The following is a 140,763-nucleotide window of genomic DNA, read 5'->3' on the forward strand; positions in this document are numbered from 1 at the left end:
AGGAGTATCTAAACATTGCTTACCTCTCTGATCTTCCGGACTGTGCACTGATTGACTTTTTTTGTGATGGCGTCAAGCAGCCTCTCCAGAATAAATTAAGACGAGAGGGACCGCGTTCATCACTTAGCAGCTTTATGGACTATGCATTGTTGACTGTTGGCTCTCCATTTACTGTGGGTGTCGCGGAGGAATGCGACACCATGGTGAGTCCCGTAATGGCCGCCGCGCCAGGTAACACGCACAAGATGGTGGCTATCATCACAACAGCAACAGTTCATGTCGCCGCTGATCGCCCAGAGCAACGTCACGCCTTCGTTGAACGCCCAGAGCAATGTCACGTCGCCGCTGATCGCCCAGAGCAACGTCACGCCTTCGCTGATCACCCAGAGCAATGTCACGTCGCCGCTGATCGCCCAGAGCAACGTCACGCCTTCGTTGATCGCCCAGAGCAAAGTCACGTCGCCGCTGAATCACGTCACATCTCTGTATCTGTCTGGGAGTGGAGAGGGTTGCGTTCCAGTGTGGCTGATTCACCGCTGATGTCGGCGCGAGCGGCTGGAATTCCCAAGCATTAGCCGGCCGCTTTGCACTCTCGCCAGCCGGCCGCTTCGCACTCTCGCCAGCCGGCCGCTTCGCACTCTCGCCAGCCGGCCGCCTCGCACTCAAGCCAGCCGGCCGCCTCGCTCTCAAGCCCGCCGGCCGCAACGCTCTCAAGCTCGCCGGTTGCAACGCTCTCAAGCTCGCCGGTTGCAACGCTCTCAAGCTCGCCGGTTGCAACGCTCTCAAGTTCGCCGGTTGCAACGCTCTCAAGTTCGCCGGTTGCAACGCTCTCAAGTTCGCCGGTTGCAACGCTCTCAAGTGAGTCTGTTTCAACGCTCTCAAGTGAGTCTGTTTCAACGCTCTCAAGTGAGTCTGTTTCAACGCCCTCAAGTTCGCCGGTAGCCATGGACTCGAGCGCTCTGGACGCGATGGACGAAATGGCTGCTTTGCCAGTGCCCACGGGCAAGATGGCAGCCCCTGCGGTGCATAAGGATGCAGGGGGCATTCCAGCCACTGAGTCCGCTCCAGAACCCACTCCAACCAGTGAACCATCGCCTCACCCTCAGAAGAGGAGGAGGAGGAGGAGTAGGGCGTCCTCCTCTCCTCAAGACACAGACGCCCTTCAAGGGGCCGCTGTGGGTCTAGGGATTATTCCAGAGGTCTCTCCGTCTCCGCCCAAGCGACATGCTCTACCAGCACCACCTGTGCTCCTTGCCCTGCCGACGCCACCTGTGCTCCTTGCTCTGCCGGTGCCACCTGTGCTCCTTGCCCTGCCAGCACCACTCAAGCTCCTGGCCCTGCCATTACCACTCAAGCTCCTGGCCCTGCCAGCACCACTCAAGCTCCTGGCCCTGCCAGCGCCACCCAAGCTCCTGGCCCTGCCAGCGCCACCCAAGCTCCTGGCCCTGCCAGCGCCACCCAGGCGTCTTGCCCTGCCGGCACCACCCGAACGCCTGGCCCTGCCGGAACCACCCGAACTCCTTGCCCACGAGGGCGCAACAGACCCAGTTGAAATCCCCAAGAACTTTTTTGGGGGGGGGGCAGTATACCTGAGGGTGGGGAGCTTGCAGGTGGGGAGCTTGTGGGTGGGCACCCTGCCTGGCCACTGCCATCATTGGCCTTTGAACAATTATGGCCGTTTATGGACCCTGACCTGCCGTGGCCGTCCGAGCCGCGTGACCTGCCGTGGCCGCCTGAGTCCCTGGGGCTGCATTGGAGATCCCGTTCCCGGCTGCTGTTAGATCTCCAATGCACCCCCCCCCCCTCCCTAGCTGTTCCTTTACGTCGCGAGGACGCGCCTTCCGGGAGGGGGGCGTTATGTCATGATCACAGTCTGTTCCTGTTCACCCTGGACTCCATTTCCCATAATCCTCCCTGTCAAGCACATGCACTCACTCCACCTATCACCTGTTGCCACATACAGTCATGCACACTCCACACTAATCACCACACCCAGCTGATACGCATTACCTGGACTATAAAGGACTCACACACACACCACCTCACCGCAAAGTCTTGATTACCCCGTGTGTCATTTCCGAGCATTACTATTCCTGTCTGCCTGTCTGTTACCGTTACTGCCTGTTCCTGTTTCTTGACCCGTTGCTGCCTGTCCTGACCCTTGCCTGTTATACTGTTCTGTGAATGATATCCGCCTGTCCTCACCATTGCCTGTTTCCTGATTACGATTCTGCCTGTCCCTTGCTGTTCTCGTCTGCTCCTGATTGACCCTGCCTGTACGACATTCTTAATAAAGCTTGCATTTGGATCTTACCATGACTCCCGCTTCGTTACATACACGATATCGTCCGCCATTTTAAATGCGCGAGCGCTTAAATTAGGATGCATTCTGATTGGCTGTCAGTGTTTTATTGTTGAACAGCAGGAAAAAAATTGTTCTGAAAGTGATCCCAACGATATTGCTTCTCTATATCGTTATAGCGGTGGTGTGGACAGTGCTATTCTTTTATATTCAGAATGATTTTAAGAACTATATCTTTATCATTATCTTTATAGTTTCATTCTTTGTGTGAACAGTCTTTAAGACGGGTTTTTGAAGGTCTTGGTCTTGTCTCGGTCTCAAGATCTCAAGACCACAACTGCGAGGATATCACTAAATTGCCAGTTGTCTGATTTATTTGTTAGATTGATGTGATTTGATGTAAAACTTACTTAAAATGCAATCAATAACTGTGATTTCTTTAGTTACTGTGGTGCCAGTTTAAAAATCAATGCAGGATAGTCTCAAAAAAAGTCAAATGCCCAAAAATAATACAAATGCCCACAAAATTCAAGATATATTTGCAAAAAAGTACTTGTATGAAATCTTGTTTTTTATTAAAACATGATATAATTAAGCAATATCACAAGAGCAAGAGAGCTGTTTTCACGAATATGAGCATGATTGCTGTCACAGATCCCCTGTCTCCCTGGACTCTAATTCCCATGATCCTCCTGTTTCGTCACCTGCACTCACTTCCCTCGTCAGCTCCTCATCATCACTCATCACCTGCACCTGGACTCTATTATCATCATTCCCTTTATATGGCACTCACTCCCTTCACTCCTTGTCCGTTCTCTGTTTTGTTAAGGTGTCTGTCTGTTGTTCCTTGCTGTTGTTTGAAGTAAAGTGTCTATGATTGTGGAAATCCGTATCTGCCTCATCTCTCTACCAGCCACCCGTAACAGAAGAACGGACCAATACGACTGGATTTCCACTAACTAAAATGAAGGCTTTCCCCCGCTCCCTGGCTCCTGCTCCTCCAACACCTCTGTCAACCGGCGATCGCCTCATCAGGCTCCTGCAGGTTGGTCGTTCGCTGGAGAGGTATGTGGAGGAGTTCGTTGAGCTCGTATTTTGTCTGACTGGCCTGAAGCATGTTTGATCTCCCTGTTTCTGGATGGACTAGATGATGACACTATCCGCTTTGGTGAACCTGATTATCGTTTCTCCTTAAGCGAAACTATCAATTCCATTTTATGGTTAAATGACTCCAAATTCTATGTTGATTGGGTTCAGGATAGGTGTTTATCTCTGGTCCATCCAGAAACATGGTTGGCTGGGCCAGTCAGTCAGCCACCGTCTTCCTCCGCATGCCCCTCCAGCGAACTTCCTGCCTGTTCCATGCTGGACCCACACTCCACTGCTGGGTCCAGAAGGCGGAGGAAGAAGAGAAAGCCCGAGCCAAGCTCTCCAGTCTCCGCCGAGCCAAGTTCTCCAATCTCCGCCGAGCCTGCTCCCGTTCCTACGGGAATTTTAATTGTATTTGAGGGAATGGACTGGACCCCTCTTCCAGCCTCAAACGAACCGCCTAGCGAGACGGCTTGGCTTATTGACTTCTCCTCCGAGCCCTCAGCTCCAGCCGCCGCCGCCGAGCCAGCCGCTCCAGCCGCCGCCGCCGAGCCAGCCGCTCCAGCCGCCGCCGCCGAACAAGCCGCTCCAGCCGCCGCCGCCGAGCCAGCCGCTCCAGCCGCCACCGCCGAGCCAGCCGCTCCAGCCGCCGCCGCCGAGCCAGCCGCTCCAGCCGCCGCCGAACAAGCCGCTCCAGCCGCCGCCGCCGCCGCCGAGCCAGCCGCCACCGCCGAGCCAGCCGCTCCAGCCGCCGCCGCCGCCGAGCCAGCCGCTCCAGCTGCCGCCGCCGAGCCAGCTCCTATTACGAACTTTTGTTATGGAATTCTCCAGCCCAAAGACTGCCTCCTCCCATTTGTGTCTGCACTGAACCTCCACCTCAAGCCCCCTCGCCCAGATCTCCACCTCGGACCTCTGGGCGATTACCTACACCCTGGCTCCAACCTCCCTCGTCTTCACCATGGTCCATAAGTCCACCAGTCTCACCAGTCTCCATCCTGCCTCCGCTCGCATCTTGGTCCCTCGTCAGCCTGCCCTCCCCTCTGGACTGCACTCCTCCATCTCCGCTCCGTCCCTCAGTTCCAGTTGGCCTCCTCACTCCCCCCGGTGTTCACTTTGTTGTATGTCATCTGTCTTCTACTGCGGCCTTCTGGAGCCCCGGCTGCGCTTCGGTCGGCGGAGCCGTGGGTTCCGCCATCTCCCGCCGGTCCTTCTGCGGTGCCTAGGCTCAACAGCATGAAGCCCTCGGTCCCTGACCCGCCATGGCGGCCCTCGGTCCCTGACCCGCCATGGCGGCCCTCGGTCCCTGACCCGCCATGGCGGCCCTCGGCCCCTGACCCGCCATGGCGGCCCTCTGCCCCTGACACGCCATGGTTCTTGGACCTTCCCTGGAGACCTCCACTCCAGTCTACTCCTCCCCCTGCTCCGGCTTGAGGTCTCCAGGGCGCCTACCGGGAGGGGAGGGTAATGTCACAGATCCCCTGTCTCCCTGGACTCTAATTCCCATGATCCTCCTGTTTCGTCACCTGCACTCACTTCCCTCGTCAGCTCCTCATCACCTGCACCTGGACTCTATTATCATCACTCCCTTTATATGGCACTCACTCCCTTCACTCCTTGTCCGTTCTCTGTTTTGTTAAGGTGTCTGTCTGTTGTTCCTTGCTGTTGTTTGAAGTAAAGTGTCTATGATTGTGGAAATCCGTATCTGCCTCATCTCTCTACCAGCCACCCGTAACAATTGCAAACGCGATACTGATTTTAAACAAATCTTCAATAAACTAGAAGTTATTTTTAAGGGACTTTACTCATTAATTACTCACCTTCATGTCATTCCACACCCGTAAGACCTTCCTTCATCTTCGGCCAGTACTGAGTTGGTGTTCGGATGTAAACAAGAGAACCTGCACTTTTTGACAACGGTTCAAATTGTTGAATAAAGTTGTTATTGTTTTGTTTTTGCACAAGTATTCTCATCACTTCATTGAACCTCACGTCGACTATTTTAAAAATGTTTTTAACAACCTTTCTAGACATCAAAAGGTGCAATGATGTTGCTGCATATGTGGATCAAATACACTCAGATTTCATCAAAAATATCTCAATTTGTGCTCTGAAGATTAAGGAAGGTCTTACGGACGTGGAACGACATGAGGGTGAGTGATGACAGAATATTAATTTTTGGGTGAACTAACCCTTTAAGTGTTTTGATTTCAGTTTCATTTTTAAAACTAGATCTATAATTTTATTTGTCCATCATATTTCTATATTCAAAATGTTATTTTTAAAACATTAATCTCCACATTTTTCATGCAGGTGTAATTGTACCAATTCAGATACAACTTCTGTGCACCTCTGCAACACAAGATGAATTTGTTGTAAGTGATTTGATTGATTACAGCTCAGTGTCTTATTACTGATTAAATATAAAACATTTCTTAAAATTCAAGATGAATTTGGGGAGTTTTGGTCTGGTCTTGGTCTTGACTCGGTCTCAACACACTCTTGGTCTCGGTTTAGGTGGTCTTGACTAAAAAACTCACTCTGAGATTTTCTTTATTCCTTTATCATTCAAACATCAGAGCAATAACAATTCATAATCTGTTTCACATCTCACACACCACATGCAACACTGCATCACAGTTAATGTCATTCCACACACCACTTTCGTTAATACCTGTACAATCCTCTGCCCCCTTATGATCGTTGGGCTCATTTTTCTTCCAGTTGGTGAAAGTTAAAGGTTGGCCGCTCATATCTACAAAATGCCCTTCTTTCTGTCTGTCTGTTGCACCAGCATATACGGAAGTAGACTCTAGCGCAGCTTGCATTGATGTTATAACTTTATTCTCATCTTCACTTCTTGGCAGGACAATTTTAGCCCCAGCGTCAGAGCAGATCTTCAGTGCCTTTTCAAAATTTCCCTTTAGCCCATGGGTCATGTAATATTTCTGTCCCACTTTCCTGATCATGCGAAATCCTAGGACTAAAAAGAAATTGTACTAGCATTATCTTATATATATATATATATATATATTTGTTTTCATGAATAAACAAAATGGTGCAAACATTGTTTATGTAGGAGTATTCTACCTTTCTCTACTGCATTGAGTCTGCCTTCTAGGTGTTGGAGATCTGATTGAAGTTGTGTAACTAATGCACTTTGAACACCCATCCCTGAAAAAGAACACCAGAGTGAAAATGTATGTGGAAAAAACTAAAAAGAATATTTCACAGATTTTATCTTGTACTTTAAGTAACTATAAACTCAATTAAGATATGGTTTAGAACATATTTGATCTTCATTTAACATCATTAATTATAATTTTACCACCTGGCAGACCAGGATTTCCTTTATATCCCTTAGGGCCAACAGCACCAGGGGGTCCTATTTTCCCAGGGGGTCCCTGCGCACCAACTCCTTTTAGAGAGAAAGTGTGATGAATGAATCTAATTTCTCTTATCTGATCATTTCTCTCATTTCATCTCATTGCCTTTCAGCATTACTTGAACACAATTAAAACCAACAACTAGGAAAAAGGCATGAACCTGGATCTCCTTTTCCCCCTTTCGGTCCAGGAAACCCATCTCTTCCATCTCTGCCAGGGCTGCCGTTGTGTCCAGGTGTGCCCGGGATTCCAGGATAAGCTGGACAACTACTTTCAGGAGCAGCTTGCAGCAGCACGGACTCCATTAGGAGCAGAGCAGCCCAGAGGTGATGCTTTAACAGCGCCATCTGCTGTTCACTGTGGAAATGGCAAGATTTCTGCAATAAGAAAACACGCATCCCTGAGTTCAAATAAAAATATTTTTACTGTTTATACAAATATTTCCACTCTTTCAAATTTGCGTTTAATAAAAATGTTAGTCCTCTCTTAATATAATGATATTTAATAACAGTGAGGTTTAGAATGATAATTTAGTTAGGCTATACTTAGTGATTTCAAACAAGTTTACTTGGTTAAGGTAAAAAGAATGTAAATTAAGAGAAATACATGCAACTTTTTGTCTCGCATTTTCAATTCATTCACTCAAAAATTCATTTTCAATCTTACCAGATCAGGCGATCAGCACTAAATGTGAACACAACTGTGGACCCTTCACCAAATTTTAGTGACGTAATACCCAGATCAGAGTTCGATGACAAAACAAAAAAGAAACATCTTTAGATTTTTTTTTTTTTTTACTTGTGTCAGTTTTAGAGGTGAAGTAGAGGTTTTACATTGATGAATCCAAATAGCACAGGAATATTTGATATTTCTTTAAATTGTAAAACAACAAGATACAATATTTGTGTAATGTTAATGATTGATTTTCTTAGGATAATCAGGAGTGAAGTCATGGTTTGCTTATTCCTTTGAAAAGTACAAAGTATACTAGTAATTAAAGCTGCTGTCCGTAACTTATTTTGTGTTCAAAATTTACAAAAATTATATAATGAGCGAGTACATCATGAATCCATTTATTTTCTAAACCGTGTTTTTGTCTTATCCTGAATCACTACATTACACCTATAATAAGTGTTTATATTTGGACTATTTTCGACTGGTTCGGGTCGTACCGCTGCGGAGTAGCACAGTATCTGCGTGACTCGTCATAGACATAAAGTAGTTCCGGTACAATGTTCTTCCACAAGACACATGCAGCTCTGTTTATTCACCGCTATGGACGGCGCTATATGCCTGAAGACAGGATTTTATAGTTTGTTATTTTCCCAAACTAAAAAAAACACCCTCATACTTACGGACAGTGTCTATAATGATATGAACGGCTTTATGTGCACATACAAATCTTGTCAACAAATCAGCTGGTGTTCACAACACATATTTGTGCAGGGCATAAAACACACATTAGTTTGTTATTTGAAGTTCTGTTAGTCACACAGATTTGCAATGAAATATAAGAGTAAAAGACACATGACAAATAATCATGAGAAATATTTTATCCATTAATCTGAAACAAAAATATTTATATTCATCATTTCATAATATTGTTTCATATGTAATTTGTTACAGTACAGAAGGGACAGAGACCGAGTTTCACAGGTAATGGAGTTTTATTGAGAACCAGTACGAGCAAGTGCTGAAGTGCAGGTGAGTGAATGGTGAAGTTGTGCAGGTTCTTGAGGTGGAGAGTGATGACTGAGTTCTGTTGTTGTTTCAGATGCAGATGACCTTGGAACTGGAGACGATGGAGACGCTGGAGATGCTGGAAACAGTGGAGACAAGGAGCACTCACACAGAGAGGAGAGAACACACAAGGAGATTCCTGCAGACAGGTAAGTAGATCACGGGGAGTCCTTAAGGTAAGCATACAGATAAGTTAATGCAAACGAGACCGGACATCGAATGGTGTGTGTGAGTGCTCTTTATGCTGGAGGTGATGAGGTGCTTGATGAGGTGCAGGTGCCGGTGATCAGTACTCTGGTGATTGGGTGCGCTGTGATTGGTGAGCGGTGGAGCCTGACGTGTCTGTGACAGTACCCCCCCCTCCATGGCCTGCTCCTGAGGGCCGAGGACCCCGGCGTCGAGGTGGCCGTCCTCTTGCACGTGGGGCAGGTGTAGTGAACAGCACATTCTAGGGCCCAGTTTATGGCCGGGCCCCTCTCTGTCTGTAACAGCGGACAAAGGTTTGCTACATTTTGATTGGATCTTGGTGGACTAACACAAACAAACAAACTGTCCAACGCCATCAGATAAAGATGTAAGGACAACATCCACACCCCTCTTAGAGGGTAAGAAGAAGACCTTTTGTACCAAGCCTGGGAAGGACAAGACTTCTCATTGGTCCACAGGCAGGTACTGCCCTTCACCCATCTAGGCACTACTTCCTAAGGTTGGCCAGAGATTGCCATAAAAATTCCTCGGGACCTTGGCAGCAATGGGTGAAACAAAGAGATCACAAAGATCCATCCAAATCCATTCAAAACTATGTTTGAAAACCTTAGAACTGATGCAAACTACACATCCATTTGATACTTATTCACAGAAATAAGTATTCTCAGTGACAGCTATTTGTAGTGCAACATCTGATACAAATTCAGCTGTTAATCTTTTTCCATCATGTTTAGTCTCTATTTGTTTAGAATATTGCCAAATGTATTCTGGTGGTGGTTTGGAAAGTGAGAAATGCGTTGGTAAACTTTAAAGACACTGTAAAGACTTCCAACTTTGTGCTTTATGCAAATGAGTTCCACAGGGGAGAGAAGGGTGGGCCACACTCTGTGTGTCCCCTCTGATGCCAGCAGCCTATCACAGCACTCGAATGGAGAAGCGCCAAAATGTAATCTCCTCCTCATCGGAAAGGGATAAAGGTACCCTTTCAAGAGACACTCCTTGTTCTGAGTCTGCCCTTCAAACAGGGAAAGACATAACAGATATTGTTCTGAGTCCCGGCTTGCGAAGCTGAGACACAACAGATACACCGTTCTGAGTCTGTCCTGCATGGGGACAGATATTAACAGATACAACACCGTTCTGAGCCTCTGGTCCATCCAGAGAGACAACAACAGATCCCATGATCTGAGTCTACAGCTTGTGAGGCAGCAACAGAGACGACCATGTTCTAAGCCTCCAGCTTTGAGGAAAGAGATGTTAACCAAGACTACGTTCAAAGTTTCCATCCAGTGAGACAGTGACGACATCTGCAACAAGGTTAAGCTCAGGAGAGCAAACCTTCACTTCAAGGTACCTTCGTCTGCGTGTTCCAGATTAAGGACCTTCTGCACCTACGCCAGGGCCTCGTCTGCATGTCCCAGATTTTAGGACTCTTTGGTGCTCCAGGAGATCAGCATCCCACAGAGCTTCGTGTTCAAGACTGTTGAAACAGATTCTGGCTCCTCTCCCCACTGCATTGTCACCCAGCACAACCAGTGGAAGACGTCACCGTCATCGGACTCGACCAAGTGGAACATAAATATCACTTAACCAAACCTCTTTCCAGAGACCTTGGCATTGGTTGTATATTATCAGTATATAATTTCCTAATTTCCATTAGATGTAATATAGCTGATGTTAGTTAATAACAAATAATCTTTCGTTTATTTGTTTGGTGCTAAATAAGGTTCTCCACCTTATTATTTTCAGAGAAACAGTTTATCTTTCCATAAGATAACGTAACTCTTCCATAGCCACACCCAACTTAATCACTTCTATGTATTTTACGCACTTTATTCCTTTATCATTCATGGTATTCATTTAGTAGTTATATTCTTGTTTATCTTTTTGTTAATAAAATTTATTTTATTACACTTGTGTCTTCAGCGGTGACTTGAGTACCAATCCCTATTTTATTTAGCGTCCTTGGATGGACAAAGTAAAAATCACTACACAGGTCTGTCAGGGTGATTGCCGTGAAAGGTAAGTAGCAGAGTGGGATTGAGGATGTCGTTCCTGGGGACCCAAGAGCGCTCTTCGGGGCCATATCCCTCCCAGTCCACCAGGCATTCCAACCGGCCACCACGGCGCCGGGAGTCCAAGATGTCCCGTACCTCGTAGGTGGCACCGTCTTCCACGATGAGTGGAAGAGGAGGTTCGGCGGCTGCCACGTCAGGCCCTGTGGAGAGAGGAACAGAGGGATGGTGAGGCTTGAGGAGAGATCCGTGAAAGGTGGGATGTATACGATACTGTGAGGGAAGTTGTAGCTGATATGTCACCGGGTTGATCTGCTTAATGATCTTGAATGGGCCAATGAACCTGGGACTCAGCTTCTTGCAGGGCAGACGCAGGCGGATGTCTTTTGTAGATAACCATACCTTCTGTCCAGGCTGGTAGGTGGGAGCGTGAGAGCGACAAAGGTCGGCCGTCATCCTGCGTCTGTGCAGGGCTCTCTGCAGATGGTGGTGTGCTGAGTCCCAGACCCTCTCGCTCTCTCAGAACCATCCACAGCTGGGATGTCCGATGGTTCCCCGGTTCACGGGAACAGTGGGGGTTGTAGCCGAGCACGCACTGGAATGGAGTGAGTCCTGTGGAAGGCTGACGCAGGGAGTTCTGTGCGTACTCGGCCCAACCCAAATACTGGTTCCAAGAGTCCTGGTGGTCGTGACAGAAGGTACGGAGGAAGCGGCCAATTTCCTGGATCTTTCTTTCCGTCTGCCCGTTCGACTGTGGATGTTAGCCGGATGATAGACTTACGGTCACACCTAGGAGTGAGTGGAAGGCTTTCCACACTCGGGAGATGAACTGGGTTCCTCTGTCTGAGACGATATCCTCTGGTATTCCGAAGTACCTGAACACGTGATTGAACATAAGTTCGGCTGTCTCCATGGCAGTGGGTAAACCTCTTAGTGGAACTAGACGACATGACTTGGAGAATCGATCGATGATTACTAGGATGCAGGTACAGCCTTCGGATGCGGGTAGATCTGTTACAAAGTCCACTCCTAGGTGTGACCAGGGTCGGTTAGGAACGGGCAGAGGATGGAGCTTGCCGGATGGGAGATGGCGTGGGCTCTTGGAAAAGGCGCACTCCCTGCAGCCCTGCACGTACCTTCTGACTTCGGATGCCATACTCGGCCACCAGAAGCGTTCCCTTAGCAACGAGAGGGTTTCATTGACCCACGGGTGGCCAGTGCCGAGCGATGAATGGGCTGTGTGAATTAGTGGAGTGCGTTGTGCTCGAGGGATGTATAACAAGCCAGGTGGACAACCCGGCGGAGGGTTAGTGGAGGCATTGGAGGAGGAGATGGTCTCTTCCGACCAGGAGATGGGACTCACGATGATGGAACTTGGAAGGATGGATTCAGGTTCAGTGGTGGTTTCTTCAGGAGAATGAAGTCGAGAGAGTGCATCTGCTTTGACATTCTTTGATCCAGGACGATAAGAGATGGTAAAGTCGTGCTTGTCTAGGGTTTAATCTCTTGGCGGCTCGTAAATATTCCAGGTTCTTATGGACTGTTAGCACAAGGAACTGATGTTTAGCTCCCTCCAGCCAATGCCTCCACTCTTCTAGAGCCAACTTCACGGCTAGGTGTTCTCTGTTACCTATGTCATAGTTGACCTCCGCCGGGTTTAGCTTGCGGGAGAAGGCGGCGCATGGATGGAGTCTACTTGGTGTCCCCTGCTGCTGAGACAAGACGGCTCCCACTCCTGTGGTGGAAGCGTCCACCTCCACAACGAAAGGGAGCTCTGGGTTAGGGTGGATGAGGAGGGGAGCGGTGGTGAAAGCTTCTTTGAGTCTTTCGAAGGCGTTGGTGGCAGCTGGTGTCCAGGACAGAGACTTGGGCTGATTACGGAGCAGGCTGGTGAGTGGATGGGCGATGGAACTGTAATTCTTGATAAATCGTCGCTAGAAATTAGCAAAACCTAGGAAACGTTGGAGTTCTTTAATGGATGTCAGGACTGGCCAGGTTTTGATGGTGCCCACCTTCCCCTCGTCCATCTGGATGCCACTGTGATCAATGATGTATCTGAGGAAATGAACTGAAGACTGGTGGAATGAACACTTTTCTGCCTTGAGAAAGAGATGGAACTGGCGAAGTCGTTGGAGGACCTCCGCAACGTGGTGGCGATGTTCGGCCTGGCTCCGGGAGTATGTTAAGATGTCGTCAATGTATACCAGCACGAACTTGTGGAGGAACTCCCGGAGCACCTCTTGTATGAAATCCTGGAATACGGAGGGGGCGTTGACCAGGCCATACGGCATAACAAAATATTCATAGTGGCCGGTGGGCATGATGAAGGCGGTCTTCCACTCGTCCCCCTCGCGTATCCGGATGAGGTTGTATGCGCTGCGAAGGTCCAACTTCGTGAACACAGTGGCACCACGGAGATGTTCCAGGGCCGCTGGGACGAGAGGAAGGGGATAACGGAACTTGACTGTGATCTTGTTCAAGGAGCGGTAGTCTATGCAGGGCCTCAAGCCTCCGTCCTTTTTTGCCACAAAGAAGAAGCTCGAGGCAGCAGGGGAAGTAGATGGGCGGATGTATCCTTGAGCAAGGGCCTCTTTGATGTATTCCTCCATGGCCTTCTCCTCCGGGATGGAAAGGGGATAGATTTTACCGCTTGGCACTGGCTCACCCGGAAGCAGATCGATGGCACAGTCCCATGGCCGGTGTGGAGGCAGCTTGGAGGCTTTTTGTGGGCAGAAGACGTCACTGAAGGGGGCGTAACATTCAGGAATCTCGATGGAACGTTTCTCAACTGGACTCTCTATGGAGGTGGCACAGATGGATAGATCATGAGAGGATATTACTCGAGGAACTGGAAGGTCAGAGAAACAGTTAGGGAAACAGGTTTCGCCCCACTTCAGGATCTCGCCGGTTTTCCAAGAGATGGTAGGGTTGTGCTGCTCCAACCAGGGGCGCCCTAAAACCACGTCAGAGGTGGATTTCTCCAGAACCAGCAGATGGATGTCTTCGAAATGAAGTATACCGACACGTAACTGGATGGGACCCACACATCGGCGTACACATCTTCAGCTCAGAGGTTTTCCCGTTATTGAGTGGATCTGGTAGACAGACGGAGAGGACGTAGTCTTGAGTTTGAGCTGCCGGCAGAGGGCGCCGGAGATGAAGTTGCCGGCTGACCCTGAATCAAGGAGCGCCACCACTGGAAGAGAAGCACCAGCAGCAGTAAGGTTGACAACAGTGGTGAGTGGCTTCATTTTATTGAGTGAAGGGATAATGGCACTCACCATAGGTCGTGGTGGACGAGTTGGGCATGCAGAGATGATGTGCCCAGGTAAACCACAATATAGGCAGAGATTCAGGGTCAGCCGTCTTTGGCGCTCGGAAGGAGTGAGGCGAGAGTTTTCTACATTCATGGGTTCGTGGGCTGGTTCTGGAGGGCTGACGGGTTCAGGTTGGCGGAGGAGGTGGTGAAAGAGGGACTGGTCCTGGTGTTCTTCGATACACGACTGCATATGGGAGGTGAAGCGGATGGACAGCTGGATGAAGCTCTCGAGGCCGATGGAATCGAGATTGCAGCGAGATGCAACCGCACCCGAGGATCCAACCCTTGTCGGTAGGTGGTTATGAGGGCTTGTTCATTCCATCCACTTGAAGCTGCTAGCGTTCTGAATTGCAAAGCATAATCGTTAATAGTCATGGAACCTTGTTTGAGATTACACAATTTCTCACCAATAGAGGAGTCGAAGGAGGGTTTACCAAACACCTCCCGGAAGTGGGACACGAAGGATGTGTATGATCGAATGACGGGACCATTTTGAGACCAGATGGATTCTGCCCACTGTAACTAGGAAATGATGAACGCTACTTTGGATGTGTCGCTGGGGTAGAGGTGCGGTTGCATCTCCAGGACCAGTGCACACTGCAGGAGGAAGCCGCTGCAGTCCTCCGCCGATCCTGAGTAGGGCCCTGGTCTGGCCATGGGACTGGCGTGCGTTGGCGGAGAGGTGACGGTGTTTGCGGAAGTGATGCCGGGTGATGGTGGAGGTGCGCTGGTGGTGAGAGTTCGTCGGAGAACATCAACGAGTTCTTGAAAGGGATCCGGGGTGCTCATACTGGCCTCACGCTGTTATGGTCCAGTCTTCTGTTACAGTACAGAAGGGACAGAGACCGACTTTCACAGGTAATGGAGTTTTATTGAGAACCAGTATGAGCAAGTGCTGAAGTGCCGGTGAGTGAACAGTGAAGTTGTGCAGGTTCTGGAGGTGGAGAGTGATGACTAAGTTCTGTTGTTGTTTCAGATGCAGATGACCTAGGAACTGGAGACGATGGAGACGCTGGAGACACTGGAGACAAGGAGCACTCACACAGAGAGGAGAGAACACACGAGGAGATTCCTGGAGACAGGTAAGTAGATCACGGGGAGTCCTTAAGGTAAACATACAGGTAAGTTAATGCAAACGAGACCAGACATTGAATGGTGTGTGTGAGTGCTCTTTATGCTGGAGGTGATGAGGTGCTTGATGATGTGCAGGTGCCGGTGATCAGTACTCAGTGATTGGGTGCGCTGTGATTGGAGAGCGGTGGAGCCTGACGTGTCTGTGCCATAATGTGCATTCTGTGTGCATAGGACATCGTTAATAGCATTAGTATCACAGATTTGTATATTTCTTAATATTGTAAAAATGATTTTTTGCTGCTGCTTAATTAAAAAATGTTACACAAAGTTACACAATTTTGTTTTGAAATGAATTGTGCCCAAACTACTTAAATAGCCTACACTCTAAAAAATGCTGGGTTAAAAACAACCCAAGTTGGGTTAAATATGGACAAACCCAGCAGGTTGGGTAGAAGGGCACCTATTTCACATGATGTAATATAAGTCTCTGATCTGGACAAGTTTCAGCTTAAAATACCCCACAAATTTGCCCCTATTTGGGGGTGAGCAAAAACATGCCTTTTACTACATTACTATATTGCTGGCTAAAAAAAAATAATCCAAAATTGGTTGAAAAAAAATGGCTGAGTGAAAACAACCCAATCCCTGGATTTGTCCATATTTAACCCAGCATTTTTTAGAGTGTATGTAAAATTCGATGGTTTCTGACCTCACAAGTCGTCCAGGCTGTGAGCAAGAAATTCACATAATATTATATTATCATAATATTGACTGAGGTTTGAGAATGTCCTAAAATGGACACCGTACTCTGGTGACAACTTATGCATTCACTGTGATATCAAAGGAAGAGAACATTGTATGATACTAAATTCCTCCTTTACATGAAAATAATAATAATAATAAAGAAGTCTAAAAGTTTTGCTTCTCTAATGACGTTGAACTTGAAAACATTTTGGAAATCTATATCTTTATTCTTTTGTGTTGACAAGACTTTTACTTCAGCTTTTTATTTCAAATGCAAATTAATGTATGATTTAATAAATGCATTTTTTACAACCACAAAAAGTCAGCATATCATTATTTTACTAGTCTTGGTTGCAATTTATAATATGACATAAATACATATATTTATCATACAAATCCAGATGTAACTGTATATAATTACCTGAATGTTTATGGTACTTACAATTAAAAACTAGAAGACACTGTAAACCTGAAGTTGGCAAAACTCAAAATAATTTCCTTCAACTCAAAAGAAGTTCATAAAACTCAAAACAATGAAACTGTTCAGTTTACTAAAAAATATATCAGTTCTGTGAACTTGAAATAAAAATAAAGTACTAAATACTCAAAAGTTCATTTGACTGAACTAATTCGTTTAATTTAGGTTTGTCCTAATTATTTTGAGCATTGGGATTTACAGCTAATGCATGTTTTTATGTGGCTAATAGTGTTGTAGTGCTCGAGACCGGTCTTAATGCCCATTCACACCAAAAACAATAACTATATTTGCGTTCACACCAATGAACGATAATGGTCTGTTTATTCAAAACTCACGCACTGCAGTTTTAAAGTGTTGTTTTTGCTGCATTTACATGGCTTTAACCAGCAGATATCCTCAGCATGCTATATTTTGACTGAACGTAGTGTAATCGATCTAATCTAACAGTGAATTTAGCTGACAAAATCAATATAGTGGAATAAAAACAACACCTAGTCTTTTTCACTCCAAATGACAATGGTGTTGAAACTAGCGCTGGATACCTGAGGTAATTTTATGTTACACTGTTTGCTAGCCTAGCATAATGATCTCATCATTAAAGGATTAGTTCACTTTTAAATTAAAATTTCCTGATAATTTACTCACCCCCATGTCATCCAAGATGTTCATGTCCTTCTTTCTTCAGTCGAAAAGAAATTAAGGAAAACATGAAAACATTCCAGGATTATTTTCCATATAGGCTAGTGGACTTCAGTGGAGCCCAAACGGTTGAAGGTCAAAATTACAGTTTCATTGCAGCTTCAAAATGTTCTACATGATCCCAGACAAGGAATAAGGGTCTTATCTAGAGAAACCATTGCTCATTTTCTAAAAAAAAATTAAAAATGTTTTAATGTGTTTTAACAATAAATGCTCATCTTGAACTAGCTCTCTTCTTCTTCTCTATTTGAATTCCAGCAGTGTAGACACTGCTAAGTGTATTACTGCCCTCCACAGGTCAAAGTTTGAACTAAATTGTCATATACAATATGCTAGTGCAAGTATTTTTTTAGAAAATGAGTGATGGTTTCTCTAGATAAGACCCTTATTCCTTGTCTGGGATCGTGTAGAATGTTTTGAAGCTGCTCTGAAAATTTTGACCTTCAACCGTTTGGGCTCCATTGAAGTCCACTATATGGAAAATAATCCTGGAATGTTTTAATCAAAAACCTTCATTTCTTTTCGACTGAAGAAAGAAAGACATGAACATTTTGGGTGACATGGGGGTGAGTAAATTATCAGGAAATTTTTATTTGAAAGTGAACTAATCCTTTAATACTTCTCACCATTTATTCTGAGGGTATGACCAATTGTTTTCCATATATTCATTTTTTTTTAAAAGTATCCTTGAAAAGGGGCTTTGACTTGTCAAAAGTGGTGGCTTTTTCTGGACCTTGGTGATTTACTTCTCCACGATATCTTCCACCATTTTAAATGCGTGAGCGCTTAAATTAGGATGCATTCTGATTGGCTGGTAGTGTTTTATTGTTGAACAGCAGGAAAAAAATAGTTCTGAAAGTGATCCCAACAATATTGCTTCTCTATATCATTATAGCGGTGGTGTGGACAGTGCTATTCTTTTATATTCAGAATGATTTTTAGAACTATATCGTTATCTTTATAGTTTCATTCTTTGTGTGAACAGGCTTTAAGACTGTTTTTTTGAAGGTCTTGGTCTTGTCTCGGTTTCAAGATTTCAAGACCACAACTGCGAGGATATCACTAAATTGCCATGCATTGTCTGATTTATTTGTTAGATTGATGTTATTTGATGTAAAACTTACTTAAAATGCAATCAATAACTTATTTTTAATGTGATTTCTTTAGTTACTGTGGTGCCAGTTTAAAAATCAATGCAGGATAGTCTCAAAAAAGTCAAATGCCCAAAAATAATACAAATGCCCACAAAATTCAAGATATATTTGCAAAAAAGTCCTTGTATGAAATCTTGTTTTTTTATTAAAACATGATATAATTAAGCAATATCACAAGAGCAAGAGAGCTGTTTTCACGAATATGAGCATGATTGCAAACGCGATACTGATTTTAAACAAATCTTCAATAAACTAGAAGTTATTTTTAAGGCACTTAAATTTTACACAATTTTAGACAAGTTTTTGCTATTTCAGCAACGTGTTTCAATACTAAATGAATCGGTTGCTTTGAACAAATTGGTTGAATAAATGATTCTGTGGCTCACTCTTTAAAGGGTTAGTTCACCAAAAAATGAGAAGTCTGTCATTAATTACTCACCTTCATGTCGTTCCACACCCGTAAGACCTTCCTTCATCTTCGGCCAGTACTGAGTTGGTGTTCGGACGTAAACAAGAAAGCCTGCACTTTTTGACAACGGTTCAAATTGTTGAATAAAGTCGTTATTTTTGTTTTGTTTTTGCACAAGTATTCTCATCACTTCATTGAACCTCACGTCGACTATTTTAACCATGTTTTTAACAACCTTTCTAGACATTTCATCAAAAATATCTTAATTTGTGCTCTGAAGATGAAGGAAGGTCTTACGGACGTGGAACGACATGAGGGTGAGTAATTGATGACAGAATATTCATTTTTGGGTGAACTAACCCTTTAAGTGTTTTGATTTCAGTTTCATTTTTAAAACTAGATCTATAATTTTATTTGTCCATCATATTTATATATTCAAAACGTTATTTTTAAAACATTAATCTCCACATTTTTTTAATGCAGGTGTAATTGTACCAATTCAGATGCAACTTCTGTGCACCTCTGCAACACAAGATGAATTTGTTGTAAGTGATTTGATTGGTTACAGCTCAGTATTACTGATTAAATATAAAACATTTCTTAAAATTCAAGATGAATTTGGGGAGTTTTGGTCTGGTCTTGGTCTTGACTCGGTCTCAACACACTCTTGGTCTCGGTTTAGGTGGTCTTGACTAAAAAACTCACTCTGAGATTTTCTTTATTCCTTTATCATTCAAACATCAGAGCAATAACAATTCATAATCTGTTTCACATCTCACACACCACATGCCACTCTGAATCGCAGTTAATGTCATTCCACACACCACTTTTGTAAATACCTGTACAATCCTCTGCCCCCTTATGATCGTTGGGCTCATTTTTGTTCCAGTTGGTGAACGTTAAAGGTTGGCCGCTCATATCTACAAAATGCCCTTCTTTCTGTCTGTCTGTTGCACCAGCATATACGTAAGTAGACTCTAGCGCAGCTTGCATTGATGTTATAACTTTATTCTCATCTTCACTTCTTGGCAGGACAATTTTAGCCCCAGCGTCAGAGCAGATCTTCAGTGCCTTTTCAAAATTTCCCTTTAGCCCATGGGTCATGTAATATTTCTGTCCCACTTTCCTGATCATGAGAAATCCTAGGACTAAAAAGAAATTGTACTAGCATTATCTTATATATATATTTGTTTTCATGAATAAACAAAATGGTGCAAACATTGTTTATGTAGGAGTATTCTACCTTTCTCTACTGCATTGAGTCTGTCTGTTAGGTGTTGGAGATCTGATTGAAGTTGTGTAACACTTTGAACACCCATCCCTGAAAAAGAACGCCAGAGTGAAAATCAGAAGCAGAGTATGTGGAAAAAACAAATATTTCACAGATTTTATCTTGTACTTTAAGTAACTATAAACTCAATTAAGATATGGTTTAGAACATATTTGATCTTCATTCAACATCATTAATTATAATTTTACCACCTGGCAGACCAGTATTTCCTTTATCTCCTTTAGGGCCAACAGCACCAGGGGGTCCTCTTTTCCCAGGGGGTCCCTGCGCACCAACTCCTTTTAGAGAGAAAGTGTGATGAATTAATCTAATTTCTCTCATCTGATCATTTCTCTCATTTCATCTCATTGCCTTTCAGCATTACTTGAACACAATTAAAACCAACAACCAGGAAAAAGGCATGAACCTGGATCTCCTTTTTCCCCTTTCGGTCCAGGAAACCCATCTCTTCCATCTCTGCCAGGGCTGCCGTTGTGTCCAGGTGTGCCCGGGATTCCAGGATAAGCTGGACAACTACTTTCAGGAGCAGCTTGCAGCAGCACGGACTCCATTAGGAGCAGAGCAGCCCAGAGGTGATGCTTTAACAGCGCCATCTGCTGTTCACTGTGGAAATGGCAAGATTTCTGCAATCAGAAAACACGCATCCCTGAGTTCAAATAAAAATATTTTTACTGTTTATACAAATATTTCCACTCTTTCATAATTGCGTTTAATAAACATGTTAGTCCTCTCTTAATATAATGACATTTAATAACAGTGAGGTTTAGAATGATAATTTAGTTGGGCTATACTTAGTGATTTCAAACAAGTTTACTTGGTTAAAGTAAAAAGAATGTAAATACATGCAACTTTTTGTCTCGCATTTTCAATTCATTCACTCAAAAATTCATTTTCAGTCTTACCAGATCAGGCGATCAGCACTAAATGTGAACACAACTGTGGACCCCTCACCAAATTTCAGTGACGTAATACCCAGATCAGAGTTCGATGACAAAAAAGAAACATCTTTAGATTTATTTTTTACTTGTGTCAGTTTTAGAGGTGAAGTAGAGGTATTACATTGATGAATCCAAATAGCACAGGAATATTTGATATTTCTTTAAATTGTAAAACAACAAGATCCAATATTTGTGTAAATGTTAATGATTGATTTTCTTAGGAATCAGGAGTGAAGTCATGATTCCATTCAAAAGTACAAAGTATAAAGTTATGAGCCATCAGAACTACAGCATTTTTACTAGTAGGGAAGAGCGGGGTAAGTTGTCACACTCTTCATAACTCCAAAACTAGAGGCTCTATCTCAAAAATCAAATAGCCACTTTGTGTGACTTTTTCTTCCATAGTCAACTTCCTGTTCACATGTGGTAAAGATCGCTCTAATCTGAGGTTAACACAGTTTTCTTATTTTTTAGCTTAAAAAGTTAAAAAATTGCACTTTAAACTTTATGCAATACAACTTTGTTAGATATGAATGTTAAAAATTATTATTTTGCACAACATAGAGGAAACAATAACGTGTCTTTAGCTGATGTGCTATGTTGAGCTAACCTTGAGATTATCAGCACACATGTCAGTACAAATAAACACTGCGGTCAAGCCAGCCGCCACCCAGAAATGAGCGGTCAATCTAGCCGCCCCTATATTTCGCGGTCCGCGCATACACTTGGTATTACGGTAAGACTGTCTGTGAACCGATCTGAACGTGATTTCACATTCATTCATTTATTCAGTCAGTCAGTCAGACAATAAAAATAACTAAAAAAAAATATTTCACAGCTCAATTTCACCTGAAAATGATAGTAAACCTCAAAGCCTGACATTGTATGCTGGTGAAAAATTAAAAGCCAAAATTAAAGCCCTCCAACACTCATACGCTGTTTTGTCCATACATTGTGAAACTGAATACATTTCACAGAACTATTTTACCTCGTGTGGAGAGGACACCTTATCACAGTGTTAACGGCACCGTTTCAGCAGGATATTCTGATGTTGGATTCCAAAATAAGAGCCCCCCCATTTTCAGAAATTCATAAAAAATAAAATCCTAGTTTCCACAGACTAATTTCACCTCAGCTGGAGAGGACACATTCTCACAGTGTCAACTGCACCGTTTCAAGGCATTCCGATGTTGCATTCCAAAATAAGAGCCCCTCAAACCTCATGTTTCTGCGGTTTTGCTCATATTTTCAGAAATTTATAAAAAATAAAATCCTAGTTTCCACAGAATAATTTCACCTCAGGTGGAGAGGACACATTCTCACAGTGTCAACTGCACCGTTTCAAGACATTCTGATGTTGCATTCCAAAATAAGAGCCCCTCAAACCTCATGTTTCTGCGGTTTTGCTCATATTTTCAGAAATTCATAAAAAATAAAATCCTAGTTTCCACAGCCTAATTTCACCTCAGGTGGAGAGGACACATTCTCACGGTGTCAACTGCACCGTTTCAAGACATTCTGATGTTGCATTCCAAAATACGAGCCCCCCAAAACTCATGTTTCTGCTGTTTTGCTAAAATTTTCAGAAATTCATAAAAAATAAAATCCTAGTTTCCACAGACTAATTTTACCTCAGCTGGAGAGGACACATTCTCACAGTGTCAACTGCACCGTTTCAGGACATTCTGATGTGGCATTCCAAAATAAGAGCCCCTCAAACCTCATGTTTCTGCTGTTTTGCTCATATTTTCAGAAATTCATAAAAAATAAAATCCTAGTTTCCACAGAATAATTTCACCTCAGATGGACAGTTCACCTTGTCACAGTGTCAACTGCACCGTTTCAAGACATTCTGATGTTGCATTCCAAAATAAGAGCCCCTCAAATCTCATGTTTCTGCTGTTTTGCTCATATTTTCAGAAATTCATAAAAAATAAAATCCTAGTTTCCACAGACCAATTTCACCTCAGGTGTAGAGGACACATTCTCACAGTGTCAACTGCACCGTTTCAAGACATTCTGATGTTGCATTCAAAAATAAGAGCCCCCCAAATCTCATGTTTCTGCTGTTTTGCTCAAATTTTCAAAAATTCATAAAAAATAAAATCCTAGTTTCCACAGACTAATTTCACCTCAGATGGACAGTTCACCTTGTCACAGTGTCAACTGCACCGTTTCAAGACATTCTGATGTTGCATTCCAAAATAAGAGCCCCCCAAACTTCATATCTATGCGCTGTTTTGACTATACGTTCAGAAAATCATAAAAATAAAAGTCCTAGTTTCCACAAAACAAATTTACCTAAGATGGAGAATACACCTTCTCATAGTGTCACCTACATCGTTTCAGGACATTCTGATGTTGTGTCCCAAAATAAAAGCCCCCCAAACTTCATATCTATGCGCTGTTTTGTCTATACATTCAGAAAATCATAAAAATAAAAGTCCTAGTTTCCACAAACCAAATTCACCTCAGGTGGACAGTACACCTTGTCACGGTGTCAACTACACAGTTTCAGGACATTCTGATGTGGCATTCCAAAATAAGAGCCCCCCAAATCTCATGTTTCTGCAGTTTTGCTCATATTTTCAGAAATTCATAAAAAATAAAATCCTAGTTTCCAGAGACCAATTTCACCTCAGATGGACAGTTCACCTTGTCACAGTGTCAACTGCACCGTTTCAAGACATTCTGATGTTGCATTCCAAAATAAGAGCCCCCCAAACTTCATATCTATGCGCTGTTTTGACTATACGTTCAGAAAATCATAAAAATAAAAGTCCTAGTTTCCACAAAACAAATTCACCTAAGATGGAGAATACACCTTCTCATAGTGTCACCTACATCGTTTCAGGACATTCTGATGTTGTGTCCCAAAATAAAAGCCCCCCAAACTTCATATCTATGCGCTGTTTTGTCTATACATTCAGAAAATCATAAAAAGAAAAGTCCTAGTTTCCACAAACGAAATTCACCTCAGGTGGACAGTACACCTTGTCACGGTGTCACCTACATCGTTTCAGGACATTCTGATGTTGTATTCCAAAATTAGAGCCCCCCAAACTTCATACACAGTTTGGAATACAATGTCAGAATGTACTGTAACGGTGTATTTGACACTGTGATAAGGTGTACACCCCATCTGACATTAAATTGTTCTGTGGAAACTAGGACTTTTCTTTTAAATGATTTTCTGAATGTATAGACAAAGTGCGCTGTTTTGTCTATACATTCAGAAAATCATAAAAATAAAAGTCCTAGTTTCCACAAACCAAATTCACCTCAGGTGGACAGTACACCTTGTCACGGTGTCAACTACACAGTTTCAGGACATTCTGATGTGGCATTCCAAAATAAGAGCCTCCCAAAACTCATGTTTCTGCAGTTTTGCTCATATTTTCAGAAATTCATAAAAAATAAAATCCTAGTTTCCACAGACCAATTTCACCTCAGCTGGAGAGGACACCTTCTCACAGTGTCAACTGCACCGTTTCAAGACATTCTGATGTTGCATTCCAAAATAAGAGCCCCCCAAAACTCATGTTTCTGCTGTTTTGCTCATATTTTCAGAAATTCATAAAAAATAAAATCCTATAGACAAAGTGTATATATGAGATTTTGGGGGGCTCCTATTTTGGAATACAACATCAGAATGTCCTGAAACAGTGTAGCTGAAACTGTGAGAAGGTGTCCTCTCCACCTGAGGTGAAATTATTCTGTGGAAACTAGGATTTTGTTTTTTATGAATTTCTGAAAATATGAGCAAAACTGCAGAAACATGAGTTTTGAGGGGCTCTTATTTTGGAATGCAACATCAGAATGTCTTGAAACGGTGCAGTTGACACTATGAGAATGTGTCCTCTCCAGCTGAGGTGAAATTAGTCTGTGGAAACTAGGATTTTATTTTTTATGAATTTCTGAAAATATGAGCAAAACAGCAGAAACATGAGTTTTGGGGGGCTCTTATTTTGGAATGCAACATCAGAATGTCTTGAAACGGCGCAGTTGACACTGTGAGAAGGTGTCCTCTCCAGCTGAGTTGAAATTGGTCTGTGGAAACTAGGATTTAATTTTTTATGAATTTCTGAAAGTATGAAAATATGAGCAAAACAGCAGAAACATGAGTTTTGAGGGGCTCTTATTTTGGAATGCAACATCAGAATGTTTTGAAACGGTGCAGTTGACACTGTGACAAGGTGAACTGTCCATCTGAGGTGAAATTAGTCTGTGGAAACTAGGATTTTATTTTTTATGAATTTCTGAAAATATGAGCAAAACTGCAGAAACATGAGTTTTGAGGGGCTCTTATTTTGGAATGCAACATCAGAATGTTTTGAAACGGTGCAGTTGACACTGTGACAAGGTGAACTGTCCATCTGAGGTGAAATTAGTCTGTGGAAACTAGGATTTTATTTTTTATGAATTTCTGAAAATATGAGCAAAACTGCAGAAACATGAGTTTTGAGGGGCTCTTATTTTGGAATGCAACATCAGAATGTCTTGAAACGGTGCAGTTGACACTATGAGAATGTGTCCTCTCCAGCTGAGGTGAAATTAGTCTGTGGAAACTAGGATTTTATTTTTTATGAATTTCTGAAAATATGAGCAAAACAGCAGAAACATGAGTTTTGGGGGGCTCTTATTTTGGAATGCAACATCAGAATGTCTTGAAACGGCGCAGTTGACACTGTGAGAAGGTGTCCTCTCCAGCTGAGTTGAAATTGGTCTGTGGAAACTAGGATTTAATTTTTTATGAATTTCTGAAAATATGAAAATATGAGCAAAACTGCAGAAACATGAGTTTTGAGGGGCTCTTATTTTGGAATGCAACATCAGAATGTTTTGAAACGGTGCAGTTGACACTGTGACAAGGTGAACTGTCCATCTGAGGTGAAATTAGTCTGTGGAAACTAGGATTCTATTTTTTATGAATTTCTGAAAATATGAGCAAAACTGCAGAAACATGAGTTTTGAGGGGCTCTTATTTTGGAATGCAACATCAGAATGTCTTGAAACGGTGCAGTTGACACTGTGAGAATGTGTCCTCTCCAGTTGAGGTGAAATTAGTCTGTGGAAACTAGGATTTTATTTTTTATGAATTTCTGAAAATATGAGCAAAACAGCAGAAACATGAGTTTTGGGGTCTCTTATTTTGGAATGCAACATCAGAATGTCTTGAAACGGTGCAGTTGACACTGTGACAAGGTGAACTGTCCATCTGAGGTGAAATTAGTCTGTGGAAACTAGGATTTTATTTTTTATGAATTTCTGAAAATATGAGCAAAACAGCAGAAACATGAGTTTTGGGGTCTCTTATTTTGGAATGCAACATCAGAATGTCTTGAAACGGTGCAGTTGACACTGAGAGAAGGTGTCCTCTTCAGCTGAGTTGAAATTGGTCTGTGGAAACTAGGATTTTATTTTTTATGAATTTCTGAAAATATGAGCAAAACAGCAGAAACATGAGTTTTGGGGGGCTCTTATTTTGGAATGCAACATCAGAATGTCTTGAAACGGTGCAGTTGACACTGTGAGAATGTGAGAATGTGTCCTCTCCAGCTGAGGTGAAATTAGTCTGTGGAAACTAGGATTCTATTTTTTATGAATTTCTGAAAATATGAGCAAAACTGCAGAAACATGAGTTTTGAGGGGCTCTTATTTTGGAATGCAACATCAGAATGTTTTGAAACGGTGCAGTTGACACTGTGACAAGGTGAACTGTCCATCTGAGGTGAAATTAGTCTGTGGAAACTAGGATTTTATTTTTTATGAATTTCTGAAAATATGAGCAAAACTGCAGAAACATGAGTTTTGAGGGGCTCTTATTTTGGAATGCAACATCAGAATGTCTTGAAACGGTGCAGTTGACACTATGAGAATGTGTCCTCTCCAGCTGAGGTGAAATTAGTCTGTGGAAACTAGGATTTTATTTTTTATGAATTTCTGAAAATATGAGCAAAACAGCAGAAACATGAGTTTTGGGGGGCTCTTATTTTGGAATGCAACATCAGAATGTCTTGAAACGGCGCAGTTGACACTGTGAGAAGGTGTCCTCTCCAGCTGAGTTGAAATTGGTCTGTGGAAACTAGGATTTAATTTTTTATGAATTTCTGAAAATATGAAAATATGAGCAAAACTGCAGAAACATGAGTTTTGAGGGGCTCTTATTTTGGAATGCAACATCAGAATGTTTTGAAACGGTGCAGTTGACACTGTGACAAGGTGAACTGTCCATCTGAGGTGAAATTAGTCTGTGGAAACTAGGATTCTATTTTTTATGAATTTCTGAAAATATGAGCAAAACTGCAGAAACATGAGTTTTGAGGGGCTCTTATTTTGGAATGCAACATCAGAATGTCTTGAAACGGTGCAGTTGACACTGTGAGAATGTGTCCTCTCCAGTTGAGGTGAAATTAGTCTGTGGAAACTAGGATTTTATTTTTTATGAATTTCTGAAAATATGAGCAAAACAGCAGAAACATGAGTTTTGGGGTCTCTTATTTTGGAATGCAACATCAGAATGTCTTGAAACGGTGCAGTTGACACTGTGACAAGGTGAACTGTCCATCTGAGGTGAAATTAGTCTGTGGAAACTAGGATTTTATTTTTTATGAATTTCTGAAAATATGAGCAAAACAGCAGAAACATGAGTTTTGGGGTCTCTTATTTTGGAATGCAACATCAGAATGTCTTGAAACGGTGCAGTTGACACTGAGAGAAGGTGTCCTCTTCAGCTGAGTTGAAATTGGTCTGTGGAAACTAGGATTTTATTTTTTATGAATTTCTGAAAATATGAGCAAAACAGCAGAAACATGAGTTTTGGGGGGCTCTTATTTTGGAATGCAACATCAGAATGTCTTGAAACGGCGCAGTTGACACTGTGAGAAGGTGTCCTCTCCAGCTGAGTTGAAATTGGTCTGTGGAAACTAGGATTTAATTTTTTATGAATTTCTGAAAATATGAAAATATGAGCAAAACTGCAGAAACATGAGTTTTGAGGGGCTCTTATTTTGGAATGCAACATCAGAATGTTTTGAAACGGTGCAGTTGACACTGTGACAAGGTGAACTGTCCATCTGAGGTGAAATTAGTCTGTGGAAACTAGGATTCTATTTTTTATGAATTTCTGAAAATATGAGCAAAACTGCAGAAACATGAGTTTTGAGGGGCTCTTATTTTGGAATGCAACATCAGAATGTCTTGAAACGGTGCAGTTGACACTGTGAGAATGTGTCCTCTCCAGTTGAGGTGAAATTAGTCTGTGGAAACTAGGATTTTATTTTTTATGAATTTCTGAAAATATGAGCAAAACAGCAGAAACATGAGTTTTGGGGTCTCTTATTTTGGAATGCAACATCAGAATGTCTTGAAACGGTGCAGTTGACACTGTGACAAGGTGAACTGTCCATCTGAGGTGAAATTAGTCTGTGGAAACTAGGATTTTATTTTTTATGAATTTCTGAAAATATGAGCAAAACAGCAGAAACATGAGTTTTGGGGTCTCTTATTTTGGAATGCAACATCAGAATGTCTTGAAACGGTGCAGTTGACACTGAGAGAAGGTGTCCTCTTCAGCTGAGTTGAAATTGGTCTGTGGAAACTAGGATTTTATTTTTTATGAATTTCTGAAAATATGAGCAAAACAGCAGAAACATGAGTTTTGGGGGGCTCTTATTTTGGAATGCAACATCAGAATGTCTTGAAACGGTGCAGTTGACACTGTGAGAATGTGAGAATGTGTCCTCTCCAGCTGAGGTGAAATTAGTCTGTGGAAACTAGGATTCTATTTTTTATGAATTTCTGAAAATATGAGCAAAACTGCAGAAACATGAGTTTTGAGGGGCTCTTATTTTGGAATGCAACATCAGAATGTCTTGAAACGGTGCAGTTGACACTGTGAGAATGTGTCCTCTCCAGCTGAGGTGAAATTAGTCTGTGGAAACTAGGATTTTATTTTTTATGAATTTCTGAAAATATGAGCAAAACAGCAGAAACATGAGTTTTGGGGTCTCTTATTTTGGAATGCAACATCAGAATGTCTTGAAACGGTGCAGTTGACACTGTGACAAGGTGAACTGTCCATCTGAGGTGAAATTAGTCTGTGGAAACTAGGATTTTATTTTTTATGAATTTCTGAAAATATGAGCAAAACAGCAGAAACATGAGTTTTGGGGTCTCTTATTTTGGAATGCAACATCAGAATGTCTTGAAACGGTGCAGTTGACACTGAGAGAAGGTGTCCTCTTCAGCTGAGTTGAAATTGGTCTGTGGAAACTAGGATTTTATTTTTTATGAATTTCTGAAAATATGAGCAAAACAGCAGAAACATGAGTTTTGGGGTCTCTTATTTTGGAATGCAACATCAGAATGTCTTGAAACGGTGCAGTTGACACTGTGAGAATGTGAGAATGTGTCCTCTCCAGCTGAGGTGAAATTAGTCTGTGGAAACTAGGATTCTATTTTTTATGAATTTCTGAAAATATGAGCAAAACTGCAGAAACATGAGTTTTGAGGGGCTCTTATTTTGGAATGCAACATCAGAATGTCTTGAAACGGTGCAGTTGACACTGTGAGAATGTGTCCTCTCCAGCTGAGGTGAAATTAGTCTGTGGAAACTAGGATTTTATTTTTTATGAATTTCTGAAAATATGAGCAAAACAGCAGAAACATGAGTTTTGGGGTCTCTTATTTTGGAATGCAACATCAGAATGTCTTGAAACGGTGCAGTTGACACTGTGACAATGTGAACTGTCCATCTGAGGTGAAATTAGTCTGTGGAAACTAGGATTTTATTTTTTATGAATTTCTGAAAATATGAGCAAAACAGCAGAAACATGAGTTTTGGGGTCTCTTATTTTGGAATGCAACATCAGAATGTCTTGAAACGGTGCAGTTGACACTGAGAGAAGGTGTCCTCTTCAGCTGAGTTGAAATTGGTCTGTGAAAACTAGGTTTTTTTTTTTTATGAATTTCTGAAAATATGAGCAAAACAGCAGAAACATGAGTTTTGGGGGGCTCTTATTTTGGAATGCAACATCAGAATGTCTTGAAACGGTGCAGTTGACACTGTGAGAATGTGAGAATGTGTCCTCTCCAGCTGATGTGAAATTAGTCTGTGGAAACTAGGATTTTATTTTTTATGAATTTCTGAAAATATGAGCAAAACAGCAGAAACATGAGTTTTGGGGGGCTCTTATTTTGGAATGCAACATCAGAATGTCTTGAAACGGTGCAGTTGACACTGTGAGAATGTGTCCTCTCCAGCTGAGGTGAAATTAGTCTGTGGAGACTAGGATTTTATTTTTTATGAATTTCTGAAAATATGAGCAAAACAATTTTTTTTTTAGTTATTTTTATTGACTGACTGACTGACTGAATAAATGAATGAATGTGAAATCACGTTCAGATCGGTTCACAGACAGTCTTACCGTAATACCAAGTGTATGCGCGGACCGCGAAATATAGGGGCGGCTAGATTGACCGCTCATTTCTGGGTGGCGGCTGGCTTGACCGCAGTAAATAAACACAGAGAACATGCTCAAAAAAGAGGTTCAACATGATAAGTCAGTTATGTTCAGAGATTAAACATGTTAAGTTAAGCGAATTATCTGCAGTATTACATTCAGTTATCATGGATCTATGTGCAAGAGTTTAAAGTTAAAAGTAAAGTGGTCTTGCCACTTCATGTGTTTTTGATTGAAATGTGTATTGTTTGGATTGAAATAATTGTTTTCCAAATTCTCTAGGCATGATTGTTTATATTTCCAGTTCTGGTTTGAATTTAAAAATTAAAATAATAACAATCAAGAAGTTGTGTTCTTATTTTTAAATAATCTAGTGTGACAACTTGCCCGCCAATGGGGCAAATTGTCACAAGTGCACATTCTCTATTCGATAGTTTACAACTCCGTAATGAGATAAGATATGAAAATGTAATGAATACAACATATGTGCCCAAGACTTCCTTCTTTCATTTGGTATGACATGTATACCATTGTGATGTATGGTGCTCAGTAGATGTTAGACAGTGTGAAAAGTGTGACAACTTACCCCGCTCTCCCCTAATTAAAGCTGCTGTCCGTAACTTATTTTGTGTTCAGAATTTACAAAAATTATATAATGAGCGAGTACATCATGAATCCATTTATTTTCTAAACCGTGTTTTTGTCTTATCCTGAATCACTACATTACACCTATAATAAGTGTTTATATTTGGACTATTTTCGACTGGTTCGGGTTGTACCGCTGCGGAGTAGCACAGTAGCCTATCTGCGTGACTCGTCATAGACATAAAGTAGTTCCGGTACAATGTTCTTCCACAAGACGCATGCAGATCTGTTTATTAAACGCTATGGACGGCGATATGCCCGAAGACAGGATTTTATAGTTTGTTATTTTCCCAAACTAAAAAAACACCTTACAGACAGTGTCTATAATGATATGAACGGCTTTATGTGCACATACAAATCTTGTCAACAAATCAGCTCTGGTGTTCACAACACATATTTGTGCAGGGCATAAAACACACATTAGTTTGTTATTTGAAGTTCTGTTAGTCACACAATGTCAGATTTGCAATGAAATATAAGAGAGAAAGACACATGACAAATAATCATGAGAAATATTTTATTCATTAATCTGAAACAAAATTATTTATATTCATCATTTCATAATATTGTTTCATATGTAATGTGCATTCTGTGTGCATAGGACATCGTTAATCTAGCATTAGTATCACAGATTTGTATATTTCTTAATATTGTAAAAATGATTTTTGCTGCTTGTTCAGTACTTAATTAAAAAATGTTACACAAAGTTACACAATTTTGTTTTGACATTAATTGTGCCCAAACTACTTAAATAGCCTACACTCTAAAAAATGCTGGGTTAAAAACAACCCAAGTTGGGTTAAATATGGACAAACCCAGCAGGTTGGGTTAAAGGGCACCTATTTCACATGATGTAATATAGGTCTCTGGTCTGGACAAGTTTCAGCTTAAAATACCCCACAAATTTGCCCCTATTTGGGGGTGAGCAAAAACATGCCTTTTACTACATTACTATATTGCTGGCTAAAAAAAAAAAATCCAAAATTGGTTGAAAAAAAAAATGGCTGAGTGAAAACAACCCAATCCATATTTAACCCAGCATTTTTTAGAGTATATGTAAAATTCAATGGTTTCTGACCTCACAAATCGTCCAGTCTGTGAGCAAGAAATTCACATAATATTATATTATCATAATATTGACTGAGGTTTGAGAATGTCCTAAAATGGACACCGTACTCTGGTGACAACTTATTCATTGCAAATGTTTGCTATGCAAGCTACAGAAGCTATTATAAAAGTGAATAATCAAGTTCATATTACTCATTTTTTATAAGTTGTAATGTATTATGCCAGGTAGACTTTTTACTTGTTACCTCAATTTTTTGAGTAGCTTCTATAGGTTTGTTTTTACAGTGTAAATTCTGTCTCTATTTCACATATGATGGGATGTGGATTATCACAGTTGGCATCATCCCAAAGGCCAGATTGTGGGATAATACCACAATCTTGTAGTCCCTTATAATCATCAGGCTGACCATTAAGCCAGTTGGTAAAAGTCAATTGCTTTCCCTCAGTGTCCACAAACTGTCCCTCGGTTTCTCTATCTGTGATTCTAATAAATGGCCTCTTACTACTTAAACCACTGGATACTGATAATTTCAGTAGCGCCTGGTTTTCTAAAGTAGTTGTTGGCAAAACCATTGCTCCTCCAAAGTCCTTGCAGTACTGCATCCCATTATCAAACGTAAGCTCAATACCATCAGTGACATAGTATTTCTGTCCAACTTTTCTGAATGTATTAAAACTCGCAGCTTTTTCAAGCATAGCAATCTTGGTGTTAAGATGCTGGATCTCAGATTTCAGGGATTCAGACGTACTTTCACTTCCAGGCAAGCCTGAAAACAGAATAATTACACTTAGAAAATATAGCTGCTAGCAGCAATTAATGAGGTTCAAGCGTATTAAGATCTTTATGCCATCCATGGTGTTAGGGTCTAGGTCGACATAAAAGCATTTAGGATTTATAGGCTTTTAGGTATATAATATGGAGATGACCATTTTCTTAATGATCCTGTTATGGCTATTCAAATGGTAAAGTTCAACAGTTTTTGATATTTATTGACCTAAAAAATCTAGAGAATTATAGAGGTTTACAGTGGTTTTGAGGTTGAGTGAAATACCTAGGACCTTAAGGCAAAGTTATAGAGAATGAGATTCAACCTATGATATAGCACCACCTGGTGGCTGATTTCTTTCATACTTCACACAGACCGCTAGAGTCAAGAGTCAAACAGGCCCACCAAGTTTCGTTTTGATCGGCCTCCGGTAACCTGGTCAAACAGGTTCTTAAATTTCATAGGCCAATGGCAGCCATGTTTTTTGAGAGACGCGAAGGTCCTCATAGACATTCATGGCACCTTCGACCAAGACACCGCATGCCAATTTTTAACTCAATTGGACTAACAGTTGCATAGTTATATAGCCATTTTTGTGTTTTTTTCTTGTTATAGCGCTACCAAGTGGACAACTGCTTTACCATCATGACAACTCGGACAAGGACAGTGCATGCCAATTTTCAAGTCAATCAGATAAACTGTTGTGTAGATGTAGTGGTTTACATGTTTTTTTTTTCTATTACAGTGCCACCAAGTGGCCAAACACTACATTTTTTTTATTTTGACCCCAGGCTGACTTTGTACACGCGTGTACCAGGTTTGGTGAAAAAATCTCATTGCGATCAAGAGATACAACCATTTTAGTAAAAGGCAACTGCTACTTCAAATGTTTCGGCGTTCTGTTGCGAACCTGACTCGCCAGTCGAAATTCTTTTGATAACTTTTTGCCATGAGTGTTTCTAGATTATGCATGTCAAGTTTTGAACATAGCACAAATGGCCTATGAGGAGTTCGTAAAAGTGTTTTTTGAGATACATGAATGTTGTGATAAATCATCAAGGCAACTCAGACAAAGTCAATCGGACTAAAAGTTGCAGTTGCAGTTGCTGTTTTATAATTTTTTTTCATATTATAGCACCACCAAGTGGTGAATCACTGCAGATATTTTTTGTGTGGCCACAAAATAAGCTTGTAAATAAATATTACAAGTTTGGTGAAAATATCTCATTCTGTTAAAGAGTTACAGCCATTTTAGTGAACGTTGCCTTGCCTACTTTGAACATTTTGGCATCCCTTAGCAAGTGTGCCATGAGGGTCTCTAGATGATGCATGTCAAGTTTCAAGTGAATAGGACAAACTGCCTATGAGGAGTTCGAAAAAGTAGATTTTTTTGGAAAATTCAAAACGGCAGAAAATTTTTAATGGCGGAAATAAGATATAGATTTTGTTGGTCTTGGGCCAAGGAATCCAATAGTATAAGACACTCAAGTCTACGACAAACAGTTTGGGAGTTATGAGCAGTTTTGCATTTTTGATCACTAGTAGCGGGCAAGACTACTACCATCTACCAGTTTCATGTCTTTAGGCCTTACGGTTTGGTCTGCATGATCAGTTTTAAGGCAGAATAATAATAATACTAAAAATCTTAATTACATTAGGGTTTCAGAGCTACGTGCTTGAACCCCTAATTAGGTAAAGGGGTGAAATCTCCTGGGGTGTTAAAAAATAAATTATTTACAGGACAAAAAATACTTTTCTGAGGTATAAAAATCAACATTTCCACACTCACTGAAGCTCTACAGTAATTTAAACATGAGGAGTTTTTAAATATCTAAATGATTTATGTTTAATACCTGGTGGTCCCCTTTCACCCTTAGCTCCAGCTGGGCCAGACGGTCCTGCTTTACCCGGCGTTCCCAGCACATTCACTCCTGAGACAGTAAAGTGGGTGTGAAAACATAACCACATCTCTCTTTCACTGACCCACTCATTCATTTTCTCTCTCACACACACAAACCTGGCTCTCCCTTCTCTCCTTTGGGTCCAATTGCTCCATCTTTACCATCTCTCCCATCTCTACCAGGCAGACCGTTGTGTCCAGGAGTCCCGGGAACGCCACCATATGCAGGACAGTTCAGGTTCTGAGGTTCAGCTCCATCCAACAGAACAAACTGAAGGAGCAGAAGAGCCCCGAGGAACAGCTTTAGTAGCGCCATCTGGTGGTACACAATGGGAAAACATCAGACAACTTTTCCTCAACTGTAAATGACATTTGATTAGTTTTGCCTGTAGTGTCTTGCCTTAAACTTACAGAAATAAAACAAAAACAAAACAAAAGCTCTAAGTAGTTTTAATAGCATATTCTTTACAATTTGTTTTGTAGTAACTCATCAAATATGTTAGACAATGTGTCACTAATACAGGCGTATATTATTATACATCGATCAGACATAACATTGTGACCACTGACACTGAAGTGAATAACACTGATCATCTCTTCATCATGTTAGTGTGTGGGATATATTAGGCAGCAAGTGAACGTTTCGTCCTCAAAGTTGATGTTTTAGAAGCAGGCAAAATGGGCAAGCGTAAGGATTTCAGCGAGTTTGACAAGGGCCAAATTGTGATGGCTAGATGACTGGGCAGAGCATCTCCAAAACTGCAGCTCTTGTGGGGTGTTCCCGGTCTACAGTGGTCAGTATCTATAAAAAGTGCTCCAAGGGAGGAACCGGCGACAGGGTCATTGTCAACCAAGACTCATTGATGCTCGTGTGGTCTGATCCAACAGAGGAGCTACTGTAGCTCAAACTGCTCAAGAAGTTAATGCTGGTTCTGATAGAAAGGTGTCAGAATACACAGTGCATCAGTTTGTTGCGTATGGAGCTGCATAGCTGCAGACCAGTCAGGGTGCCCATGCTGACCCCTGTCCACCTCCGAAAGAGCCAACAGTGAGCATCAGAACTGGACCATGGAGCAATGGAAGAAGGTGGCCTGGTCTGATGAACCACGTTTTCTTTTACATCACGTGGATGTCCGGGCACGTGTGCATCTCTTACCTGGGGAACACATGGCACCAGGATGCACTATGGGAAGAAGGCAAGTGTGATGCTTTGGGCAATGTTCTGCTGGGAAACCTTGGGTCCTGCCATCCATGTGGATGTTACTTTGACACGTACCACCTACCTAAGCATTGCTGCAGAAACATGTACACCCTTTAATGGAAACGGTATTCCCTGGTGGCTGTGGCCTCTTTCAGCAGGATAATGCTCCTGACACAAAGCAAAAATGGTTCAGGAATGGTTTGAGGAGCACAACAACGAGTTTGAGGTGTTGACTTGGCCTCCAAATCCCCCAGATCTCAATCCAATCGAGCATCTGTGGGATGTACTGAACAAACAAGTCTGATCCATGGAGGCTCTGCCTCGCAACTTACAGGACTTAAAGGATCTGCTGCTGACATCTTGGTGCAGATACCACAGCACACCTTCAGGGGTCTAGTGGAGTCCATGCCTTGACAGGTCAGGGCTGTTTTGGCAGCAAAAGGTGGTCATAATGTTATGCCTAATCGGTGTATATCTTGTGTTATGTTTATTAGGATTGTGTTTGGGTCTTGGTATTGCTTTCCAAGTTTCTATCTATAGTTTAATAATTTTTTTTCTGAGATCTGAGGAAAATTAGTCTATATTTTATTTGTGTGGCATGATAAAGATACAAAATGTTGTTAATGAACATCAATGAATCACTTGTTGTATTATATCAAGGAAATGCAATTGCCTCCTTGTTTAGATTTTGGATATCTGTTGCTACACATTTGGCCAATGTATTAAAGGTGCCCTTGATTCAAAAATTGAATTTACCTTGGCATAGTTGAATAACAAGAGTTCAGTACATGGAAATGACATACAGTGAGTCTCAAACTCCATTGTTTCCTCCTTCTTATATAAATCTCATTGGTTTAAAAGACCTCCGAAGAACAGGCGAATCTCAACATAACACAGACTGTTACGTAACAGTCGGGATCATTAATATGTATGACCCCAATATTTGCATATGCCAGCTCATGTTCCCAACATTATGAAAGGCATTACACAAGGGCAGCCAGTATTAACGTCTGGATCTGTGCACAGCTGAATCATCAGACTAGGTAAGCAAGCAAGAACAATAGCGAAAAATGGCAGATGGAGCAATAATAACTGACATGATCCATGATATCATGATATTTTTAGTGATATTTGTAAATTGTCTTTCTAAATGTTTCGTTAGCATGTTGCTAATGTACTGTTAAATGTGGTTAAAGTTACCATCGTTTCTTACGGTATTCACGGAGACAAGAGCCGTCACTATTTTCATTTTTAAACATTTGCAGTCTGTATAATTCATAAACACAACTTCATTCTTTATAAATCTCTCCAACAGTGTGTAATGTTAGCCGTTAGCCACGGAGCACTATCAAACTCATTCAGAATCAAATGTAAACATCCAAATAAACACTGTACTTACGCGATTAGACATGCTGCATGACGAACACTTTGTAAAGATCCATTTTGAGGGTTATATTAGCTGTGTGAACTTTTTTTATGTTGTTTAAGGCAAGCGCGAGCTCCGTGGGCGGAGAGCACGAGCAATTAAAGGGCCACACACCCTGAATCGGCTCATTTATAATGATGCCCCAAAATAGGCAGTTAAAAAAATGAATTAAAAAAAATCTATGGGGTATTTTGAGCTGAAACTTCACAGACACATTCAGGGGACACATTACACTTATATTACGTCTTTAAAAAAAAAAAGTTATAGGGCACCTTTAAATATTAGGCATTGCTTACAATACAATACAATAAAAAAATAGATATGTTATGTTGGGATTCATTTTGAAGCGGAAGAAACGAGCCAAGATAAGAGAGTTAGTTCCTGGCACAGCTCAGAACACAGCGCTCACGGGAGTGTCAAGGGAGTATAAGAATTTTACCAAACATCCCAGCAACAGACAATAAAAGTGTAAAAAGATCTTTAATGGAAAAAATAGATTTTTATGCCAAAATTAAAGATAAATAAACTGGACTTGCTGATTTCTGATTTAGAAAAAAAAAAAAAAAAGGGAGGAAAAACCTCTTAACCCAACCAGAAAATTCTAAAGAAAATACAGTAATATCTGTGGCAATAAAAAAACTCTAAGCTAGCTTGAATTAAAGAGAAGCAGTACTTAGAGAAACAGAACGTAATAATATACAAAAGATATATGACCAAATTTGACACCTAAGTGAGAGTTTGATGTTCAAAGTTTGATAGATAAAAACATACGTATTCCTAAATGAGGACAGACATATATAACAATAATATATGACAGAGTTAATCAAAAGTCAAATATGGAGGTTACAGACAACAAGGAAAAATATATTTTAATCATTAATTAAGTCGGTTACATAGTGGATTTTTAGATTGTCAGCCACTGGGGTTGCATGAGTGAGTCAGTGCTGGGTTGTACCAGGATGGGAATTCGTTGTGCCAAATAGATATGTGGATTATCCACTGTGATGACCCCTAACAGAAGCAGCCGGAAGAGACAGAGTTTTGAAAAATGTACAAACATAAAAGCATTAATTCAGTAGAAGAGACAGAGACTGCTTAAGGCTGACCACAAATTAGTAGTAGGATATTTAGGAAAACAAAGAAAAAGTTTAATATTGATTAACTGAAATTAATTTGAATAAAGTATGATGTAATTAAAGTTTTTTTTTTTTTTTTTTTTTTTTTAATTTTGCAGCTATTATTTATAATACAAGAATAATAAAAAGTTAGGATAGTTGACAAAGCAATTGTAGAATTATTAGAAAATTTCCTCTGATATAAATGGAATTTGATCCTTGCTAGAAAAACAAGGTGACTGAAGACGTTTAATGATATAATTATGAATAAGATAAAGAAAAGCTTCTAAAGTTAGAGATAACTAGTCAGAGAGATATTGAGATTAAATGATAAAATGAAAAGCAGATTGTCAACAAACATTGAACAGAAATTGTAGATACAGAGAGGTAGGTTAATAAATCCTGTAAAAATAAATAAATGCTAAATAAATAAATAAGATGCAAAAACGTGTTGGAAGTTATTAGAATAAACAGTATTTACTGTGATTCAGTTAAAAGTACAACCAGGGTTCAGTAAAGGTTAAACCACTGATAATGCCTAAAAACTGCTGAAAAGGTTTTGGAAGGACCCATGGAGGAAAAAAACAAGCCTTGTGTGTGTCTGCCAGGAATGTAGGATGAGTTATCCTGAAAGTAATAATGACCCAGAGACTAGGTGAGCACATGGATGCCGACTGCTTATGGTCCGGGTTACTGTGGAATAAAATGTGATGAATGTCTGTAAGACACACAGCTGGGTATTTCTGCATGGTTTTAAAGGTAATAGTGAACAGGAACACCACCTCAGAACCTCAAGTTCTTACCTGTGCCATGAGAAAAGAGCTGGCACAAGATTAACAGAACAGTAAATTATTCAAAGGTTCTGAGGTGGATGGAGTTGAATATTACTTGTCAAAAACAACGAAAGTAAATAAAGATCAAAAAGAGCATAAGGGAAGAATAATGCTGACATGTAGAAAAATCCAGCCAATATGAACCATTTTTTTTTTTTTTTTTTTGGATAAAGTAATAATTATTAATGGTTTAAATAACTATAAATGTAGCAGGAATTTGGTCTTTAGTTGATTTTACTGTACAATTGATTGTAGTGGACCAAAGCTTTTGGGAAGATAATAGCAATAGCAATAATAATATCTGTCATAAAGAACAGATATATATCTCTGTTGCATATGAACCTACGACACTGGAAAAATATAGCCAATGTGAGAAGGAAAATAAGAATGTTACTGTTGAAAAATCTACAAGTTTGAAATACAGAAAGTGGAAAAATATATTTAATTTTACATAAAGAAAGAATATTTTATTTGGCAGAAAATGCAAGTTATAAAAAATATTGTCACTGAAGAAAACATGAATGTTACCTAATGCATTGAAATTAAATGGTCCTTTAAAATAAGGAATACCAAACTGTTTTAAAACAGGTAACAGCAGACTTTATACTCCAAAGAGAAATTCTCAAATTATGTAAAATTTTGTGCTTTAATATTTGAAAATTATGGGATATTTATATTTGCATCAAATTGCATAATTAATTCAGCAATAGAAAATAGGTGAAGAAAAACCCTCAATGATATTAGTATTACAGACTAAAACGAGATGTTTTGAGGAGAATGTTCAGATACAAATATATAAGTAGAAGAAGGCACTAATTATAGAAGATTTACTATATTATCTAAGTGCCTTATAGAAGTCTTGAATAAGGTGATTATACTCTATAAGGTAAAAAGGGACTTTAGAAACCTTTAGAAACTTTTGAGGAAAAGTTTATATATTTGGTTAGAGCTGGAATAATTTTGGAAAAAGGAAAGAGAAAGTAAACACTACATTGGTCAGACAGGCCAAAGTTTAAGAAGAACATTTATAGCAATATAAATATACTGAATTGTGTAAGAATGTAATTTTAGAAAATCATAATAAAGTTAAGATTATGAAACTTATTTGGTGATACTGAAACTGAAGTTTTGAAAACTGTTAATTACTGTGAAGAATATGGAAGAATGTTCTAGGAACAGTGAATCACAAAAGTGGCTTGAACTTATCCAGTAAAGAAACATTTTGAATGGATCGCAATAACACATAATGCTATTTTATGTTTGTGCAACAATATCTTAACCCATGAAAAAACTTTTAGAAATTAGGTAATGATCATAAATAAGTATTTAAAGTTATTGTGCATTGTATAAATATAACAGTGAATTAAATTAATTACAGTTATTGTTAGTTATGTGTGTGTGCCTGTCCATGAGGAGGAAGCTAGCACTCAGAAGTGTGTGCAGTTCTATGTGTGTGCTCAAGGACACAGAGAACTGAAGGAGTTTACTGGAGTTCAAGGACATGAGAAGGCAGACAGCTCGCACCTGCGAGGCCTTGAGAAGGATCTGGGAAACTTTGGAAAAGTTACAACTTACGTCAATCAAGAAGATAACCTATGTCTGTAATAAACAACACGAGTATAAAAGACTGATGAGTTGATTTCCTCTTCGGATACGGATACGTCAGTACCCCCAGAGCTGACTACGCCTTTGATTCAAAGAGTCATTATTCTATTTTATACTTTAATGATGAAGTGTTATTTGCCTTTACATTTTATTACAAAAAGAAAAGTAACCAATTAAAAGAAATGTAATTGCTGCCTGCTGTAGCTTTAGTGTTTTAAGACCTTGAACAAGAACACACCACAGAGGAGTCTTCTGACCAAATTGTAAGTAATGCTTTAAAATGCTTATAATTTAGGCCAGACTCGACTTACTTTACCTAACCTGAGAATAATACAGAGTAAGGTTAATAAGATGTTAGGATCAAAAGACACACCGTAAAACACACAACAGCCTCTATGCAGTTCTGCTGAAGAACATATAAGAGAAACATTCATTAATAATTCCATTAGTCTCGTGAAAATATAGAGAAAAGGATTTGTATGGGGGATAAACTGGAAATATTTGCTTTTTTATTTGCAGACAGACACAAGTTCCCATACAAAGTCTTTTCATTAGCAACATTTTTGAGATATTGAGACAAAACATCAGTTTGTAATTCTTGGTTTAAATTCATTTAATGCACTGTTTTAAATATACAATGCACAGTAACTTTAAATACTTATTTATGATCATTACCTAACTTCTAAATGTTTCTACATGGGTAAAGGCATTATTGCACTAACACATAGCATTATGTGTTCAAGGAAAATATATCATCCAGAGGCGCATCTGGTACTCACAAACAAAATATGCGTTGTTTTTTTTAAGATGTTGCCCTGTCTTATAATAAAGGCTTTTTACCCTTCGAATTATGCGAGTACCTGGACATGGATTTTCTTGCTTCACAACACGATCCACCTACCATTTTAGCATTATGTGTTATTGCCATCCATTCAAAATGTTTCTTTACTGGATAAGTTCAAGCCACTTTTGTGATTCACTGTTCCTGTTTTTTATTTCTTTCATTAATTTACTGCAGTGGTTCTCAGCTAAAATAACATTCAGGTACTTACCAGTTTAATGGAGGAGTCCAGATGACAGCCAGCGTCTGTTGCCAAACAAGTCCGCAAGACTAAAATCACACAACTGACTGAAGAGAGGAAGGTCTTCTTGCTTTAAATCTGAGGGGTTTGTTGTTGTCAATCTCATATTAGGAAAAACTGATATGCTGCGCATGTGCAATGTGCTTTTAGGCCCTCCCAACCTCTCATATGTGGACATCCTGTTGTACTATTCCTTCAAAATTATATGTTAAATGATTGAATTTTAAGGGATAGTTCTAGTTCACCCAAAAATGAAAATGATCCCATGATTTACTCACCCTCAAGCCATCCTAGGTGTATATGACTTTCTTTCAATCAAACACAATCAAAAAATATCCTGGCTCTTCCAAGCTTAATAATGAATGGCACTCCTCCTGATTTTGAAGTCCAAAAAAGTTCATCCATCCGTCATAAAAGCAATCCACACAACTAATAACTGTTAATAAAGGCCTTCTGAAGCAAAGCGATGGGTTTATTTACAAATTTACATAAACTATAAAAACTGGCTTCTGGTAACGGCCGTACATCTGGCAGAAGTTGTTAATAGCATATTACTATCACAGATTTGTAAATTTATTAATACTGTAAAAATGATTTTTTTGCTGCTTGTTCAGTTCAGTTATACAAAGTAACACAATTTGTTTCTAATTAATTGTGCCCAATCTACTTAAAAATGTTAAATTCAATCGTTTCTGACCTCACAAATCACCCAGGCGAGCTTCAAAACTAAGAAATTCACCAAAACACGATTGAAATTGCCTCTCACTGCAGAACACACAAGATCCAGGGGGTGGAGACAGGTAGGTTTAGGGATATGTAAAGTGGGAGGAGTTGGATCCAGATTCAGGGGGTGGAGACAGGTAGGTTTAGATCCAGGGGGTGGAGATGGGTATGTTTAGATCCAGGGGGCGGAGACGGGGGATATGTAAAGTGGGAGGATCTGGATCCAGATCCAGGAGGCGGAGACAGGTAGGTTTAGGGATATGTAAAGTGGGAGGAGTTGGATCCAGATCCAGGGGGCGGAGACAAGTAGGTTTCGATCCAGGGGGTGGAGACTGTTTGGTTTAGATCCAGGGGGTGGAGACTGGTAGGTTTAGGGATATGTAAAGTGGGAGGAGTTGGATCCAGATCCAGGGGGTGGAGACTGTTTGGTTTAGATCCAGGAGGCGGAGACTGGTATGTTTAGGGATATGTAAAGTGGGAGGAGTTGGATCCAGATCCAGGGGGTGGAGACTGGTAGGTTTAGGGATATGTAAAGTGGGAGGAGTTGGATCCAGATCCAGGGGGTGGAGACAGGTAGGTTTAGATCCAGGGGGTGGAGACTGGTAGGTTTAGGGATATGTAAAGTGGGAGGACCTGGATCCAGATCCAGGAGGCGGAGACAGGTAGGTTTAGGGATATGTAAAGTGGGAGGAGTTGGATCCAGATCCAGGGGGCGGAGACAAGTAGGTTTCGATCCAGGGGGTGGAGACTGTTTGGTTTAGATCCAGGGGGTGGAGACTGGTAGGTTTAGGGATATGTAAAGTGGGAGGAGTTGGATCCAGATCCAGGGGGTGGAGACTGTTTGGTTTAGATCCAGGAGGCGGAGACTGGTATGTTTAGGGATATGTAAAGTGGGAGGAGTTGGATCCAGATCCAGGGGGTGGAGACTGGTAGGTTTAGGGATATGTAAAGTGGGAGGAGTTGGATCCAGATCCAGGGGGTGGAGACAGGTAGGTTTAGATCCAGGGGGTGGAGACTGGTAGGTTTAGGGATATGTAAAGTGGGAGGACCTGGATCCAGATCCAGGAGGCGGAGACAGGTAGGTTTAGGGATATGTAAAGTGGGAGGAGTTGGATCCAGATCCAGGGGGCGGAGACAAGTAGGTTTCGATCCAGGGGGTGGAGACTGTTTGGTTTAGATCCAGGGGGTGGAGACTGGTAGGTTTAGGGATATGTAAAGTGGGAGGAGTTGGATCCAGATCCAGGGGGTGGAGACTGTTTGGTTTAGATCCAGGAGGCGGAGACTGGTATGTTTAGGGATATGTAAAGTGGGAGGAGTTGGATCCAGATCCAGGGGGTGGAGACTGGTAGGTTTAGGGATATGTAAAGTGGGAGGAGTTGGATCCAGATCCAGGGGGTGGAGACAGGTAGGTTTAGATCCAGGGGGTGGAGACTGGTAGGTTTAGGGATATGTAAAGTGGGAGGACCTGGATCCAGATCCAGGAGGCGGAGACAGGTAGGTTTAGGGATATGTAAAGTGGGAGGAGTTGGATCCAGATGCAGGGGGCGGAGACAGGTAGGTTTCGATCCAGGGGGTGGAGACTGTTAGGTTTAGATCCAGGGGGTGGAGACTGTTTGGTTTAGATCCAGGGGGTGGAGACTGGTAGGTTTAGGGATATGTAAAGTGGGAGGAGTTGGATCCAGATCCAGGGGGTGGAGACTGTTTGGTTTAGATCCAGGAGGCGGAGACTGGTATGTTTAGGGATATGTAAAGTGGGAGGAGTTGGATCCAGATCCAGGGGGTGGAGACTGGTAGGTTTAGGGATATGTAAAGTGGGAGGAGTTGGATCCAGATCCAGGGGGTGGAGACAGGTAGGTTTAGATCCAGGGGGTGGAGACTGGTAGGTTTAGGGATATGTAAAGTGGGAGGACCTGGATCCAGATCCAGGAGGCGGAGACAGGTAGGTTTAGGGATATGTAAAGTGGGAGGAGTTGGATCCAGATGCAGGGGGCGGAGACAGGTAGGTTTCGATCCAGGGGGTGGAGACTGTTAGGTTTAGATCCAGGGGGTGGAGACTGGTAGGTTTAGGGATATGTAAAGTGGGAGGAGTTGGATCCAGATCCAGGGGGTGGAGACTGGTAGGTTTAGGGATATGTAAAGTGGGAGGAGCTGGATCCAGACCCCGCCCCCTGGATATTGTGTTCTGCATGCAAGCGCATCCAGTATTGTTTGTATACAAGAAATACGTCTATGTAGCAGTTGATCACGTGATGCACTTAACATTCTAATCACACCGATGTGATCATATGCTTCAAAGGGTTAATTATCAAACGTAAATATATATATATATATATATATATATATTTTTTTTTTAGAAGCTGCATTCAAATAAATCTGGATCAAAAATCCGAGGGGGCCTGACACCTCTGGTGACGAGTATTGACTCATTCATTGCAAATGTTTGCTATGCAAGCTACAGAAGCTATTAAAAAAGTATTAACAAATGTCAAGTAGACTTTTTACCCAACATCTTTTAGTGTGTCATAGCTGTTCAGTATATGTAGTTTTTATTCAAAACATGGGATGAAATCTACCCAAACATACTGAGTGCAAATTGTTACCTCAGTTTTATTGAGTAGATTCTATAGGTTTGATTTTACAGTGTAAATTCTAACTTATTATTATTTCACATATGGTGGGATATTGACCATTACAACCGACATCATCCCAAAGGCCAGAGTCCATGATAGTACCACAGTCTTGTGCTCCCTTATAATCATCAGGCTGACCAGGATGCCAGTTGGTAAAAGTCAATTGTTTTCCCTCAGTGTCCACAAACTGTCCCTCGGTTTCTCTATCTGTGGCTCTAATTAATGGCTTCTTACCCCTTAAACCACTGGATAATAATACTTTCAATAGCGCCTGGTTTTCTAAGGCAGTTGTTGGCAACACTATTGCTCCTCCAAAGTCCTTGCAGTACTGCATCCCATTATCAAACGTAAGCTCAATACCATCAGTGACATAGTATTTCTGTCCAACTTTTCTGAATGTATTAAAACTCGCAGCTTTCTCAAGCATAGCAATCTTGGCGTTAAGATGCTGAATCTCAGATTTCAGGGATTCGGCTGTACTTTCACTTCCAGACAAGCCTGAAAACAGAATAATTAAACTTAGAAACTAGGTACAGGGCTGAAATCTCCTTGGGTGTTAAATATAAGTTATTTACAGGACTAAAAAGACACTCACTGAAGCTCTACAGTAATTTCAATATGAGGTTCAATATTTGAAATATCTAAATGACTTATGTTTAATACCTGGTGGTCCCCTTTCACCCTTAGCTCCAGCTGGGCCAGACGGTCCTGCTTTTCCCGGCGTTCCCTGCACATTCACTCCTGAGACAGTAAAGTGGGTGTGAAAACATAACCACATATCTCTTTCACTGACCCACTCATTCATTTTCTCTCTCACACACACAAACCTGGCTCTCCCCTCTCTCCTTTGGGTCCAATTGCTCCGTCTTTACCATCTCTCCCATCTCTGCCAGGCAGACCGTTGTGTCCAGGAGTCCCGGGAACGCCACCATATGCAGGACAGTTCAGGTTCTGAGGTTCAGCTCCATCCAACAGAACAAACTGAAGGAGCAGAAGAGCCCCGAGGAACAGCTTTAGTAGCGCCATCTGGTGGTACACAATGGGAAAACATCAGACAACTTTTCCTCAACTGTAAATGACATTTGTTTAGTTTTTCCTGCAGTGTCTTGCCTTAAACTTACAGAAATAAAACAAAAACAAAAGCTCTAAGTAGTTTTAATAGCATATTCTTTACAATTTGCTTTGTAATAACTCATCAAATATATTAGACAATGTGTCACTAATACAGGCGTATATTATCATATATCTTCTGTTATGTGTATTAGGATTGTATTTGGGTCTTGGTATTACTTTCCAGGTTTTCTATCTATTGTTTAATAATTTTTCTGAGTTCTGAGGAAAATTAGTCTATATTTAATTGTGTGACATAATAAAGATACAAAATGTTGTTTATAAACATCGATGAACCACAACAGCCTCTATGCAGTTATGCTGAACAGCTGCATATAAGAAAAACATAAGAAAAACTTTCATTGGTCTCCTGAGAATATAGAGGAAAGGATTTGTATGGGGTAAACAGGAAATATTTCCTTAGGAGGACAGGCACAAGTTCCCATACAAAGTCTTTTCATTAGCAAAATTTTTGAGATTTTGAGACAAAATCAGTTTGTAATTCTGGGTTTAATTAATTTAATTCACTGTTATAATTATACAATGCACAATAACTTTAAATAATTATTTATGATCATTACCTAATTTCTAAAACTGTTTTCATAGGTTAAGATATTGCACAAACATTAAAATAGCATTATGTGTTATTGCCATCCATTCAAAATGTTTCTTTACTGGATAAATTCAAGCCACTTTTGTGATTCACTGATCCTGTTTTTTATTTCTTTCATTAATTTACTGCAGTGGTTCTCAGCTAAAATAACATTCAGGTACTTACCAGTTTAATGGAGGAGTCCAGATGACAGCCAGCGTCTGTTGCCAAACAAGTCCGCAAGACTAAAATCACACAACTGATTGAAGAGAGGAAGGTCTTCTTGCTTTAAATCTGAGGGGTTTGTTGTTGTCAATCTCATATTATGAAAAACTGATATGCTGCGCATGTGCAATGTGCTTTTAGGCCCTCCCAACCTCTCATATGTGGACACCCTGTTGTACTATTCCTTCAAAATTATATACTAAATGAATGAATTTAAAGGAATAGTTCACCCAAAAACGAAAATTATCCCATGATTTACTCACCCTCAAGCCATCCTAGGTATATACGAATTTCTTTCAATCAAACACAATCAGAGCTATATTAAAAAAATATTCTGGCTCTTCCAAGCTTAATAATGGTTGTGAATGGCGCTCTTGATTTTGAAGCCCAAAAAAGTACATAAATCAATCATGAAAATAATCCACACAGCTAATTCCTTCTGAAGTAAAGCTATGGGTTTTTGTGAGAAAATTATCTATATTTAAAACTTTATAAAACTATAATATCTGACTTCCAGCATTGGCCGTATGTGAGTCTAGTTCAGGCAGAAGAGTGAACTTTGACCCGACACATGACGTATTGATGAATGCAAAAGTGCAGAGGATAGAGCAAAACAAAACACCGGTCTCGAATTAGAAGTCTAATATGTGAATTTTTAAAGAGAAATGTCGGAGGAGCTTGAGTTTGTTGCACAGCCCTATTGGTTTGAACCGTGAGAGACGTCTATTCTCACCTAAGCTTACGCTACTCCTACATCCTACATCCTACATCATATACGTCGTGTCAGAGGTCACTTTTCCACCAGAACTCAACTTGCATATGCCTGTTACCGGAAGTCAGTGATTTTAGTTTATAAAGTTATGAATATATAATTTAAGAAGGTCTTTATTAACCTCCTGGAGTCGTGTGGATTACTTTTATGATGGATGGAAGCACTTTTTTGGGCTTCAAAATCTAGGCCACCATTCACTCCCATTATAAAGCTTGGAAGAGCCAGAATATTTTTTAATATAACTCTGATTGTGTTTGATTGAAAGAAAGTCATATACACCTAGGATGGATTGAGAGTGAGTAAATCATGTGATCATTTTCATTTTTGAGAGAACTATTCATTTATATCTGTATATTTCAACCATGAACACGTTGTTTGGATAAAATTTAGTGAATTTATTATTTGTTTGTGTATATTACATATAATATATGGATAGAAACATATTGAAGAAAATGCTTCACAATCAAATTTAATTTTATAAACATTACATAATATCACATATTTTGTTAACAGAATACTGGAATATGGAATTATATTCTTCATTTGTATACATTCTATTTGTTGTCAATTTCACATATAATAGGGCGTACTCCAGTACAACCGCCATCATCCCAAAGGCCGGAGTTCTCTATAACACCACAGTCTTGTGCTCCCTTATAATCATCAGGCTGACCAGGACCCCAGTTGGTAAAAGTCAATTGCTTTCCCTCAGTGTCCACAAACCGTCCCTCTGTTACTCTGTCTGTGGCGCCTATATGTGGCTTCTTAACGCTTAAACCACTGGATAATACTAATTTCAATAACGCTTGATTTTCGGCAGCAGTTTTTGGCAAAACCATTGTTCCACCAACATCCTTGCAGACTTTTATGGCTTCATCAAAGGTTCCCTCAATGCCATCAGTGATGTAGTATTTCTGTCCAACTTTTCTGAAGTGGCTGACACTTGCAACTTTCTCAATCATGGCCATCTTGGCGTTAAGATGTTGGATCTCAGATTTCAAGGTCTCAAGAACACTTTCACATCCAGGAGACCCTGAATAAACAATAATTATTTACTGGATGTTGTTCATGCATAATTTTAGGCTCTGAAGTCTTCACATTTCCACTTGAGGAATTTTAAACTGTGCATTAAAATATCTAAATTACTATATTGTTTAATACCTGGCTGACCTGGGAGTCCCCTTTCGCCCTTGGCTCCAGCTGGCCCAGACGGTCCTGCTTTACCTGGCGGTCCCTGCACGCTCACTCCTGTAAGAGAGGAGCAAAAATAATAGGCAGCAATGTAGGAGTGAAGTAAACCACTATCTAAGACTCATTTTCTCTCTAATACACACAAACCTGGCTCTCCCTTCTCTCCTTTGGGTCCAGTTGCTCCATCTCTTCCATCTCTCCCATCTCTACCAGGCAGACCGTTGTGTCCAGGAGTCCCGGGAACGCCACCATATGCAGGACAGTTCAGGTTCTGAGGTTCAGCTCCATCCAACAGAACAAACTGAAGGAGCAGAAGAGCCCCGAGGAACAGCTTTAACAGCGCCATCTGCAGGAAAACGTGTATAAGCAGGAAAACTTCAAAATGATTCTCAACAACCACGTAGACAATCTTTTAACCTTTTAGTTATTCAGTTTTCTGAGATCAAGGAACTTATAGATGCTAGATTAGTATTTGCGAATATATAATTGATCAGTGAAAAATAACATGGGGTTCAATACAAGAAAATTTGAAAATAAACTTAATTACATATACAAAAAAAGATTAAATTATAGTGCCCCACAAAACAAACAAATAAAAAGGCAACTTCATCAGTCTCATGAAAATAAAAAAACAAGAAAACTAGACTTTTAAATGATAAAGTGGACATTCAAAATGAGCTTACGTAAAATATATAAGCAATCTAAATTCACTTGTATTTACTTTTCAAAGCACATTAGTCTAAACAATGAAACACAATGGCACAAACTGAACAAGGTTGTATGTTGTTAGTAATTTTGCTCATTTAAACTATTTGGTTCTTCATTAACTATTTGGTGTTAGAGTGGATGTTATTATTGTTCTAATGCATAAAGTCATTTATTAATATTTCTTTATTTATTTCATACATCTGTTCACTAGACTAGACCATGGCTTTGCAAGTTCAACAGTGGGTCTGATCTAAAATGAAAAAAATAAATTACAATACATACAATATTAAGAAACCAGATGTTAAGTAGCTAAATATATCTTTAAAATGTAGCTGGAAAGAATGCAAATATCGTCTCCATCCACAAGTGGGTCACTGGATTTGAATAGCCTACTAATAAAAATTTGAATAGGCCACTTTATTCACTAATAGTTTCTGTTTTCCTTGTAAAATAAATTGCATTAGCTGTTATTTTTAAACTACGTTTGATTACATACCAGTTTAATGGAGGAGTCCAGTTAAAAAGTCAACTAAAATCACTGGAGAGCCGAAGGGGTTTCTTGCTCTAAATCTGAGACGCTTGACCCAGCCTTTATAATGCATCTGTATTCGCTTCATTACGGTAGTGACATAGGCTACACATGACTTGATGACAGGTGAGGAAGTTCTCAAGTTTTACTGGTTATACACAACCAGCAGCTCACCGGCTTACTTCATTTTACACTAATACCTGGTCACAAAGCGTTCAAGGTGAGTTACATGCTTTCTTTATTTTCAGTCGCAACACTGAACAGACCCTGTCGCACATAATAATCGTGCATTAGTTTATTTAGAGCTGTGTAACTTCCATGTCTATAATCACTGCTCAGTGTGTGTTTCTGTCATGTCTACACGTCACATCTTGATATTTTTTGATTGCAGTTGAAACATTAAATGAAATGAGGGGGTGGTGATGTTTTTGTATTGTATGTGGCAATAAGGAACCGACATTGCGAAAGCACATTATTGTTCTTCATTCATTATCAGCTAAGATAGAGGACTTTGTCCCTGCGAAGTGAACTTTATAGATTCTTATCCGAAGTGGCCTTCATCTTCAGTTTCTAAACAAGACACTGCAAACAGCAACATTATTTCATATGCAATGTATAGGGAAATGTTCCCACCAGTATTCAATGAAGTTGGAATTACATAAACTCGGTGAAAGGGTGAAAGGAGTGGTGAAAGCTATTGTTTGATTTCCCTGCTGTGTTTACATTGCGTTTGTTTGCATGAGACACACCCATGGTTGTCAAAGCTAGTGATTCTGAATTATCACCACCTTCAGACAGAAAATCTCAGAAAAGTTGACAGAATGACCATATTTTTATTAATATCTACCACATGGGATAATAATATTTTGTTTTTCTGGTGTTGCTAGATAATAGAGCCTAACTAAAATAAGGCAAATGATCTAAAATCACAAACTGTATTTCTTTACAGTTTGTGACAGGGTTGACATATAGCCATTAGGGGTAACGTCTTTCCATGGTGGATGGACTTCACCCTTCTCCAGATTGTAGCTGTGACAGTTTGCACAATTGCTTAAGATTATCTACAGAAACACAAGACTCAACAGAGCCTGCGTGATCTTGTTTAACTCCTAAAAAGATGGAAAGAGTACTTCTTCTGTGATTAAGAAGATTAAGACTGACTTTGTTTGAAAAATAACATTTCTGTTCATGTAAAAAGGATAGTTCACCCAAAAAACAAAATTTTGTCATCATTTACTCACCCTCAAGTAGTTCCAAACCTTTTTTTATTTTTATTTTTTATTGCAATATTAACAAACAGAGCAAGTCGCTACATACAAAAAATATAAACAATCTTTCAAACAAAAAGAAATTATGGTTCAATAGTAAACAGAAGAAATATGTAAGAAACTTAATTAAATGTATTGAACAATAATCCTAACAATTAGAGAAGAGAGAAGAAGAGAAAACAAATGGAAAAGAAAAGAAAAGAAGAGGGCAAATAAATAAAGAATAAAACATATTAAGGAAGAATATTAAACATGGCACAAGTTCTGGATGTTTTCATTGCTTTCTTGTTAAAAGAAGTTGAAATTGTATTTAAATACATCTTCAATTCTTGTTTGAAAAAGTTAAAGTGGGGTTTACTTTTCATATATTTACATTTATGGATATAAAAGTAGTTCCAAACCTGTATGAATTTCTGAACACAAAGGAAGATATTTGGAAGAATGTGAGTAACGGAACAGATCTCTGCCCACATTGACTGCCCTAATATGAAAAATAAATACTATGATAGTCTATGGGGGGAGAGATCTGTTTGGTATACTGACATTCTTCCAAATATCTTCCTTTAAGTTCAGCAGAATAAAGAAATTCATACAGGTTTGGAACAACATCAGGGTGAGTTAATGATGACAGAATTTTCATTTTTGGGTGAACTATCCCTTTAAGATAAAAATCTAATTTGTTCCAAAACATATTTTATTCCATGTCTTAAGAATTACTGATTAGCATTGTACTTTTAACATTTGCAATGTCTTTGGACAAAAACACACTTTCTATGTTTCTCCTTCCTTCAAGCAAGCAGACATGAAGGCTCCGGCTCCTCTTCAGTCTGATCTGAAGGTGAATACGGATGCTAGGCTACAGCAAATATATACCAGTCCAAGGCTGGAAAACCGGTTTCTGGCTCAAGCGCCCTCAGCGTTGTCTCACCATCAGTACACCTCTCCATCCTGGGCCAATCAGACCTCCACCACCTCATCATGTCCAGCACTCCAGCCGACCAGCCTGTCCTCCACCATGGCCACCTCATCTCTTCTGTCGTCCACAGCGACGATGAGCTCAATCTCCTCTCGTTCCTCTCTGCTGAGCACCAAGAATAGTCTTCTAATGGAGCCTCCGCTCCACCTTCCAGTCTCATGCTCTCTAACCTCCACCTATTCCCATAATCCTTTACTCTCTTGCTCCCAAAATTCCACTGCCAGTGCCATCCCACCGCTCTGCCCCTATCTGTCACCTTCAAAGAAGAATAAAGCGGGCAAAAATGAAAAGAGAGAAGTGGAAGACATGCTTTTCTCATCCGAAGGCTTGCTGGGATATAGTGAGGAGCCCAAACAGGTATAGTGTGATTTCCTTTTTATTGCTTTGTAAAATTGTATGTGAATTAATGTAGCATCTTTTTTTTTTGATTTTTATCTATTATGCAAAATTCACTTTTACATGGTGTTTGAACATAAATGTGTGTGGCAATGTGTACACAACCACCCTATAATGGTAAAAATCCACCAACTCCTTTTTTTAATCCCCATAAAACCTCAACAGTCTCATAGAACAAGCTGTTTTCATTTTCTGTTCAATGTGACGTCACATTGTACAGGCCCCGCCCACGAGAGCTGGTGTATTAGCATAGTTTCCGCCCTGAGCGAGTTGTACACAGTCCGCCATTGTCTTGACGCCGGAGCTGCTGTAGCGTTAAGAATGTCTCATAAGCGATTGAGGTGTTTTGTTGTTGGATGTAAGAGCGAACATAACAGTCTTAATTTATTCCCGACATCTGAGCCGCTGAAGACGCAGTGGATTATGCGGCACAGATCTAATAATCTAATATACACATGCGATTTCTGTCTCTGCTGTTTACGTTCACAGACTAACTAAATAATTGAAATAACACAATCATTGATACTAATTCAACTCAACAACTAAACATACAGGATTTATTTTATCTTTAGCACATACATCTGTTTAACCACCTATAACCACACTGAAAAACATTAAGAAAGCACAATATGATTAAGACAACTCTGATGTAGCATTTCATGTAAAAATTTGCTCCTGCATAAACATAAGATGCCTTGCAAGGACTGGTATTTTCTTTTGGAAATACAAATCTAGTTCATTTATTTTGTCTCTTAATAGGATGCCATCAGGATGCCTTCCAAGAAAAGCTTGGAAGAGGAAGAGCAGATGCTGTCCTCTGAGATACCTGTTTTGGATATGGATAGAGAGGGGGAGCAGACCTTAGCTCTTTATGAGGAGTTTGGGGCTCTTGAAGCAAGCGAGGACGGGAAACTTATTGAACTGATGGGCCGCAAGGTGAGCTGAATGGTTTAAAGGGTTAGTTCACCCAAAAAATTTAAATTCTGAAATTAGTTACTCACCCTCATGTCGTTCCAAACCCACAAGACCTTTGTTCATCTTCAGAACTCAAATTAGGATTTAAATTTTTTTTTATTTTTTTTATCTCAAATAGAAAGCAACGAAATTACCACATTCAAGGCCCAGAAAAGTAGTAAAGACATGGTTAAAATAGTCAACGTGACTACAGTGGTTCAACCTTAATGTTATGAAGTGACGAAAACACTTTTTGTGCACAAAAACAAAACAAAAATAAAGACTTCATTCAACAATTTCTTCTCTTCCCTGTCAGTCTCCTACGCAGTTGACGCAGTGAACGCAGTGCAGAGCTTCCGTGTTTACGTCTGAACGCCGGCTTGGCCGACTCTGTTCAGGTGAGCAGCGTGAAGCATGCCCGTGATGCTGACACAGGAGCCGGCCAATACAGAGGCAGCGTTCGGATGTAAACACGGAAGATCTGCTCTGTGTCTTCAATATAATGTATGTATGAGAATCACAGGGAAGAGAGGAAATAAATACAGTTTTGTTTTTGCGCACAAAAAGAATTCTCGTTGCTTCATAACATTAATGTTGAACCACTTTAGTCACGTCGACTATTTTAAAGATGTCTTTACTACCTTTCTGGACCTTGAATGTGGTAATTTTTTTGCTTTCTATGGGGGATAATAAAGAAACTCTTGAGATTTCATCAAAAATATCTTAATTTGTGTTTTGTGGTTTGGAATGAGTAATTAATGACAGAAATTTCATTTTTGGGTGAACTATCCCTTTAAATTATGTTTTAATAATTCGCTAGCTCTACGTATTTCCTTTTTTAGCTTTATTTATCTCTTCTGCTCACCAAGGCTGCATTTATTTGATAAAAACTACAGTGAAAACAGTAATATTATTATTATTCTGTTTTAATTTTCTGTTTTAATATGAATATGCTTTACTATATATATTATAAAAACAGATTTATAATGTATTTTAAAATGTAATTTATTTATGTGATGGCTAAGATTTTCAGCAGCTATTGGTCCAGTCTTCAGTGTCACATGATCCTTCAGTAAAATCTGACTGACCAAATGTTTTTGTAATCATTCTTACACCACACAATGTATGGACAGAGTGGTAAATGTGAAATCAAACAACATTTGATTTCCTTTGTCCTTCAGAACAACCTGGTGAATATGGTGTGCTGCTCGCTGGTTAATAAGAGCTGTACCCCGGGCCAGAAGGACTGGGATAAGCAAAGGAGTGTGTGGGGCATTATTAAGAAACTGGCCGCTGAGATTACCACAGAAGACCCTGAGTTTGTCCTTAAGGTTGGTGCTTTCGCATGCATGAGTGCATGTGGGTTATGTCGTCTGTCTGGTGGTTATGTTGTCAACGTATGTGGTTTTGGTTTTAGGTTGCAGTCTATACTAGGCAAGAACTAAACATTCGTATCGCAGCCAATTTCTTGCTAGCACTGGCGGCCCATCTTCATGCGTCAAAGCCACACTTTAGAAGGTACTTTTGTGCCGCTGTGCAGCTGCCGTCTGATTGGCTGGAGGTGACAAGAATCTATAGCATGGTGAGTGTTAATATAGTAAATATCTTACTGTCCTTAAAATTGTATCATCCTATTCATATACCATGATATTTACATGGTGCTTCAAAGAATATAATGGTATTAGCATGGTAGATGTACAAATAAGGATTTTATTTAACTTCTACTGTATTATTTTAATTGTTGTTTTTGTTTTTGTTTTTCATGCTTTTTTTGCATAGTGTTTCAGTAAATCTTTACCCTCCTGCCTGAAAAAAGCTCTAGTGGATAAATTTAAGCAGTTCACTGAATATCAGCTGGCCAAATACAATACACGGAAACATCGCTGCAAACACAACAAGAAACGGAAGAAAGGACGGGTAAATACTTAATATTTAATATTATATATCAAAACATACAGATGATTCTTATTTTTATTTTTAATATATATATATATATATATATATATATATATATATATATATATATATATATATATAAATTTTATAAATATATATATATATATATATATATATATAAATTTTATAAATATATATATATAAATTTTATAAATATATATATATATAAATTTTGAATCCTATATTTTCAATGTTGTCAAATACTTTTGGGTACTTTTGAATCTTACATCTTTAGAAAAGCACACATCCTACCAACATACAATAATAAAAAAAAAAATTTTCTTACATAACTTTTAAAATGCTTCTGTTTTCTTCCCTCTACTTTCAGGAAATCTCTGATCTGCAGTGGAAAAAGTGGGGCGAACTCCTCAGAGTGGACGGCTCAATTCTCAAAAAATATGTGAGCTTTGCCCTGTTTAGTTTCATCTGTTTGATGTGCAATAATCATATGTAAGGTTGTTAAATCACAATGTCTTCTGATACAGTTCTGTATGTTATGATATAGTTGGAGAGCCAGAATCGTGCTACAAAGGATAAAAAACAGAGTGAATTCAACCTCAAGAAGATGATAAAGCGCCTTCACATCAAAGAACCTGCAGAATATGTCATGGCCATTCTGGGAAAGAAGTAAGTCCTACAAACTAGCATATATATATATATATATTGTAGTCAAATCTTAATGTTGGTGAACTGATCGCTCAGTCCAGTCTAACTTTCAGCCATGAGTGACTATGTTTGTTATTTGTTTTTGCATGCAGATACCCGAGTGATCTGAAGGGATTCTCTCGCAGTGGTCTTAGTGGGGTCTGGGATAGAGAGAGAGCTGGAAAACGGATGAAACTTAAGCAACCCGACACATGGGAGTGCAGACTGAGTCAGGAAGGAAACAAAGCTGCCACCTGGGAGAAACTCATCGGTGTGAATGGGGGTCCAATATGTACTTAATTCTTGAACATCTACTCATACTTAAGTATGTTTTTTGTGATTGCAGATAGGAAGTCTCTACCGTTTATGGCAATGCTGAGGAACCTGAGGAACATGATTTCTGTGGGCATCAGTGAGAAACATCATTCTGTGATCCTCAACAGGCTGACCTCGAAGGTGAGCATTTCTTCATTCAGATTTTCACTCACTGGAACGTGCATAAGATGATCAAGTCATTTATGGATTTGAGTTCATCTTACAGAACGCAGTAATCCAGAGCAGGCAGTTTCCCTTCCGTTTCCTGTCTGCTTATAAAGTCATTTTGGAGCTCAGTAAATTTGGTAAGTTTGTGTTTGTGATCTTGTTCCTGATTTTCAAGTTATCAAGTTATTTCCCGCTGATTTTAGAAATTGTTCAATTTGTTTTAGGACTGTTTTTGTTTATTAGGAAAAAGATACTGATCCAGAAAACGTGTGCTGATTGGCAAAATTGTTAAATGTATTACTTTTATTTTAACTAGGATATATAAAATTCAGTAATGAATAGGGACAGTATAGACAATTATAACATTACAAAACGTTTCTATTTCAAATGGATGCTGTTCTTTTAATCTTTGTATTCATCAAAAAAATCCTGAAAAATGTATCACATTTTCTATAAAAATATTAAAGGTGCCCTAGAACGTTTTTTTTTTTTAAAAGATGTAATATAAGTCTAAGGTGTCCCCTGAATGTGTCTGTGAAGTTTCAGCTCAAAATACCCCATAGATTTTTTTAAATTCATTTTTTTAACTGCCTATTTTAGGGCATCATTAAATATGAGCCGATTCAGGGTGTGTGGCCCTTTAAATCTCGTGCTCCACGCCCCAAGAGATCGCGCTTGCCTTAAACAACATTAAAAAAGGTTCGAACAGCTAATATAACCCTCAAAATGGATCTTTACAAACTGTTCGTCATGCAGCATGTCTAATCGCCTAAGTAAAGTATTTATTTTGATGTTTACATTTGATTCTGAATGAGTTTGATAGTGCTTCGTGGCTAACGGCTAATGCTACACTGTTATGTGTTGTGTAAAGTTGTGTTTATGAATTATACAGACTGCAAGTGTTTAAAAATGAAAATAGCGACAGCTCTTGTCTCCGTGAATACAGTAAGAAACGATGGTAACTTTAACCACATTTAACAGTACATTAGCAACATGCTAACGAAACATTTAGAAAGACAATTTACAAATATCACTAAAAATATCATGATATCATGGATCATGTCAGTTATTATTGCTCCATCTGCCATTTTTCACTATTGTTCTTACTTGCTTACCAAGTCTGATGATTCAGCTGTGCACAGATCCAGACGTTCTGCCCTTGTTTAATGCCTTTTATAATGTTGGGAACATGGGCTGGCATATGCAAATATTGGGGGCGTACATGTTAATGATCCCGACTGTTACGTAACAGTCAGTGTTATGTTGAGATTCGCCTGTTCTTCTGAGGTCTTTTAAACAAATGAGATTTATATAAGAAGGAGGAAACAATGGAGTTTGAGACTCACTGTATGTCATTTCCATGTACTGAACTCTTGTTATTCAACTATGCCAAGATAAATTAAATTTTTGAATCTAGGGCACCTTTAAGCAGCACAACTGTTTTAAACATTCATAGGAAATGTTAAATGGGCATGTTGATTTCTGAAGGATGAGAAATCATTTATTAAAGGAATAAATTACATTTATTCAGAAAACTGTATTTTTTTTTTCTTTCAAAAACCTTAAAATCTTACCAACCCCACACTTTTGAACAGTAGTGTACTGTACATTTAATGAAGTCATTATTAAAAATTTATTATTGGTGTTTTTTTTTTTTAAATCTACAAAACATTTAGTCTAATTGGTTTTCAAATACAATTTCATCAAGAATCACAGTCTAATAATGTGTTCTTGAGGAAGTTTGAGTGACATGTTCTGCCCTTTCAGCTGGTGGGCCTGCGGTCGAGGTGCCGAGCTCCAAGGAGATCCTGCGAGACATTGTGAAGAAATTCCCAAAGGGCAAACGATTCAAACATCACAATTGGGACACAACAGTACGCAAGAGAGTGAGAATTACAATGCGAGTGCCCTTCATATACCGCATATTCAACGCCAAACGCAATCTCCTGAGAAAAGCAAAGTGTGTATTTATTATTAAAGAAAACCATTACATACTACACTGACTGGCCAAAAAAAGTTTGGATTTAAATAGGCAAATGCTTAAGAGTCTATAATTGGATCATTACTGCAGTGATTATTATGTTTCTAGCATCTTATATGTTTGGCAACAGTTCTTCTATCAATAATTGATGGAGTGTGTAGCTTTTCATGGCCATATTCTAGGATGACAAATGTTGTGATGCTATTTCAGTCAAGGGGTGTGTCAAGTTTTGGTCAAGATCTTGTATTGACAATGCAAGAGGTGAGCACTCTGTAAAGTCATCTCCAGCACATCCCAAAGACTTTCAATTAATTTAAACGGGACCTATAACGCCCCTTTCACAAGTCTCTGATGTCTCCAGAATGTGTCTGTGAGGTCTCATCTCAAAATCCCCCACAGATCATTTATTATAGCTTGTCAAATTTGCCTCTATTTGGGTGTGAGCAAAAACACATCGTTTTTGTGTGTGTCCCTTTAAATGCAAATGAGCTGCTGCTTTCCAGAAGAGGGCGGAGCTTTAAAAGCTCAACATCCACAAAGCTGGAGAATCTCACGCAGCCAAAATGAGGATTGTCAGTAACGGTGTTCAGCCTTACATTGTTCAAACCGGAGTCGACAATGATGGAGAGACTCAGGAAGAAGTTACAACTTTTAGGATGAAACTGGATGTTTCTGAATGGTTGGTGGATAAATTTATGTAGTTGCTGTGGAGTTGATTCAACTCATCCACTAGCTTGTGCCGTCATGTTCATCTTTTGTGCAAATCCAACGTTGAATTGACCCTCGTTTGTGAAGCAGTCCGGCGTAAAATGACGGCATGACAACAACACTCTACTACAACAACCCAAGCAGCCCAACATGGCCCCGCCTCCTTTGTTGTGTGTTCTCGGGGGCGGGGTTTATGTAAATTGTAGGGTTTGTGATGTCACTAACCCAGGAAGAAGCTCGTTGTAGTCCCTACCAGCTGTTTGTTGTAGTCCTTAAACAGAGAATTCTTTAAAAGAAAATATCTTGCATTGAACTTTGAGCGTCGTAACTATGCAGATGTTGTTTATGCTCAACATTGCTAGCTAAAGTTAAAAAAAGTGAAATCATAATCAACCACCACTTTAAAGTCTGGACTCAGAGATGCCAATTAATGTGTGAAAATGATTCTTCATGCTCCTCCCAACCGTTCTTTCACAGTTTTGAGCCTGATGAATCTTGACATGATGTGTCTTCCTATATGGTTGTTTAAGAAATGAAAAAATACACACTCCATCATTTAAGGTTAAAAGAACTGTTAGAATATGCTAGAAACATAATAATCACTGCAATAATGCAATAATCCATTCATAGACTATTTAAATCCAAACAGTACCTTTTTTTTTTTTTGGCCAGGCAGTGTATAAGTGGTATAATATAATACATTATTTTAGTTTGTTTTACCCCTGAACTGATGTTGTTGTTGTTGTTGTTGTTTTTTGTTATAATGTAATTTGTTAGTCAGAGACTGTACACTCAGGAGCTTCTGAAGAAGTACTGCAGTTCTTTGGAGAAAGCTGTGCAGATCTCCTGCAAGTACAACATCCCTCCTCTCCCTGGACGCACTCTTGTGATCTGTAGTGCCAGTTTTTCAGAGGATCGCGACTGGAGTGGCGCTGAGGACGTCTACTTGCCCCCTGAAAGCACCGATAACATTGACAATGATAAACTCTCAGCATCGGTCAGATATGAACATCTTATTATGAACATATATTTTTGTGTTACATGTTGTATATATAAATGATCTAGTCAAAATGAAACGTATTGTGAAGTACTTTTCTTTTGCTTCTGTAGGTACAGGAAGCTGCGCTGCTTTTATGCATGATGATTAACTACTGCAGCGAAGATTCCCAAGTCATGCTGCATAGACACCAAGACTTCCAGGAGTTCAAGTTCAAGTCTGACGTCCTTCTGGATAATGTGAGACAAGCAATGAAGCAAGTGAATGTAAGAATTTCACTTTCATTGTGTATATACCTTTAGAATCAAACACATGTGTTAAAATAAAACGCATTAAAATAAAATAAAAAACAATTAAAATAAGCATGCGTTTTATTTATAAAAATAAAACACTTAAAAATAAAATCAAATATTCTAAATGCTGCTAGTGAAGTTAGGCATCGCAACATTATAATGTACATTGTGAATAATGGATATTCAATTTGAGATTTGCTAAAGATTGTTTACTGTTATTAAATTGTTAGTGTTTTATTTTTAACCCTTAGGGGACTAAGCCCTTTTTGGTCCGTTTTCTCTATTTTTACATTTCGGCTTATAAACCATATGTAATGATGATGGACCACCATGTATTTGGTATCAATGGATTCAGAAGACCCTAAGCTACAATAAGCATGCATGCAATATGTTTATAAAGGAAGTATGAGTGAAAAATTGTACAATAAACTAGAGAATTTCAAAAATGAAAATGAGATTTTTCTCATTTATTACTGAAAATCCTACCTCACACAACAATAGTGAAAAGTTTTTGACCCAAAAATATATTTTTCAAACCCTTTGCTTGACAGAAATGGGTTAATGTTCAATATAATGTGTAAAGAACAGTTAAATAATTAACTTTATTTACAAACAGTCCTAGGCGTTTTTTTATTTTTGGGACTAAGCCCTTTTTGGTCTGTTTTCTCTATTTTTATATTTGGGCTTATAAATCATATGTAAAGGAGATGGAACACCCTGTGTTTGGTATCTATGGATTCAGAAGACCCTAAGCTACCATAAGCATGCATGTAATGTGTTTAGAAAGGAAGTATGAGTGAAAGAAAATGTACAGTAAACTAGAGAATTTCAAAAACGAAAATTAGATTTTTGTCATTTATTACTGAAAATCACACATCACAGAATATAGAACAAAAAATATATATTTATTTCAAAATCTTTGCTTGACAGAAATGTGTTATTGTTTAATCAAATGTGTAAAGAACAATTAACAAAATAATTGAATCTGCCTAACATAATCGTTTTCATTGGCCTGATTACGCAGTGGTATTGCGCAATAACGGAAGCGCGTTTAATATACAAACTGGATACTGGATACAAACATTAATAGTTTTTGAGATAACTACACATTTGTAAAAGTATGCCATTTTGGGCGGTACCGCCCAATCCGTCCCTCAAGGGTTAATGTATAAAAGCATGCACAATTAAATATCCAATATTGTATAATAACATTAACATATAAGGACATTTTTGGATGGTGTCACACCTTTTTGTCAATCCTTTCTGTCCCTCTCTCTCTTAGGATATGAATGACGGCAAAACAGAATCTGAATTCATAACGTTCTCTGCATTGTTTACTAGGATGACCGAAGAGAAGATAAAGGTGTGAGCCCTTTGAGTTTATGGTTATACCAGGGTACATTAAAAAAATTTCCACATTGGTTAAAATAAATGGCCTGTCTGTTAAAACCTCTCTCCCCACAGCTGGATCGTATAGTTGTGCTTGAAAATGGCTACACCAATGGTGCTCTAATGACGATTATTAATAACTATCGGCAAGATACCAACCCTGATGCTGTTGTGATAGAGGTGCTGCTCGGAAAAAGGTACGTTTTGTGAAACTTATTCTAAATTGAACTCATCCGCAAAATTTGTCATAGTTGCAAATAAATCTTATATTGTTTGTTTTTCACAGGCTTTCAGGAGATGATGTGAAATACGAACTGGAATCCAACACTGTACAACTCTGTGGGTTCAGCGAGCAGATCCTGAAGTGAGATCTTTAACTGATTCCTGTGTTGTACTTAATGTATATTCTCTCTTGTGAAAAGATTAAGAAAATTTTCTTTTAAAAGAAACAAAAACATGTAATTGTCGGTAAGAGCTAGTGTAGGATCTACCAAATTTTCACAATATACACTACTGTTCAAAAGTTTGGGTAGGTAAGTCTTTATGTTCATCAAGGCTGCATTTTTAAATAAAATACAAAATAGACTTTAATAACTTTTAATGGCACTTTTTTGTCTTCTTCTTCGTTTTCTCTTCTACTACTTTGTCTTTTTTGTCTTCATGTTAAAAACAACTGTGCTGCTTAATTTTATGTGGATACATTTTTTCAGAATTCTTTGATGAATAGAAAGTTGAAAAGAACAGCATTTCTTTGAAATAGAAATCAACATTAACATTAGAAATTACTTTACTATCACTTTTGATCAGTTTAATGCATCCTTGCTAAATAATTGTTTGAACTTTTGAATATTGCAATGATATTAATATGCTTTTTTTTTTTTTTGTTTCCTAAAAAATGTGTATAATAATTTTAAAACTGATTAGAGTTGGTAAGTTCAGTTAAAATCACTGTTTCCGTTTCAGTGAATCATTTAAAATCCCCCTGTAGTCAATAATTTTATCCCTTAAAACTCATCTTTGATCACCAAAATTATATTTAAATGTTTTTTTTCCAGTGGAAATGGAAATAGTTAAAATAGTTTGAATGTAACACTACTCCATTGCTTCATTTAGTATACACAAATAGATGAATATGCAAATTAGCCCCACTTCCACTCGCTCGCACAAGCTCAGAGATCCACTCGGTCAACTTTACTGTAGTAAACGCTGCACAGTGTCAAGTGGAAATACTGGTTTAATTCAGCCATATATGTTTAACCAAAAACTGATTCAGAAGAATTGTGAGACTGAATTATACAGACTCGTCTGCAAGTTTATGTATCAGAATGGTAATGCATTTTATGCATCGCTCTCTACACAGTTAATGATATGCTAAAACCTGTCCACATGTTGATGGGATTGGTTACAAGGTAGTTTGTGATGTAAGGAACACCTGCGATTTTTTTTATTTTTATTTTTTTTTGGTTCACTTCAGTTCACTTCAGTTTTAAATCTATTATGATATATAATGTCTAGAGTTGTTTCAGATGTTCATTCAGATCTGTTCTTTGACTGTAGGTTTGTCTCTGAGAGAGGTTCCTCAAGGATGCTGCAGCACGTGGAGCACATGGACAGACTCTATAACATCCCTCCACCACAGGGACGCAAAACTGAACCTGAGAGACCTACTGATGTCATCCCACTGCCAGCAACACCAAAGTTAAGGTATGACCATAATATGCATAAATTACTAAACAAAATGTACGTCACTCACTTTAAGTCTAGGTTGGGTGGTTGTGGTCCAGAATGTATTCCAATGTAGAACAGACGAGATATAAGTACATTGAAAATGAAATGCTAAACAAAATTTGTCAATTATCTTCTCTCTCTTCATAGATGGAAAGGTGTGCGAGTGTTCATCTCTTCTACGTTCAGGGACATGCATGCGGAGAGGGATGTTCTTGTGCGTAGTGTGTTTCCAGAGCTCAGAAGACGGGCAGCGGCGCACTATCTCTACCTGCAGGAAGTGGAGCTGCGCTGGGGCGTGACGGAGGAGGAGTCTAACCGTGCTGTGGAGCTCTGTCTATCGGAGGTCTGCCGCAGCCAGCTGTTGCTGGGAATTCTGGGGGAGAGATATGGCTTGGTGCCGCCCCGCCCCACCCTACCTGAACTTCCTCAATACAGCTGGGTAATAATTGAATTTGTTTATCTGATAGATGCTTATATCAAAAGTGTGATTCAGGTGGTAAGTCACGTGAAATCTTAGAAGTGCAGCACAACTTCAAGTTTAAAGGTGCAGTAAGTGATCTCTGAGAAACGCTGTTGAAAGTGGATCGGACCGAGCAGCACATCACACTTGTAGCCAATCAGCAGTAGGGGGCGTGTCCATTCATGATTGGGGAGGAGAGTGAGCCAGTCAGCAGTAAAGGGCGTGTCCTCTCGTGATGGGGGAGAAGAGAGAGTGAGACATTCAGCAGTAGGGGGCGTGTCCTCTCGTGATGGGGGAGAAGAGAGAGTGAGACATTCAGCAGTAGGGGGCGTGTCCAGTCATGATGGGGGAGGAGAGAGAGTGAGACATACTGCAGTAGGGGGCGTGTCCAGTCATGATGGGGGAGGAGAGAGAGTGAGACATTCTGCAGTAGGGGGCGTGTCCAGTCATGATGGGGGAGGAGAGAGAGTGAGACATTCAGCAGTAGGGGGCGTGTCCAGTCATGATGGGGGAGGAGAGAGAGTGAGACATTCTGCAGTAGGGGGCGTGTCCAGTCATGATGGGGGAGGAGAGAGAGTGAGACATTCTGCAGTAGGGGGCGTGTCCAGTCATGATGGGGGAGGAGAGAGAGTGAGACATTCAGCAGTAGGTGGCGTGTCCAGTCATGATGGGGGAGGAGAGAGAGTGAGACATTCTGCAGTAGGGGGCGTGTCCAGTCATGATGGGGGAGGAGAGAGAGTGAGACATTCAGCAGTAGGGGGCGTGTCCAGTCATGATGGGGGAGGAGAGAGAGTGAGACATTCAGCAGTAGGGGGCGTGTCCAGTCATGATGGGGGAGGAGAGAGAGAGAAACATTCAGGAGTAGGGGGCGTGTCCACTCGTGATGGGGGAGGAGAGAGTGAGACCTTCAGCAGTAGGGGGTGTGTCCACTCATGATGGGGGAGGAGAGAGTGAGACCTTCAGCAGTAGGGGGCGTGTCCTCTCGTGATGGGGGAGGAGAGAGAGAGAAACATTCAGGAGTAGGGGGCGTGTCCAGTCATGATGGGGGAGGAGAGAGAGAGAAACATTCAGGAGTAGGGGGCGTGTCCAGTCATGATGGGGGAGGAGAGAGGGTGAGACATTCAGCAGTAGGGGGCGTGTCCAGTCATGATGGGGGAGGAGAGAGAGAGAAACATTCAGGAGTAGGGGGCGTGTCCAGTCATGATGGGGGAGGAGAGAGGGTGAGACATTCAGTAGTAGGGGGCGTGTCCACTTGTGATGGGGGAGGAGAGAGTGAGACCTTCAGCAGTAGGGGGTGTGTCCACTCATGATGGGGGAGGAGAGAGAGCCAATCAACAGTAGGGGGGCGTGTCCACTCATGATGGGGGAGGAGAGTGAGACATTCAACAGTAGGGGGCGTGTCCTCTCATGATGGGGGAGGAGAGAGTGTGAGACATACAGCAGTAGGGGGCGTGTCCACTCGTGATGGGGGAGGAGAGAGTGTGAGACATTCAGCAGTAGGGGGCGTGTCCTCTCATGATGGGGGAGGAGAGAGTGTGAGACATTCAGCAGTAGGGGGCGTGTCCACTCGTGATGGGGGAGGAGAGAGTGTGAGACATTCAGCAGTAGGGGGCGTGTCCACTCGTGATGGGGGAGGAGAGAGTGAGACATTCAGCAGTAGGGGGCGTGTCCTCTCATGATGGGGAGGAGAGAGTGTGAGACATTCAGCAGTAGGGGGTGTGTCCTATCATGATGGGGAGGAGAGAGTGTGAGACATTCAGCAGTAGGGGGTGTGTCCTCTCATGATGGGGAGGAGAGAGTGTGAGACATTCAGCAGTAGGGGGTGTGTCCTCTCATGATGGGGAGGAGAGAGTGTGAGACATTCAGCAGTAGGGGGCGTGTCCTCTCATGATGGGGAGGAGAGAGTGTGAGACATTCAGCAGTAGGGGGCGTGTCCTTTCATGATGGGGGAGGAGAGAGTGTGAGACATTCAGCAGTAAGGGGCGTGTCCACTCGTGATGGGGGAGGAGAGAGTGAGACATTCAGCAGTAGGGGGCGTGTCCTCTCGTGATGGGGGAGGAGAGAGTGAGACATTCAGCAGTAGGGGGCGTGTCCTCTCATGATGGGGGAGGAGAGAGTGAGACATTCAGCAGTAGGGGGCTTGTCCAGTCATGATGGGGGAGGAGAGAGTGTGAGACATTCAGCAGTAGGGGGCGTGTCCTCTCGTGATGGGGGAGGAGAGAGTGAGACATTCAGCAGTAGGGGGCGTGTCCTCTCGTGATGGGGGAGGAGAGAGTGAGACATTCAGCAGTAGGGGGCGTGTTCACTTGTGATGGGGGAGGAGAGAGTGTGAGACATTCAGCAGTAGTGAGCGTGTCCACTCATGATTAAGAAGAGAGAGAGTGAGACATGAAGAAACACTGTAGAAAGAGAGATGGCTGAGAGACATTACAAAAGAGAAAAGCTCAGAGGAATATCACTGGAAAAAGAAGGGATATGTTCAGTCAAGGGCCTTAAGAGGTTTATATAGCATTATAAATTGTTTATTGGCTGATATTTCTTATTAATTGATCAGTATTGATTGATATTGGATTTTTAATTATAGTCATTTCACCTATTTTTACATTTAGATTACCTTTGCCATCTTCTAATGCGCACTCAAAGTAAATCTTTAAAAACAAAATAATTTACTAACACTGTTAAATTGTTTAGCGAATCTCAAAATGAATATTAATTTGTTACTGTATATTATAATGCTGTAATGCTTCATTCACTTGTAGCTTTAAAAATGCTTTTAGTTTTTAGTTTTTTATGATGATTAACTTTATGATTTTTATGATTAACTTTAATTTTAAATTTATTTTGACAAAATGGGAATAGAATTTATTTAGACAAAGCATAGAATTTTAATATCGCCATTTATCGGTTATCAGCCATAACATTATTACCTTTAACATTATTGGTATCAGCCAGAATTTTAATATCGGTTCATCTCTAAATTCATAATATGTTGCCAAAGCAATATAACACAGCATTGTATACTGGCTTGGGCTTCTTGTATTGGAGTTTCATGAATTGCTTTCTTACTTCACTCTGCCAGCTGAACTCCGCGGCTGATGGGTTATCCATCACTGAAATGGAGATTCGACAGTTTCAAGCGCTGTATCCAGACTCTTCCCAAAGTCGCATGTTCTTCTACTTCAGATCGCCCCGTCTCACCAGGTATGCGTTCATTGATCATTTGTCAGCTGATCAAATTGTGTAGTGTCAGACAGCAGGCTGTTCTCAGTCAGTTTTGATGTAGACACTAATGAAATTAAATAGTGAACAACACAAGCTGATGTTTACGAGGCTCTGTGTTTTTCAGTATGTCACATCATCTACATTTTGTGTGTTTGTATGTGTAGTTCAGTGCCAGTGGCATGGAGGACAGACTTTGTGGCAGAATCCAAAGAAGCTGAAGCTAAAATGAACAGTCTGAAAACATGGATCCAGAACAACGAGTTTAAAGTGACAGAAAAGTGAGTTCTGTTCACTTGTTTTACCATGCACTGTGAGGAATGGCATTGTATTTATTCTTTGTGCTCTGCTTCATATTCTCTTAGTTATCCCTGTGAATGGGGTGGGGTGGTGGATGGAAAGCCCTATGTGAAAGGGCTCGAGGACTTCGGGAGGGCAGCGCTGGAGGATATCTGGGAAGCTGTACAGCAAATCTTTGTAGAGGTCAGATTCTGAATAAAAACTTTAAAATTTTCCACTTTATGGCGGCCACTCACAATAATCGTTTGAAACATCAAAACATTAATTGATAGATAAATCAATTAAACAATGAATAAGGATGATGTGGATAAACAGATATAGGTCTGCAATTTGATCATTAAAAAAATATAATCTTAGATGAGTAAATTGAAAGTATGATATGCATTTTAGTTCAGTGCTTACCTATATTTAGTATATTCTACTTGTAAATATTATATAAATATTGGGATTGGGATATTCAGCAATTTATATATTGGGATTATCTACAATATTTACTAATGAATAGAATTGCCTTTAGGTCCCGATTAGGTCCCACCTTCTTTGATAATAGAATATGCAAATATGTTATTACTAATCACTTCATAGTCACATGTCATTATTTCTATAATATCAGTTTGGTAAATTATATTATAATTATATATTATAAAAAAACAAAATGATCCCCAACCCCTTAACCCTTGTGTACTGTTGTAGGTCAATTTGACCCGTTTTGATTTTTGAGTTGTCGGAAACATCAGTTAAACTGTTTTTTTTTTTGTTTTTTTTCTTGAGATTTTGTGACTTTTTCTCATTTAGGGTCATGAACATGCATGCAATGTTTCAACATGCTGATGTGTTTTGACATATACACACTAATTTTTGTTTCCTTTGGTGATGTTCGCAGGTCAATTTGACCTGCATATTGTAATTCTATTTTAAGGCAGCTGTACAGACCCAAAATAATAACATATTTTGTTATTTTAATTTCTTACTACCCTATGAAGCTAAAAAGGGTGGTTTTCCTCACTTATTTCAATACAATTTTTTTTTTTTTTTGTCAGCCACATATGGTAAAAATGAGCTATCATTTCTTTTTTCAATCTATCTGAAATACTATCTAACTTAAATTGTTTTTCTTGAAATTTTGCGACTTGTTCTTTTTTAGGGTCATGATGATGTGTTGTGAAATGTGCATACATTATGTGCATATTTTATACTTTCATACTGTTCGTGGGTCAATTTGACCCGTATAGACAGCCATTCATAATCAGCTACAGACCCCAAATACAAAACCTTTCTATGTTGTACGTCAGAAATCCTCAACTCTAGTACTGAAGTGCCAGTGTCTTACTGAGTTTAACAGCTTTTTATTTTCAAAGTTTGTGGAAATATAAATTTGTTTTACTTGTTAATTATCTACCCCCCTTTTTGAGCATAGATATAAAAATGACTTTTCTAACTTAAATTGTTAAAAATCTTGAATACTTCAGAGCACAGACTTTTAAGTTTGGTATCTTTTTAAAGGGATCACTTCACAGATTATTGTAGAAGTAAAAAAAGTTTTAAAGTTTAAAAAGCTATAGAAGTTTATGTAAATTTAAAATATATATTTTCTATAAAATATATATTTTACAAAACCTGTTCAACTCTAAAACTTCAAGAAAATCAAAGCTAAATATCTGAACAAGTTCTGTGCCAAATTTTAGGTTGATATCTCAAAAAAATGACTTTCAGTAAGATTTTTTGTGCGCAGTACCAAACTTTTTCACTAGATGACATCCAGAATCCACTGGTGACCATATAAGGACTCTTCAATTTCCATATATGGTTTGAGTGATCTAAACCATATTTTTCCATACTTTTCAAAATATTTATGAAGTAGACATCCTATTCAGAAGAAGTTTGTGCAGTAATGTTAATATGTGATTTGAATTCAATCCCTGAAACACATCAAAAAACATCTAAGATATTATTGTTATAAATATATAATGATATATGTTCCACAGGTCGGGGGAGGGGCAGTCTTAAAAATAGTGGTTAGAAATATTTTTATAAATCATAAATTCATATATTTATTCTTTGTAATGTGTGAAAAGCATTGATATTAAAAGTTAATTATTTAAAGATGATTGTATGTTATTTTTTCATAGTGTGATTTTTGGGGAATTGTATTGAATCCAATTAGGGTCAGTCTGACCCGGACCATACGGGCAGTCACCAGAAATTGAACAGTGCATGAGGGTTAATCTGATCTTTTTTGCTATAGGAGACAGATGAAGATTTGACCTCAGAGATTAAAGAACAGGAAGTCCATCAGGATTCCCAACAGCGGCAGTTTCACGGCAGGGCAAAGCTTATTTCTATGGCAACAGAAAAAGTTAAAGAATGTCAGCAAAAAGGAGGAATTCTGATGGTTGAGGGAAAGCCTGGAGAAGGCAAAACTGTGTTCATGGTAAGTGTACATTTGTACAAATAGCCATCTGTATCTTCATGTATTAATTCCCAATGATGAATTACTAGGAGAACACTGAAGTTCATCTGAATATCTCTCTGTATCTTCTGTTTTATTAAGGCTGCCCTGGCTCAGGCACTCAAAACCTCTGTCAAAAACAAGAAAGCACCTCTTTGTGATGTCATATCCTACTCCACAGACGCTAGCCAGTCAGCTTGCAGTGTTGAGCAGCTTCTTCGCTGTCTTGTTCAGTGGCTGAGGAAAATAAAAGAGGACGTGGAGTTGTCTCCAAACACATCTTACAAGTAAGGAAGGATTTGATGTAACATGTGTTGTCATATGCAGGGTTGCCAGGTTTTCAACAAATCCCGCCTAATTGCTTGTCAAAACTAGCCCAATCGCATTTCAGGGGGATCCCCTGGTAAAATTCCCATTTCAGAGGCTAAATATCATGTTATTTGGGGTCGCTCCCACCTGAGGACATGAAAAAACAACCCTCGGCAACAGTGTTAAAGTAGCCCAATTATTCTCTTGTTGCATTACAGAGACTTGTTGTCTGAGTTCCACTTGAACTTGAAGGACCTGAACAAAGAGAAGCCACTGGCCTTGTTTGTCGATGGGGCGGACCTTATCCATGACTGTCGAGGTCAAAGGGTGTCAGAATGGATACCACAGCACATCCCTAAGGTGTGAGAGAGAAACATGCATGCACGCTTAAAGGAGTAGTTGACCCAAAAATGTTGTTTCAAACCTGTAAGACTTTGGTTCATCTTCAAAACACAAGTGAAGATATTTCCGTCCCTCCACTGAAAGTCCATTCACTTTAAAACATTCATAAAGAGATCATTAAAGAAATTTATATGAATCGAGCAGTCTTCAAAAGATTGCTTTATGTGATACACATATTTAATTTAGGCTTTTATTGACATAAACATTGATCATTGAACGCACATAGAGCACTCAAATATGGTAAACTGAAGCTCAAGCATGCTTTCTTGATGTGTAGTCAATGTTTATATGTGAATAAACTTTCAAATGGACTGAATAGAATTTCAGTGAAGGGATCAGAAAGCTCTCAGATTTCATCAAAAATATCTTAATTTGTGTTTTCCCACACAACAACATGAGGGTGAGTAAATAATGACAGAATTTTCATTTTTGGGGGAACTAACCCTTTAAATAAGTGTAGTTAAACATCATAGAGCCTTCTCATTAACCAGTTACTGTTCTCTCAGGGTGTCTGTTTGGTCCTGAGTGTTACTTCAGAATCATCCCTACAAAACACTGTCAGCAAAAGGAAAGGCGCCGTGTCATTTCCACTGGGGCAGTTATCTTTACCTGACAAGAAGGAGATTGTGCAGAAGCAGCTTGTTGAGTTTGGAAAGAAACTGAGCGATTCTGCTTTCAATAACCAGGTGAACTTCCCTTTCACTTTCTTGCTGTTGGAGTACTATAAGGGAAACCGTGACCTGTTTTTGCATAGCTACTGAATTTATTGTTGTGTTCCCCTGTAGCTTCAGACGCTGCTGATGAAGAAAGGCTCTGTGAGTCCGCTATACCTCCATTTGGCCTGTGAGGAGCTCAAGAGTTATGCCTCCTTTGAGAAGGTAAATAATTGTTAAATCATTTCTTTTATAGTGATCCACATATAAAATTTAGCTTAAAGGGTTAGTTCACGCAAAAATGAAAATGATCCCATCCTAGGTGTATATTTAAGCCATCCTAGGTGTATATGACTATCTTCTTTCAGTCAAACACAATCGGAGTTATATTTTAAAATATCCTGCCTCTTCTAAACTTTATAATGGGAGTGAATGGTTCTCGAGATTTTGATTCCCCACAAAAAAGTCATCATCGTCGGGTCAGAAGTCACTCTTCCGCCTGAACTAGACTCACGTTTTAAATATGGATATTTTTCTTACAAAAACCAATGGCTTCTCTTCATAAGGCCTTTATTAACCCCTTATATGGATTACCTTTATGATGGATGGATGCATTTTTTTGGGCTTCAAAATCATGCCCCCCATTCACTACCATTACAATATTTTATAATATAACTCTGATTGTGTTCGTCTGAAAGAAGAAAGTCATATACACCTAGAATGGCTTGAGGGTGAGTAAATCATGGGATAATTTTCAGTTTTGGGTGAACTAATCCTTTAAGAAACATAAAGTTGAACATGATGCTGATGATGAAATTTGTCATTTAGATGAAGGACAGCCTCCAGTCTCTTCCTCAGTCCCTTGGTGAGCTGGTGCAGCACAGTCTGCTGAGGCTGGAGACTGAATATTGCAGAGCAGGACTGGGATGGGCATTAGCTACTCTTGCTGTCAGCTCAACCGGTACAAGACATTGTATTTATTCCTGCAGTTCACTTCTGCAGGAACTGTTTTAAAGGATTAGTTCACTTCAGAATTCAAATTTCCTGATAATTTACTCACCCCCATGTCATCCAAGATGTTCATGTCTTTCATTCTTCAGTTGAAAAGAAATGAAGTTTTTGAGGAAAACATTCCAGGGTTTTTCTTCATATAGGGGTTCAAAGGGTTGAAGGTCCAAATTGCAGCTTCAAAGAGCTCTACATGATCCCAGACGAGGAATAAGAGTCTTATCTAGCAAAACGATCATTCATTTTCTAAAAGAATAAAAATATATGTATGTTTTAACCACAAATGTTCATCTTGCACTGCTCTGCGATGCACAATGCATTACATAATCACGTTACAAAGGTCACGCGTGACGTAGGTGGAAGTACCGTGGTAGCACGAAAAACTACATCTCATGCAAAATTGTCTGACATCATTGTTTTACCCTTTTTTTTTTGTAAAGGCCATTTGACTTTGTACGTTCACTTTGTAAACACTGGATCGGTACTTCTACCTACGTCACACGGGACCTTTCCAACATGATGATCGCAGAGCTAGTGCAAGACAAGCATTTAGGTTAAAAAAAAAAATCTACTTTTTTTTTTGAAAATGACCAATTGTTTCACTAGATAAGACTCTTATTCCTCGTCTGGGATCATGTAGAGCTCTTTGAAGCTGCACTGAAACTGACATTTGAACCTTCAACCTGCTGGTAACTGTTGAAGTCCACTATATGGAGAACAATCCTGCAATGTTTTCATCAAAAACCTTCATTTCTTTTCAACTGAAGAAAGAAAGACATGAACATCTTGGATGACATGGGGGTGAGTAAATTATCAGGAAAATTGAATTCTGAAGTGAATTAATCCTTTAATATAATGCAAAGTTTTTACAAAGTTTATTTCTTTAAGGTTGTCTCTACAGGGGACAAGCTCAAATTAAATGGGTAATACGCAGTGATAAGTATCAACTATCCATATTAATATGGCACTGAATGATTCATATATCATGTTATTTGGATGGTACATACAGTCAAACCAAAATTTACTCAGACACCTTGAACATTTCATTCATTAATACAGTTTATTCACTATAGTTTAAAAAATGGTAATAAAATATGACAAGATCTCAGAGTTAAACTGTGTCAGAAAAAAATTATCTCAATTATGTCAGATAACACTTTAGCAAAACATGGTCAGGTCAAAGTGTCTGAATCATTTTTGGTCCCAAATTATCATCATTTTTACTGGTAGTCCACTGTATGAAGAATTTTTCGGTATAATATGTCACATTTTACTTTATTTTGCTATCCTTACATAAATGAACAACTATAGTGTCCAGCACCCACTAATAAAAATAAATAAAAAATATCTGGATAATTTTTAATTTGACTGTGCATTGAACGCATGATATTACCATGTCTAAAAATTCAGGGTCATACCATGGCACTTGTTTTGCTTATTTTTTTATTCCAAAGATCTGTGGCTCAAACTTGAATGTGTATCAGTTTTTTTTTAAATGTCAATGGTTGCACCTAGGAAAATAAAGGACTAAAATACATGTTTGAGATGTTTTAACTGAAAGCAACTTGTGCTGACATCTTAAAATATGTCACTGCCATTGTTTTATCTCAAGATGCACACCAGTAAAGGCACTTTTATAAAAGCTACTTAAATGTCCTAATCCTAATCCTGGCTTAATCTAAACCATTTCTGTGAAACCAGGCCAAAGAGTTTTTATTGTAATATTGTTTTTTTTTTTTAATTTAAATAACTGAATGAATTAACATTTTTATTTAGATATAATGAAAATATGTATTTCTCATATCTAATCCGTTTCTTCGACAGGACTGCGTGAGAGTGATCTCTACACTATATTGAACATGTGCAATGATTTAAACTCCAGAGGTGGGCTGGTGACATGGCAGGAAATTCTCCATATCGCAAGGCATCCAGAGAGCCGTGTTCCCATGGCAGTATTCTCTCAGCTGGCACGAACCTTGCACAGGTACAGCACGGTGAAATATATGGATGAGAAATAGCTTCTATTTTTCACAACAAATAATTAATTGTTATTGATCCGCCAGTCTAATTGGACAGTCTCACGGTCAGGGGTCAGATGATCTCCTGACTTTGACCCATCCAGAGGTGAGGTCAGCCTTTGAACATCTGTACCTGTCTACTGAGGAGAATAGAAGCAGAAGTCACCTGATAATTGCAGGTAAAACAAGATGCATGCAAATTGTGGTGCATTTTATGTGTTTAATACACTGCAGTTTGGGAGCAGTGAGATTTTTTTTTTTTTTTTTGAAAGAAATTAATACTTTTATGCAGCAAGGATGCGTTTAATTGAATAAAAAAAGTGATGGTAAAGACTTTTATATTAAGGAAAATTTCTTTTTTCAAATAATTGCTGTTCAAGCTATTTTAAAATATAATAAATTAGCAAACACTTCTTATAAATTGTAATAATATTTCACATTATTATTGTTTTACTGTATTTTCGGTAAGTGCAGTCGAGACTTCTTTCAAAAATGTACCGACTCCAGACTCTTGAACACTAGTGTTTGTGTTTTTATATATTTGTTTCTATATATATAACTTTTTTCCCAGCACACCTTTGGGTGCGGTCAAATCCTCAAGGGAAGGACACGTTTCTTCACTCTGACGCTGATATTCTGTCTCATCTCCCTGCTCATCTGGTCAGTGTCCCACTACTCTTTAACCTTTCAGCTTCAGTGACCAATGTGAGGTTACTCAACTCAAGAGATGTCTGTTCTCTCTCTCCGATCAGATGGGCGGTAATCAGTGGGAGCCTTTGTGTTTTCTGCTATCGAGTTACTACTTCCTCTATGCTAATGTGCGGCATGGACTTCTTCACCAACTTCTGGAGACCTACAGTTTGTTCGGTAAAGCGTATTTTTCTTTCTTTTTTTCTTTTTTTTTTTTTGCTTAGTTAACAGGTTCTCATATTGATTGTTTTTCATTTTATCCATTTAGCACAAAAATATGGGACCAAAAAATCAAGAGGTATTTTACTTTTATATTATTGTATGTTTATGAAACCCCAACTAGAGTGACATTAAAAAGGACTCGGAATAGATTCATAATCTTAATGTTTTCTGAAACTTCTGATTTCTAAATCTATACCAAATTCATGTGTTTGTCCAGGTAACCTGAAGGATTTTGAAGACTGTCTCAGTTTTCTGAAGCGCCACAGCCTCCTCCTCTCCCAGTGGCCTGCTCTCTTTGTACAAACAGCTCTTAATGAACCATGTGACAGCTCTGCACATTTGTGGGCTGAAAGCATGACAAGAAATGGAGGGGTGCATGCTGTAAAATGGCAAAACTTCACTGATGCTGCTGTAAAAGAAGTCAGGTACTAATATTGTGTCTGATTAATAGCATATTATTGTCATATTCTGAGTTGAACCATTCAGTTATAAGTCCAGATTAATGCTGGCTGACCTATAAAAACACAGTTGGGTTTCTGCATGTCTTTAAAAATCTTAATTTGCATTTACACAAATTTAAGACCTTAAAAATATTTTAAATCAGAGCAGAAAGTCTTAAATTTATACAATTAAATGTTGCACGCATTGCAAAAAAATGTATATCTTTGTCATTATTTTTGTCCTGTTTTCCTGTACAAATCTCTAAACATCTTTCAATCAAGATACATTTACTTGAGATGGAAATGTAAAATTGAGCAGAATTAAGTGAGTTTATGCTTGAAACTACAACAAACCTCTGTCAATGAGTTATGAAAACTTCCCTTTGAATGAAGTTGATTTTTCTCAGCACATTGGCAGATATTTGCTCTTGTTTCAATCATAAAGTCACTTAATTTTGATTAATTACTTAGACGTTACCTTTTGTCATTTTGCATCTCCAGTAAATGCATGTTGATTTAAGAATCTTTGCGCTGGAAAACAAGGCAAAATACTGAGGAAGAGCATCACTTTGGTGTAGTAAAAGTTGAATTTTCAACTCATTGTGCTTCTCCTTAGACATTTACTTTTAAACATATTAACATATTTTGTTCCCTTTATTTATTCATTATATTTTCTTTACTTTGTCTTTAAAAGGGTCTTTAAAAAGTCTTGAATTTACCTCCATGAAACTTGCAGAAACCATACACTTATACATCTTTAAAAAATTTTAAATCCTAAAATGTAATAATGTGGTTTCAGACTTCCTGAACACCATTATGTGCAAAGGTTTTTTATCTAGAATTCAATTTTTATATGCATTTTAATATTGTTTTTTCTGCTCAGTGAGCTGGTTTCCACCTTCCGCTCTGAGCCAAGTTGTGTGGTGGTGAGTCCTGATGGAAAACTTGCAGCAGTGGGAACCGGAGAGGGAACACTTCACTTTCTGCACACAGAGACTGGACAGGTAACAGTTCTAAACATAAACAAACATTCATTTACTAAGATTTTATGCATTTTTAGGATAATTCATTGGACATCACAGTTGTTTTTTTCATTACTTTTTTCAAACAGGAAGTGAAGTCCTTGATGAGCAGTGCTGATGGCATCTCTGGATGTATGTTCCTTGGTGAGGAGCTTCTGGCAACAACCTCATTTGATGGGCAGGTGGAGGTGTGGGATGTTGCGAGTGGTTTCAGGTATTTTATGTTTTTCTGGCTCAAATGTACAATTTACTTAGCAAAAACAAAATTGCTGTGAGGAGCAATTATCAGGGTTCAAGCACTTTAAGGCCTTTAACATGCCTTTAACAATATGTTTTAATTAGCAAGCCTGTAACCATCTCCATCATACATGGAAAAGACCATTTACAGCTAATACAGGCAATTTACCATAGGAAATATATGGTTTATAAAGCTTTTTAAGAGTAGGAGCATTGCAAATACGACAACATTTTAATGCATTGCATGAAGACTGTCAATAAGAACAGTGGCTTGCACAGACCTCCGTGTGGAAATTGCGTTCCTAAATTGCGTTCCGGGGGCACATCGATATGACCACTTTCACAATTAAAGAGGCAAGGGCTCAAGCCATTTTAGGCAATTTAGAAATCCTGGACAGGACGTGTCCTGGGAGAATGGCGCATATGGTCACCCTATTATAGCCGTTTTCATGTTTTTTTTTTTTTCCTGTTATAGCGCCACAAAGTGTCGAGACGCCTCACCTTTTTTTACGTGAGCACAGAATGAGCTTTTACATACAGTCCAGTCCAAAAGTTTGGAACCACTAACATTTTTAATGTTTTTAAAAGAAGTTTCGTCTGCTCACCAAGGCTACATTTATTTAATTAAAAATACAGTAAAAAAACAGTAATATTGTGAAATATTATTACAAATTAAAATAACTGTGTACTATTTAAATATATTTGACAAAGTAATTTATTTCTGTGATCAAAGCTGAATTTTCAGCATCATTACTCCAGTCTTCAGTGTCACATGATCCTTCAGAAATCATTGTAATATGCTGATTTGCTGCTCAGTAAACATTTATGATTATTTTCAATGTTGAAAACAGTTGTGTACTTTTTTTTTCAGGATTCCTTGATGAATAGAAAGTTCAAAAGAACAGCATTTATCTGAAATACAAAGCTTCTGTAGCATTATACACTACCTTTCAAAAGTTTGGGGTCAGTAAGAATTTTTTTTTTTTTTTTTTTAAAGAAATTAAAGAAATGAATACTTTTATTCAGCAAGGATGCATTAAATCAATCAAAAGTGGCAGTAATGACATTTATAATGTTACAAAAGATTAGATTTCAGATAAACACTGTTCTTTTCAACTTTCTATTCATCAAATAATCCTGAAAAAAAATATTGTACACAAATATTTTGTACAATTGTACACATTAAATGAGCAGCAAATCAGCATATCAGAATGATTTCTGAAGGATCATGTGACACTGAAGACTGGAGTAATGATGCTGAAAATTCAGCTTTGCCATCACAGGAATAAATTACTTTGTGAAATATATTCAAATAGAAAACAGTTAAATTGTAATAATATTTCACAATATTACTGTTTTTACTGTATTTTTTAATTAAATAAATGTAGCCTTGGTGAGCAGACGAAACTTCTTTTAAAAACATTAAAAATCTCAAACTTTTGGACTGTACTGTAGGTGTGCTGAGTTTGGTGAAAATATCTAATTTCATTGACAAGTTATAGCCATTTTAGTAAAAGTGGCTCCACCCACTTCGAACGTTTTGGCGCCCCTTAGGGACCGCAAATGGGAAATTCAAAAAATAAATTGATAACTATTGACAGTCAGACTCTAGAGAATGTTGCAGCACTGGTTTGGTTCTGATTGGGTCAGAAACCTAGGACTAGTTTGCAAAAGTAGTTTTTAAAAAAAAAAAATAAAATTTTTTGATTGATTCCAACGATATAAGACACTTGAGCCTAAGACTAACGGTTCAGGAGTTATGAGCCATTTCATACTTTTGACCACTGTAGCGCCCCCGTCAGGCCAATCAGGGCCAGCCTTGGTGACGTTGTCAATGTCGTGAGTACTTCCGTCCCTCAAAGTTTCTATGACTTACGGTTTGGTCTGATGGATCACTTTTAGAGGACAATGCTGATCCTTGGAAAATGTAGCAATTACAATAGTGTTTCAGCACTACATGCTTGAACCCCTAAAAATGAACCAAAGATTACTAACCTGTGCACAATTTTCTGTCACTTTAAGAACTGCTCACATGAATGCCCACTCCAACAAAATCACAGGATGTGATGTCAGTCCAGACAGAAAACTCTTTGCTACTGTCTCATTAGACTTAAACCTGAAGGTAAAACCAAATGATCTTAAATCTGAACTATGTGTGGTGTTGTACTCTTCTGAAATATTCATCATCTATGTGGCCGTGCTCAGGTGTGGTCAGCGCAGAAGAGCACAGAGGTGGCCTCTCTCATTAACCCCTCCCCTCTGAACTGTGTGAACTTTGACCTCGAGGGCCAACTCTTGGCAGTGGGCTGCTGGGATGGAGCTGTTCGTTTGTGGAACTGGCTTGAACAGAAAAACGTTACGGTGAGGAACAACTCCAAAGATATGTTACCATGCCTGATACACTAAAACTTAATGTCCTTTCACTTTTTCAGACTCTGTTAGGTCATCAGAGTTCAGTGCGGAGTCTGTCTTTCTCTCCCTGCTCCTCCATGTTGTGCTCTGGCTGTCTGTCAGGAGAAGTGCGGCTCTGGTCCGTGGCAGCAGCTGCTTGTGTGGGCAGTTATCATGCTCACCGCGGCTCCACGCAGACACTAAACTTCCTGCAGGGAGGAAATCTTTTGCTGAGCGCTGGACATGACAGTGTGGTGAGGAATATGATCTTATAGTCTTAATATTCGGTTGTCTAACAGGCATCCTAAAATACTCAGTATTGTGTCCTTTTTTTTGTTGTCTAGGTTAATGTGTGGTCTGGAGGTCTTGGGCGATCTGTTGCAGTACTGGGAGAGGAAAAGGTACTTCATGTTCTTAAATTTTAATTGCAACTTTTTATACTATTGATACTGCTTATACTAATTTTTATAGGTATTAAAGTGTTAGTTCACCCAAAAATGAAAATTCTGTCATTTATTACTCACCCTCATGTTGTTGTACAGACCTTCGTTCATCTTCAGAACACAAATTAAGATATTTTTGATAAAATCCGATGGCTCAGTGAGGTCTGCATTGACAGCAAGATAATTAACACTTTCAATGCCCAGAAAGCTACTAAAGACGTATTTAAAACAGTTCATGTGACTACAGTGGTTCAAACTTAATGTTATGAAGTGACAAGAATACTTTTTGTACGCCAAAAAAAACCCAATATATCGACTTTATTCAACAATATCTAGTGATGGGCGATTTAAAAACACTGTTTCATGAAGCTTCGAAGCTTTATGAATCTTTTGTTTCGAATCAGTGGTTCAGAGCGTGAATCGAACTGCCAGCGTCCCGTGAACCATTGAAATTTTGAAACACTTATGATGTAACAAAGCCTCGTTTACTGAAATCATGTGACTTTCACGCTCCAAACCTCTGATTCGAAACAAAAATCTTACTTTGGTTCATCTTCGAAACCCAAATGAAGATCTTTTTGATGAAATCTGAGAAATTTCTGTCCCTCCGTTGACAGTCTATGCAACTACCACTTTGACACTTCAAAGTTCACAAGCAGATTGTAAAACTAATTCATCTGAATTGAGCGGTTTAGTTCAAATTTTCTGAAGAGACACGATGCTTTATATGATGAACAGATTTAGTGTAGGCTTATATTCACATATAAACCTGCTTTAAGGATGGTATTAACTAATCATTATTTGCAGGTACCAGTATTGCAGCAGCAGCAAAAGCGCACCAGACGTGGAAATGAAGATGAAGCTAACGCTCTGTGTGTGGCTGTGGCCAGTGGGTACGCCGCTGTGGGTTACCATGGAGATGGTATCAAAATGTTCAATTTGAAGTCAGGTAAATAAACATTTGCATCCAGCATTTACAGACATGCTCATCCAGAAATACTCACTGCTTCTCAATCTTGAGAAAAACATGAATGGAAAAAGAGCAAAAAAACAATCACTTAAAGGTGCAGTAAGGAATTTCTGAGAAACACTGTTGAAAGTGAATCGAACCGAGCACCAAAACACACTTGTAGCCAATCAGCAGCAAGGGGCGTGTCCACTCATGAGGGGGGAGGTGCCTGTACTGCACAGCGTATTTGTGAATTTTAGGGCAGAGCTATCAAGATAGGGGTGTGATCCTGCTGAGAGGGGCGTGTTTGTTTTGGTCATTTCAAATATCACAGCATTTTTCAGAAATCGCTTCCTGCCCCTTTAACCCGTGTGCAGTCTTCATTTGGAAGTACACTCAGGGTCTTTGGGGTCTCCAGAGAGACAAATAATTGTTTTTGTTTTTTTTAAACAAATGTAAATTTACTCTGTTTATTAATGTTTTTACTCCACATTTGTGCAGTTTTTGGAGGATTTATCATATTTTAATTTTTAATTTATATAAATAAATTAAAACAAATTTTAAAATAGGTTTTTATACAAAAACAGCTTTTTATGTAAAATTCACTTTATAAAAGTGAAAATTCCTAACTTTCATTAATAGGGATAACATTGATAATCTGACATGGTTTAGTGTAAGATTTTTGCCCATCTTTTGGAAAATTCAGTTTTAAAAGTACAAAAATGATCACTTTTACCAGTAGATGGCAGCAGAGCTCCACTATTTGCTATTTGACTGACTGAAAGACATCTTTTCACAAGTTTTTTTTCAGTTGGATTCATATCTAAATATTATGAAATCACAATTATAACAATAAAAGCTACTTTTTGTCAAAGTTTAATGTTTTTTGTAATGAAAGTTGTTCAATATTGTTACATTATGATGAGACCCCGCTTAGAAAATGGACAGAATTCATCCTCAAAATCAACATTTTTGAAAAACGTATTTTTTTCAGTACAAAAAAAAAAGCTAAACTTTGACAAAAAGTAATTTTTATTGTCATAATTGTGATTTCATAATATTTAGATATGAATCCAACTGAAAAAAACTTGTGAAAAGATGTCTTTCAGTCAGTCAAATAGCAAATAGTGGAGCTCTGCTGCCATCTACTGGTAAAAGTGATCATTTTTTACTTTTAAAACTGCATTTTCTAAAAGATGGGCAAAAATCTTACACTAAACCATGTCAGATTATCAATGTTATCCCCATGAATGAAAGTTAGGAATGTGGGTCTTTTATAACGTGAATTTTACATAAAAAGCTGTTTTTGTATAAAAACCTATTTAAAAAAATATTTTTATGTTAAAAAACGTAACATAAAAGCAAGATATTGCTCCAATTTTCTTTTATTTGTATATCTAGAAAGTGTTAATAACTGTACAAAGTTTCATGTGATTTGGACAAAGAGAACTTTTTTTTTATTTTAGCAAACGTCGTTTGGGGTCTAAAAAGACCCCAAAGACCCTATAAGGGTTAATAATAATGGAGAGTACTGTGAGTAACCAAAAGTAGAACCCCAAGATGCTTTGTGCTGTAGGAGAGAAGGTCTGGGCCAGTGCGGAGCTGCAGGTGTCCATGCTCTGCCTCATGTGGATGGAGGAAGGAGGGGCAGAGCTGCTGTTGTCTGGGGCCATGGACCACCGTCTCAGAGTCTGGGAAAGGCAAGGAGAAAATCCGGAAAGCCTTGTGTCAATAGGATCTTTTGGCGTTCAGAAGGGAGCTGTTCTCGCCCTGGCTCAAAACTCCACTTGTGTGGCATCTGCATCTGGTCAGTGTACACAAAACGTTTTGTGGATTGAATTTGGTCCATATTGGATATTTAATATTTGCATACTCTTTCAACCTATTTTATCTTTAGTGTAATCTTTAGCACATCTCAATGAATATCCGTTTTAATAATGTACATTATATATTTTAGATGACTTCACTATTGCTCTGTGGTTGAAGAGTGAATTGACTTCTAAGCCCTGGATCAACCCTAAGGTGATGTGTATTCTGAGAGGTCACAATGGAGGGGTCACATGCCTTGCCTTCAGTCCTACTGGGAAAGAGTTGCTGTCAGGAGGGAAAGATCAGGTACTTGGTCCGCTCCACATCCATCACTGGAACGAAAACACACAATATCTCTCTCTCACTCAATTTTTATCATAATCTCTTCCAATAGGCTTTGATGGTATGGAACGTAAACTCCTCCGCTCCGGTTCTTTCCCGGTCTTTTCCCCATTGCCATGGAGACTGGATTACAGGATGTGCCTGGACATCATCTGCGGTGGTAAGAAAGCCATTTACAAAGTGCATTTAGTTCATTTCAATAACATCTGACTCTGTGTGTCTGTAACCAAATGCAAAACCTCTCTCACACCTCAGCTTAGCTGCTCCAGTGACTGTAAGCTGCGGATGTGGGACATCCAGACAGGAAGTTTGCTCAGAGAGATCCTGTCTAGTTCATCTTTAAGCACATTGTGCTGTTGGGTAAAGCAGTTGCACCTAAAAGCATTGGACTACATGTCACAAAGATGCACAAAAATTGGAACCTGTTGATATTTATGCACTTTTTAATGTCTATAGGAGGATCTTGTCATGGCAGGCACTACAGATGGGCTACTGATGGTTTGGAAGTGGGAATCAGGTGTACAAGTCACAAGGATCCAGGCCCACAAGTCCCGTCTCCATCACTGCACTGTCATCGCTCAGCCAGGTACACTGATTCAATATACAAATATACACACAAACAGCAGCTTGATTTCTAAATGGTGAATCTTGCTTACACAGATTTTTTTGTTTTTTGTTTTTTTTTGCTTACAGATCTTGGAGAGAATTTAAAGCAGGAAGATGTATTGGTAGCTTCAGCATCAGAGGATGGAACTGTTAAACTCTGGCATCCACTGCAGGTAACCAACTCTCACTTTTGTATCTTATTCATTAATAATTTAATTATATTTTATTTAAATAAAATGAGGGTATTTTAAATAATTCCCAGAGATGCATAATATATCGATACCATATTGTTGATCAGTTTGATATTTAATTATAAAATAATTTCCCCTATTTTTACGTACAAAAACACTAATTTAACACTGTAAAAAACATTAATAGTTAAATAACTGTTATAAATATAATTTTTAGCAAATCTCAAAATAAATAGCCATTTTCATAATGTACCTTCATAATGTTGTGATGCCTAAATTCACTTCTTGTGTTTAAAACAACTGGTTTTAGTTTTTATATATATATATATATAAAATGGTATAAATTTTTGAAGGATTGGTTCACTTTCAAATGAAAATTAGCCCAAGCTTTGCTCAAGCAATCCTAGATGTACACTACTGTTCAAAAGTTTGGGGTCAGTAAGATTTTTTAATGTTTTAAAAGAAGTATCTTCTGCTCACCAAGCCTGCATTTATTTGATTAAAAATACAAACAAAAACAGTAATATTGTGAAATATTATTACAATTTAAAACAGCTGTTTTCTATGTCAATATACAGTAAAGTGTAATTTATTCCTGTGATCAAAGCTGAATTTTCAGCATCATTACTCCAGTCTTCAGTGTCACATGATCCTTCAGAAATCATTCTAATATGCTGATTTGCTGCTCAATAAACATTTATGATTATTTTCAATGTTGAAAACAGTTATTTACATTTTTATTTCATGATGCTATGATGAATAGAAAGTTCAAAAGAACAGCATTTGTCTGAAATCTAAATCTTTTGTAACATTAAACACTACCGTTCAAAAGTTTGGGGTCAGTAAGAATTTTAATTTTATTTATGGGGTTAGAAATAAAATTAATCAATACTTTTATTCATCAAGGATGAGTTAAACTGATCAAAAGTTACAGTAAAGTCAATTATAATGTTAGAAAATATTCTGTTTTAAATAAATGCTGTTCTTTTGAACTTTCTATTCATCGAAGAATTTTGAAAAAACAGCTGTTTTAAATTGGAATAATATTTCACAATATTACTGTTTTTGTTTGTATTTTTAATCAAATAAATGCAGGCTTGGTGAGCAGAAGATACTTCTTTTAAAACATTAAAAAATCTTACTGAACCCAAACCTTTGAACGGTAGTGTATATGAATTTCTTCCTTCTGATGAAAACAATCTGAGAAATATTAATAAATATCCTGATGTATCCGAGCTTTATAATGGCAGTGAGCGGGATCAATGAGTATGAGCTGAAGAAAGAGTCTCCATCAACATCCATCCATCATAAACGTACTCCACACGGCTCCGGTGGTTAATAGAAGGCCTTCTGAAGAGAAACGATGCATTTGTTTGAAAAAAAAAAAAAAATCTTTTTAACCCCCTGGAGCCGTGTGGAGTATGTTTATCCTTAATCCTTTAAGGTTGGCCATTTGTTGTTATTGGCCATAAAATGAAAATATCTTATTTGCATCAGCCAGATTTTTAGATATCAGTTTAGTGCTAATTTATTCTCAAAAATGATGTTTTCATAGGTACATCATCACAATACTCTGCACGGTCACAGTGCAGAAATCCAGGCTTTAGTATGCAAAGAGGCCGGACTGCCGGAGTTTCTCACCGTCTCTGAGGATCGTTCCCTCAGGTCATGGAGCGTCACCACGGCAATGGGTACGGCAATTACCAATTCACTCCTCAGATCCTCAGAACATTTTGTTAGAGAACAAAAGCAGAAGCTAAACTGATGTGAAAAGCGGTGACAACACTGCAATTTCTTATGAAACTACAGCTGCACATCCAAATATATATTTGATTGGCATTCATAATTATATACACTCATCCGCAGAAGCTGCTCCTCGCCAGAAAGGCGGTGTCCGAGCTGTGTGCTTCCTTGATACCGATGAACTCATGGTGTGTGGTTATGACACGGGCAGATTGGAGATATGGCATCAGAATTCAGTGGTTTACTGGAAGAAGGTAATCATGAGTTTATTATTTGTTAATTAGTAAAATAATAGTGTGAGGGCTTCAGTTGTAAATGTCTGAATGAACGGCTCTGTGTGTGTTGCACTAAGGTCAGTGATGGCGGCTTAACTGCAGTCACTGGTATGCCAGACGATCAGCTGGCGGTGGGTTGCAGCGACTGCTCTGTATTAGTCTGGAAACTGGAGCGGGACGCCAAGAAGTGCATTGTGGGGTATTGACTTTTAACCCTCTTTACTTTCATGTTTCAGTTTTGCAAACTTGGTTCAAAATGGCATATTTCTCTAAAAATGCAACAAGAACTTTTCATTCACGATTCAAGCTATTTTTACTACGGGGAATCAAAAGATTTTTTGCATTGTATGATATATATTTATTATAAATGTCAGACTTGAAAATGCATTTTGCTCTTGAATTCAGCAGCATGAATACAGGCATAATAATATTGTGTATGTGATATATTTTTTTTTTAAATGTGATTTTTGGATTTGATCACTAAAAGGTAGTCTTTCAAATCTGATATATTTATTACAATTTATGTTGTTTAATGTAATATTTAGCGAATCTCAGAATGAATATCCATTTTTAATACTGTTACAATGTTCTAAATTTGTGTACATTTCACAAATGATTGATTTTAGTTTTGTTTTTAATTTATTTAAAGCTGCAGTCCGTAACTTGTTTGGGTTAAAAATTATTCAAAAAATCAATTTTTGAGCAAGTACATAACCTTACCCTAGCCCGATGCACAATAATGTTTTCTAATTTGAGCGGTACTGGTGGGTTTCTGCGGGAAATTCGATTATGCCAGCATTCGTCTTTGTTTGTCATTCAACACATCTGTTTACATGAAGAACGAGTCCCAGCTAGTCGGCTATATATCATGTGAGGATGCTGCAGGTGACAGATCATTTATAGCCTTTTCTCACATCCGCTGGAATAATTAAATATATCATTTTGATGGCGGATTGTAATCCAGAAAGGTCCAAATGACAATCATCAGTATCAACTGGAGATTCACCCGTAGTCAAAAGCAAAAGACTTCGAACTGCGGAGTGGTTACAGAAATTCAAATCTACAGGTAACACTAATACACACTAAATACACACAGTCACACAATGCTGATGTTGTTAACATTAACAATTTGAAAACAAAGTATAATAATAATAATAATTTGCTGTAATAATAATAATTGACTTGATCCAAGCTAAGCGATCATTAGGGTATTAATCATCATTGAAAGCGAGATTTATTGCTTTTTTCCTCAGTTTGTCAGAACAAAAGTGTCAGATTTGTTACTGACTCCTTCAACTGACATTTTCCGGTGAAAACTCTTATTTTGGTCATACTTCCAAGATGTAGAATTTGTGATTCCAAGTACAGTAGTGTCCCCCGTAAAGATGATAATTTTGCAAATAACTGCAATTGCAGGTTTCAAACAGAGATGGCGACAAAGAGTCAAAACTTACGGACTGCAGCTTTAAAAATAAAAATAGTATAGGTGCCATTTATCATTTATTATATCAGCCAGTGTTGTTTTATGTCCCTTTTTTCCACACTGTGGCTAAAGAAAACTAAGGATGATGTAATGAGTGGTTGTCTATAGCCAATTTAATGTTTGTCAATTTCACACAATTTGATGTGTGGATTTTATTTTGTTCCAGGCTCAATAACATGTCTTCATACAAATTGGAGAATCCCGTGAGCTTTTTGTTCTACTGTGGAAGTCTGTATGGAGCATGTGTGAATGGAACAGTCATCGATGTGATCTCTACTACTACCTCCTACACCAAACAAAGTTATTCGTAAATAAACACCATTTTATAAACATCATTTTTACACATATAAAAGATGTTTTGCACTATTCTGTTATTTATTACTTCATTGGGTAATAAGAAGTGAATGTACAGTACGTGTGTTTCGTTGTAGCTGGTCAGACGAGGCACGTCCTGTCGGCATGATGGCAAATGATAGCAAGAGCTTTTGGCTGTTGGGGCAGAAAAATGGTGTACTGTACATTGGCTTCGTTGTAAGTTCATCATCTATCATTATCATGTGACACTAACATTGTAAAAACTGTCTAAAAACTAAATGATCCGAAACGGTCTGTCTTTCAGTTGTCTGTGAATCCAAAACACTCTCACTTCTTAAACTTTTGTGACGATACGGTGGGTAAGAGGCCTGAGTATTTGAAGGCAGATGAGGAGATGTGGAAGAATATGCTGGAGGATGAGCTGCAGCAGCAGGGGGAGGAGCCTCAAGGGCAGCAGGAGGAGCTGCAGGAACAGGAGGAGGAGCTGCAGAAGCAGGAGGAGGAGAAACCCAGCCAGGAACAGCTTGAACAGCTGAGAATTGCAAACCGGAAGGCGGCGCAGATTAGGTCCTGGATCACAGCTGCTGCAGTGCAAAACGGTACACCTGTTCTTACACTTTAATATATAGCATAAATGATCAATTTGTCAGAAGTTCATTAAAAAGTGAAGAGAGCTATCTGTTCAAATCCATTTCTCACTTTTATTGTGAGAATTACTTTTAATTATATTAACTGTTTGTGGCTGTTTACACTGGACACATCAAGGTAAACATAAACTGGTACATTCGTCTTCGCAAACGGGTGCATGTGATGTTGTATTAAAGCGTCCATGGTGCTCCGCCTCTGCCCATACAGTAGCCACGCCCCAAAGTCACGCTATAGGTTGAGTTAAAGAGAGACTGACAGATCTGAGCGGACCGCTCTCATCGTTTTGATAGTGCCTGAGAGGCTCAATGTTGACAATTTTGGGGAACATAAACCCATGAATGGCATAAAAATAGTAGTTAATGAACAATAAAGAAAAAAAAAATCACACATACTTCACCTTTAACACAACAAAAAAAAACACTAAACAATGACCCATTGACCTTTTAGTGGTCATTATGTGAACTCTTCATGATTTGGTTGTTTTTTTTTTCCTGCAGACTTTTTTGTGTGTGGTGATTATAACGGGAACATATGGTTCAACCAGCCTCCTAATCTGTGCTCCTGGACTGAAAGAAAACCGGCAAGTATTCTTATCTTTCCTGATAGATATGATCATATGAAGTCATGTGTTGCTGATAAACTGGAGTGCTTTTGACTGGTCTCTAGGCACACACAGCTAAAGTGAGCGTACTGCGGCTTACCGAGAGCCTCATCATCTCAGCGTCTTACGACAGATCCGTCAAACTGTGGGACAGACACACTAAGAAACAGGTATTTTTATTCACAGTATATTGTGGATTTGCGATCACCTCCACCATATATACACCAGTATATTCCATTTCCTTTCTGTTTCCCCACTTATTTCCTGTGTATCACAGGTTGGCATGTTTGTGTGTGGCGGTCCTGTCAAGGTGCTGGAGGTGAACCCTCGTGACCCCAAGGAGCTCATTTGTGGAGATACGCAGGGTCAGCTGTACTTCCTGTCCTGGAAGGGTTGATTTCCTCAGTCCGTACATTCTTAATCTTTAGTCAGTTGTAATGTTGCATTCATTCTGCACATTTTAATTTTCTTGCACGCATTGAGCGTTTTGCACTAATGACACCATTGCCTTAAACTATACCATGATATAAAGAATATTTGCTTTGTTATATAGGAAAGACAACCACTTCATTTTATATTTGCTTATTCAGTAAACTGATTTTATTTTCAAAGATTGTATCCTTTATGCATTAAAAGCTTTTTTGGGTGAATAAACGGTCTACAAAAATCACATGGTGAAGAGCAGATGTCCACTGAAGGAGCTGTGATGGTGTTCTCCATCATCAAAAATCCACTGGTCAGGATAGAGATTTACCTTCATTTCATCCCCTTCATCTAGCAGCAGAGAGACTCCATTTGAAGAACTGATAAAACCACTTTGTTGGTGTCCATGTGTAGACATGATATGCTGGTCATTTTTAAACAGGCCTGCGGTAAGAGTTTTCTCTGGATCTCCAAAAGCCTTTGAGAAAACCCTGAACACATACACTCCCCTCACAGGTGCTGTGAAGATTCCTGTATCCAACAAAGATTCATTAGATCCATTCAAATCAGAGCATCATAGAAAGTTACAGAGATATATTAACACTATATGAACTGATTCACCTGTATCTGCATTATAGGCGTCTCCAATATTGAGGAAAACTTGTTTGTAAATCAGGGTGTGAAAATCATCAGAAAATGGCCCAACACTTTGTGGTCCAAGAGAGGTCAACAGAGAGGCTGAGAAAGCCACTTTAGGAGCTAAAACATAGACTTACATATTAAATTACAAAGCATTTCCTTATATTTACACTACCGTTCAAAAGAGTTGGGTTTAGAATTTTTAAAGTGTTTTTGAAAGAATTCTCTTAAACTTTAGTTAAAACAGCCTCTAAATTTGTTCCCAGAGCTGTTTATAGTCTTTTAAAAGTGGCTTGATTTAAAAATTGTAATGTCTTACCTTGATTCAAAATTTTCAGTTCTTTTGCCTGTTCTAAAAAAATAATAATCATTCAAACAGATGTTCAGTGCATACATGGACAATAAATGAAAGCTGAAGAAATAGATTTTTGTGTCATGTCGGATCCTGTCACGTTACCTTCATTCTCTGTTGTTAGTCGCTTGATTTCATTCTCCATAGATTCCAACCTTGCTTCCATCTTCCCCAGTTCTTCAAGAATGTTATTACGGGTAAATAGTAATGTACAGCATTACTGAGCAGGCCTTTATCACAGTACGCGTGTGTCGTCACATCCGGCTTTGATTGTTTGCAATCACGTGGTTCTGGTGAGGCGCGAAATTCAGGTGGAGCGGGCAAAGTGAAAATCAGAATGGGAGAGATAGAGAAAAGTACGTGCTGTGCTGATTTAGAAAGGTATGGTATTTAGACGCTATGAAGAGGAGCGATTTTTCTACTGAATTAGTGTCAAAAACTGTAGAGGGTATGCATCGACGCAGGGCCGTTTCTAGACTTTTTGGCACCCTAGGCAAGATTCCTATTAAGATCCCCCCCCCCCCCATTTTTGTGAGTCAGTTCTACTAGCTCTCTGCATGTTATATATTTACAAAAATATTTATAAGAACCCATGCATGAAAAAAAGATGATGAAAAAAAAATTTTAAACATATATTTCAGAGCAAACTGAAACTCTTAAGCTAGTTAAAATTGTATTCTACTCACAAAAATGATAGTTAATAAAATAAACTACATGAAACTGTTATTAGTTTAACTCTAAATACAATCTAATGAAGATGGTATTTTGGTGTTCATGTAGCCTACAGAAATAAAATATTTTTAAGAATGTTTTTTTTTCTCCAAAGTTAAAAAATGTGTTGAATAACAATACACCACTCATTTATGTTCTATAATTGTTTTAGCTTCTCTTTCTACAGTAGCATCTGCCTTGTGTTTCTCCAAAAATGTGTTGAGTGCACCTTATGATTGTTTGTAGAATTAATATAAAACTCTCCAGCAGAAACAGATTCTCGTGATCTACACACCCAAATCACAATGCCTGTCTGTCTGTGACTTCAACTGCACTATTACAGCATGAAGAAATGTATATATTTGATGTTTTTAAGTTATTTCTTGATATGCACTGAATTCATGTAAACTAATTTTTATTTATTTATTTTTTGTTTGTTTTTCTGTTGAAGCTATGTTCGTTTGGCAGGTCCACGCTGGTTGTCAAACTTGTCATACTTATGGTACTATCACTTGGTCAATTTACACTAAACAGCCATCTCTGATAATGATTTTTTTATTCAACTTTATTATGCTATAAATTAATATTCCGTTGCTGAAATGAGCATGACGTGGTAAACCTGTCCTGTGTTAATATGCAGTGTCATGTTTTGCTCGTGATGATGGAGCAACTTGTATAGAACAGAACAATTAATCAATTAGTAACATACCTGCATATTTCGCTTTCTTTTTCTCATCCTCTTTCTGAAACTAAAACACTTAATCCAGTAAGCATGGATAACGACGTTCCCTGCCGCCTTCTACGTCTCATTTCTCTATTCTCTTATTAACAGCAGCGGTTGAATCTGAGAGCTCACTTAACATCCCGATGCGATCCACTAGCCTATCACCAGGAGACTTGTCACTCAGATAATCGCAAGTAACGTTAGCCTAATCATAATGCCTCAAAATAGCAAAAGTACGAAATAATAATATTAGTAATAACAATAATAATAATAATACAATAAATAAATAAAAAATCTTGGAGGGGCGGGGGCTCTCACTGGCGCCCCCCAGCTGTTTGCGCCCTAGGCGACCGCCTTGCTTGCCTATGCCTAGAAACGGCACTGCATCGACGTCACTTTCCCGCCAGAACGCGCTCCCTCAGCTGGACTGGTAAAAGAATCTGCTGCATGACTGGATTTAATAGGGGAAACTTTGAAAACGCGAGTAAAACAAACGAAGGTTGGACTGGAAAGTGTTTCTTACAACTTGTCAAATAAACCTAATCCATGGATATTGGCATGCAGCCAGGAGTCGTGTTTCCTGACATTTATATGTGTCTGATTTCGACGCCGGGGAAACGCATAAAGCAAATCTGCCTGTGAATATTGTATATAACTACAATATATAGGTTTAAAGCCGAGTAATCACTTCTATCAATGTTATATATATCGTCATAGTGTTCAGCCCTAAAACTTGTATAGTTTTTGTCAATGTTTATTTAAAACATTATGCAGAATTTAAGATGGAAAATATTTAGGCTAATTGATGAGTTGTCAACACAATATATAACAATACAATATATACGGTATGATTTTTACCTCAAAATCCAACAATTTGACACAAAATGATAACTGCAAATCCATGTTTCTCTGCTGGAGTCCAGCTGTTTCTGTGAATTTCAGTGATCCATTTGCTTCTTTGTTCTGTAGCTTTCGGCAGTCTTTAAAAATATACCTCAGGTTTTGTGGCAAAGCTATTTGTACAGTCAATTACAAAGCTTTGGATGTGTTTTGTTTTGTGTGTTTGTCGCGGCATTCACGCTGAAAACCATTGCTGCCGCTCAGTCTTTTGCCACTCAGTGGGCGTGACCGCAATCCTGACGGTCGACGGTGGCGTCACGTGCATACCCTCTATTGTTTTGAATGGGAAACGTTCAATATGGCGGAATAAGTGCGGTCGCGCGCCTCTGAAATGAGGCACAAGAGCATGCGCATTAGTGTGATCCAGCCTAAAAAATAGTTGTTTTTTTTTCATGATTCGAGCGTTTGGAAAAAACATTTTGAGACAGTTGTCAGATTTCATTGGTTATTTCAAATATTAAATTTAATCGAAAGCTTGGCAAACAGCTTTAGAGAATTTGATGTTTCCCCATTCAAAGAGATAGGAGCTGCACCTGGATGCCCGAGAGGCCTTTCAAAGATGGCCGCCGAGTGAAATTACTTGTCTTAAAGGGACTTTGGCCATGTTCAGTTCTAGGTTTGTTTATATCGCGCTGCCTTTCTGCTATTGACATTAACAGTATTTTGATTTTCTGATTGTGAAAAATTTCGCCATTGTAGGTCATGTAAGTTATTATATAGTCTTTAGAATAACTTGAATGCAGAAACTTAAACTGTTCACAAGCTTCTATTTTGGTTGTCATTTGTTCAAATAAATGGAGCGGTATTCAAGCTAAGCATATCCCATCATGCATTATGTTCGGAATCGGGAACTCACGTGCCCTGAAATCATGAGTTGTCTATAAAACCGTTAAATTGAAAGCTAAATTAATTAGATATAAATATAATTTGGTTGTAAAATATAAAGTGTTGCACATTTTATTGGTGCAAAGGCTATGTATTTTGTACAACATTTGTAACTGCTTTTTATCACTTAGCCTAATTAGATTATGCCATTTCCCCACAAAAGCTGTTTAATCAGAATAGTGAAAGGGTTCGTTCACCCAAAAATGAAAATTCTGTCATTAATTACTCGCCCTCATGCCGTTCCACACCCATAAGACCTTCGTTAATCTTTGGAACACAAATTAAGATATTTTTGTTGAAATCCGATGGCTCAGTGAGGCCTCCATAGCCAGCAAAGACATTTCCTCTCTCAAGATCCATTAATGTACTAAAAGCATATTTAAATAATTTCATGTGAGTACAGTGGTTCAATATTAATATTATAATGCGACAGGAATATTTTTGGTGCGCCAAAAAAACCCCAAAATACTTGTATAGTGATGGCTGTTTTCAAAACACTGCTTCAGGAAGCTTCGGAGCGTTATGAATCTTTTGTGTCGAATCATGATTCGGATCGCGTGTCATACCGCCAAACTGCTGAAATCACGTGACTTTGCCGCTCCGAACCGCTGATTCGACACGCTGATTCATAATATTCCGAAGCTTCCTGAAGCAGTGTTTTGAAATCGGCCATCACTATATAAGTCGTTATTTTGTTCTTTTTTGGCGCACAAAAATATTCTTGTTACTTTATAATTTTATTATTGAACCACTGTACTTACATGAACTGATTTAAATATGTTTTTAGTACCTTTTTGGATCTAGAGAGAGGAAATGTCATTGCTCCCTATGCAAGCCTCACTGAGCCATCCGATTTCAACAAAAAATCTTAATTTGCGTTCTGAAGATTAATGAAGGTCTTATGCTGCGTTCACACCGAACGCGTCTGGGGCGTCTGAGGCGTCTGACTTACATGTTAAGTCAATGCAAACGCGCGTCTAGAGGTCCTGCGGCGCGAATCAAGCGTCTAGCGCGGCGCGAATCGGCCGTTGACGCGCGAATGGCGCGGCGCGAATTGAGCGTTCACGCGGCTGACGCGCGAATTGAGCGTCTGACGCCCAAACGCCCGAGTTGAAAAATCTGAACTTTGGCGTAAATTCGCGGCGCGTTAACCAATCAGGGACTCTGCTTTGGTAACGTGTTTATGATGTGATCAGTGATGCCGGAGACCAGAACAAAGATGTCGCTGTGTGTAACGTTAGCCACCCTGAGTTCTGTGATGTGTCATTATATTTTTATCGAGACAGGAATAAAAAGGACCTTGCCTGGAAGAGAATAAGCGAAGAAATCGGACAATCTGGTTAGTTGTAAAACTTTTTGCATGATTTTAGCCGTTGATACTAGCCCACCTTCTAGCTAGCAAAAGTCGGCCGGCATAACCGAGTTAAATTGCCGCTACAGGTTTCCAACTGACGAGATTATGTGTTTATTCAGAGGATCTGTGCAGAAAGAGATGAAAGCCCCTCCCATGACGCGAATTCGCGTCTGAGCACACTTTGTTTAGACGCGCGAATTGAGCGAATTTTACGCGCGTCTGAAGCGTCTGACTTCAAAATGTTCAAGCGTCCAACTAGACGCGTCTGGCGCGAATTTGACGCCCCAGACGCGTTCGGTGTGAACGCAGCATTATGGGTGTGGAACGACATGAGGATGAGTAATTAATGACAGAATTTTCATTTTTGGGTGAACTAACCCTTGAAGCCTCTCATCCATTGACATCCATTAAAAAAAACAACCTCTGGTCTCCTTCCCTGCGTACCGCCGGGGGCGGAGCGTTAGCTTTAGCCTTTACGCTTTTTTGGCTAAATGTTGCAGGCTTGCCTTCCAGTGGCTTTGCTTGAGCATCAATGCTCCCTGGTTTTTCACGTTTCAGTCCCTTGGAAGGATTCTGCGATTGAGGCTGCATTACAGTTCGTTTTTTTTAAATGCCCTTTCCTCGCTAACTTCCCTCAGTCTCATTGACTCGGATTTACGTCATTGCTAACGTTGTATGAGTGCCCACTTCTGGCGGAACCTTTGCAATGGGCTGAATTGGAACGTCCTAAGCCCTTGATCTTGGAATCCCCTATGGGGCTGATTTATCATTTATTTTTTCCCTCTAACAAAATTGTTTAATGCAATATTCTATATGTATATATGTGTGTTAAATATTTAAAAAATGAATATATCATAGAGTTGTTTGTGGTGGGGTAAATTTAAACACGATATGCGGTGACATCATGATCGTGTTGCATTGTGTGTTATGTAGCTGCCTGAAGTGTACATATGAAGTAGTCCATATAAACTTCCCTCGTCCACTTCACGAAGTGGAACGCACTTCAAAATGTGGCAGGGATTCCCCGAGTGGAAGTGCTTAGGGAAGTTTGTGAGTGCGTGTCTAAAACTGGAGTGGAACGCAGCCTGCACTATATTAGGCAATATGTTAATTGTATTTAACTTAGGCCTTACATTAACTAAGTTAAATAAATCTGTCATGAAAACAAGTTATGGCAGCCACTGTGTAAATGATTAACAGATATATTTCAACAACTAATTAGAGAAACAGAAGTTAATGCAAAATGCTTACAATACATACATTTTTTATTATTATTATTATTTGAGTGTTGATAATTATGTCTAAAAAATAAATGGCAACTGAATTTAATAATTTGGGCTATGTTGAGATTTTTTTTATCCTTAAGAAAATTTTAATGATAATTGAATAAATGTAAAGACTGAGACACTGTTGGTTTAGTAAAACATTGTTTAATTAAAATTTTTTATATATATATAATTTATATTTTTTTTCACCCTGGTGTATCGAACCCCTACCGAACCGTGACTTCAAAACTGACGTACTTACTGAACCGTCATGTTTGTGTACTCTTACACCCTTAATACAGACATATCATACAATTTCTATTTGGGGGCTTAAAGGGTTAGTTCACCCAAACATATATAATCAGTCATTTCTCGCCTTCATGCTGTTCAATCCCTGTGTTTGTTTGTTTTGTTTTTTACACAAAAGGTGATTTTGGTCAAGTTTGTCCTGCTGGTTTCTGTTCATACAATATCAGTCAATGGAGCCTGACTTCCAGAAGCTTAATGAGATTATTTGATGATGCTTTTGAAGCTCCATTGTATGAACAGAAACCAGCAGAACAAACTTGACCAAAATCACATCCTCAATCTTTTGGTCTTTTTCTAGATGCTCCCACTGGCTCTGGGTTCACTGAGGATGAAGAGAGTCAGGTGAGGAAATAAGGGCAGGTGGAGTGATGGAGGGTCTCATCCATGGCACTGTACCATTTCCAGGATCTGCTGTGGCTCTCCATCCTCAGTGCTCACACCAGTCTGAGGACATTTCACATCCTACAGAAATGCACAAATATAATACAAAAGCAGTCATTTTAACAGCACAATGTCATGTGGATTTCTGTACTATAAGTAACAAAATTATTTTACTTTTTGTTTCAGGTTTTCCCCTTTTCCCCCCCAAATGCCACCATCATCTTGCCTTGCAGACCCTGCTTCATCCCCAAAAGTTCTGCAGCAAATGTACAGACATCAAGAATAAGTGCTGTAACTCGAATAACTTGAAATTACAATAAAATAAATTAAAACTTAAGATTAGATTTTGTATTCATTTATTATGTATACTCACTTAAAGCCTTTGATAAACACACATGATCATCTATCCCTGTGACATCCAGACAAGATTCAAGTTTCCTCTGAGATTTGTGCTCAATAATACATTTATATGTTGAGGTAGATGTTAAATCAAATGTTCCTTAATTTATTATCCATCGGACTGTGGGACAGACAGTTTCTTAGAAACAGGTATTTTTATTCAGAGTATATTGTGGATTTGCGATCACCTCCACATCACCATCTATACAACAGTATATTCCATTTCCTTTCCATTTCTCAACTTATGCTCGGTTTCACGGGTTGGCATGTTTGTGTGTGGCGGTCCTGTCAAGGTGCTGGAGGTGAACCCTCGTGACCCCAAGGAGCTCATTTGTGGAGATACGCAGGGTCAGCTGTACTTCCTGTCCTGGAAGGGTCGATTTCCTCAGTCCGTACATTCTTAATCTTTAGTCAGTTGTAATGTTGCATTCATTCTGCACATTTTAATTTTCTTGTACGCATGGGGGCGTTTTGCACTAATGACACCATTGCCTTAAACTAAACCATGATATGAATATTTTCTTTGTTATATAGGAAAGACAACCACTTCATTTTATATTTGCTTATTTCAGTAAATTGATTTTATTTTTCAAAGATTGTACATCCTTCATGCAAGAAAAGCTTTTTTGGGTGAATAAACTGTCTGCAAAAATCACATGGTGAAGAGCAGATGTCCACTGAAGGAGCTGTGATGGTGTCATCCATCATCAAAAATCCACTGGCCAGAATAGAGATTTACCTTCATTTCATCCCCTTCATCTAGCAGCAGAGAGAGTCCATTTGAAGAACTGATAAAACCACTTTGTTGGTGTCCATGTGTAGACATGATATGCTGGTCATTTTTAAACAGGCCTGCGGTAAGAGTTTTCTCTGGATCTCCAAAAGCCTTTGAGAAAACCCTGAACACGTACACTCCCCTCACAGGTGCTGTGAAGATTCCTGGATCCAACAAAGATTCATTAGATCCATTCAAATGAGAGCATCATAGAAAGTTACAGAGATATATTAACACTATATGAACTGATTCACCTGTATCTGCATTATAGGCGTCTCCAATATTGAGGAAAACTTGTTTGTAAATCAGGGTGTGTAAATCATCAGAAAATGGTCCAACACTTTGTGGTCCAAGAGAGATCAACAGAGAGGCTGAGAAAGCCACTTTAGGAGCTAAAACAGACTTATACATTAGATTATAAATCATTTCATTTTATTTACACTGCCATTCAAAATACATTTTTTTTTTATGTTTTTGAAAGAGGTCTCTTAAACTTTAGTTAAAACAGCCTTTAATTTCAATATCCTTATAAATGCATATTAAAGTGCAGAATCGAATCGCATCGAATTAATTTGAATCGTCTCAAATCGAATCGTTCTGAATTTGCAAAAATCGTTCTTGAATCGAACACCTTTGAATCGTGAATCAAATTGAATCGCTGTCTACCCAAAGCTACACAGCCCTAATTTATAGCCTTTCAAAAGTGACTTGATTCACAAATTGTAATTTCTTACCTTTCAAAATCTTCAGTTGTTTTGCTTGTTCTAAAATAATAATAATCATCATTCAAACAGATGTTCAGTGCATACATGGACAGTAAATGAAAGCTGAAGAAATAGATGAATTCGTGTCACGTATGTTCCGGTCACGTTACCTTCATTCTCTGTTGTTAGTCGCTTGATTTTATTCTCCATAGAGTTCATCTTTGCTTTCAGCTTTCCCAGTTCTTCAAGCACATCATCTGCTGGTATAGCCCACACATTAAACATTAAAACTGTAAAAAGAAACCACATTGTGTTGCCGGTAACTAACAATGTACAGCATCAACTGAACAGGCCTTTATCAGAGTACGGGTGTGTCGTCACATCCGACTTTGATTAGTAGCGTAAAGGAATAGGTAGTTCGCAATCACGTGGTTCTTGGTGAGGCGCGAAATTCAGGTGGAGGGCAAAGTGAAAAGCGGAATGGGACAGACGGAGAAAAGTCCGTAGGCCTACTGTGCTGGTTTAGAAAGGTATAAACAGTAAATCACAACATATTTCGGACGTGATCTTTATGAAGAGAAGCGATTTTTCTACTGAATTAAAAGATTTTCCTGCCATCGAGACGGTAGATATAGAGGTTAGGCTCGTTTGAGATGAGCAAAATCTGCGTTGAACCAGAGTAGAACCCAAGAGGCGACACTGATATTTTTGGGTAACAGCCACTAGATGGCGCTCCGGTACGCGGCCGCCATTATGGGGTGAAAATACTAACTGGGCCATATAATCCTTCACATCTTACGCACCCAAAACTGGCGAATTTCACTGCCAAATCAGAAGCGCAATAGAACAGTTTTTTAAATTAAATCACCAGTAAATTGTATGATCCTAAATGTTGTATTGTCTTATATGAATGAATGAATATTTTATAAAGTGTCATGCACTCATGGTGCCCAGCCCACATGGGCTTATATGACACTATCCAGTCATTAGGAAAGATGTCCATCAAAAAAAAACAAACAAACAGTACAATAAGTCACAACATCCTGACATAATCAAAACTAAATCATCTCATCTCAGGATACAAAGTCTTTTGTCTTAATGTCCATGCCTTCTCAACAAAGGTTGCCATACAAAAAAGTTCTTTTTCAAATAACCAACACATAATTTCACCTTCAGACAGCCAAAACAAATTTGGGTTTTTCTGTTGCATCATATTATACAAATCAATTCTTAAATTGTTATACAGAGGGCAATAAAACATAAAATGAAATTCATCCTCCACCAAACATAAATCACATACAGAACATAACCTATCCTCCTCTGGGACTCCTTCAAAGCGCCCCACTTCCACATCTAGGGGCAGCACTGCAGCTCTGAGCTGAGCACACAGAAACCTCTGTCTTCTTTTCAGATTATATTTGACATAAGGTTCAGTAAAGAAATTTTCCTTAAACTGTACATAACTTCTTAATTTAGGCTTCCGTAGTGTCTCTAATTTCCACTGTTCTTTATAAATTTAAAATAATAGGCTATTTGTCTGATATTGGTGATCTTACCCTGTAAACTATTCAAAAAACATTGTTGTACATTTACTACTGAACAACACAGGTCTAACCACTCAATCATACAGTTTAGTAAATATGTCAAAACTCAGCTCAGGACAGACCTTCATCTTATTAACCACAGCTCCAAGTGCCCTCCCAGCAGACTCTGATAACACTTGTCTGCCTTCTGAAAAATTCACATTTTCATGAAAAACAAAACCAAGATACTTAGAAGTTACAGAATACATCAGTAATGTTTGTCCAAAATAAAATTCCTAATCACTCTGATGTACAAAAGGCTTTCTAAAGTGAACTATTTGTGTTTTATCCCAATTAATGGCAAGTCTCCATTTATTACACCATTTATACATAATATCCAGCATCTTCTGCAGCTTTGCCTCCTCGTCAGCAACCAAAACAATGTCATCAGCATACAATAATATGCTGAGATTCAAATCATCAATGTCTACACCCAAGTTGGCTCTCTTTATTTCTTGAGCTAAGTCATTCACATAAATTGCAAATAGAGTTGGTGAGACCGTCTCCTTGTTTCACTCCAAATGGAGTAGAAAACCAACCTGTCCTTAGCTCATTCACCTGCACACAGGCTAGTGGGGCCTTGTACAGGGCTTTAATGGATTTATAAAAACGACAACCAATACCACACATAATTAACTTATGTTTCAGAAGGTCTCTGTTTATTCGATCAAAAGCTTTTTTTAAATCCACAAAACAAACAAAAGTATTTTTGTCTTCCTGCAGTCTTGCTCTCACCACTGAGGACAGAACATAAATGTGATCAATGCACGCTCTGTTTTTTCTAAATCCATTCTGTTCATCCACCAAGATTTTATTCATTTCTAAAAATTCACAAAGCCGATTGTTGAGGATGCCAGAGAACACTTTATAAACTGTACTTAACAAACTGATGCTTCTGTAATTCAAGGGGACTCTTGGGTCAGCTTGAGACGACTTGGGGATAGGCTGGATAATAGACTTACTTAGTAGACCACTTTCAAAACAATATTTAAATAAACAATGCAGAGTCTTTAACAGCTTTGGACATTTAAGGACCTCATTAGACAATTCATCCACACCAACAGCTTTATATGTTTTAGTCTTTTCAATAACAGTCTGCACCTCATCCACAGTAATCTCACGATCTAAAACATCATTAGTGAAGGGCAGAAATGGACGTTTATGTTCAAGCAGCATTCTAAATCTGCAGTTATCTACTAACTCATCATCAAACTGATGGGTGTTGTTGCTTGCAAACAAGTTACTATAGTCTGTCTCCCATCTACTTATCACTTGCTCTGTTGTAAATATAGATTCCCCTGTATCTGTAACAATCTCATGTGGAATTGGCTTTTTCCTTTTCGGTCCAAGCTTATTCATTTCTCTCCAGAACTGTTGTGAATTATTACTCTGCAGATGCTGTTGTAGCTGGAGAGCTTTTCCTCTCCTGAAGCGTCTTTTATAAAATCTCAACATTTTATCAAAGTCATTCTGACGATTTTTAAATACAACAAATAAATCTTTTTTCAAAATCTGTTCTTTGCATTGTAAATATTGTTGCTCTGCCATGCGTAGATTTTGCCATATACTCCAAGTATATAATGTAGTTCATTATTCCAATAGGGTTGTTTAATTCTATATGTATTTTTATTACTTCTTCTGCTTCGTTTGGGTCTATATTTATCAATTTCTCTATGTAAAGTCAAACAAAACCATTCATAGCAATGATTCACATTTTCCTGTGTGTTTTCCCCATTCTCTAATCGGTCTACAATGTCATTCAGAGCTTTATAGCAGACCTCAGACTCCAGAAAGTTATCATGCAACTTTCTCATTGGACTCTTACTTTTCAAATCAAAATATGTTCTTTCTGTAAAGCCTGCCTCTTGTATTTTAAAACGTAAATATAGCACAGAATGATCAGGGAGCTTACCTCTATCATCTATCGGGTTTATCACCTGCTGCTCATTTTTTTAGACCCAAAGGAGTAAAAGACTTTAAATTCTACACAGGTATTTAAATCTATGGCGTCACAATGTAATCAACCACAGCTTTACCTCTGACAGATATACAAGTAAAATTGTCATTTTCTGGGGTTACTCTTCCATTCAAAACACAACATTTAGAATCTTTAAGAAATTCAATGAAAGTTTCCCCATGTTTATTTGAACTTGAGTCCAACACCACCCTGGAGGGAATATCATCCTCCTCAACATAATCTTTGAGGTGCGCGATGCGACTATTTAAATCTCCAAAGATGTAGGAGAGGATGAGGATACTTGACAAAACAGGCATAATTCTGTGTGTTGTTTGTTCAAGAGTGAAAGGGAACTTGATATTGCTGCGCATTTCTGTCTTTTCTTTTCTGTGAGTCTTGTGTGTCAAATGCAGTGCACGTTATTAAAAAAGTAATTAGTTATAGTTATTAGTTACTTCTCACAAATAGTAAATGAGTTAATAACCGAGTTACATTATTATAAAAGGAACTAATTACCAGGGAAAGTAACTATTGTTTTATACTTTTAAAAAAATGCCCCCAATATTGAATATGTTAAATAAATGAAATGGACATGCAATTTCTCTGTACTGTATACATGTTGGTAGCCATTAAATACGTATTTAGTTTAATATTTATGTTTAAATAGGCCTATTCTAATGTTATTTTTAAATTTAATCTATTTGATTATGAAAAGTGAACAGCATGAGTAAGATGCATCATGCGCAATATATCGGGAGACATGGAGTGGGTCAGACATGATTTTAAACACTTCATTCAGTTTTGATTTGAAAGCCTTTCTTTAAAGTGAATTTCGTTTTGTAAAAATTGTATCTTAATTTTAATCAATGTTTCATCAACCAATTGCCTGGATTTAATAAATAAGAAGCAAATATAGCAGGCAATATAATAATGACATGGAGGTGCCGGCGCGATCACTGGCGCGTGAACTGGCGCGTCTTATAAATGAACCGAAACTCAGCGGCTGCTTGCCTCACAGACATGAGAAATATATAGAAAGCTTGAAATGTCTACTTTTAAACGAAATAATTCAAAACGAAAAGAAACAGGCTCTCTGATGATCATCCTAATGAAATGTGCATTCTCTCTCTAAGCGCGTCCACGGAGATGATGAGAGTCAGTAATGTCAACTTCATTTTCGCACTGTTCGCAGCCGACACTGATTCAGAAAACATTAGTTTATTAATAAACAATTAAAATGTCTCCTTGCTGTTTTATCACTTTCATAATCATTACTTTTGCAGGCTTTTTATGGCAAGCTTTATTTAGTATTTTGCTTCGCAACACCCACAGGATGTGTTCGTTTTTGCGAGTCCATCGGACCCACTCTGACTATGGTTAAGATAAACATCGTCACTATTTTTAGTTAATTAATAAATATTGAAATAAATTGTAGATAGGACATTTGTACATTTTATTTTATTTTTATTATTATTATTATTATTTTTTTTTTTTCCTCTGTCTGGGCCCCATCCCGCCAATCGGGCCCTAGGCACGTGCCTAGTTTGCCTTTGCGTTAATCCGGCTCTGTATATATATATATATATATATATCCCCTACATAACAGTTTATTTAAAAATATATGTAACGTTATAGTTACAACTGGGCGGTCAACTATTGTTTATTTTGGCGCGATCTCCACGGTAACAGCAGCTTTTCTGGTTGGTGGATGAGATTCACGTGATGCGTCGGTTGAAATTTCTCCCACTGAAAGGTGAAGACGTCTGTCGGACAACCGCTGTTCTAGGTACGTTAAGGCCGTGTGTCCACCTAAGCGTTTTTAGCCAGCTGAAAACGCTAGGCGCTCTGCTTAAAACGCCCGTCTGCGAGCGCTTCTGCAGCGCAGCGTTTTTTTCTGTTGAGACGCTTCGTTGCTATGATACGGAATATCCGCGTCACTGTTACTTATAACTGATTTTGCAGGTAATTTGTTTCATACTAAAAATGTTCACACGATGTGGAATTACTTGCTATGTATGTTCGGAGACCAGTAATATTAATTTCTCATCCATTTTGTTTCTGTTTGTTAATGTTGTTGTACAGCAAGAATGTGACAGTTGGTCGGAGTTGTATTTGTCCCGCCCCTCCTCCACTCTGATTGGATGGCTTGCTAAAAAGTGACAGTGATGAGCGCAGCGTTTTACTCAAAGTTGAACATTCTTCAGCTCGAAGCGACGGCCTTATGCCGTGTGTCCACCTTTTTTTCCAGCTTCGAGCGTACTTTTTCAATTGTTTTCAATGGGAGCGCCGCGTTTTTTAAACGCCGAGAGCGTGAGGCGCAGAGCGTCTTTTTTACGCTCAAGCGCTGAGAGCTGGGCGTTTTTTACTGGTCGCTTCGAGCTGAAGAATATTCAACTTTGAGTAAAACGCTGCGCTCATCACTGTCACTTTTTTAGCCAGCCGTCCAATCAGAGTGGAGGAGGGGCGGGACAAATACAACTCCGACCAACTATCACATTCTTGCTGTACAGCGACATCAACAAACAGAAACAAAATGGATGAGAAATTAATATTACTGCTCTCCGAACATACATAGCAAGTAATTTCACATTGTGTGAACATTTTTAGCATGAAACAAAATACCTGCAAAATCAGTTATAAGTAACAGTGACGCGGATATTCCGTATCATGGCAACAAAGCGTCTCAACGGAAAAAAAAAAAGCTGCGCTGCAGAAGCGCTCTCAAGCGCTCACAGACGGGCGTTTTAAGCAGAGCGCCTAGCGTTTTCAGCTGGCTAAAAACGCTTAGGTGGACACACGGCCTAAGTCATACCTAGGTTGGTGGTGATATGGTTAACATATGGCTGAGAATTGGTACCAATAATAAAACCTGCATTGGCCCAGTTCAGGGCCAGTTAAGGGTGATTAACTGGCTGAGATTCGGGCTGGTTATGGCCCATGTGTGACCCCTGTCTTTAATCCAGTTCTGGGCCACTTCAGGGCTGTCATTCTTTGCGGTACCGAGGGAAACGTGATCATGTGGCCCGGAGCTTGGCCAGAAAACATTTGCTATGTGGGCGCGTCTCTTTCCGCGTCATTCTCAGAATGTTTAATCAACCTCCCATTACCAGCCAAATAGTAATCCTTTGCAGATGGAATCTCTCGGAGGAGATTTCGCAAATTGAAGTCCATGAACCGCTCCGCCTACGATTTCGCAGACGATACGTACACTCTTCGATAGTTGTCGTAATCCTTGAGCTTAGACTTCCTACGAAGGACAGCCACTTTGTCCTGAACTGTCTCAAGCTCCACTTTCACCAGCCCTGGTTGTCGTCCTCTCGGCCTTAAGTGCTCCGCGGCCACCAGCTTTGGCACCGGGTCACAGCGCAGACCCTCACGCAACAACTCTTTAACTTTGGCCTCAACACCTTCCCCTTCTATTTGCGGCAACCCGACAATAACCAATGAGACATCTGGATCAAAGGGCTTGCCTCGCACCCCCTTTGTGTTCATTTTCGTTTCAATACTTTCCACTCTGGAACATAAAATACTGACTTCCAAATCCAAATTGTTACGCATTTCGTTGACTGCCTTCTCCAACTCATTTTTAAAAGCGGCTTGTCTATCTGAAATTAATTTCTCCAAACTTCCACGAAGTGTGTTTATTTTCACCTCCATCTGTGTTTCAATTTTTACTTGCATGCTATCCATTTTGGTCTGCATATTGTCCATTTTAACACTTAGCGCACGCAATTCATTCATTGAGGACTGTTCACCGTCGGCGTCCTTTGTTTTGTTGACGCGTATTATCAGCCATAATATAACTCCAAACGGTCCAAAGTTCCCAAAACTTCAAAACACAATCCTAAGTAGTCAATTAATTGCTTATTTAGACAATATGAACACCTAGATATAGAGTTATTTGAGGATTTGTACTGATCAGGAGAGGACAAAAGCGTTCATGCGGCCATCTTCCCAGCTTGCAACAAGTATATTGTATTGTATGTTTATTTTACCAGTTGTGGAATCCAACCATTCAACCATCTGAGGTAACGTGGTTAGCCTATTGAGTATTTCCATTTTATGCAACTTTACACATTTATTAATAGTAAATTAATAATTAATAAATTTAAGATCATCATGTTTGCAGCGTACAATGTATTTCAGACCGTGGAGTAGGCTAATAGTGACAGGTCTGAACTTGAAGTGAAATATTGTACGTTTTAATGGATCATGCTACAAACATAACAATCTTATAATACATGATGCATTGCTGTATCACATAATTCACACTTTTGGACACTTTTGCTTTAACAGACATTGGACAACACTGCAAAACCAAGCTGTTATATTCATATATTTATTGTCCAACATTCCCAATTTTTCTGATGTATGTCCTTAATTTAATTTCATATGTTGGTAATAATTCAGTGTTTATATAAGCCTTTTAAAGAATTTTAACCCAAACTGACTGGGGTTTCTAGAGAGCAAAGGTTGAAAAAGTGGAAGACTTAAACACAAAGTGTGTAGAATAAACTGTTAAAAATATTTGATGATCTCTAGTGATAGTATTTTATTCTGTGTTGTCATCATTAAAGTTGGATTTCAGCTTTAATGAACGTTTTTTTTTTTTTAACAAAGCAGCTGATATTGCCATAGAAACTAGTGGATTGTCGACTCGCTTTCACCCCTAAATGGCGGAAACGCAGATCTGCTGCTGTGCGCTGGTGTTGCCGGTAGAACTCACGTTCTATTGAGTGTCGCTTCTTGTTAGTGTATTCTTTGGTAGAACCGATCACCGGTGATCACCGCGAGATGCATGCCGGTTAGAAATGTTTTTATTATTATTTTTTATTATTATGATTGCAAACATTACAAAGATGAAAATAATGACATACAATTTTGTATAGAGTACACAACATATATAAACAATATGTCTAATGTCATCTGAACATACAGAACAGAAAAAAAACAGTAAATGCTAAAAGAGAAAAATAAAGTTATTAGTATTAATATATTAATTTACATTTCAGTAAGAGTGTACAAATTATTTAAGTCTTTACAAATTGAGGTTGTTCTTCTCACTTTCTTATTTACAGAGGATGAAATAGTGTTAAGATACATTTTAAATTCTTTCAAAAAAACAAGAAAAATTGGTTTGTTGTTGGTGAATTTACATTTATGGATATAAAATTTGCATATCTTTAATATATGTTTCAATATCTTTCCATAGTTGTTCAGTATAGAAACATGACCAAAAGGGATAGTTCGCCCAAAAATAAAATTCTGTTATCATTTACTCACCCTCAAGTTGTTCCAAACCTCTAAAATGTCTTTGCTCTGTTGAACCCAAAGGAAGATATTGTGAAGAAAGTTTGTAACCAGGCCACTTTGGGGCATCAATGACTTCTATAGTAGGAAAAAAAAAATACTATGGAAGTCAATGGTGCTCCACAACTGTTCAGTTTCCCACATTCTTTAAAATATCTCCCTTTGTGTTCAACATAACAAAAAACTTTATAAAGGTTTGGAACATACTGAGGGTGAGTAAATGATGACAGAATTTTCATTTTTTGGGGGTGAACTATCCTTTTAAGAATACAAACACCAGCCGAGTTACTTGTTCCATGAGCCATCCATAAATCAGATCCCCACTGAGATCTCCAGAAAACACAATCCTCTTTGGTTGAGTGGCATTCTTGCAGAAAATAAAAGTCAGATTTAAATTAAGAAAACAAAAAAATTGCTTTCCTTTTTGTAATGTTTCTTAACCTGTAGTGTTAAAAGAAATTATAGATAGAGATATAAGGAGAAAGAAAAGCCCATAAAAGTAGATTGAACCGGTCTCTGAAAATGTGTTAACTATAGCTACACACAAAATGATGAGAACAGCAAACTCTATATAGTGCAACTCAGAATTTAGACGTCAACATCCATAGAACATGAGTAATCTTTTATCTTGTAGTTTCAAATTTCTTATTTCTATGTAAATACAGCCAATATAATAGAACCATCAAAGTCCGGTTAGAAATGTGTCCGAGGGTGGGCTGCCTTACTCTGATGTCATGCTGACCAATGTCAAAATCCTCTCGCGAAGGCCCAGCAGGAGCTGGCGCAAAATGCGACATCGGCATCTCGCAGCGGCACTTACGGCGGCATCTCCAGCAACCAGGGACTTTATTCGCTGGCCAATATAATTCGTTTTAATATTTTATAACTACATTTCATCAAAATAACATTATATACCACAGGACTATCATTTGTAAGCATATATCATAAAATTTGTTAATAACGTTCTGATGCTCCACGACATAAGAGAAAGCTGAAATTGTTGCATGTGTGTATTTAGGCTATATATCCAGAAATAAGTGTTAATATCAGTTGTAGTTTCAGGACGAAATTAGTAATTCACATGATTTGATAAAATAAAACCAGTATTATCTATTGCTTTTAAGTGTTGTTACATATGAATATAAACTGATATTCTGTCAGTACAGAAATTAATTTCTGATATGCTGCACAAAGCTGAAATCGCGGCATTTCGAATCATGACAAAAACAGGTTTTTTTTTTTTAGCGAAATACGATTGTGCAGTCCTAAATGCGCATCTCTTGTGCATCATTTCAGAAGCGTGTGTCTGACTGTTTCTATAGGAACCGGAGCTTCTAACGGCTGCAGCAGTGACACGATGACTTTACCAATTGGCAATTGGCTCTTATTTAGGAGGGACTTATTCCTTTCATTTAAGGTGTGCCACATATAATGATCATATGTCATGAAGTCATGTGTTGCTGATAAACTGGAGTGCTTTTGACTGGTCTCTAGGCACACACAGACAAAGTGAGCGCACTGCGGCTTACCGAAAGCCTCGTCATCTCTGCGTCTTACGACAGATCCGTCAAACTGTGGGACAGACAAACTAAGAAAACGCAGGGTCAGCTGTACTTCCTGTCCTGGAAGGGTTGATTTCCTCAGTCCGTACATTCTTAATCTTTAATCAGTTGTAATGTTGCATTCATTCTGCACATTTTAATTTTCTTGCACGCATGGGGGCGTTTTGCACTAATGACACCATTGCCTTAAACTAAACCATGATAAGAATATTTTCTTTGTTATATGAAAATGACAACCACTTCATTCTATATTTGCTTATATTCAGTAAATTGATTTTATTTTCCAAGATTGTACATCCTTTATGTATGAAAAGCTTTTTTGGGTGAATAAACTGTCTGCAAAAATCACATGGTGAAGAGCAGATGTCCACTGAAGGAGCTGTGATGGTGTTCTCCATTATCAAAAATCCACTGGCCAGGATAGAGATTTACCTTCATTTCATCCCCTTCTTCTAGCAGCAGAGAGACTCCATTTGAAGAACTGATAAAACCACTTTGTTGGTGTCCATGTGTAGACATGATATGCTGGTCATTTTTAAACAGGCCTGCGGTAACGGCTTTCTCTGGATTTCCAAAAGCCTTTGAGAAAACCCTGAACACATACACTCCCCTCACAGGTGCTGTGAAGATTCCTGTATCCAACAAAGATTCATTAGATCCATTCAAATCAGAGCATCATAGAAAATAACAGAGTTTTTAACACTATATGAACAGATTCACCTGTATCTGCATTATAGGAATTTCCAATGTTGAGGAAGACATGTTTGTAAATCAGAGTGTGTAAACCATTAGGAAATGGTCCAACACTTTTTGGTCCAATAGAGGTCAATAGAGAGGCTGAGAAAGCCACTTTAGGAGCTAAAACATAGATTTATACATTAGATTACAAATTATTTCAATATATTTGCACTCAGAAGGTTGGGGTTAAGATTTTTTTTAAATAGTCTCTTAGTTCACTAAAGTTGCATTTCTTTGATCCAAAATACTGTAATATTATAGCTTTTTTAAATTTAAAAATGTCATTTATTTTATGGAAAAGCTAATATATATATACACGCATGTGTGTGTTTTAATTGATTCAACTATGAAAGATTTTGACTTTAATAGTTGAATCCTTAACATTTAATTAAACACATGCACAAACACATAAATATATATATTTATAGTTGTAACAGCCTTACATTTTTAAAAGTGACTTTTGATGTTTGTGATTTGTTACCTTGATTCTGCTTTATTAGTTCATCCATTTTGATCTTTGTGTCAGTCGTTGTATCATATAAAATCTTCAGTTCTTTTGCTTGTTCTAAAATAATCATCATTCAAACAGATTATCAGGGCATACATGGACAGTAAATGAAAGCTGAAGAAATATAGATCCTGTATGTCGGATCCTGTCACGTTACCTTCGTTCTTTGTTCTTAGTATCTCCGTTTCCTTCTCCATAGATTTCATCCTTGCTTCCATCTTCCCCAGTTCTTCAAGGATGTTTATGTTTGGTGAAAGCACATCATCTGCTGGTATAGCCCATACATTGAGCATTAAAACTGTTATAAGAATCCACATTGTGCTGCCGGTAACTAACAATGTACTGCATCAACTGAATTTATAGAACAACATCTTGCGTAATTGTTTAAACTGTCCAGTAGACTTTGGACTACAAGAAGTAGGCTACATTTTGAGGCAATATTTATTTTAGGTAACAATAAAATGAAAAAAGTAAGTGTGTGTAAGGAACCGTTATTGTGCCCAATTCCCCTGTTATTTTTCATAATCCTTCTTTTCCATATTGTTCTGCTAATATTTCTATGGGATAATTCTTTCATTCTAATTTCTAATAGTTTCTAATCAGTCTTTTTATTCATGTTGCATTCAGATCAGTGACGTCAGAGCTCAATCTAGGGCCTTTTAACATTGTTGAAAATTTGCCTTGATGCTGAAATTTAATATACAAATCAAGAATTGATTAATAATGCAAAGGTAAAGGTAAGGATTTCTGATTCCTGTATGTGCACAGTGAAAACCTATCAAAATGAAAGGTAATAATGTGCATTGAACATTATTTTGTGATGATATACAAAAAAAAAAAAAAAAAAAAAAAATCCTGTGCGTGAAACATGGGTAATTTAGAGGACGACAGAGAAGCTGAGAAAGCTACTTTTGAAACTGACAAAATATGTTACAAATTATTTAATTGGACTCCCTTTTAAGATTTACCTTCTAAAGAGACTGTATATAATTTAATTTCTTTAAAAATGTCAATACATTAGGCCTCAATGAATATAAATCATAAATACATAGAATGTAGGCTATGCACTGACGTCATTTTCCCGCTAGAACGCGTTCCCTCAGCTGGACTGAGTGGCAAAAGAATGTGCTTCATGACTGGATTTAATAGAGGAAACTGCGAAAACGCGAGTAAAACTAACGTACACTAAAGGTTGGGCTCGAAAGTGTTCCTTATAACATGTGTGATAGAAATATTTTACGTCAACATGAAATGTACAGAAAATGCAGACTAAGGATGCTCAGGTCAAAGACAAGTCATATTAGCTTAGATCATTACAATCCAATCACCAGAACAAATCACAGTGATGAAGACATAGATTTTTACTCAACTGTAAGACTTAAATGTGCATGTATCTTTCTATTCATTGAGACCAAAGTCGGCGCCAGAGCAGATCTACTGGAGAGGCATTTGGTCATCGGCGGGGGGTCACTGCCGTTTGAGAAATATTTTTACGCAGTGGCGACATCACAGTCCAACACAGCAGAAATGCAATAAATAAGAGAAACACGTTTTATTATTATAATTATCACTGGTGTCAAAAGTATTCACATTCATTACTCAAGTAGAAGTATTGATACTAGGGTTTAAAAATACTTCTGTAGAAGTTGAAGTATCAACTCAAGCTTTTTACTCAAGTAAAAGCATAAAAGTACTGGTTTCAAAACTACTTAAAGTATAAAAGTAAAAGTAATGTAGGGGAAAAAATGCCATTAAGGACAAAAGCTTAGGCCGTGCCACAGGGGCCTATTGTGTACTCCACCTCCTCAAAAAAACATTTTTCTAAAGGCCATAATGACCATAATGTTATATTAAAATGTTAATGTTGAAAAATTTGGGATGCACTATATGGGATCAGATTCCCGCCAATAGTATTGCGGTCACGGATCAAAAAATAATACCACATGTATAACACATGTAAAAATATATAGCACAAACTTAAAAAAAATAATGCAAAATGATCGGAATGGCAAAGAACATGGTCACGGATCAAAATATAATAAGCGTAAATCGAAAAATCAAAAGCACATTTAAAAAAATAACAAGCATGAATCAAAACTTTAAACACATTAAAAATGATATTGCACAAATCTTAAACTTGTGTTTATGCGTTCTTAAAAGTTGTTTTCCTTGCTTTTATTACTCTTTTCTTTCTGCTCTCTTTACATTTTCTGCTTATATTTTACTCTTTTGTGCAGTTTTTCTCTTTGCTCTTTTTTCTACGTTCTGCTCTTGCTTTTCCAAATGTTGCAGTTCGAGTTTCATGTAAATTAGGCTGGGCTTAAGCGCCACCATTGGTCCACTAGTTCTAGATTGACAGCTCCTCCTCTAGCCAATCAATCGAAGGGAGGGAGATGACATCACTTCAATGCGACTCATGGCTACTGATGCTCACACTCATACAGGAGAAGATAACAGTTTAATCTGAAACTTTACACGGACTTTCAATCTGTAAAGTTATCTGAACTATGGACAAATAATTCCTCTTTTTGAGATACTCTTTTTATTGTGCAGTCTACTTATGATTGTTAATCTTTATGTTCATAATATATGGTATTTGGTGTTAAAATATTACTTGACTCATGGTGCTAATATGCTAAGGCTACTGTAGCTAATATATTTCTTAATTGTTAAACGATCATAGGTAAATTAATTCTAAGACTGAATGTATCATCTCTGCATTGACTACGATAGTGTTACAGAGAAGATAGTTACAGAAACCAGGTGGATTTGATATGCAGTGATTTATTCACACATTTATTGTGTTTAATTACATGACTACATAATTGCACAATACTATAAGATTAATGTTTTAAATAAAAACAAAATTACAGATACAGATATGTAGGTGGCGGAGAGTTCATTCAAACTTCTCGTTCAAATCAGGAATTCATTAATGAAACACTGCTGTGTTGCTCAGAGACGAGCGAAGCTGTTCTGCTGTGACTTTGTTTGATACTCCTTTCATTAAAATAGTGCAAAAACACATTCAAAATTAACTTATATAATAGCTATATTGATTTATACAACAGCTCAATAAACATTTGCAATTGCTCTAATATTGGGGAAAACACTGATGTGAAGGCTATTGCTTAACTTTATAATTTTATAATCTCAGTGTTAAAATGTGATCAAATTCATAAACCAACACCCGTGTCAATGACATACTGTACATGGAAGACAAAATCTATAAATCTGTTTACAGGAAAACAATACATGACAAAATATGCACAGTTTACTATTACGAGCAACATACAATGATCTAAACCAGTGGTTCCCAAACTTTTCAGAGTGGAGTACCCCCTGAGACACTTACCATCCTTCTGCGTACCCCCTCTCTTCCACTTAGATTGTAAATTTTCCATTAAGGGACAATATTTGCCCCCTAAATTGACTTTCTAGTGCAGTTTTTGATCTTTATGAATACCTTTACAACAATAATAATGTTTTAAATTAAAAAAATGTTCAATAGAGAAATATGCAATGCTAAAAACGTGAAAAGTGATTATTTTAAATACTAAAACCGCCAGTAGATGGCGGTAAGTCACTGTCTTAATGCCTGAGTCATCGAGTCATTCATTCAAAGAAGCAAGTGGCTGTATTTATGAATGAATCATGACTTTCACGAACAATTCATTCAAAGTTGCAGATTCGTTCTCGAAGCACTGCTGTGTTGTAATCCTGCTGTTGTTTTCGTTGCAAAATAGAGCAAATACTGACAATACTGTGAAGAATAACACTTAATATTACCCCTTTGTTTGTTGAACTGTTGTGTGGATATTTGGATTTGCATTCTTGCTCATATAATATTATCAACATTAAAAACAAGAACTCACAAAAGGTAGGCTATGTTTTGTATCAAGAGTTTGAATCTTAAATTGATATTTAAGCCCAAGAGACAACAAGCAAGCATATTATTATTAATATTATTGTATGAATACTAAAAATATCTAACAGTAACATAACAGTTATAGACGAGCCAGGCACACATAAGAGTGATGTTGTGAGGCTGCTGCATGGTGGACGCTGCGTTTCACGGTGCCAAGTCCAGTTGTAGGTGCATTAAAGATTAATATAACAATGATAGATCGTCAGACAGGCACAACTGTGACAGGTTGTCGTTAGGATGGTAAATTTAACAATAAAAGATTGTCCAGGTAGAAGTAGCCTATATACCGGTGACAGGTCGAGTTGCAGGTACATATGTATGAAGGTACATATGTACATATGTTATAATGTATATATATGCATTATAACAGTGTCCTGCAACAGAAAGAGTTTACCACAGCTCGGAAATTGCCAGCTGTGATGGTTATCTTCTCCTGTATGAGTGTGAGCATCAGTAGCCATGAGTCGCATTGAAGTGATGTCATCTCCCTCCCTTCGATTGATTGGCTAGAGGAGGAGCTGTCAATCTAGAACTAGTGGACCAATGGTGGCGCTTAAGCCCAGCCTAATTTACATGAAACTCGAACTGCAACATTTGGAAAAGCAAGAGCAGAACGTAGAAAGAAGAGCAAAGAGAAAAACTGCACAAGCGCACAAAAGAGCAAAATATAAGCAGAAAATGTAAAGAGAGCAGAAAGAAAAGAGTAATAAAAGCAAGGAAAACAACTTTTAAGAACGCATAAACACAAGTTTAAGATTTGTGCAATATCATTTTTAATGTGTTTAAAGTTTTGATTCATGCTTGTTATTTTTTTAAATGTGCTTTTGATTTTTCGATTTACGATTATTATATTTTGATCCGTGACCATGTTCTTTGCCATTCCGATCATTTTGCATTATTTTTTTTAAGTTTGTGCTATATATTTTTACATGTGTTTTTAATTTTGTGATTCACGTTTATTATTTTTTGATCCGTGACTGCAATACAATTGGCGGGAATCTGACCCCATAGCACTAGGCTACCCGTTTCAGCCGCATATATGTCCATTGAAAATGAACGCATTTTAGTACAATGCAAATACATTAAACCACCATATATGTGTACTACTGACCATTAACATGGGTTTCATGGAGTGGAAGATATCATGACTAGTTGCCTATAAGTATTCTAATGGTGCAAAAAGTCAAAATTCAGAGGCATTAATAACCTTTATTGGAATGTAAATGTACATCCAAGCTTAACTGCAGAAATTTGTGAGGGCAACGGACAAGAAAAATGCGGGTAGTTTTGGTGTACCCAGGGCAGGCTTAGTAACAATCAGGGCTTGACATTAACACCTGCCAGCTGTTTTCAGCTGTTTCAGTTCACACCGCACCAACAAACGCCAGCAAACTCTCTGTTGGAGTTTGTTGGATAGGTGTTGGCGTTGGTCGGAGTCTGTTTACCCGACTGAACATGTTTAAAGGTGCCATCGAATGTTTTTTTACAAGATGTAATATAAGTCTAAGGTGTCCCCTGAATGTGTCTGTGAAGTTTCAGCTCAAAATACTCCATAGATTTTTTTTAATTAATTTTTTTAACTACCTATTTTGGGGCATCATTAAATATGAGCCGATTTATGCTACTGCCCCTTTAATTCTCATGCTCTCTGCCCCCAAGCTTGCGCTTGCCTTAAACAGTACATAAACAAAGTTTACACCCTCAAATGGATCTTTACAAAGTGTTCGTCATGCATGCGGCATGTATGCGTCGGATTATGTGAGTATTGTATACTGTTATATTGTTTACATTCTGAATGAATTTGAGGCTGTGCTCTGTGGCTAACAGCTAATGCTACACTGTTGGAGAGATTTATAAAGAATGAAGTTGTGTTTATGAATTATACAGACTGCAAGTGTTTAAAAATGAAAATAACGACGGCTCTTGTCTCCGTGAATACAGTAAGAAACGATGGTAACTTTAACCACATTTAACAGTACATTAGCAACATGCTAACAAAACATTTAGAAATACAGTTTACAAATATCACTAAAAATATGATGTTATCATGAATCATGTCAGTTATTATTGTTCCATCTGCCATTTTTCTCTATTGTTCTTGCTTGCTTACCTAGTCTGATGGTTCGGTTGTGCTGCTCCAGACGTTAATGCCTGCCCTTGTCTAATGCCTTTCATAATGTTGGGAACATGGGCGGGCATATGCAAATATTGGGGCGTACACCCCAACTGTTAAGTGACAGTGGGTGTTATGTTGAGATTCGCCTGTTCTTCGGAGGTCTTTTAAACAAATGAGATTTATATAAGAAGGAGGAAACAATGGAGTTTGAGACTCACTGTATGTCATTTCCATGTACTGAACTCTTGTTATTTAACTATGCCAAGATAAATTCAATTTTTGAATCTAGGGCACCTTTAATCGGCGTTTGTTTGGTCGTCTGAGCATCCAACAAACTCTGACGTAATCTGACCTGTTCACGAACCGTTGCCATGACGATGAGGCAAGTCCCCTTTAAAGACAGCTGTTTGATCGCGCCTGCGCCTCACGCGCACACAACAAAGCACTGGAAACGTTACATCGCAGCTTGTTCGTTATGAAAAATAAAATACAGTTTTAAAAAAAAAAAACATATAAAAGGTACAATAGTCTGTAGTGCAATCCGTGCCATTCAGCAAGAGCACTGCTCCACTTCACTGAAAGAGAGAGGTATACCATGAGAGCAATGCAGGTTTACCTTAAGTTTCGTTTTAAATTAATTCGTTTTGGCTTGTTTAGTTGTATATGACTATGTGTCACATAAATAAAAGGGTCGCGCTTAAAAAAATAAAAAAAAAAAGTTTAAAAACCGGTATACGATTTAAACGTCTCTCTATCGAACTAACATTACGTTACCTAGCTTAATTTGCAGAGGACGAAGAGAAAGCACCCGTTTGATAGCCTAAATGAGCCAGTAGTGTAGAAATAATAACTTATAAGAAATCATCAGTGCCGGCCCTAGCCTCTTTGGCGCCCTAGGCAAGATTTTTTTTGGCGCCCCCTTATATTGCGATTTATCCAAAGGGGCGAATCTAGAATATTATTTATAGGGTGGCAAAGGGGTGGCATGTTCACAAACATTGCATTACCAGAAAGTATCTATATACTGTTTAAAATTAATAAATAACAAAATTTCAATATCCATCTTGGCACCAAGTAAATAAACTATATGAAAAACTTCTAAATGAGTCTGAACTTGTATCACTAAAGGAGATGAGCAGTTTTATCAATATTACACAGGCTACCTCAATGGTATAAATCACATTTTAGTGCAAGAGCAACAGAACAATTTTTGAGTTTCTGTTATTAACAGAGGTGGGAATGTCTGTGTGTGTTCACCCACACCCTATCAACCACATACTCTAGCAACACCCCAGCAACTGCATAGCAAGAGCCTAGCAACCACCCAGAATATCCTAGCAACCACCTAGCAACACTTTAGCAATCATCCACAACATATATTCTGGCCTAACTGACCAAAGTTCTTACATTTTTTTTTAAACAAGACTTGAAGTTGGGTTTATGACATGCCAACATAAATTTGTCCTTAAAACTTTTCAGTCTCTATTGTTTTTCTTGATTGCTAATGCACAATTCATGAAACAATTCAACATTTTCTCACAGCAAAATACAATATCAAAACTATACACCAACTTGCACAAACCTCAAACGTCCAGGTCAAAATAAAATGTTCTAGTCAAAACGTATTCTTGTCTGACAAAATCAAACTTTGGCATCAGATGACACACAAAACTTAACAAATACACAGACTACTGCACTGCCCAGTGAACACTAGTGAGATCAATTCATATAACACTGTAACAAAAATACCTTTTTCATTTTACTATTATAAATTGATCTTGCAGTAGATGAAAAGCATGAGAAAAATAAGTATGAACTTGGTATGCACCAAAATACAGTATACTGTCAATTACAGTAAAAGTAAATTCAGCATCCTCTGCACATTTGGCTAAATTTCATTACAGTATACAGTACTATAGCAGTGTATTGGTCTTCTGACACAAGATTATATCCCTGGGCAATCATTTCTCAACACTGCAAAAAATACAGTACACATATAACAAATGGTTACAAAGAAAGTTGACAATCACAACATTGAGGGTGTACAACGTGAAATTTCCCTCATCTAAAGTAGCCTACATGGTACTGTTTAAAACCCCTGTAAATTATTCTTTCAGCTCTCTCAGATTTTGACTGGTGTGTCATCAGTTTTGCTACCCAATATTGTCATTGGTAAACATTTTGAGAAATGTGTCTTTGTTTTGAGAACTGAACGAATAGTTTGGGAAACTGGGCCAACTGAATCACTTATAATGTGTTAGCAATCTAGAAAAGCTGAAATATGTTTAGATTCTTACCCCAACTCTGCTATTAGTTTCTGTGATCGGATCATCGGGATCTCCGTATTGATTTCATGTTATTGGTTCGTCGGATGGCAAAAACAGGCTAACGTTACCTTTATCCATGATGAAAGTGGAGCGGGCGGTCGCTGAATCAGCTCGCCAAAAAACTACGAAAATGAATCTCAGACATATTCGGATGGGACTACATTTCTCACAGGACTTCTGACTTAGCCGAGAAGCAGTAATTTCCGATTCACGTACAAATATGGAAAAAAAATCGTAAGTGAACTTGGTTTCGCTGTGTTTTTGACTCTCAAAGAATCGGTTCATGAGAGTCATTTGTTAATGAATCACACTGGGCGCGCTGCGTGCAACCATCATGCACAGTTTACTGAAAGACGTGCTTTCTTGCCATTACTTTGCGTTACGCAATTTTTTTAGTCATCATATTGAAGTGCCGCTCCTGAAAAGCAGTACTTGAAACACTGCTTATTTTATTCTGTGATAATTGTGGGGTGGCAAAGCTTTTTCTTAGGGTGGCAGATGCCACCCCGGTAGATCCGCCCCTGTCCACGCATCCGGCCTCTTTGGCGCCCCTAGCGAGATTGCGCCCTTAGCATTTGCCTATACTGCCTATATAACGGGCCGGCTCTGGAAATCATCTTTTTTGAGTAATGCCCCCAACACTGACTATTACTGCGTTCACGTCACCTCGTATTTACCGGAATCTTGACATGACAACACGTGACGTTATATTCGGAGCTGTTCACGTCCTTTTGGTCCTTGGACTAGGAATTATGCGTTTCCATGACACCACTATCAACACCTAAATGAATCTACAGCGGTCAGGTGGAACATGTGGGAGATCTCAGAAAACTACCAGCTTACAAGCTGTAATTACGATCTCTACGAGGACGTGAACGCTTTTTACAAGCTCGAATCTCGTCCAGGGGCGTAAATCGCGGGGGGGACGGGGGGGACATGACCCCAAAAATATAATTAAATACCACTCTAAGTATTGTAAATAAATGATATATTTTTAAAATAATTGTTTAACAATTAAAGCAATACAAACGCAAACAGCGTTTTAAGTTTAGAAACATTTTGAGTCACCCCTCCCTTGCCTCACAGTGGTTTGGTCCACCGCGCACGTCACACTCGTGCGTGTAGAAATCCGGCGGCGCCGGCGGGAGAGACAGACGGTAGTTGAGGAGCTCTAGTAAGTAGGCTGTTAAGGCTATTTTATTCAAAAACATCGGATGAAGTGGTTATTTTTGCTTTAATGCTGACGACGCTGAGTAATTAGTCATAACAAAAAAAGCAAGATGATAACATGATTTTTTTTTTTCCGTGAGCTATTTTAGCAATTATAATGTTACCTAGCGTGTTTGGTAGCTTGTTTACAATAGTTTGTTGGATACTATGTCACCCACACCAACAACAATTAACCGTGTGATAAGAATATGTGAACTGTAATAAGGCTAGAAGATTTACTGTTGTGTGTTGGGTTTTGCTCAAAGTATATTCATCGTATTTTGGTGACTTGGTTGTAAAAAACTTCAAAAATATTCCAATAAATAAATGATTTTGAATATTTTGGTCAATTTAGTAAGTTTTTTTTTTTATTGAACCAAAGAGAAACATTGAGCATAATGGCAGTCTACATGCTACACTAATAATAGTAGTAAGGTTTTCTTCTGTGTAACATTACGTTACATATATCCTTTATAAGTAAAATTGTGGCTGTATTATTTGTGTCCCCTTCAAAAATTGCTCTTGAGAAATTTTATGTTTATTGTCCCCCCCTACTGTCCGATGAAATTTACGCCCCTGCTCGTAACTACAGGAATTACAAGGCCGCGTGAACGCACCTTTTAGTCCTCCTTGCTGGAGTGTGACGTGATTTGATGTGCAGGTGTGATGGATTACGTACAAACCAATAGGGTGTCAGAATGGTACGTTATATGTTTTATCTTCTCATCCAACCACAATCAAATTCACTCTATCCGGATGGCGCGATTTATCTGGATAGTTTTTTTTTTTTTTAAAGCCGGAATGAAAACAAGCCATGTAAGGAGTAGAAAGTACAGATAATTGCGTGAAAATGTAAGGAGTAGAAGTAAAAAGTAAGCTGAAAAATAATTACTCCAGTAAAGTATAGATACCCGAAATTTCTACTTAAGTAAGGTAAAGAAGTATTTGTACTTCGTTACTTGACACCTCTGATAATTATTATATTATTATTATTTGCGAGTTTCGTTTATTCTTGTTGTTGTTAATTTCTATATCATGTAGCCGCGTTTCCATTACACATTTGCGCAAAACCTTTGCGATATTTTTTTTAACCATTTCGTTATTTTGGCTTGAAATTTCGTTTGTTGGAAATATGAACTGAATTTAGAAATGCTTTTGAATTTTTTTTTTTTTTAAAAACCGTTGCGTTTAATAAACAAAATGAAGACAGCGTTTGGAGTGGAGTCACATTAAAGGTACAATATGTAAAATTTTTGCAGTAAAATATCCAAAAACCACTAGGCTATTGTTATATATTTTGTCCAGCTGATTACTAACAATATCTCTAATGTTTTCAACTCCTTGTAAATCATGAGAAAATTCCCATTCTAAACAGTGACACGGGGCAGTGCAGTAGCCTGTCAATGACGTCAGTTACCCTTTGTTACCGCCTTTACTGACGTAGAAACCACATGACAACAGTGCCGTGGACAAATGCGGAAGTAGAGTTAGCGTCCAGCAAACCACTAGCTTGCTTCAAGCAGTTCCTTATTTACTTCTTGCACGTTTTATGGTGGATTGTGTTACTTATTTATGGATCATAATTACTGTTTACCATCTGCCGCTGGTTCTGTCGACAAGGACAGCTCCCATAAACTCATGACCAGAAAAGCAGAAGCGGCGCCGGCGACTGTGTCATAATAAAAGTCCCTCCGCTCGTGAGGCGTGTGTTGATCAATCGCTCCAGCTCCTCGTTCAGCTCCCGCAACACTCGCTCCTGCTCTGCTTCATACAGTAATGTTAATAATCGCATCCACCAACATGAGTTCTTCCAGACTCCAATCCCCATTCTTTTGCACCGTCCGTTGAGATGGAGACCACATGTCCCAAGTGTCCGCTCTAAAACTTGGCGTCATCAAACTACAGCTTTGTTTTGAATAGGCTTCTAGCGACCTCTAGCGGAAAAAAATATCACAAATTGTACCTTTAAAAGGCAGAAAAGGCATAAAGTTATGCCCTCTCTCTACTCGAAATTCAGCTCAGTCACACACAGCGTAGGGCTGTCGTGGAGACTATACGCAAATAAATGCAGTTTACCCATCTCTGACATGTCAGAAATAGTTCATCCACCTCTCAACAGTTTATGCAATGCGGGCAGCGCGCTGAAAATCAAATGTAACAAGTTTACTCAGCGACCAATAAGCATTGACCTGTGATGACCAAGCCTAGTAACATGTCATGAACAACCAAAATTAATGTTTTCCCCGTTGATTTCATTTTATTTAATTTAAGTTACAGTTTGTATATTTAATATTAAAAGAATAACTAAAAGTTTTTTTTTTTTTGGCCACGCCATGGCCTGTGGTAGGTGGGGCATCAATGACCGCTAGGGGGCCACGGCCCTCGAATGCCCCACCAGGAGTCGTGTTTCCTGACAGCCAGATTTCGATGCCGGGGAAATATGAGCAAATCTGCCTGTGAACGCTATAGAAATACAATGTAGGTAGGCCTAGGTCTAAATATGAGTGATCACTTATATGAATGTTATATATATCGTCATATCATCCAGCCCTAAAACTTGTATAGTTTTTGTCAGTGTTTATTTATTAAAACACCCAATTATGCAGAATATAAGTATTTAACTGATGAGTTGACAACAATATATAACAATACAATATATTGGGTATGATTTTACCCCAAAATCCAACATTTTGACACAAAATGATAATTACAAATCCATTTCTCTGCCTGGAGTCAAGTGCAGTTGTTTCTGTGAATTGCAGCGATCCATTTGCTTCTTTTTTCTGTAGCTTTTGGCAGTCTGTAAAAATATACCTCAGATTTTGTGTCAAAGCTATTTGTACAGTCAGTCTCAAAACTCTTTCCCGTTTTGGATGTGTTTTTCGTGGCATTCACGGTGAAAACCAATGCTGCCACTCAGTCTTTTTGCCACTCAGTATTGTGAGAAAGAGATCAAGTGAGCGAGTTTATTAACTGCATTCAGATTTAGCATTTTTCTTCAGGTCAGTCCTATGTTCATAATAAAACATGAACAATGTTTAAATGTCCGATGTATTATCTTGTCCTTTTAACAGTTAAGGGGTTTTCCCGTGACCGACGGCGCTAGTCAAAGCATTTGAGTATGAGGTCTCTGCGGAACAAAAATGGCCATTTCTGTATTTGTGTTTTCAAACTGGTGGGTGTTCATGCAATGAAAATGATCCCCTTCACCTGACCCTGACCGGCAGGGTTGTCTTGTGAGTGCACGTAGAACCATGATTTTGAATCAGTTAGCTCTTGAATCTCCGCAACTCTAGTTCCTACAAACACTTTAAAGTGGCATGAGTCTGATTGAAGCCAGTTGAGAATGGTTGTAGAATCAGTCCAGTAACTGAAACTGCTGATGTCCAGTGAGAGCTCTCTTTTCAGAACTGCTGCCAATTGTGCTCCAGTTAGAGCAGCACATAGCTTAAGTCGGGGAATTGTTTGCTGCTTCTTTGGAGCTACTCGTGATCTAGCTGCCAAGAATGACACCTCTACTTGTCCTTTGCTATCTTCAGTGCGGAGATAGGCTACAACACTGTACGCTCGCTCTGAGGCATCACAGAATGTGTGCACACTTCTTGAGCTGATCAAGGGATCTACCTTTGTAGTGTAGCATCTGGGCAGTGTGACACAGGAAAGTTGTGGAAGCTCATCTTCCCATGTGAGCCATGCATTCCTGAGGTCTGTGGGCAGTTCAGGGTCATCCCATTCTCTTTTTTTGTCCCAGAGCCTCTGGACTATGATCTTAGCTCTAGTGGTAAATGGGGTGATTAATCCCAATGGATCGTACTGACTGGAAAGGATGCTATATATGTGTCGCATAGTGGGCTCAGTTTTTACGACATGACCATGTTTATAACCAAGGGTGTCGGATCTACACTGCCACCTAAGTCCTAATGTACGCTCCTGGGGGTCGGCCCTGTCTGAACTAAACCAAAGCTCATGGTTCTCTGACCTGATTTGCTGCGGTAGGTGTTGTAGCAGTTGGGGTGTGTTTAATAGCCCATTGGCGCAGTTCAAATCCACCCTCGGCCAGCAGATGTCGCATGTCCTCCACTAATTGTCTGGAAGTCTCAAGAGAGGGAATACTTTGCAACCAGTTGTCCACATAGAAACAACGATCTACTGATGCTCGTACCTCACTGTCTGGTTGGCTGTGATCAGCAACATGTTTCTGAAGAGCAAAGGTTCACGTGGTGCAAAATGGTAAAACTGACCACTGGTAGACATCAGGTGCGTTGGTTGGTTTCAGATCTCGCCACAGGAATCGCAAGAATGCTTGGTCTTCTGGCAGGAGACGCACCTGATGAAACATCCCCTTTATGTCGCTGCTAATGGCTACTGCATACTCTCAGAAACGGAGAAGTACTCCCAGCAAGGTCGCACCCAGAGTTGGCCCAGGAATAAGATATTCATTCAAGCTCAGCCCTTGGAAGTTGAAAGAACAATTGAATACAATCCTGTGCTTTTCATTGTGGTGGACCATGTGGTGTGGAATGTACCACCCTGGAGTCTGTACAGCTGTGGATTGGGGAATTTTCTTCACATAGCCTGCTTCTAGCAGCTTGTTCATTTCAGACTTGTACACTTGGGATTTCTCAGAGCTCTGTGCCAGCTGATTTTCAGTCCTTCGCAAATGAGGCAGTCCTGCTTCCTTTGGAGCAGCTAGAGGTAGAGGACTGGTTTTCCACAGGAGGGGGGGGGGGGGGGTAACATATCTTTGCACACCTTCAACTTCAACCCTCATTGTTTTCTCCTCCAGCATGCGAATAGCTTCTGCATCTTGCTTTGACCTTGTCACAAGTCGCTCATTTTGGTAGGGCAAGATGTCCATCTGCCACAACCGCTCAACTTGACTGAACAGATCATTAGGCGCAAGGCTTACAGCTGTGAAAAAGCACTGTTGTGTGTGTGAGATGTGCTCGAGGAACTTTGATGGACCTTGGAGTGTCCATCCCAGACGAGTTTTCACAGCTGTACGCCGAACTGGCTCAATGGGGGTGATCAGTTGTGGGTAATCTGACCCAATGAGCAATAATGGCCTTGCATGGTCAATTGACTGAAGAGGTAGGCCTCTGAGATGGCGATATCTTTTTTGAAGTGTTTCAATTGGGTAGGAATGAGGTGCTAATCCAAGCTCCTCAGCTGTGAAGACTCTCTTGATTGCAAAGTTGCGATTTGATTGTGCAGCAGGACTCACTGAGAATGATACTGTGGAGCCATGGATAATGCGGATGTCTTGGCGCACTGTGCGAAGAGACAGGTCTTCAGGCTTACCGTGGAGGTTGAGTTGCTGAGCTGCCTCATGGAGAAGTATGGTGCGCACTGAACCATCATCTAGCAGTGCATATGTATCCAGTGAAAAGTTGCGTATGATGACTCTGCACAATTTCAGTAACACTCTACTTCTGCCAGTTAGTCAATCAACGTATAGAGTTTCTATTGTGGTGCTGGTGGACTGAGTGATCTCTCCTGTTTCTTTGGTAGCAGTAGCACTCGTTTCATTGTTGGCCTCATGCAGAATTTCTAAATGTCTCCTTTGACACTTCTTGCATTTCGCCTTAAGAGTACACTGACCTGCTTGATGATCACGCCCACATTTCCAGCATCTCTGATTGGATCTGATCCAAGCCACAATCTGCTCTTTGGTCAGCAGCTTGAAGTTTGAACACTTATTGAGATAGTGTTGAGTTGTATTACAAAAGGGGCAGTATTTCTTTGATTTCTCTAGTGTTCTCATCTCAGACACTATTTTTTGGCGAACCGATTCAGCCTTGGAGACTGGACTGTGCTTGCTTCCATGGAAGATGGCAGTAGATTTGAGTGATAATTTTGGCACTCTTTGATGGTCTTTGTGGAAACTCTGTCTCTCTCTACTGGAGTCAATACTGAACTGGGTACCGTCCTCCTGCACTCTCACCTCATACTCCAACCATTCTGCAAATTCAGTCAAGGTAGGGATAGGTGTCTTGAGTGGATTGACATACCTCTTAAAGTTTGCTCGGAGATCGTGAGGTAGTTTAGCTAGGAGGCGGGAGACGTGAGACCCACAAGTCAGTTCTGTATGTCCAGGACTTCCTAATTGATCCAGCATTCCAACCAGGGCCTGTACTTTCAGTGTGAAAAGCCTGAATGCTCTGGTGTCACCACTTCTTATGCTGGGTCCATCCATCAGAACAGCAATGTGTTGAAGTGCAAGTTGATGGGGTTGCCCATAGAGTTCTGTTAGAGCCCGCATGGTATGACTGTAAGGGTACCGGCTGTTACTGTAGGAGTCAGCAATGAGCAATGCTTCCTCAAACTTCAAGTGATTTAAAGCGATCTGTAGCATCAGCAGGTAGGAGATTGTCAAGAGCTACTTTTAACCTGGTGAACTCCCGTGGATCCTCTTTGGTGAAGTTAGGAATGGTTGGGGTTGGACCACGATAAGTGTTCTCTTGACTGGGTGGCAATGATGAACGATATGGCATGAATGGTCTCTGTCGCCTGGAGCTAGGGTTGTAATAGTGTGTGGATAGCTGCCTTGGCTGTTGGTAGCATTCATCAGCATGCTTAGCCCTCTGGGGTGTTACTGCATGCTCTGGTGATGGTGAAGTTGATCTGACGTCTTTAAAGACAAATGCGCGATCAAATGTAAACAGTATAAAAGAACAAACTTACTCTTTGATGCGCGCACACATGCAATTACTCAATATCGTGGCAGAATGGCATTATCATCAATGTTAGGTTTGTCTCGCAGCAGTAATAATAAAGACGATAATAACTGAATTCTAAACTGCGTCAGCATACGGGTCCTTTTCACCTTCTGGGTCCTAACTATAGGCGAGTGACTGATGCCTGACTAAATAACAAGAGCAAATTAACCAATACACATACAAAGAATGAATGAACATATTAATCACTGGCCCTCAGTTTAGTACATGTGTCTTGTTCTGTGTTCACAACAATTCAGTCTTTTCAATATAAAAGTCTTCACTACTGAGTGAATCCTTCATAAAGACAGTCTTTGCCGCCATCTAATGACTAAATAATGTAACTTCTGTTGCTGTTCACGGTCAGGGACTTTTTTTGGGGGATGGAAGGAAGGCTTTTTTCATGAAAGTTGCATTGATACATATTTTTTGCTTTAATATATGTATTGTGTGGTAACCGTTTTATAAAAGCAATAAGGTACACGAGTGTGCTCCGCTTCGCGTCGTGCCTAACAACAACCTTCAGCCGTAACTTATTCACGATATAGCACAGCCTCTGTACCTTATTGCTTACATATAAAAAAAATCAACATTGTATAAATTATGTGAATTTCTTTGGGTATTTATAAGTTACAGCAGCCCTGAAATGACATGCTAATACATTTGAGCCTGTACTATTTTTATTGAACAAAGCTGTAATTTATTGTTATACATTTATGTATATGTAGTTATATTACCTTAATTTTGTTTCATTTTAATCTTTAAATCATTTGTTGTTCCACACAAGATTTAGGTCCTTTGCTTGTGCTTTAATCATTAAAGTGATAATGATTAATTCATTTATGCAAATCTTTTCTGATCAATGGAAAAATATGTATTTCTTGAACAGCCTAATTTGCTACTTTACCTTCATTTTGTTTAGTTAGTTCATTCATTGTAACCTTTAGGTCCTCCCACTTCTTTGCTTGTGCTAAAATAAAGTGCATACAGTAAAAAAAAAAAAATAAATAAAAAATTGAAAGTGATGTGTGGCCAAGTATGGTGTCCCAAACTCTTTTATAGTTATCTAGATATGTTCTTCACATTTGTCAGCAGTGTCACATACCTGTGATTTCTGTTCTTAATCGGTCCATTTCCATCAGATATTAGTGCCAACTGAAATATTGTTCTAGTCTCAAAGGCCACAACTTGCGTAAATGTTTAAACTGTCCAATATATTGACTTTGCACTGAAAAACTAGGTTTTGAAGGAATTTGTTTTAGACAGTCACTATGAAATGGAAAAGGTATTGTGTATTTTGTGCTTCATTTATTTACTTAAACATTATTATTATTTCCTCATTGTTCTGCAGTAAAGATGAGTGACTCCAGAAAACAGTAAAAGAGCATTAGATGGAATAATGTGACACCCAAAGTTTATTATTTTGATAAAAATGCTTTTATGGGTTACATTTCACACATTGACACAAATGTAGGTCAAATAGGACATTTTAACATAGGTTTTAGAGAAAACCCTTGATAGAATACTTACTTCATGGTGCCGTAAAAATAGGTGATATATTTTAAGTACAAGTTAGTTTCAAATGTACTGACTTTTAGTCTTACAGACAGAAAAAAAAAAAAACAATCATGTGATGCTTTTGAATCATCTTGTATGATTAGTCTACAAAGATGCTGTGTATGTTCAGATCACATGGGGAAAAGCAGATGTCCACTAAAGGTGCTGTGATGATATTCATTGTCATTAATCACAAAATCAGGATAGAGATTTACACATATTTCATCCCCCTTTTCCAGCAGCAGAGAAACTCCATTTGAAGAGCTGATAAAACCACTATTTTGAAGTGCATATGTAGAAATTTCATGCTGGCCGTTCCTAAACAGGCCTGCGGAAATCCCCCCCTTTGAACTTCCATAAGCCTTAGAGAAAACCCTGAATACATACACTCCCTTCATGGGTGCTGTGAAGATTCCTGTATTGAACAAAAATGACATAAATCACTCAGGATTTTTAAAAAAAGTCACATTCATCATGTGATTATATAATGTGATTATACCTGTATTTGCATCATAAGCATCTCCATTATTGAGGAAGATGTGTTTGTAAATCGCCGTTTGTAAAGTGCTGTTTGGTCCAATAGTGGACGACAGAGAAACTGAGAAAGCCACTTTTGAAACTAAGACATAAAATATGTCAATTAAATTAAATATGATTTCATTGGACACACTTTAAAGATTTACCTTCTATAGAAACAATATACCATTTAGATTCATTTAGATCTTTTACAAATCTGTATTTCGTTACTTTACCTTCATTTTTGTTTAGTTAGTTCATTCATTGTAACATGCAACTCCTCCAGCTTCTTTGCTTGTGCTAAAATAACAATCATTAATTTTTCAGTGCATACAGAAAAAAGCAATTAATCACTTTTAAATCATCCACAGTGCTGAACAGATGAGTGTTATAGTGCTGTTAGATCATAAAAATACCAATTAATTTTATGGTAGGACTTGTGTTATAGACAGTATGTAGACAAAACTAAACTACCTTTTCATAACAAGGAGTTTTGTTGAAAATGTGTATTTAACCCTTAAATGCATGACTGTTTTGCCAATCATTCTTACATATTCGGGTCTTCATCGACCCGGATCTATATCTAACACTGATGGATCTCTACCTGTCGCGATAATATAAAACTCCTCTGATATTAGAGTAACAATTACAGAAGAATAAAATAAAGCTTATTTTGTTACCTTTTGGAGCTTGAAAGGGCTCCGTTTGAGCAGATGTTTTATGCCATCATCACTGTCCTCGTCAGAGCTCCTTTCCCAGTAAATTAAGCAAATAATGGGCTAGTGTTATGTTTGAGTTCATGAATATGAGCCCATTCGCGATCTCAAACGTATTCAAAACTATATAATTTTCAACATCTTAAAAATCAATATTTCCATCACAAACAACTTCACCAGATCCATCCAATAACAGTTACAGTCATATTTGATTGCGTTCAGTACTTGTTCTGCAGTAAATCGCTGAGCCATTTCATGTGTCTCTTATTATTCGTTTTCTGTCTTAATGAGTCGTCACTTCAGCATTGTGTATCAGACATTGCCACCTTGTGGAATAAAGGTGAATTGCACTTATTCCTAAATCTAAGATTCAATTATTGTTGTGAAGAAAAAATATTTTTTTCTTGTTATATTCTTTATAATGAATTGATTGAGGATTACCAAGAAGGTTGATGTCTAACTTTAAAAAATTAACGAGGAGGAGGGTAGTGAATGACGTCCCGGGTCACTAAAGACCCGAGGTATGCATTTAAGGGTTAAAGCTCTCTATGTTATTAAAAACACATTTGTCAGCAGAGCTGGGTAGATTACTTAAGTTGCTGATTACAAATTACATGACAAAATTTGTAATCAGTAATATAATCTCTTAGATTACAATTTGATGTCACATATATTGTAGGATAATCTTGTACTATTTTGACAGATACAAAGATTCCAAAAAATATATATTCTATTCACCAACAAGAGCCTCAACAGATTCTTTGTAAAGTGCAATATGGACAGTTCAAAATACTAATGTACCTGTTAGTGTTTGCTGATAGTAACACTGAATAAAACAAAATCACATCTTATATTTACTTAAAATTAAGTAAATTTAGAAAACGGCAACATTACAAAAACAAATATTCTTGTTGTTGCTGATTTCTGTGCACGATTCCTCACCCCTCCCCCTCACTGCTGGAAAAACTCGGAGAATCATGAAGCGTATATAAGCGGCAGGTTTATTATGGAAAATATATTAACTTTAAAAAAATGAAAAATTACGAGAATCAATCAATTGTGAACAACTTACTGACATTTTGTAAATAATATTTCATCATGTAATCCATAAAAAAGTAAGAGAATTTTAAAAAGTAGTTTACACTAATTACAAGTAGCTACTTGATTTTTGAAATCTGATTACGTAATCCAGATGACATGAAATCCGTTATTTCCCAGCTCTGTTTGTCATCAGTGTCACATACCTGCATTTTCCTTCTCCATAGATTTCATCCTTGCTTCCATCTTCCCCAGTTCTTCAAGGATGTTTATGTTTGGTGAAAGCACATCATCTGCTGGTATAGCCCACACATTGAGCATTGAGACTGTTATAAGAATCCACATTGTGCTGCCGGTAACTAACAATGTACTGCATCAACTGAATTTATAGAACAACATCTTGCGTAATTGTTTAAACTGTCCAGTAGACTTTGCACTGAAAAACTAGATTTTGAAGCAGTATTTATTTAAACAGCAACTATAAAATAGAGAAGGATTTGAGTGCTTGTAACGAAAACATTAACCAATATTGTGCTTTATTTTCTTAAACATTATTTTGCCCAATCCTTCTTTTCCATATTGTTCTGCTAAAAAATTTAATTGGATAAAAGTCTCTTTATTTACGTTAAATGAAGATGAGTGACTCCAGAAAACAGTAAAAGAGCATTAAATCATGGAATAATGTGACACCCAAAGTTTATTATTTTGATAAAATGCCTTTATGGGTTACATTTAGCACATTTATGTACGTGTGGGTCAAATATAGGGCCTTGTAACACTACTAAAACTCTACCATGATGTTGAAATTTAATACAAACCAGGATTTTTTTCTTTTTTAAGTTCTCGTCAATACAGTGAAAATTAAATCATATTATACTTTTACCATATATTTACCATAAAGGCCTCTAAAGGTTTTAGAGAAAGCCCTTGTTTACAGTATACATCATATTGTAGGTGTCGTAAACATAGGTGATACACAGTAATATCAGCATCAAATCTGCATTAAATTTGGTCAAATTCATTCACTCGTAGTGCCTGGGAGGTCAATGTTGACAATTTTGGGGAACATAAACCCATGAATGGCATACAAATAGTAGTTAATGAACAAACTGGGTTAAGAGAAAGTATTTTAACAAAAGAAACAAAAATCACACATACTTCACCTTTAACGCAAAAAAAACACTAAACAATGACCCATTGACCTTTTAGTGGTCATTATGTGAACTGTTCATGATTTGGTTGTTTTTAAATCATGTTTTATTTTCTCCTGCAGACTTGTGTGTGGTGATTATAACGGGAACAAAATAAAACCGGCAAGTATTCTTTATCTTTCCTGATAGATATAATGATCATATGAAGTCATGTGTTGCTGATAAACTGGCGTGCTTTTGACTGGTCTCTAGGCACACACAGACAAAGTGAGTGTACTGCGGCTTACCGAGAGCCTCGTCATCTCTGCGTCTTACGACAGATCCGTCAAACTGTGGGACAGACACTAAGAAACAGGTATTTTTATTCACAGTATATTGTGGATTTGCGATCACCTCCACTTCTCCACCATCTATACAACAGTATATTCCATTTCCTTTGTTTCCCCACTTATTTCCTGTGTATCACAGGTTGGCAGGTTTGTGTGTGGCGGTCCTGTCAAGGTGCTGGAGGTGAACCCTCGTGACCCCAAGGAGCTCATTTGTGGAGATACACAGGGTCAGCTGTACTTCCTGTCCTGGAAGGGTTGATTTCCTCAGTCCGTACATTCTTAATCTTTAGTCAGTTGTAATGTTGCATTCATTCTGCACATTTTAATTTTCTTGTACGCCTTGGGCGTCTTGCACTAATGATACTATTGCCTTAAACTAAACCATGATATGAAGAATATTTGCTTTGTTATATAGGAAAGACAACCACTTCATTTTATATTTGCTTATTCAGTAAATTGTTTATTTTCAAAGATTGTACATCCTTTAGTATGAAGAGCTTTTTTGGGTGAATAAACTGTCTGCAAAAATCACATGGTGAAGAGCAGATGTCCACTGAAGGAGCTGTGATGGTGTCGTCCATCATCAAAAATCCACTGGTCAGGATAGAGATTTACCTTCATTTCATCCCCTTCTTCTAGCAGCAGAGAGACTCCATTTGAAGAACTGATAAAACCACTTTGTTGGTGTCCATGTGTAGACATGATATGCTGGTCATTTTTAAACAGGCCTGCGGTAAGGGTTTTCTCTGGATCTCCAAAAGCCTTTGAGAAAACCCTGAACACGTACACTCCCCTCACAGGTGCTGTGAAGATTCCTGGATCCAACAAAGATTCATTAGATCCATTCAAATCAGAGCATCATAGAAAGTTACAGAGATATATTAACACTATATGAACTGATTCACCTGTATCTGCATTATAGGCATCTCCAATGTTGAGGAAGACATGTTTGTAAATCAGGGTGTGAAAATCACCAGAAAATGGTCCAACACTTTGTGGTCCAAGAGAGGTCAACAGAGAGGCTGAGAAAGCCACTTTAGGAGCTAAAACATAGACTTACATATTAGATTACAAAGCATTTCCTTATATTTACACTACCGTTCAAAAGGCTCAGGTTTCGATTCTTTTTAAATGTTAAGATGAAAGAAGTCCCTTTAACTTTAGTTAAAACAGCCTTTAATTCCAGCTTTCAGTGAAGCGCGTATCGAGGCTTGTATCGCTTTAGACCAATGAAGTCACTGATGACACTTTTGTGAACCACTTGGCTGAAAAGCTTCAATGCTTCATCTCACATCACTACCTCAAATGCTTCAGAAAGCCTCGGTTTCCCATCACTAATTCAAACAGATGTTTAGACAGTAAATGAAAGCTGAAGAAATATATAAATTCGTGTCACGTATGTCCCGGTCACGTTACCTTCATTCTCTGTTGTTAGTCGTTTGATTTCATTCTCCATAGATTTCAACCTTGCTTTCAGCTTCTCCAGTTCTTCAAGCACATTGTCTGCTGGTATAGCCCACACATTAAGCATTAAAACTGTAAAAAGAAACCACATTGTGCTGCCGGTAACTAACAATGTACAGCATCAACTGAACAGGCCTTTATCAGAGTACGCGTGTGTCGTCACATCCGGCTTTGATTAGTAGCGTAAAGGTTGTTTGCCATCACGTGGTTCTGGTGCGGCGCGAAATTCAGGTGGAGGGCAAAGTGAAAATTAGAATGGGAGAGACGGAGAAAAGTCCGTACTGTGATGGTTTAGAAAGGTACAGAAAATCACAACATATTTTGGACGTGATCCTTATGTTATGAAGAGGAGCGATTTTTCTACTGAATTAAAAGACTTTCCTGCCATCGAGATTAGAGATGCGCGGATGGGCTATTATTTCATCCGCAACCGCATCACAAAACTCATCATCCGTCCGCCATCCATCCGCACCAACATTTTTGACCAATTTTCAAAACCATCCGCTGATTGGGCGATGCAAGGCGCTACTGATGACAGCCGCGAGACTAGAAAGCTCTCCGTCTCCGATCGGCGCACAGGGACAAAAATAAATAAAAAGCCTAAATTAAACACACTGTAGCTACTGTACAATATTTTCATTGTAGCCTAATAGAAAACGCATTTTGGCACATCATTTCAACTATTTAGCCTATTTTAGTCATTTACATTATAGGCTAGCCTAATAATGTTCACATTTGTTCACATTTGTAGTTGTCCATAACAACCCTTGCCTTGCACATCTAATTAATGGGCACAGTTTTTCGACTATTTTATTTATTTATTTTTATTTTTATTTATTTATTTATTTTTTATTTTTTTGCTGTGGATGTTATTGAGCTTGTAGAAATCGGAAACAACACCAATTTGCGACACAGATTAACCTTTATTGATATCTCTATCAGACAATGCCTATTTTATATGCCAAAAGAAACAACAGGCAGTAAAAGATTATTAAAATAAATATCTTAATGTAGGCATGGCTATAGTCGCATGTTTTGGCAAACAGTTTAAAAAAAAAAAAAAAAACGGCATATCGTAGCTAAGCCTTGTAGGCTCAGTCACCCCCACAAACTTAAATTAGAAAAATAAATATGCCACAAACTTGAAGCATAATGAAATACTACGCCATCACAGTTGCAACAAAGAAATTATGGCAAAATAGCCTTAAGCCTCGGAACGTAAAAGCGAGGCCAAATAACTAACACACAAAATGTCTAGAATAGAATAGGCTATACCAATATGAACGTAAAATTATCAGCTGACCAAACTCAAAAGTTTATGTTAAACATGGGCTATTAGATAGGCTAATTGGTTTAATATGCCTGACCTTAGGTCTAGTTTGAATTTTTCTTGGCACTATGCAGGAATAAAATAGCATCTATATAGTGTATGATTTTACCCCCAAAATGATAATTGCAAAACATGTTTCTCTGTCTGGAGTCCAGCTGTTTCTGTGAATTGCAGTGATCCATTTGCTTCTTTTTTCTGTAGCTTTTGGCAGTCTGTAAAAATATACCTCAGATTTTGTGTCAAAGATTTCTTTTTTAAGTTCTCGTCAATACAGTGAAAATGAAATCATATTGTACTTTTACCATATATTTACCATAAAGGCCACTATAAAGGTTTTAGAGATAGCCCTTGTTTACAGTATATATCATACTGTAGGTGTCGTAAACATCAGAGGTGTCAAGTAACGAAGTACAAATACTTTGTTACCTTACTTAAGTAGAAATTTCAGGTATCTACTTTACTTGAGTAATTATTTGTCAGCCGACTTTTTACTTCTACTCATTACATTTTTCACGCAATTATCTGTACTTTCTACTCCTTACATTTTAAAAATAGCCTCGTTACTCCTATTTCATTTCGGCTTGTTTTCATTCCGGCTTGTTAATGCTCAGTTGTACACATATATGGTGCTTTAATGTATTTGCATTGTACTAAAATGCGTTCATTTTCAATGGGCATATATGCGGCTCAAACGGGTAGCCTAGTGCATCCCAAATTTTTCAACATTAACATTTTAATATAACATTATAGCCATTGGCCTTTAGAAAAATGTTTTTTTGAGGAGGTGGAGTACACAATAGGCCCCTGTGGCACGGCCTTAGCTTTTGTCCTTAATGGCATTTTTTCCCCCTACATTACTTTTACTTTTATACTTAAAGTAGTTTTGAAACCAGTACTTTTACACTTTTACTTGAGTAAAAAGCTTGAGTTGATACTTCAACTTCTACAGAAGTATTTTTAAACCGTAGTATCTATACTTCTACTTGAGTAATGAATGTGAATACTTTTGACACCAGTGGTAAACATAAGTGATACATAATAATATCAGCATCAAATCTGCATAAAATTTGGTCAAATTCATTCACTCGTAGTCTTACAGACAAAAAAATCATGTGAATTGAACATCTTTTATGATTACAGTCTTGATGTACAAAGATGCTGTGTATGTTCAGATCACATGGGGAAAAGCAGATGTCCACTAAAGGTGCTGTGATGGTGTTCATTGTCAAAAATCCAATATCCAGGATAGAGATTTACGCATATTTTATCCCCCTTTTCCAGCAGCAGAGAAACTCCATTTGAAGAGCCGATAAAGCCACCGTTTTGACGTGCATATGTAGAAATTTCATGCTGGCCGTTCCTAAACAAGCCTGCGACAACCGCTTTATCTGAACTTCCATGGGCCTTAGAGAAAACCCTGAATACATACACTCCCTTCATGGGTGCTGTGAAGATTCCTGTATCAGACAAAAATTACATAAATAACTCAAGATTAAAAAAAAAAAAAATCACATTCACAGTATATTAAGTGATTATATACTGTACCTGTATTTGCATCATAGGCGTCTCCATTATTGAGGAAGATGTGTTTGTAAATCAGGGTTTGTAAAGTGCTGTTTGGTCCATTAGAGGACGACAGAGAAACTGAGAAAGCCACTTTTGAAACTAAGACATAAAATATGTAAGTTAAATTACATAATTAGAAAAGATTTGAGATTCATTTTTAAGGTTTACATACAATAAAGTATATAACTGAAATTCTTTATAAACAGCATTAATTACAAAGCTTGAATAAAGATGAATATGCAAAATTCAGCATTGAAAAATGATTTATTCAAGATTTAAAGGGATAGTTCACCCAAAAATATACATTTGCTGTTAATTTACTCACCCTCAGACTATACAAAATGAGACACTTTGAGATGGATAAAACAAATAAACAAACACATGCATACAAAACAAAATTAACACCCACGTTTGTCAAGGACAAGGATGTAGATTAGAGGTAAAAACGTTGTAAATAATGTTCAGTTTCTTGCATAGTTTCGCTTCTTAAGACCTCAATGTATCATCAGGAGCCGTGGATGTTAATTTTGTTTGGCCGGTATATGTTTATTTGACACCTTATAAATGACTGCAGCCATTGACTTCCATTATATGAATCACCACCGACCACGATTTCAGCTTCTTTACTGTATACTGAAGAAAAAAAAGTCACCTACATCTTGGATGGCCTGAGGGTGAGTAAGTTAACAGCAACTTTTCATTTTTGGGTGAACTATCCCTTTAAATATATTAATTTTTGTGGCTATTTAGTTACATCAGCCCTGCAATTATATGCTAATGCTAAAACATTGATGAGTCTTGTATCATTTTTATTGTACAAAATTGTAATTTAGTGTTATATTACCTTCATTTTGTTTTATTAGATCATCCATTTTTATGTTTACGTCATTTGTTGTTCCACGCAAGGTGTCCAGTTCCTTTGCTTGAGCTGAAATAATTGATCAATAATCATTCATTTATTTACATAAAACATTTCTGATCAATTGTAAAGCCTTAAACTTTTTGTTGTAGCATAGATATGTGAGATTTGTTAACTGTTATCTTTTGTTACCTTCATTTTGTTTAATTAGATCATCCATTTTGATCTTTCTGTCATTCATTGTAACATGAAACTCTTCCAGCTTCTTTGTGTGTGCTACAATAATAATAAAAAAATCATTATCTTTTCATGGACAGTGAAGAAGTTAAATCATCCAGTGTTTCAGATAAGTTGTTAGATCAAAAAGCTACAACTTATTGAACTGGAAAACTGTTTTATGGTAGGACATACATAGGAAACCAACCTAGTTTACCTTTTAATTTGAAGGGTTTTTGATGGAAACCATAGTTTTGTACTTTATTAAAGTTATTCACATTTGTCAGCAGTGTCACATTACCTGTGTTTTCTGTTCTTATTCGCTCCATTTCCTTCTCCATAGATTCCATCCTTGTTTCCATGATCTTCATCTTCCCCAGTTCTTCAAGGATGTTTATGTTTGGTAAAAATAAATCATCTGCCGGTATAGCCCAGACATTGAGCATTAAAACTGTTATAAGAATCAACATTATTTATTGTTCTGTCTGTTACTAGTGATGTATCAACTGAATACCATTCTCTTAAAGACCACAACTTGCGTAATTGTTTAAACAGATCAAGGGACTTTGGACTGCATTTTGAAGCAATATGTTGTAAGCCATGGAATTCCCAGAGTGACATATAGCTGACAAAACACTGGGATAATACTGGATTAAATTTTCCCACATCAATACAAAATGGCAATTTAAAAGCTTGTGTAGATGGTAGTAAGTAACCACTGTACATTGTTTTGTTTTATTGTTTGTGAACCCTTTCATGCATGAATTATGATAACCACAGTCAGGATTTTTCCCTATGCTTTTTTATTGCTCTTAGGGCATGAAGAACAAGATTTGAACTTTTTTCAGAGATTTTCAATTGCAGGAGTTTCAGATATCCACTTAAGTGGACAGTATGCATTTATGTTTTTAACTGAAGAGATGCTGTATTAAATAAATATGGACAAACCCAACCTTTGGTTAAAGATTTAAATTAAGTTTTTAAACCTAGTGGTTGGGTTTGTCCATATTTCACCCAAACATAGGTTGAAACAACACAGCATTTTTTAGAGTGAAATTATATAAATTCATGTGAAAACTACAAAAATAAATAATACAGCTTCAACTCTGTGGAAAGCCAATTCAGACTATGTAGATAACGCTCACACTCCCTCCAGTCTACACTGATTTACCCTTATTAGCTGAACAAATTTATTCTCTTCTCTTTTTGAGAAAACCTTAGACTGAAATCTACAGTAATTTATTGAGGTTTTCAGACTGGAAAAACTAATGATCGGGTGTTTTTTCACATCTCATCTGAAATGAGCAGTGAAATGAGCGGATAATGCATTTCAAGTATTGTGCATTACATAATCAGATTTCTTTGTTGATGTAACGCATCACAAGTATTGTGAATTATGTAATCAGATTACTTTTTGATTAAAGTGTAAAGTAACATTACAAGTAACATGTAGCATGTAATCAGATTACTTTGTTGATGTAACGAATAAAGTAACACATTTCAAGTAATGTGCATTACGTAATCATCAGATTACTTTTTGATGTAAAAAGTAAAGTAATGCATTACAAGTATTGTGCATTACATAATCAGATTTCTTTGTTGATGTAATGCATTACAAGTATTGTGAATTATGTAATTGGATTACTTTTTGATGTAATGAGTAAAGTAACGCATTACAAGTATTGTGCATTACGCAATCAGATTACTTTTTTGATGAATGTGTAAAGTAACATTACAAGTAACATGCAGTATGTAATCAGATTACTTTGTTGATGTAACAAATAAAGTAACACATTTCAAGTAACTTGCATTACGTAATCAGATTATTTTTTGACGTCTCACATCTCATCTGAAATGAGCTGTGTTATGGGTAATGCATTACAAGTAATGTGCATTACATAATCAGATTATTTTTTAATATAGCGAGCAAAGTAACGCATTAAAAGTATTGTGCATTACGTAATCAGATTATTTTTTAATATAACGAGCGGTGTTGGGGGTAACGCATTACAAGTAACTTGAGTTACGTAATCAGATTACTTTTTCAAGTAACTAGTAAAGTAACGCATTACTTTTTCAATTTACAACAAAATATCTAAGTTACTTTTTCAAATAAGTAACGCAAGTTACTGTTTCACATTTATTGACTGACAGCTCTCCTGTCCCCATGTTGAGAGAAATAAAGTGCAGAGGGTGTTGTGTGCGCTGTGTGAACATGATGGTTGTTGTAGTTTTAGACTAAATGTGAACATGCATTTACTTATGTCACTTGCATGAAAACATTCAGTATTCCTCAAAATGAATAAAAACAGTGAAATGCAATCTCAGAATTTTTGCAAACATGTAATAATTAACTATATTAAATTACACAAATACTTTATGTATTTAATCTCAATTATTAACCAATGTCTTTGCTGCTGATCTTCAATATACCTAATTCAACCATACTAATAAGCAAAAAATACTTTAGATTAGAAAGGTTTGTTTGAGCTGTGCCCTCTACTGTACAGGTGTAAATATGCTTTTCCTATAGCCTGAGGCTTATTCATTTCACTTTTGGTGTGAAAGGGCCTTTTTGCCAAAAATAGAACTTTTTTGTTGTTATTAAAAACAAACAAGCCCAGCCCCAGTGAGAAAAAGTAACGCAAAAGTAATGTAACGCATTACTTTTCATAAAAAGTAACAAAGTAAAGCAATTAGTTACTTTTTTAGGGAGTAACGCAATATTGTAATGCATTACTTTTAAAAGTAACTTTCCCCAACACTGATAACGAGCAAAGTAACGCATTAAATGTATTGTGCATTACGTAAGCAGATTA

The 140,763-nt window shown here is 38.4% G+C and overlaps 11 protein-coding genes and 2 long non-coding RNA genes across 19 annotated transcripts in view; 2 read left to right on the plus strand and 11 right to left on the minus strand.

Annotated features, from left to right (window-relative positions):
• Positions 1 to 5,904: 5,904 nt before the first annotated feature.
• On the minus strand, positions 5,905 to 7,544 carry LOC137003354 (mannose-binding protein-like). 2 transcript variants are annotated; one of them, XM_067363478.1, is made up of 5 exons: positions 7,441 to 7,498; positions 6,935 to 7,131; positions 6,720 to 6,806; positions 6,479 to 6,562; positions 5,905 to 6,371 (listed from the first exon to the last, which is right to left on the minus strand). In XM_067363478.1, exons 2-5 carry the CDS (start codon positions 7,119 to 7,121, stop codon positions 5,992 to 5,994), a joined length of 738 nt encoding a protein of 245 aa, XP_067219579.1. In that variant the 5' UTR covers positions 7,122 to 7,131; positions 7,441 to 7,498; the 3' UTR covers positions 5,905 to 5,991. The 2 variants fall into 2 exon arrangements, with proteins under 2 accessions (XP_067219579.1, XP_067219578.1); XM_067363477.1 differs by having other exon boundaries at positions 5,907 to 6,371; positions 6,935 to 7,151; positions 7,441 to 7,544.
• Positions 7,545 to 17,639: 10,095 nt separating this feature from the next.
• LOC137002809 (mannose-binding protein-like) lies at positions 17,640 to 21,967 on the minus strand. 3 transcript variants are annotated; one of them, XM_067362712.1, is made up of 5 exons: positions 20,807 to 20,939; positions 20,311 to 20,507; positions 20,096 to 20,182; positions 19,857 to 19,934; positions 17,640 to 19,761 (listed from the first exon to the last, which is right to left on the minus strand). In XM_067362712.1, the coding sequence occupies exons 2-5, from the start codon at positions 20,495 to 20,497 to the stop codon at positions 19,382 to 19,384; spliced, it is 732 nt and encodes a 243-aa protein (XP_067218813.1). In that variant the 5' UTR covers positions 20,498 to 20,507; positions 20,807 to 20,939; the 3' UTR covers positions 17,640 to 19,381. The 3 variants fall into 3 exon arrangements, with proteins under 3 accessions (XP_067218813.1, XP_067218812.1, XP_067218811.1); XM_067362711.1 differs by lacking the exon at positions 20,807 to 20,939 and adding an exon at positions 21,831 to 21,967 and having other exon boundaries at positions 17,641 to 19,761; positions 20,311 to 20,527; XM_067362710.1 differs by having other exon boundaries at positions 17,642 to 19,761; positions 20,311 to 20,527; positions 20,807 to 20,926.
• A 9,571-nt stretch (positions 21,968 to 31,538) lies between these two features.
• On the minus strand, positions 31,539 to 42,044 carry LOC137002806 (mannose-binding protein C-like). 2 transcript variants are annotated; one of them, XM_067362706.1, is made up of 4 exons: positions 41,919 to 42,044; positions 34,804 to 35,002; positions 34,640 to 34,717; positions 31,539 to 32,786 (listed from the first exon to the last, which is right to left on the minus strand). In XM_067362706.1, the coding sequence occupies exons 2-4, from the start codon at positions 35,000 to 35,002 to the stop codon at positions 32,299 to 32,301; spliced, it is 765 nt and encodes a 254-aa protein (XP_067218807.1). In that variant the 5' UTR covers positions 41,919 to 42,044; the 3' UTR covers positions 31,539 to 32,298. The 2 variants fall into 2 exon arrangements, with proteins under 2 accessions (XP_067218807.1, XP_067218808.1); XM_067362707.1 differs by lacking the exon at positions 34,640 to 34,717.
• Positions 40,759 to 46,043, plus strand: LOC137002810 (uncharacterized). Its single transcript, XR_010891915.1, has 3 exons — positions 40,759 to 41,129; positions 41,885 to 42,033; positions 45,989 to 46,043. It is a non-coding gene; the product is annotated as an uncharacterized lncRNA (long non-coding RNA).
• LOC137002808 (mannose-binding protein A-like) lies at positions 42,040 to 47,516 on the minus strand. Of its 2 annotated transcripts, XM_067362709.1 has the most exons (4): positions 47,190 to 47,516; positions 46,129 to 46,327; positions 45,965 to 46,042; positions 42,040 to 45,799 (listed from the first exon to the last, which is right to left on the minus strand). In XM_067362709.1, exons 2-4 carry the CDS (start codon positions 46,325 to 46,327, stop codon positions 45,321 to 45,323), a joined length of 756 nt encoding a protein of 251 aa, XP_067218810.1. In that variant the 5' UTR covers positions 47,190 to 47,516; the 3' UTR covers positions 42,040 to 45,320. The 2 variants fall into 2 exon arrangements, with proteins under 2 accessions (XP_067218810.1, XP_067218809.1); XM_067362708.1 differs by lacking the exon at positions 47,190 to 47,516 and having other exon boundaries at positions 46,129 to 47,157.
• An 856-nt stretch (positions 47,517 to 48,372) lies between these two features.
• LOC137002454 (mannose-binding protein C-like) lies at positions 48,373 to 50,528 on the minus strand. 2 transcript variants are annotated; one of them, XM_067362100.1, is made up of 4 exons: positions 50,396 to 50,528; positions 49,339 to 49,537; positions 49,171 to 49,248; positions 48,373 to 49,033 (listed from the first exon to the last, which is right to left on the minus strand). In XM_067362100.1, exons 2-4 carry the CDS (start codon positions 49,535 to 49,537, stop codon positions 48,555 to 48,557), a joined length of 756 nt encoding a protein of 251 aa, XP_067218201.1. In that variant the 5' UTR covers positions 50,396 to 50,528; the 3' UTR covers positions 48,373 to 48,554. The 2 variants fall into 2 exon arrangements, with proteins under 2 accessions (XP_067218201.1, XP_067218200.1); XM_067362099.1 differs by having other exon boundaries at positions 48,377 to 49,033; positions 49,162 to 49,248.
• On the plus strand, positions 50,522 to 90,914 carry tep1 (telomerase-associated protein 1). Its single transcript, XM_067362098.1, has 56 exons — positions 50,522 to 50,648; positions 52,490 to 53,029; positions 53,828 to 54,004; positions 55,204 to 55,353; positions 55,440 to 55,604; positions 55,802 to 55,939; positions 56,307 to 56,378; positions 56,484 to 56,605; positions 56,737 to 56,894; positions 56,970 to 57,079; positions 57,165 to 57,243; positions 58,874 to 59,066; positions 60,573 to 60,792; positions 60,906 to 61,058; positions 62,368 to 62,448; positions 62,550 to 62,671; positions 62,761 to 62,838; positions 64,032 to 64,178; positions 64,350 to 64,641; positions 67,742 to 67,863; positions 68,049 to 68,162; positions 68,247 to 68,364; positions 70,427 to 70,612; positions 70,733 to 70,917; positions 71,158 to 71,299; positions 71,848 to 72,027; positions 72,127 to 72,219; positions 72,823 to 72,955; positions 74,827 to 74,986; positions 75,066 to 75,199; positions 75,592 to 75,680; positions 75,773 to 75,887; positions 75,979 to 76,008; positions 76,150 to 76,357; positions 77,256 to 77,376; positions 77,484 to 77,608; positions 79,654 to 79,753; positions 79,837 to 79,992; positions 80,064 to 80,276; positions 80,367 to 80,423; positions 81,273 to 81,414; positions 82,991 to 83,221; positions 83,372 to 83,529; positions 83,618 to 83,725; positions 83,821 to 83,925; positions 84,022 to 84,151; positions 84,259 to 84,344; positions 85,918 to 86,053; positions 86,229 to 86,359; positions 86,458 to 86,579; positions 88,030 to 88,170; positions 88,295 to 88,394; positions 88,483 to 88,777; positions 89,324 to 89,406; positions 89,493 to 89,597; positions 89,705 to 90,914. Exons 2-56 carry the CDS (start codon positions 52,499 to 52,501, stop codon positions 89,822 to 89,824), a joined length of 7,962 nt encoding a protein of 2,653 aa, XP_067218199.1. The 5' UTR covers positions 50,522 to 50,648; positions 52,490 to 52,498; the 3' UTR covers positions 89,825 to 90,914.
• Positions 90,095 to 91,289, minus strand: LOC137002455 (cerebellin-2-like). The gene is made up of 4 exons (XM_067362101.1): positions 90,947 to 91,289; positions 90,809 to 90,841; positions 90,472 to 90,609; positions 90,095 to 90,381 (listed from the first exon to the last, which is right to left on the minus strand). Exons 1-4 carry the CDS (start codon positions 91,005 to 91,007, stop codon positions 90,095 to 90,097), a joined length of 519 nt encoding a protein of 172 aa, XP_067218202.1. The 5' UTR covers positions 91,008 to 91,289.
• Positions 91,290 to 98,336: 7,047 nt separating this feature from the next.
• Positions 98,337 to 99,549, minus strand: LOC137003717 (cerebellin-2-like). The gene is made up of 4 exons (XM_067363993.1): positions 99,419 to 99,549; positions 99,279 to 99,308; positions 98,799 to 98,936; positions 98,337 to 98,708 (listed from the first exon to the last, which is right to left on the minus strand). The coding sequence occupies exons 1-4, from the start codon at positions 99,531 to 99,533 to the stop codon at positions 98,467 to 98,469; spliced, it is 525 nt and encodes a 174-aa protein (XP_067220094.1). The 5' UTR covers positions 99,534 to 99,549; the 3' UTR covers positions 98,337 to 98,466.
• Positions 99,550 to 107,594: 8,045 nt separating this feature from the next.
• Positions 107,595 to 111,270, minus strand: LOC137003149 (cerebellin-1-like). Its single transcript, XM_067363194.1, has 4 exons — positions 111,064 to 111,270; positions 110,880 to 110,963; positions 110,381 to 110,518; positions 107,595 to 110,292 (listed from the first exon to the last, which is right to left on the minus strand). The coding sequence occupies exons 1-4, from the start codon at positions 111,221 to 111,223 to the stop codon at positions 110,006 to 110,008; spliced, it is 669 nt and encodes a 222-aa protein (XP_067219295.1). The 5' UTR covers positions 111,224 to 111,270; the 3' UTR covers positions 107,595 to 110,005.
• Positions 111,271 to 128,647: 17,377 nt separating this feature from the next.
• LOC137003481 (uncharacterized) lies at positions 128,648 to 129,945 on the minus strand. Its single transcript, XR_010891977.1, has 3 exons — positions 129,512 to 129,945; positions 129,259 to 129,378; positions 128,648 to 129,174 (listed from the first exon to the last, which is right to left on the minus strand). It is a non-coding gene; the product is annotated as an uncharacterized lncRNA (long non-coding RNA).
• Positions 129,946 to 133,012: 3,067 nt separating this feature from the next.
• Positions 133,013 to 134,918, minus strand: LOC137003126 (cerebellin-2-like). Its single transcript, XM_067363170.1, has 3 exons — positions 133,926 to 134,918; positions 133,415 to 133,552; positions 133,013 to 133,324 (listed from the first exon to the last, which is right to left on the minus strand). Exons 1-3 carry the CDS (start codon positions 134,062 to 134,064, stop codon positions 133,038 to 133,040), a joined length of 564 nt encoding a protein of 187 aa, XP_067219271.1. The 5' UTR covers positions 134,065 to 134,918; the 3' UTR covers positions 133,013 to 133,037.
• A 101-nt stretch (positions 134,919 to 135,019) lies between these two features.
• Positions 135,020 to 140,763, minus strand: part of cbln10 (cerebellin 10) — a 6,672-nt gene continuing 928 nt past the window's right edge. The window contains exons 1-5 of the mRNA XM_067363168.1: positions 138,246 to 140,763; positions 137,921 to 138,004; positions 137,714 to 137,797; positions 136,849 to 136,968; positions 135,020 to 136,760 (exon numbers count right to left, since the gene is read on the minus strand). The exon at positions 138,246 to 140,763 is cut by the window's right edge and continues 928 nt beyond it. Coding sequence (XP_067219269.1) covers positions 136,477 to 136,760; positions 136,849 to 136,968; positions 137,714 to 137,797; positions 137,921 to 138,004; positions 138,246 to 138,414 — 741 coding nt within the window. The 5' untranslated portion in view covers positions 138,415 to 140,763 and the 3' untranslated portion in view covers positions 135,020 to 136,476. The remainder of the gene's footprint in view (positions 136,761 to 136,848; positions 136,969 to 137,713; positions 137,798 to 137,920; positions 138,005 to 138,245) is intronic.

Source organism: Chanodichthys erythropterus, chromosome 16 (genome assembly GCF_024489055.1).
Source record: "Chanodichthys erythropterus isolate Z2021 chromosome 16, ASM2448905v1, whole genome shotgun sequence".
NCBI classification, from domain to species: Eukaryota; Metazoa; Chordata; class Actinopteri; order Cypriniformes; family Xenocyprididae; genus Chanodichthys; species Chanodichthys erythropterus.

Excerpts from the sequence above, each read along its gene's own strand:
- LOC137003354 (XM_067363478.1), bottom strand. The coding sequence starts at position 7,121 with ATGGCGCTGTTAAAGCATCACCTCTGGGCTGCTCTGCTCCTAATGGAG. Across the intron at positions 6,563-6,719 it reads AGGAAATCCTGGTCTGCCAG|GGATGGGTGTTCAAAGTGCA; the intron begins GTGGTAAAATTA and ends GTTCTTTTTCAG. Across the intron at positions 6,372-6,478 it reads ACTCAATGCAGTAGAGAAAG|TCCTAGGATTTCGCATGATC; the intron begins GTAGAATACTCC and ends ATTTCTTTTTAG.
- LOC137002809 (XM_067362712.1), bottom strand. The coding sequence starts at position 20,497 with ATGGCGCTGTTAAAGCATCACCTCTGGGCTGCTCTGCTCCTAATGGAG. Across the intron at positions 20,183-20,310 it reads AGGGGAAAAAGGAGATCCAG|GAGTTGGTGCGCAGGGACCC; the intron begins GTTCATGCCTTT and ends TCTCTCTAAAAG. Across the intron at positions 19,762-19,856 it reads ACTCAATGCAGTAGAGAAAG|TCCTAGGATTTCTCATGATC; the intron begins GTAGAATACTCC and ends ATTTCTTTTTAG.
- LOC137002806 (XM_067362706.1), bottom strand. The coding sequence starts at position 35,002 with ATGGCGCTACTAAAGCTGTTCCTCGGGGCTCTTCTGCTCCTTCAGTTT. Across the intron at positions 34,718-34,803 it reads AGGAGAGAAGGGAGAGCCAG|GAGTGAATGTGCTGGGAACG; the intron begins GTTTGTGTGTGT and ends TTACTGTCTCAG. Across the intron at positions 32,787-34,639 it reads GGGTGAAAGGGGACCACCAG|GCTTGCCTGGAAGTGAAAGT; the intron begins GTATTAAACATA and ends TTCTGTTTTCAG.
- LOC137002808 (XM_067362709.1), bottom strand. The coding sequence starts at position 46,327 with ATGGCGCTACTAAAGCTGTTCCTCGGGGCTCTTCTGCTCCTTCAGTTT. Across the intron at positions 46,043-46,128 it reads AGGAGAGAGGGGAGAGCCAG|GAGTGAATGTGCAGGGAACG; the intron begins GTTTGTGTGTGT and ends TTACTGTCTCAG. Across the intron at positions 45,800-45,964 it reads GGGTGAAAGGGGACCACCAG|GCTTGTCTGGAAGTGAAAGT; the intron begins GTATTAAACATA and ends TTCTGTTTTCAG.
- LOC137002454 (XM_067362099.1), bottom strand. The coding sequence starts at position 49,537 with ATGGCGCTGTTAAAGCTGTTCCTCGGGGCTCTTCTGCTCCTTCAGTTT. Across the intron at positions 49,249-49,338 it reads AGGAGAGAAGGGAGAGCCAG|GAGTGAGCGTGCAGGGACCG; the intron begins GTTTGTGTGTAT and ends CCTCTCTTACAG. Across the intron at positions 49,034-49,161 it reads GGGACTCCCAGGTCAGCCAG|GGTCTCCTGGATGTGAAAGT; the intron begins GTATTAAACAAT and ends TTGTTTATTCAG.
- tep1 (XM_067362098.1), top strand. The coding sequence starts at position 52,499 with ATGAAGGCTCCGGCTCCTCTTCAGTCTGATCTGAAGGTGAATACGGAT. Across the intron at positions 64,179-64,349 it reads CCAGCAACACCAAAGTTAAG|ATGGAAAGGTGTGCGAGTGT; the intron begins GTATGACCATAA and ends CTCTCTTCATAG. Across the intron at positions 86,360-86,457 it reads CAGTGGTTTACTGGAAGAAG|GTCAGTGATGGCGGCTTAAC; the intron begins GTAATCATGAGT and ends TGTTGCACTAAG.
- LOC137002455 (XM_067362101.1), bottom strand. The coding sequence starts at position 91,007 with ATGGAAGCAAGGTTGGAATCTATGGAGAATGAAATCAAGCGACTAACA. Across the intron at positions 90,842-90,946 it reads ACTAACAACAGAGAATGAAG|AACAGGCAAAAGAACTGAAA; the intron begins GTAACGTGACAG and ends TTATTTTTTTAG. Across the intron at positions 90,610-90,808 it reads ACTGAAAATTTTGAATCAAG|CTCCTAAAGTGGCTTTCTCA; the intron begins GTAAGACATTAC and ends TCTATGTTTTAG.
- LOC137003717 (XM_067363993.1), bottom strand. The coding sequence starts at position 99,533 with ATGTTTAATGTGTGGGCTATACCAGCAGATGATGTGCTTGAAGAACTG. Across the intron at positions 98,937-99,278 it reads ACAACTGAAGATTTTGAAAG|CTCCTAAAGTGGCTTTCTCA; the intron begins GTAAGAAATTAC and ends AGTCTGTTTTAG. Across the intron at positions 98,709-98,798 it reads CGCCTATAATGCAGATACAG|GAATCTTCACAGCACCTGTG; the intron begins GTGAATCAGTTC and ends TGTTGGATCCAG.
- LOC137003149 (XM_067363194.1), bottom strand. The coding sequence starts at position 111,223 with ATGTGGATTCTTATAACAGTTTTAATGCTCAATGTATGGGCTATACCA. Across the intron at positions 110,519-110,879 it reads ACTAATAAAGCAGAATCAAG|CTCCTAAAGTGGCTTTCTCA; the intron begins GTAACAAATCAC and ends TCTATGTTTTAG. Across the intron at positions 110,293-110,380 it reads TTCCTATAATGCAGATACAG|GAATCTTCACAGCACCTGTG; the intron begins GTGAATCTGTTC and ends TGTTGGATACAG.
- LOC137003126 (XM_067363170.1), bottom strand. The coding sequence starts at position 134,064 with ATGTGGTTTCTTTTTACAGTTTTAATGCTTAATGTGTGGGCTATACCA. Across the intron at positions 133,553-133,925 it reads ACTAACAACAGAGAATGAAG|CTCCTAAAGTGGCTTTCTCA; the intron begins GTAACGTGACCG and ends TCTATGTTTTAG. Across the intron at positions 133,325-133,414 it reads TGCCTATAATGCAGATACAG|GAATCTTCACAGCACCTGTG; the intron begins GTGAATCAGTTC and ends TGTTGGATCCAG.